The sequence below is a fragment of the Eptesicus fuscus genome, chromosome 2, assembly GCF_027574615.1.
Source record: "Eptesicus fuscus isolate TK198812 chromosome 2, DD_ASM_mEF_20220401, whole genome shotgun sequence".
Taxonomy (NCBI): domain Eukaryota; kingdom Metazoa; phylum Chordata; class Mammalia; order Chiroptera; family Vespertilionidae; genus Eptesicus; species Eptesicus fuscus.
Window position 1 is genome coordinate 25,822,975 of NC_072474.1, and position 144,179 is coordinate 25,967,153.

The following is a 144,179-nucleotide window of genomic DNA, read 5'->3' on the forward strand; positions in this document are numbered from 1 at the left end:
TTGGTTCTTGATATGCACAAATTCATCCTTTTCTGTTTCTTAAAATATTAGATTTCAAAGCTGTTATCTTGCTGTGAATTTGTTTTTAAAATAGTTTAAATATCAAAACTAAGTAATTATGTTGAAATAATAATTTTGGAAAAGAAAATATATAGGGTATATTTCTTGCATTTTCCCTTTAATTGTTAGGAATGTTGACTTGAGGTTAAATCTGTTTTCAGTCACCAAACTTAAAATAAAAATTCATACATTTATTCTGCATTTATTGGATATTTTTCTGCTCTGGCAATATGGGAGGAGGTTTTAATATGGGTAAATATACAAAGAAAAATTCTAAGTAATGTATTAAAATTCTTAGGCAAGCCACTTCTCATAGTTTCAGTTCCTTATCCTACCTAATAAAACAGTAATATGCAAATTGACCGCACCTTCGCTATGCAGAAGCCACGCCCACCAGCCAAGCCACGCCCACCAGCCAAGCCACGCCCACCATCCAATCAGAGCGAGTACGCAAATAAACTCGACCAAGATGGCGGTTAATTTGCATACATAGGCGCCCTGAGCTGACCCCCTGCGAGGAATTGCAGGGAGCTGGGATCCGCTCTGGCACCAGACCGAAAGCCTCCGCCTGGAGCCGGAGCGGACACCCAGCTCCCAGCTTTCTAATTAATATATTAAAATTAATCCCGGCTTTCTAATTAATGTATTAAAGCCGGGAGCTGGGTGTCCGCTCCGGCTCCAGGCCAAAAGCCCCCACAGGAGGCTTTTGGCCTGGTGCACAAACGGACCCCCTGCCATCGATTGCAGGAAGCTGGGGGTTTCTTCGGCCTGGTACACCAGTGGACCCCCTGCGATTGATCACCTGGGCAGGGAGCTTGGGGTCTGCTTTCGGCCTGGGCAGGAGTGGACCCCCTGTGATTGATTGTAGGGAGCTAGGGGTCCGTTCCTGCCCAAGAGGCTTTCGGTCTGGGCAGGCCTGGGCAGGGGCTGAGCCGGTGATCAGAGGGAGCTGGAGAGGCCTGCCCAGGCCTAAAGCTTCGGCCAGAGGCTTTAGGCCTGGGCAGGGCCCAGCCCTCCATTGGTGTGAACTATAGAGGAAACACCTTTTCTGACTGCACATTGGCTAAGCTTCCTGTATGCCACTGGTAATATTCTTAGTAACTTGGGTAATAAGAATCCAAAAAGGTGATCTAGGGTTTTTCCACCACACTTCTGGAGAAAAAAATGAAGGTCCGCTGCTGGAAGGCTAAGAAATGTCATATCCTGCCCTAGCCGGTTTGACTCAGTGGATAATGCCTCAGCCTTCAGACAGCAGGGTCTGGGTTCGATTCTGATCAAAAGCATGTACCTAGGTTGCAGGCTCCTCCCTGGCCGAGGCCCAGATCAGGGCTCATGCAGGAGGCAACCAATCAAAGTGTTTCTCTCTGTCTTTCCCTTTCACTTCCACATTCTCTAAAAGTCAATGGAAACATACCCTCAGGTGAGGATAAAAAAATAAATAAAGAAATCCATATCCTATGAAAGACACATCTTGAAAATGCCTGAAGAAAGTTGTCATTTTTTCTTGGTGAAGGGACTGGAGTCCATGTTGATGAAAACACCTTGGTGGCTGCGGTGACTGACAGTGGCTGCAGCAGTGGGGTGATAGGGCTGGTGCCTTCCCCTGACCAGCCCAGTTGCCTCCCACAAAGGGAGGCCAGACTGCGGCTTAGGTACCCTCCCTGTGGGGCGCGGGCCTAAGCCGTCAGTAGGACATCCCCTGAGGGCTCCCAGTATGTGAGAGGGGGCAGGTTGGGCTGAGGGACCACTGACCCCCAGTGCACGAATTTTGTGCACCGGGCCCCTAGTTCATAAAATATGGAGGTAATACCTACGTCAAAGGGATGTTGTAAAGTTTAGGATAAAATTTATAAACTGGCTGCTGCGGCTCAGTGGTTGAAAATGGACCATGAACCAAGAGGTCACCAGTTCGACTCCTGGTCAGGGCATATGCCCAGGTTTCAGGCTCCATCCCCAGGAGGGGGCATGCAGGAGGCAGCCGATTGATGTTTCTCTCTCATCAATGTTTCTACCTTTATCCCTCTCTTTTGTTTTCTCCCTTCCCCTCTCTCTAAAATCAATCAATAAATAACTATTTATATATAAAAGATTAAATTTCTAAAATGCCTCAACTTCCCCCAAAAGCCTACACACCTAGTTCGGGGATACAAGAACATGTACACACATAGCTATAGAGCAAGGTAAATGCAGCATGCTGAAATAAAGTATTACAGAAGTTCAGAGGAAGGGGAAAACTCTCCCTACTGCGCTTATGTTGGGGTAAAGGGAGAGACTTTAAGTAGGAGTTAACATTTTCATGGCGCCAAACGGCATTTTGAGGAAAATACAGCTTATGTTTAGGGACAGGGAGGCACATCAGTGTGATTGGAACAGTGGCTCTTTAAGTTGTTGTTAATCCTCACCTGAGGATATTTTTACCATTGATTTGTAAAGTGGAATGAAGAGAGGGAGGGAGGGAAGAGAGGGAAGGAGGGAAAAAGAGAAAGAACGAGTCTCAAGGTGCTGGCATGTATGCATGATAATTTTAAACTGACCCCTACCTACTGGTACTGTGTCAGGTTTGAGAAGCAATGGAGAAGAGCACTGGATCTGGAAGGAGACCAGTAAGATGAAACATCATACATGCAGCTTTGGGTAAGAACGCAGAGCATTTTAAATACTCAGAAGTTTTAAATTTTGTTGGCAGGCACTAGGAACGAAGTCATTGAAGACATCAGAAAAGAGCAGGAACATAAGACATAAATAAAGAACCTTAATCAGTCACTTTGTAGCATGTATTGAATGGGATGACATGTCGCAAGCACATGGTCGAGACAGGTAAGAGGTAAGGAGATGCAAAGGTGCGTGGCAACGAAAGAAAGCAGATCCCCTAGTTTTTGTGTACTTTGTGCTGAGCAGTATGTTTTTGATATGTATGTTCCTAAGCCCAATATATAGCCATAAAAACTGAAGCTCAGATAGCTGGGTAACTAGCGCAACGTGGAACAGCACAGGCATAACTGCTTTTGACCACAGCCACGGTCTGTGTTCACTCCGCCATCGCACCCTCTCCTGCTGCACCAGTGCCTCTGGGAGAGAGTGCAGGGAAGCAGGCTCTACAGAACTCAACAACCAGTTACATACGTGAGGGAGAGGTGCACGTCACTCCTAGGCTTCCAAATAAGGCTCACTGACTTAATGAACACGCAAGTATTTTATTTTTAAAAATAGCAATTACAACTATTGATCAAGAATGCTCGTATGCAGCAGTGGCAAACATTTATTTAACAACTAGAGGCCCGGTGCATGAAATTTGTGCACGGGGGTCCCCTCAGCCCAGCCTGCATCCTCTCCAATCCGGGACTCCTAGAGAAATGTCCGACTGCTGGTTTAGGTCTGATCCTTCTCACAATCCTGGACCGCTGGCTCCTAATCGCTCACTTGCCTGCCTGCCTGGTCGCCCCTAACTACCCCCCCTGCCAGCCTGATTGCCCTTAACTGCTCCCCCTGCCAGCCTAATTGCTCCCAACTGACCCCCCTAATGGCCTGGTCACCCCTAACTGCACCCCTCCACTGGCCTGGTTGCCCCTAACTGCCCCCCCACCACACTAATTGCCCCCAACTGACCCCCCTGCCAGCCTGGTTTCCTCTTACTGCCCTCCCCCCCCAGCTGGCCTGATTGCCCCCAACTGTTCCCCTCTGCTGGCCTGGTCGCCCCTAACTGCCTGCCCCCCCCACTGGCCTGGTCGCCCCACGCAGCCTGCTGTTCAGTCGTTTGGTTGTCTCCCACTAACCCCCCTGCCAGCCTGGTCGCCCCATGCAGCCTGCTGTTCAGTCATTTGGTTGTCCCTCACTTACCCCCCTGATGGCCTGGTTGCCCCACGCAGCCTGCTTATTCAGTCGTTTGATCATCCCTCACTATTCCCCCTGCCAGCCTGGTTGCCCCATGCAGCCTGCTTGTAGGCAGCCATCTTGTGAGGGCATGATGGTCAATTTGCATATGACCTCTTTATTATATAGGATGCCAAGCACTATTGTGAATAACTTAGTGATTATATTTTTTTCCATTCACTCACTTCATTCTTATAACTATGCTGTGAATAGAGGAAACTGAGGCACAGAGTAGCCAAGTATCTCTTTTCATTTTATGCAGCTTAATAAATAGCAAAGCTGAATTTGAACCACAATAGCCTGGTTCCATATAACCAGCATATTTAATCATTATAATATCCTTCCTCATATTCCTTAATTCACAGACTTGAGTGAGGTAATAAATGTGAGATGATTTGGAAGATATATATTTATTAACTTTTACAGTAGCCTTGAGAAGTCAGGACTTAAAGTCTGCTATAAGAGAGTATATTTTTATTGGTTTCAGAAAGTGGAAGGGAGAAGGAGAGAGAGATGGAAACATCAATTATGAGAGAGAATGATTGATTGGCTGCCTCCTGCTTGCCCCTCACCGGGATCCAGCCCGCAACCTGGGCATGTACCCTCACTGGGAATCAAACATTGACCTCCTGGTTCATGGATCAATGCTTAACCACTGAGCAACACTAACCGGGCAGTGATAAATATTCATAATGGTGTACTTTAGTCATTAAAAGCAGATAAAAAAATTAAGTAAATATTCTGTTTAAGGAAAGCAGATTAATACATTTTTAAATAATACTTATTTAAACTACATGCTTAAACATATGACTATTGACCTAATATGAATAATTTATTACTCAAGAATTATGAATACCTACTTTATTATACTGAGTAACATGCTATTATAAATAGGCTATTCTAAACATTTGTTTAAAATTGCAAGAAAAAAATGATGTAGTATCTAATCATAACACTAGGTGGTAGTAACTGACTTTTAGAAATTATAGTGTGAGAATATTTCTAATGTGCTCTATTTTTTTTTATTGTAAAACATTTAGTGCTGCTTCCATTTCATAAGAAAAGGAGGGAAATTATAAGACTGTACAGTACCATTTCTACCTGTTTCACCCCACTCCAGCCTTTTCCTTTGAATGCTAATAATCCAATGACTCTCAAATTTGTAGGTCTCATACCCTTTACAATCTTAAAAATTATTGAGCATCCTAAAGAGCTCATCAGCAAATAGAGATCAATAATTTTTGTTAGAAATTAAGACTGATAAATTTAAAAAGATGTCTTACTTCATTTAAAAATAACAATAATACACCTAATACTTGTTCATATGAATATTTTTAATATAACTATTTTTCAAAACAAAAACAAATATTAAGAAGAGTTACTGTTTTAAATTTTTAAAATCCCTTTAATGTCTAGGTTTTTAGTTGACAGCTGGATTCTCTCATATATATATGAGAATCCGTCTGTTAGAATATAACATATCATTTAGTCTCTGGAAAATTTTACTCTATACACTTGACAGTGAAAGAAAGGCAATATATGTCAGCCACCACCTGTGTTCTGCCTGGGCCCACAAAGAATAAACTACAAAGCCATCTGCATTGGGTGCTTCTCGTGCCAGGCTTGGAGGTACCCCGACAAGGGCAAGCTATGAACCAAGGCTGGCTGCTGCTAGTGCCAGGCCTGGGCCACTTAGCTAGAGATATGGGGCTCGCTGAGGACAGATGCTGCTTATTTGAGAGTTTTAGAAAAATCTAAAGCATGAGCCAAGACAGACCAGTCCTATGTTAAAGCCATTGGGAACAGCTTGGATGGGTCCAGAAAAGTAGCTGGGGTGGGCTTTCAGGGAACCACTAGGGTGGGGCAAGCAGTGTGAGCCAAGTTTATGGCTCTAGTGTGGGACTGGGACCCCTCACTCTTCAGGGGGGGTACATCCACAGCCAATGTATCTTCCTGATTTTTATCTGTCACACGTAGTTGTGGGACCAGCCTATTCCAACCCTCTGTCCCTCCTACCGGTCTCCATGTGGCTCCTTCTTTAAGGTTGTAGTTGTAGGACTTCCCTTCAGCTCGATTTCAGGTGGTTCTGAATCATGGTTGTTCTGTAGTGTAGTTGTAGTTTTGATATCAAACCTGGGTCATTTTAATACTCTCTTGTAGTTTAGCCTTCCAGTGGGGAAGATAGATCTTAAAAAGAAGCAGAAAGTGAATTGCTGAGAAGAGCATATACAGGGCACAATAGGAGACTAGGACCTTTTCTAAGCTAGGATGGTTGTCAGCAGGCTTCTGTGGCAATGACAGCTGGGTCGAAACTGGAAGGATGAGATGAAGCTGGCCTTGGGACAGAAGAGGGGTGTGGAGGGCGTGTGCAGGTGGAGGGGACAGCAAATGCAAATTCTTTAATGTGGGAAAGAACATGCATATTCAACACACTGAGCAGTGTGGCCAGAGCTTACTGAGTTAGAAGGAGTGTGATGGGAGACAAGGTTGTAGACAGGCAGGAACCAGATCCTGTCACCCTTTTGAATGCCATGGTGATGAATTACATTTTCTAGTAGCTGGAGTGGGGAGCTGTTGAAAGATTAGGCAGAGAAGAAAGATGATAAAACTTGGATTTTAAGATCATGTAATATTATTTTACATATAATCATTAAATGTGATTAAAAGTAAAAAAAAATAAAGTCCACGTTATTTTATGCATAACAGTTTCTGAAATGTGACTGGTAAAAACGGAGGTGCTAGATGTTAGCGATTTGGGGGAAATATTCTAGGCTTTTAAACTGAATAGTTACTGTTCATTGAGGACCTGTTATCTATCAAGGAATGAGGTATGTTCTTTACTCACGTCATCACAGAAATATTCTTGAAGAATGAACTACCATCACAGAGTTAGGATTAAAAACCATGTCTGCTTGACTTCATTTTACCAAGGTGTTTTGTTTTTTCTTTATGGCTCTTTGTAGGGAGTTGTGAAAAGAGTTGGGAAGGTTGAAAACTGAGGAGAAGGAGAGCAATTTTATATGTTTATTCAATAAATTATTGCATATATTTCTCATTATGGGGAGTGGTTGGGAAGGTAGATGCTGTGAATTAGAACAATAACATTGAATTTCCCAATTAGAACATTATCCTGGGAAAGAATTTCAAATCCAGCTTTGATTAAAAGTTAACATTCACTGATTTTACGGTACACAAGCAGCATAAAAAAATGTTAAAGCATGTACATAGATTATCATTATAAAGTCATCATTATAATATTAACAACTAAGCACTTGATCTTACTTGAGACCAAGGAAAGGAGTTGGGCATGCTTGGTAGATCAGCCTTTGGAGGAAGTAGCTGTGCAGGGCAGAGAGGGCCTGAGCTCTGGAGCTGAGAGCAGTAATTGTGACGGAGCAAAGCAGGGTAGAAACAGTCCTTAACTCTTTAAGTGTTGCCTGTTCTTATTTGATAACATGAATATATGTTGTTGAGCCCTTTGAATGTTACATTACTTCAACTTTTAATTTTTAAACTTCTGGTTTATAAGTTGAGAACTTAAAGCAAGAGAGGTGACAGTGGACACCAAAGGATCAGGAAGGATAACAGGCAGCATTTAGACTAACTGGTTGCGATACAATGCTTGTAAAACAAATAATCTACAAGAAAACAATAAAATACCTGGACTTTCTGATGGGGCACAGTTCAAATTTGGTTGTTATGGGAGGACACCCAATTTTTTAAGGACCAGGGGTGATTGATAAGGTCCAGGTGAGAGTGAAGTGAATGCAAATTTTATGTATAGATTGTGGACTCAAATAAGTTGGAAAAATACTAGAAAGATTTGGAGTTAGGAATTATTTAACATACTGGGTACTCTTTAACTCCACTCCTGCCCCCAGTAGAGAGAGGAAGGGAGACCAAGAGGTACAGAAATTGGGAACTTGGATGCCAAGGGAAGGAAGAGCAATTTCCACCAGAGACAACAGGGTTTCTGGGAGTTCAAGAGGTAATCCAAACTGATAACTAAAGGGCGAATTAGATCCAAATTCCTTCCTGTAATTGGAAATGGAGAAAAAGAATCTTTTAGCACAGGCCTCCAGTAGTGGCTTTTTTTTTTTTTATTTATAGGGCTGAGAGCATTAAATTTGAGGAAATTCATGCAAAGTCAAAAATAAAGGTTTGATTAATTTATATCTAATGCCAATATAGAGATGCATTGTCCCTAAAAGAAAATGTGTAAGCTCTTCAGATATTACCTGCTCATGTTCAGTGATTACCATTCCATGGTCCAGCCCATATCTTAGAAAATGAAGGGATGTCATAGTTTTTTCTCCTCCTCTTTCCTCCTGCATTAAGGTGAGTGATTGGGCTGCACAGCCTGACTTTTATATTCTGTGGGTCCATTTTGTGGTAGTTCCATAAGCATAGTGACATACCAGAGACTGGGATTATAGATGGAAGATTTGTTGAAGGCTCTGTAAGTCACAGGGGAGCCAAGATATTTTTTTTTCTTGAAATTCAAACCTCTTTTTTTTTTCTTCTAGATTTGGAATCAATTTTCAGATATTCCAGCCTTCTTTGGAAACTCATATCCCTAAACCCACTGAGTTATGAATAATTACTGTGCAAAAATGTTTTAAAGGAATCTGCTGCACATTTTACCACTGTCTTGGCCATAAGACCAGATACTGTCTGTATGACCAGGTATGGTGAGAGCTGGCTTACAAGTCCTTGAATAGCACTGAGAGAAAAACTGTAAAATTCCTGAGTTCAAGAAGTGAAAATTGAGCAAGGAGGTGGTCTGGGCATTTCAAAGCAGCTGATGCCACTAGGAGAGCAAGATGCAATTCACCTTCACTTGCATTTGCACTTTATTTAGATACTAGTGGCCTGGTGCACAAAATTCGTGCATATTAAAAGGGGATTAATTAGAGGAAATATTTTAATATTGCTATTTGCCCTTTCTCTATAATAGAAGTGTCAGAGATGAAAGAAAATTAGTAAAATATATATGAAAATCTTCCTCCTGTCAGAGTCTGGGGCAGCCTGCGGGATGCAGAGACAAGTCCCCACCCACCCGCCGCACCTCAAAGTAACACGAGATCAAGACACGGCCAGCCCCACCCTTGTCAAGCCCCACCAGGCAGGGGGCACAGCCTTAGGTCCCCTGGCCTGGCACCGGGCAGGTGGCATAGCCTCAGGTCCCCCATCAAGCCCCACCGGGTGGGGGGCACAGCCTCATGGCCCCTGTCAAGCCCTGCCGGGCAGGGGGTGCATCCTCAGGTCCCTGAGCTCACCCTCAGGTTGGCACAGCCTGAGGTCTCCTTGCCCGGTGCCAGGGCGGGGGGTGCGCCTTGAGGTCCCCCGTCAAGCCCTGCCAGATGGGGGACACAGCCTGAGATTCCCCCGTCAAGCCCCGCTGGGTGGGGGGCATAGCCTCAGCCCCCCAGCCCAGTGTTGGGAAGGGGGGAACAGCCTCAGGTCCCCTGTCAAGACCCGCCGGGTGGGGGGTGCGGCCTGAGGTGTTCACAGAGAAGTTGCGATAGAGGAATAATGGAGCAGAATCAGAGGAAAGAGTGACAAGCAGGTAGAGTTAACTTTCACCTCTAATCTGGGCTGTTAGAAGAGAAGCTTTTGCTAGTTTGGATTTTCAAAAGTACACTATACAAGAGGACAGTGTATCAGCTCCCATGAATGATATGCGTTACACAAAACTGAAAGGTATGGCAATTTTTACTATTTGGGCCATATTATATTCTGACTGTAATATAAAAAGTGCTGCCCTATTATTTAATATAACTACTTTTCACTTTATCTGTCACCATAAATTATACTTGTAATTCCCATAAAAAATTATATAACCAATTTTTCCTTAGAATCAGAATTTCTTAGAAAAAGTTCTCATTTTACCCACCAGTTAATTTTTCACTAAGTAGTTTTAATGTAAGATAATATATAATATTTTATTATTTAGAGTCTCAATCTGTTTAAAGAGAAAGAGAAATAATTTGTAATCTCAGCACCACCCTATGAACTTACTGGTATACACACACACACACACACACACACACACTTATATAATGTATCTATGAATGTGTATGCCAAGTCATTATTATACCTCATAGGCTGTTTTGTAAGGTTGCATTTTTAAATAACATTGACAACTTGCCATATCAATAAAGGTTGGACTAAAATTATAAAAAATCATCTTAGTTTGATTATTTTTGACAAACCTAGACTAAGTGTAATATTTACATAATTTGATATATACTACCATATCACAATGTTTTTAATATTGGAAATTGAAATATGTATGGTAATCTTTTAAATATACTTTGTCACTTGTACCTTTTAGTGTTATCAGGAACTCTGCACACATGTATCTTTTAGTGTTATAAGGAACTCTGCACAGGCAATCTCAGCTCAATCCAAATTTTTTAATTATTATTTTCTAATATTCAAATTTTCACCACCTTTTTTTGAGTGGGAGTTCTCTCCAAGTTGGCTTTTATTTATTTACTAGAGGCCCAGTGCACGAATTCGTGCATGGTTGGGGTCTGGTTGGTCTGCCCCAGTTGGGACTGATCAGAGCCAAGCCAGCCGGGGGGAGGGGCAGCGGGAGGTTGGCTGGCTGACCCCACCCCCAATTGGGCCCGTTAGCTGGCCACAGTGCACTTCATAGTGACCGGTCGTTCTGGTCATTCCGGTCACTTGGCTTTTATATATAGAGATTTTTCTTCTAGATATCTCTGAAAAATATCATTGTTTTTGGAGAGCAACAGAATGCCACAGGTTGCACCTTAATTTTTGCCTGATGTCAATTTCTCGTCAATGAGTCCTAGCCAACATTAACAGCAACCAGTACAGTGGATAAACTCTGGCACAGAGAATGCCCATTAGACATGTCCACTGATGGGAGGCATAGTGATACCACAGGCTGCTTAAGGTGTGTTAATGGCAGAGCTATTTGAAGTACTGACATTTCCAATGGAGTTATTCTAAATCATCTTTTTTACATCATGTTTTACTACCAAGAACCTCTGAATTCATTTGTGTGTGTTTATCAATATTTTTATATTTTCTTTCAGATTTGACATTCCATGTATTTTTACTCCAAATAATGGGCTTAAATTAGACTTACAAAAATCTCTAAAAGGTTTTTGCTTTTGCATCTTTGTCAAAAGTAAGTCCATTTTTGAACTCTTTATGCTCTGAGACTTGTCTAATTTACTGTCTTGATTGTTGTATTTGTTAATAATTATTTAAATAAGTACTATTAGCCTTGCAAGTTTGATCTTCCTTGTTAAAGTTGTTTCGGCTAATCGAAGCCCTTTAACATATTCATATACATTTTAGAGTTAACTCATCAATTTCTACAAAGAAATCTTGCTGAGATTTTTATTGAAATTGTCTTGACTCAACAGATCATTTTAGGATCAATAGATCTCTTGATAATACTGAGTTTTCCAACTCAAAAACCAAATATATCTCTCCATTTATTTGGGTATCTTTAGCTCTCTTATCAATGTTATGAGTTTGCAGTGTACAAATCTTACACATCTTTTTTATGTATTCATCCCTAGGTATTTCATAATTTTCAATATTAACTCTACCAGACCGCTGTACCAATTTTTCGGTAATTTCCAAATCTCTGGTGACTCCTAATTTTCGTTACTTTGCCTAGATCTATTCTCTACAATGTCTCCAAGTTCCATCTTATTCTAACCGCTTGTTTGCATATAACTAACATTTTTCTATATCATGTTGATTTTTTCTCTTTAATGCTCAGGAGCCCAGGTATAGGGGACAGTTAGGTTCAGGACCTCAGGTCTGGTAGGTTTAATATTTGTATTCTTTTTCAAAGTAGATATTAGTATTGAAAAGCAATGTTATATTCATCTTGTGTTCTGCATTATTAAAAATCATTTATTTTGTTCTAATGTTTTTCTTCCAGAAGCCAATTCTTATTCTACACAAATGATCATATAGTCTGTAAATAAAGGGAGTTTAATTTTTTCACTTCTCTTTGTATTTCTCTTCTTGCCTGATTGCATGGACTACAACCTCCACTATAATGTAGAATAGAAGCAAATGTAATAAACATTATTATCAAATGCTTTTTTTCCCCTGTCTCCTCTCTACAGACATATTAGGCTGCTTAGTGTTGTCCCACATCTCACTGATACTCTGTCATTTCGTTTCTCTTAGTCTTTTCCTTTGGATGATTTCTGTTCCTCAACAAGAAATAATTAATCTCTTCTTTTGAATTGTCTGGTAGGTCGTTAATGCATCCACCACACATATTTACAATTTTATCTTGATCATTTTTATATCTTTCATGTCTCTAATTTGCCTTATGAATATGTGGAATGCAATGATGTTATCTATATTAATGTTCTTTTTAAAAAAAATTCTTATATTTATGTCATTTCTGGGTCAATTTTGATTGATTTAGCCATTTTATGGGCCATATTTCCCTGTTTAGATATATTCTTAGTAATCTTTGATTGGATGCCAGATAACATGAATTTAACTTTTTGGGTGCTGAGTATTTTTTTGTTCTTATAAATGTTTTTAGATTTTACTTAGATGTAGATCATTTATTTAGGAACAGTTAGTTATAAGACTTGCTTTTTAAAATTGCTTAGATGGAGCCAGAGCCATGTTTAATCTTGGACTAGTTGTTCCCCACTACTGAGGCAAGACCCATCTCAATACTCTACCCGGCGCTCTGTGAATAACATGTTTCCAGATTGGCTGTTGAGGATCCACATGACAGGTGGGTGAGGAGCGCTGTTCTCCCTAATCCTTTAGGATGGGCCTTTCTGTGGCCTTGGATAGTTTTTCACATGCATGTACTGATCCATTCTCTTGCTGAATATGCTAGGGAACCCTCTGAGGAGATCTGGAGCTCTTGCTCTGCGCAATCATATGCTTTCTGATACATCTATGATCTATATTAGCCCCGAGATTCACAAAGTGAAGTCACATTTCATGTATTATGTCATATTTACCTATGGTGGACCTGCGTGACTATGGTTAAGTCACTCAGACATCCTCCAATTGAAGGTGATTTAGAAATTCCCTCAGCTTCCCAGGACAGCTGTGGATTAAGAGACCTTTTTTGATCTGAACCTGGACTAGTTCCCTGAATATGTGTAGTAAAGTAAATTGCATCTACATGTTAAATATGTATATTCATCATGTTTGACCATAAATGGAAATTTTCCCCTTACTAATATATTCTACCCTCCCAGATTTGTACTCAGTAACTTTATAAGCCACAAGACAGGAATGAGTGTGCATTTCCAACATACTAGTACTATCATACTATAAATATTTGTTTTGCATATCTAAGTAGCAAGTTGATGCTAACCAATATATTTCCTTTAATGTTTTAGAAAGAATCCCTTTTAGAGGAAAAAATGACTTATAACTTACCAAAAAAGCAAGAAAATGGTTTCACAAGAAAAGACATGGGAAAAAATCCACCTGATTACAGAGGACAAGATGGAACACAGTGTGAATGCAAGAGCTTTAAAAGTTGAAGTGGTTCCGTAGATAGTACTCTGCTATGTATTTACACTAAAATTCTTTTGTAAAACTTTGCTTACACTTGCTCTGCTTGCTTTGTGCCAGGCACAGTTCTAGGCATTTCCCTATTATAGTTCAAGGTAAAAAATAGACCTAATGTAAAAAAACAAACCAAAATAATCTTATCAAGTTGTTTTGTGGACAAGCTTGTCTATACTTCCAGTTCTATCCAATTCCCCTATACTTAAAATAATGTAATTTTTGCTACTGAAACTTGAAAAAAGTTGTATGTAAGGTAACAGCTATTTATACATCAATACTAGAGGTGCAGTGCGCACAAAATCATGCAAGAGTAGCTTGCTTCCGCTTGCCTCAGCTGGCTGCCCCACCCATCACCACTTATAGCTCTCCACCACTAGTAGCTTTCTGCCACTAGTAGCTCGCTGCCCTGCCCTCCACTGCTCATAGCTCTCTGCTGCTAGTAGCTCACACCCCGCCCCACCTGCCATAAGAGCCACTGCTCATTTGGTCGTGCAGCGTTATGGCATGACAGCCATCAACCTTTTATATAGGAGACTAGGGGCTCAGTGCATGAATTCGTGCACCTTGAAAGGAACTGTGGGCTGCGAGCCTGGGGTAGGCACAGGGGCGGGTCTCAGCCCATCTTCCATGCCCCTGCCCGGCCCCTCCCACTGCGGACCCCAGTCTCCTGTCTGCCCACAGCCCCACTCCACTGACGCTGCTTGCACCCTCTGATGGCGCAGAGTGATTATGGCTGATGCCAGCAGTGGGTGTGAGTGGAGCCAGTGCCATCAGCAGGTGTGAGTGGCAGCTGCTGACCCGATCACCCCTCAGGAGCAAGGGGAGGTAGAGAAGCCCTCAGGGGTGATCAGGGCCACCAGCCGCCGCTCACACCTGCTGACGACGCCAAGTGATTGGGACTTGCACCAGGTGTCGGCAGCAGGGGAGAGTGGCAGTTCCAGTGCCATCAGAGAGGGTGAGTGGCAGTTCCAGCGCTGGCTGCAGGTGCAAGCAGGGCCAGCGCCAGCAGCAGGTGTGAGCACTGGGCGGGACTGTGGTGCGCAGGAGCAAAGAATTTTCAGTAACCACCAGAGGCTCACCCCAATGACAGCAACCAGCACCCTGCCTTGATCTGATGCCCCCACTCACCTGCTCCACCATCTAGACACGGCTGACACCCCCTGGTGGTCAGTACATGTGAAAGCAACCAGTTGTTTGGTTGTTCCACCGTTTGGTCTATTTGTGTATTAGGGTTTTATATATATAGATAGTTTTCTGCTATGTAGCCACCTATAAAGAATAATAGACAACAACAGAGAAAAACAAATGAAAGAATAAAGGAGAGGAGTTAGAAAAGGAAGGAATGTAAGAAAGAAATGAAAGGAAAAAAGAAAGCAATAAAGAAAGTTTAAAGGAGAAACATTTGGTCACGACTTTGCTATGTCTGCTGTCTACCAACTCCCTTTTATTTATAATATATAACTATAGGGGACTATACCATATAACTTTATTTAACAATAGTATTTAACATTTCATGGCCAGATGCAAAAAAATGTAGACCAATTGTAATTATCGGTGACTGTGTAGTATCAGGAAAGCATGATCATCTTCCATGCACTTATCCTCAAAGCATCCATCCATCCTATCTGTCCCACTAGTCCTGTTTCTAAGTGAGAGCCTACCTATGTCACTCCAGTAAATTACTAACTACTCTCCTCTGGCTTTTGATTTAACCCACTTCAAACTCATTTTTTAAACTGCTACCTAAAGATACTTATTTTAATGATACTTACTTTTTATTGTTTCTTTTCCTGGACCCAAAACTTAAAAATCCCCATTACCTCTCAAATGAAGCTCAGACTTCTTAGGCAACCAACCATTCATCATATTCATCCCCGTCTAGAGTCCAAATTTAACTGTTATCCTTTATTTCACATATCTCTTTGAAGAAGGCAGCTAAGATCTAAGCTTTACATATATAGACTCTTTAGCCAATCCGTTGAAGTCCAAGTCCTGCTTCACCATTTTCCCACCATGTCAATAGCTTGGACAAGTAACCTCTCTAACCATCTAGGGTAACAAAAGATTTCTTTAGAAGTAGGCACAATATTTTAACAAACACTTCGCAAAAAAAAATAATGGATGAACACAAGATAAGATGCTCAGCAAGTAAGTAGATTACCACTTACAATTAAATACAACTGTACAATTAAAAGAAAGTGAACTGCTGATACATGCCACAACTTGGGTGAAGCTAAAAATAATAGTCCTCTGTGAAATGAAGTAGACATAAAACTGTATGTTACATGATTCCACTTATATGGAATTCCAGAATATTGAAACATACAGTGATAAGGGGCAGATCACCGATTGTCTGCAGCCAGGGGCAGATGAAGGGTTAGGCTACAAAGGGGCATAAGGAATCCCTCTAGGCATGTTGGATTTGGTCTTTTTATTAATTGTGGTAATGATTCCACAGGTATATTATGGCTCAGGATTCATAGAATCATATACATTCAGTGGATTATTTGTACAAATTATAACACGAGATTTAATGTAATTAATAAATACAAAAAGGGATTTGAACATGGATGTGCATTGTGCTACAATTTTAAATAGAAAAAAATAAAACATTCTTAATTTTCAATACTATTTTAAATTAATCCAGTTGCCTACAATAATTTCACTAAAACCAGAACCTGTCCCTAATTTTCAAAGAATCATCATCATAACTAAAGTTTATTAGACTGCCAAAATGTCTTGGCCCAAGATATCAGAATGTGTCTCTATGTTTTTAGAATTTCATTTTAAAAATATTTATTATAATTGCATCCATCTTCCTTTTTTATTATAAACATTAACCACCTACTGCTCTCCATTCCTTCTATTATGAAGTGCAAATACATGGTTTTTGGTGAATTCATATCTAAGCATTATAATCTGGTGAATAGTAACACAGGGTTGGGAAACACGTATACCTGGGTGCATAGTCACTCTCTGTCACCTACTAGCTATTCTCACTGTAGTCTTAACTATTCTCGCTGTAAAATCCAATACTAAGAATTCTTATTTCAGAGAGAGGATGCGGAAAGTTATTGAGACATGTAAATGATGTGCAATAATGGTATTTACTACTTTCAGTTATTACCAACTACTGCTTTTGTTTAGCAATTTCATTTTACAGAGGAGGAAGCTGGGATCTAGAAAAGTTAATAGACAGATTCAAGGCAATAGATTGTTCAGTTTAAAGCCCCTATCACACCTATTTATTCTAAATACAGTTAGTTTACTGTACAACATGTTGACAGACTTTAGTTGAATTTACAATTCCATCAATTTCTTTTCTGAAACTATATAATTAAGATGCATAATTCATGGTTATTTCTCATTCAGATCAAATACACTCAGATCCATAATTTAGAAAAATGCCTTAATGTTTCTCTGCAGGCCAGGAATGCGCCACTATTGAGTCTTTTGCAGACAGATGTTCTAGACTCTATCCTATGTAATAAAAGGGTAATATGCAAATTAACTGTCACTCTGTCACAAAGATGGCGGTGCCCATAGCCACAAGATGGCAGCGCCCAGTCCTCTCAGCCCCGCTGGAGTCCCCCATGCTGGGGGACTGAGAGCGGGCCGCATGAGCGGCCTGGCAGAATGCTTGCTTCATTGTTGCAGTGACGAGGCAAGCGTTCTGCGCCCGGCCACGGATGGGCCTCTGGGCAGCAGAGAGCCTCTGGGCAGTGGGCACAAAGCAACCAGGCCCCACAGAGAGCTACTGGTGCATGGATTTGTGCGCAGGACTACTAGTAAAAACATAAGAGGGTGACAATCTCACCTACCCCACTGTACACTCACAAACCCTTCTTGCCCTGCAGTGAGCAAGATGTTTCCAGGTAATAATTTGAGAAAATTTGCAGGATTCACCCTGTTTATTTTCTTAAAGTTCAATAGATTTACACTCCTTTTTTTCCAATGTCTGAAAGTAATTATTTTATATATCTTTGTTTGCCTTTAGATTTTGTCTTTGCATAAGGAGAGAGGGTTAATAGAGTTCATTGCTTTGTTGTGGCTAGAAAGGGGAAACTACTGTTTTATTTTTACTCTGATTATTTTTTAATTATTTTATTAGGAAACCATTCAGTAATTTTAGTTGGAAACTTTCTCCCAGGTATATTAAAATATTTTATGGGGTTTTCCTGTACAAGCATTTTATACACTAGGGTTTTATCATTCAGTCAGGATCAAGAGGACACATGAATTCCCTCTGAGCTTGAACCATCAAGTCTAAATATACTTGACTCTAGAAAATATCTAAGAGTATAAGAGTTTAGTTTTTTGTCCACTTCAGAATTGTTGTTTAGGTAAATAAAAAAAAAAAAGGTAAATAATATTTTTATGTTCTAAGCCGGTTCATCATATTCAGGAACAATTATATTTTGTGTTTTCAAGTTTCCCATTGCTCATATGTGGCAGGCTCTGATATAATTAACTATGTTTATAAAAATTTGCATCTGATCATCGTTTGTAGATCTTTGTGCAGATAATTCCCAATTTCACAAGCTTCACTTTAAAGTTTAAAATATGGGTATTTTGGTTCTCTTAACTAGAAATAAAAGTTTTTAAATAATACTACAACACAATTAGAATAAGTGATCAATATCCATAGGTTTTGTTTTAAATTACATATTCCTTTTATGAAAATTATTTCTAATTTGCTGACAGCCTATTTCAAGCATTAAATAAACTATTTACTCTTCAATGTATTTCTCTTATGTGTTTTTTTTATTATTATTATTATTTTTAAATACGTGGAAAGAAAACAGCTGCATTTTCCAGCTGTGACAAAGTCAACAAATGAGACAAGGAACATCAGTAATAAGACAATTTATGTCCTACAAAAATGACTATCTCTACTCAATATCAAAGCTGTAGCCAGTGGTAGAGCCCAGCAGCTGGCATGGCTAAAGTGAGTACGTACTGGGAAATCAGGTTGTCACTCTGTCAGCTACATTACTGACAAGGAGACACTAAGATTCCTGTGAAATATTTAAAAGCTTTCCTTTTGAGTTCACTGCTAGGAAATGATCTCATTTCACTTGGTCACAGATATCAGTTGAGTGACAGAATGCATTTCATTGCTGCTACTGCAAAGCAGTTAGCTTTTACTTCCCATTGTAGGCAGAGTCCAGCGTGTTCTTTAGTGAGAAATAGGAAGAATTGTATGAAATACATAAGATTGATGCAAAAACTAAAATTTGTATTAAATTTCCAAAGACTACTATGTTTCTAGAATGGCTAGGGGTTGTGGGAATAGAGCATGTTCCAATATGATGTCAGGTAATTCATCATTTTACATACACACACTTGCCCTGCTTATCAGCTATCACAAGTTAGACTGCTATAACGAAATTAAAATGTCCCAAAGTGTTTTCAGAACTAATTGTGTCTTCTAGTAACCACTAAATCTATGAGGATCTATGGTTAGTTAAACCGAGTTTTCTATGTCATAGGTAACTAGAGAAACAACACAACTACCCAAAAGCGATGATCAAATCACAACCAGGAATCATATTCTTACACTAATATTTGGATATTAGTGATCTAGGCATCATCTGTTCATGGAGCCACATATGTGACTTGAATTTACATACAACAAAGGAAGAGTATTGTGTTCACTTTTATTGAAATACTTAAGCTTATATCTGTACAGCACATTACAGGTTACATTATATATTTGTACATATTAACATATTTAAAAACTATGTAAGATATGGGGAGAATGATTGCCTCATTGGAGATAGGACCACTAATTTCAGAAGGGTAATAGGGCAATCATGTGCAATCTTTGTGTTTGCTACATTTTAAAAAGGTAAGGTCCACAGAAACTGTCAATGTCCTTATTATATTATAAATATACCAAGTTTGGGGAATAAATGATAGAACTAAAACAAGGGCTTATAATAGAGACTTAGTGGAGAAAGGAATTTCCTGAGGAAATTGTATGATGTATAATATTACAAGAGATTGAATAATCTCTCTTCTGTTAAACCAAACACAAAGGAGATTTTGAAAATGATAAAGCAATGCCACTATACTATTTTTTTTATTTTTTATTTTTTGCCTCGGATAATAAAATTTATTTTTATAGTTCTGGAAAATCACTGAAGTCTCAAGGCCTTCAAGGCCCTCCAGGGTTTCTTACTACATTAATAGTGTGTTGAAAGTAAATTCTAATAAGAAAATTGGCTTTTAACAATACATACTACAACAAACCTGCACAGTGCTGATACCTGCTAGTTCAGTTCATTTTATCCCTCCTAATAACTGATTTATTTAAAAACTCATACCCAAGTCCAGCTGTGTAGAGGATTTAATTTTTGTTAGCATTTTGTAAAATGATGGAAGTTACTTCTGGCAAAAATCTATTTCCTCATAATGGTTACACTGGGTCTTTTGTGATTGGAAACAATAGTAGCCTTCATTACATGATCTTTATAGATATTTCTGTTTTGTTTGCCATGTAATCTATAGAATTAACTTTTATGCACTTGTGTACTTAGTAGTTCATTATTTAAGTAACCTCATTCATACAACGCATCGCCCAGGGCTCAACCAGAGGGCGGAGGCCTCGCCCCGCCCCCTCCGCCTAGTCCTAGCCCCGCCCCATCCACCGTGGCCCCGCCCTCCGCCCTGGCCCGCCCTTCTGAGGCGGGTTGAGTCCGTTACTCTCTGGGCTGGAGGTTGGGGCTGGGACCCGCTTTCAGCACCCAGGGCACCAGTCCATCCTGTGCAGCGGCCTGCTGCTGTCCGTCTCCTGGCCTCCCCGCCCGGGGCTGCAGGGGCCACAGCGAGCCCGCCTCCCGCGGCCCCCGCACCCCAGAGCAGGTAACGGGGCGCCTGGGCTGCAGTGCGATGGGAGCACCCCGCGCGGTGCGGGCGGTGGGATCTGCTCCCCCAGATGCTCGGGCGCCTGAGGGGAGTCACCGGGGCCACCCGCCGGCCTCCTCGAGGCGCCTTCCAGGTGAAGCCCGCGGAGCGGCAGCGGGGTTACCTGGCGGGCAGGTGGGGCGGGGCCGGGCGGGGGGCCTCAGCGGCTGCAGCGGGCACCCCTTGGGGACCTCGCAGGACCCCGGGCGAGGCGGCTGGGCCCAAGGGAGGCTGGGGGACGTGCAGATGGAGGGAAAACCTTGGAGTTGAGTCCGAGTCACTGATAGTGGCTTTAAGCTACTCACGTTTTAAAAACGCCTTTTTTAAATTGAGAAAGGTGTCTCTTCTGGGGAAGTGGTAATCACACATTTTTGGGATACAGGCGCTTTGCAGTGAGATTTACACATTAACATTGCTTCCTTATCTTTAAAATTAAAAGCAGCCTGTAACTGAGGTTGATTGAGGGCTTTTCCTCAAATGACAAGTTGATGAAAGCAGGTGACTCACCTTTGTCTGCCCTGAAGTGGGGGGCCATGGTGGGGGCGTGTTGTGGGAGGTGGGGTGGGTGCTGAAGGAAGGAATGCCTATGCAGGTGTGTGAGGGTTATGGGGTGGGACCTTGTTTCTGTCATTCTCTTGGGCGAGAGTAAAATGACTCTTGTTTCTTTTTCTAATTTTATACACAGCTTTCAAACTTGTTTTAAAGGGGCCTCTTTGGAAACCATCTCTGGGTCTTAGGGATGCACCTGCTGCTCATGCAGTAACCCCTTGCAGACAAGTCCTAGGCAATTAGCTATGATTTGATTCACTTATAAAGAAGCACTTTGAGTAGCTGTTACCTTTTCTCTGACGTGTTTAACGTAACCTTTTTCATTCTCCCTTTGTTCACCAGAGAAATGGGGCAGGTCACCAAGTGTCAGCAGTAAAGGCCCCGTGAGGACTGTGGGGGCGGTGTCCCCTTCCAGGTGCACTCTCTTCTCCAAACCAGTATTTCTATTTAGGCCTTTTATTGTTTTGGGTTTTTTTTCTGTTGTCTTTTCATCTTTGTTGAAAGTATTACATAGGTCCGCCTTTTCCCCCATTAACCTCTTCCAGCCACTCCCATCCCCAGGCCCTCACCAACCCGTTGTCTGTGTCCATGGGTGATGCATATATGCATACAAGTTCATTGGTTGATCTCTTCCCACCTTCTTCCCCTGCCTTCCCTCTGAGGTTCAACAGTCTGTTCATGCTTCTAGGCTCAAAGCATGGGGTCACCTTTAGTTTCCTCCTACCCTCCGGTAGGCAGGTAGTATTTATCTTGCTCATTTTACAGGTACATACACTCAAGGCCCTAGAGACAAAAGGAGTTCAGCCCCAGGTTACCTGACTCCTACTCGATTTTGTACCCATCCTGGACTTAATCCAGGACCCAGAGAGGTCCCCACCATCAAGCAAGCTTCTGCATACCCATTTGATCACATGTACATGAGTCAGAGATGGAGATGGTTATTTCAGAGTGAGGAAATATTGTCTGTTAGAAGATGGGTTTTCTTTTCCTCAGAGGTTGCTAAGAGTCTGACTGGTAGCAGAAAGTTATTTTTTTACACAGGCAAAAAAAAAAAAAAAAAAAAGTGCTAAGTGAAAATCTCTATTTCAAAATTTTCCTCGAAATTAAAGTTTCTAGCACCCAAGGAAAATTCCCATAAAGAAACGTTATCCCTTTAATTTGTTTGGAAAATGAGGCCTCTTGTCTGATGGTCACAGCTCTCTCTCTGGAGGGGTGGGCAATTGGAAGGAGATTTAGGCTGTTGACAAAGTACTTGCCTGTGTTCTTAACTTGGGATCTCTGCCCCTTCTGGACTTCCACTAGACGGTGCTCTGGGTGCGGCTTTTTGGAGATCTTAGACTTTTTCTCCTTATCGCATTTCACTGACAAAGGTGCAAATGTACTACAGCTGTTTCTGTTGTAATTGCGATTCAGAGAGACTTGCAATCAGTGATTTAAGTCTGTTTTATTCAGCGAGATTATTTGGGTAGAAGGAAACAACAGCTTAATGTAAAGTGAAGGAAATTACTGGTAATTTTAAAAATAACTTCTACTGAAAAGCTCTCTGGTTCTCCTTTTGGTCAGGAACGCAGACCAGAATGTGGATGTATTGGTCCTTATCAGGCAGGTAAATGTTTTGTGTGTGTTTTCCTTGAATGCTCACTTATATCTTCCTACTCTCTTAGGAGAGCATGATTATCACCCTGCCTCACCTATGAGCCCTGCTGATGGGAGGAGCTATTCCTCAGGCTTGCTTGTTCCAAGGATTACTTAATAAATTAGCTTGGTGAGGTTGTTAGAGAAGGGGGATGAGAAAATATAGCTGTTGCTTGGATAAAAAGCATGACCTGTTTTAGGTGTCAGAGTTGCAGTGTTCATGGAGAATAAGGACTAGTTAGGATGATTGCAGTCTGTGAGATGTTTTGCAGAAAGCACTGGACTTTTAGAAGGCCGGGGAAGAATGTAAATGGGAAGGTCTTAGGTGGCTGGTGTGTGTTTATTTCCATTCCACTGACCTCTATGTGGGGAGAAGAGCTTTGCTAAACCCTTTCTTGGAAACAGCTGTGATCCTCTGGGAATTGGCTGGTGATTGGGTAGAGGAACCTAAACAGGTGACATTCCTTCTAGAAAAGTAGCTCCCACCAGTGCTGCCAGCCCTTGGGTGAGTGTGAGCATAGGAAGGTGGGTGGTTGTAAGGAGCCAAGCAGATTAAGACTTGCCTGAGTGTGGGCTTCCCAGTGCTCTCTGCACCCTTGACAACTTTAATCGAGTGAGTAAGCATTCTCACGAAGGCTTATAGCTGTCCTGGGTTCCAGACTCGGGCTAGTTACCTATTTAATCTTTGCCGGAAGCCAATTCTAGCATGTCAGCAGAGCTGAATCATCTGCAGATCCCAGAGAGGTGATTCAAAGAATTTGTTCTCTCTTCTTAAAGGAAAAATTTTTGAACTAAACCAATTTAATATACTTGAAATCACATAGAAAGCCTTGTCAAATAAAAATTAATAACTAGATTTTACTTATACACATATATTTTAAATGTTATGAAGGTTTTGGCCTCTAAGAAGGGCAAAATAAAGTAACAAAATATTTCTTAAATACAGCCAAATTTTTCAGCAATGGAATTTTAAAAGACAAAAGTCCCTAACAAACTGCAGTTTAAATAGGATGGAGGTGGGGCAGCATTTGTGCCTTGTGAATCAGATGTATAAGTTTACTAAATTTGCTTGCTTTGCTTTTTTAATAAAGATGCCTACTTAAATTACTTAATAAATTAGCTTTTTAAAATATAATCAAGGTCTCATATAAATTAAGTTATATGAGAAGCCAATATTTTTATAAGCAATTGAATCCTAGTAAAGTCTTCTAAGAAAATTACTGAAACCTCCCATGATCCCTCTGTATATGCAAATAAGCCAAAGTGGATACTCTTTAAAAATATAATTCTAAGCTTAATAAAAAGGAGAAATTTGAAAATTTTGAAATCTCTTCCACTAATATTTACAGGGTAAATTAAGGATTGTTGTCAAAGCTAATCTGACAATAAATAGTAGTCACCATAAATGTAAGGGGAGTCATTTAATGTGACTACATGGCCTGGCAGTATTAGTAAACATCCAGAAAGCGACCATGTTTATTACATTTGTTATTTGCTGTAAAAAAGAAAGATGAAAACTTTTAAGAGAAACTCTAAAAGCTATCTTGGAAGTTATTCTGGAAGGAAATAAAAAGATATTTCCTTCAAATATCTGGAAAATTATAATTGGAAGTTAATGTATTAGGCCTCAAAAAGAAAAGTAAGTAATTTGTATTTTTGCCTCCCTAAACAAAGTTTATATAAAGTTACGCAAAGACTAATAGCAAAAATTTAATTAATGTCATTTCCTGCCCATAACCTAGGACGGTGGTCAGCAAATTGTGGCTTGTGAGCCACATGCGGCTCTTTGGCCCCTTGAGTGTGGCTCTTCCATAAAATACCATGGCCTGGATGAGTCTATTTTGAAGAAGTGGCGTTAGAAGAAGTTTAAGTTTAAAAAATTTGGCTCTCAAAAGAAATTTCAATCATGTACTGTTGATATTTGGCTCTGTTGACTAATGAGTTTGCCGACCACTGACCTAGGACAAGTAAAGTTAAAAAATAAACCTTTTTTCAGATTGATTTAAATTGACTAATTGAAATAAGTGAATATTTAAGAAAACTTAATTGTACTGGGCAGGAAACTGTTCCTGAAGTATTAACTAAATTTTTTACTGATGGTTCATCTGATGGTGAAAATTGCTTAACATTGAATGAATCCAAAGCAGTCATATTTCTGTGCAGAAATTAAATTTAAAAAATTATCAAGACTGCATTGTAAGATTTCCAAAAGCCTCCTAATAATATTTAAATCAAAAAGGGGTGGGGGTAGTGGAAAATATCCTGTAAGTAAATTACATCAAGCCTTAATTGCTTTAAATTTTTACTTTGAAAATTAATTTTCACTTGTAATGCTGATAGCAAGACACCCATGAAAACACACATGTTGTCAAAATAAGCCAAAAGAAAATCGTTTGGGCAAAAATAAAAAGGATCCCGAGTCTAATTTATAGAAAAGATTCCTTTATTAACCTTTGGTCAAGAATATGTTTATATATTTCCAGAAAACTCCTCCAAGCCCGTGTAGATTCCTACAACAACGGATCTCAGAGAGGAACTGACCAGATTGCTCCAGCCACAAAATAGCAGTGGCCCCCAAGAACAGAGGAGAAACAGTCCAGAGATGAAGATGATAAAGATGCCTTGCCATATTAGCAGTCAGCAGCTGTGCATCACTGCAGGTTGCCCAGGACCAAACTGAGAAGGTCGGACCTGCATTGCCACCATTTGTCCACCATCCAGAGCTAGAATATCATTGCTGGTGTGTACACATAAAAAACTGTTGGGCATTGAAATTGGGACTCAAAGAACTGTTGGCCCAGAAAAAAATTTACTTCAGGCTGATTCCTTTTATGCCTGACAGCAATTTAAAGGGACATGATAGAACTCTATCCTTTCCATTGAATTTAAAAATCTTAAAACATACATTCTTGATAAATTTATAAAATCAAAAAGGGTAAGAAGCCAGAAGCCAATTCCATTGTGTTACCAGGGCTGAATCATCTGGAAATGGCTGAGGGCATTTCCCCAAACCTGAAAAGGATGCATAAATTGATTGCTTGCTGCCAGATAGCTGAGGGCATCTTAATCTACATGTATTGCCTCCTCCTGGCCAAACACCTGAACAGCTGGAGGTAATTCTTCCAATCTGACAATGGATTCTGTGTACCAAACCCTGGCCTTTGATGTGTATATCTACCGTGCCTTAGGAAAATTTGTGTTAATAAAAAGCAAGGGGTCCTGAGATAAGGGAGAACTTAGTTCCTTTAGCTAAGTCTTCTCTGGTTCCCCATAATGCCTTCCAAAATTATGTTTTTTCTCTGGACTCTAATTTGCACACAGCACTTCTCCAGATTCCTGAACCCTCCTAGATGCTGGATCAAGACCACCGGCATTAAATCTTCAAGTTTGTTTTTAATTTAAGTAATTAAGTGGAATACTGAACTTTGTAAAATGAGTTCAATATGCAAGTGACTAGCTTAAAAGAGTATTAGGCACATGGTAGGCTCTAGTCTGGTGGGTGTGTGAACATACTTACTACTGATTCTCTGGTCTTCCACCCCCTAGAAAAGGCCCCACTAGAAATAGGCAAACTTGAATATGCATAGCCCTTTACTGCTCCAGCCTGAGAACTTGTGTTGGGGAAGAAAGAAGACTATTGGTCTAAATATTGCTTTGAAAAGAGCAGGTGACATTTAGGATGGTATAAAGGACTAGTGTAGATAAGAGACAGGGACAACTTTAGCACTTTTTGCTGTAGTATTTGTGGTAAAAGCATCTGGTTACCTTTATTTATCTCAAAAACATGGTATTTGAAAGACAGTGCCTATATATGTCTACTGTTAGAGATTGGTCAGTGAAGAGGGCTATGAAAGAATTCACAACTAGAAGAAGAGATGTAGAGAAGTTTATTTGCTTACCATTGTACTGCCAGTTAATACAAGGCAGGGAACAAAAAGCTGCTTCCACTTTTAAAGAGTAATGGCTTCTGTTGCTAGGTGACAAGGATGAGAGGAGGATTTGGGGCTGAAGTTGAGCAGATAGATACCAAGGGCTGTCTTGAAAAGTTACAGTTTGCTTCCTTTTCAGGAGACTGTCCAGCAGATATCCTAGGGCCGTGGTTGGCAAACTGTGGCTCGTGAGCCACATGTGGCTCTTTGGCCCCTTGAGTGTGGCTCTTCCACAAAATACCACAGCCTGGGTGAGTTTATTTTGAAGAAGTAGCGTTAGAAGAAGTTTAAGTTTAAAAAAATTGGCTCTCAAAAGAAATTTCAGTTGTTGTACTGTTGATATTTGGCTCTGTTGACTAATGACTTTGCCGACCACTGTCCTAGGGAAATGTCTTTTCAGTATTTTCCCAAGCCTGTAAAATAGACTTAGAGCAAAAGTTGTGAAGAGTTCAAAACAGGCTTGTTTGAAGTTGGGGCCGGGGGGTGGGGGGAATAAGGGGAAGGGAGGGAAGTTTCTGTTAACTAGGGACTCTTCGGTGAGAATTATCCCTGAGTTGTGAAAACAGTGAAGAGGAGGTGGATGCAAGAATGTAGCCTTGATGCTGACTGGTCTGACTTAGTGGCTGAGTGTCTAACTATGAACCAGGTCATAAGTCAATTCCCAGTCAGGGTACATGCCTGGGTTTCCAGCTCAATCCCCAGTATGGGGCCTGCAGGAAGTAACAGATCAATGATTCTCTGTTATCATTGACTAAGGGCCCAGTGCACGAATTCATGCACCTTGAAAGGAACTGTGGGCCGCAAGGCTGCAGTGGGGATGGGGGCAGGTCTTGACCCATCCTTTGCATCCCTGCCTGGCCCCTCCTGCTGCTGCCCCTGGTCTCCTGTCTGCTGGCAGCCCCACTCCTGCAGCTGCTGCTTCCATGCACTGACAGCACCGGCCCTGCTCGCACCCGATAATGGCACTGAGCGATCCGGACCAGCTGTTGGTGCAAGCGGGGCTGGCACTGTTAGTGGGTGCAAGCGGCGGCTCCAGCACTGGCAGCGGGTGCAAGTGGGGCTGTCACCAACAGCAGGTGCGAGAGGCGGCTGCTGGCCCAGATCACCCCTCAGGAGCAGGAGGAGGTGGAGAAGCCCTGAGGGGCGATCGGGGCCAGCAGCCACTGCTTGCACCCGCTGATGGCTCTGGCCCCGTTTGCACCCAATGCTGGTGCTGGCCCCATTTGCTCCGCCCGTCAGTGGGTGCCCCCAATTGCTCGGCGCTGTCAGCTGGTGCGAGAGGCAGGTGCAAGCAGCAGCTCCGGTGCTGGCAGCAGGTGTGAGCAGGGCTGGCACCAGCAGCAGGTGCAAACATCAGATGGGACTGTGGCATGCGGGAGCAAAGAATTTTCAGTAACCACCATAGGCTCGCCCCAATGACAGAGACCGGAGCCCCGCCGTGGTCTGGCGCCCCCACTCACCTGCTCCACCATCCTGCCATGGCCGATACACGCCATGTTCCATGCTCTGCTGCCTGCTGCCAACGCCTGCCATGCTCTGCACATGCCCCCTGGTGGTCAGGGAACATCATAGCAACCAGTTATTCAGTTGTTCTGCCATTCTATTTGCATATTAGGGTTTTATATATATAGGTGATTCTAGCTCTTCCTCTCCCTTCCTCTGAAATCAATAAAAATATATGTGTGTTTTTTTTAAAAGAATGCAGTACTCAGTATAGTCCACACTTTATATAATAGGAGTTTTATTTTATTTTATTTTTTAAATATATTTTATTGATTTTTTACAGAGAGGAAGGGAGAAGGATAGAGAGTTAGAAACATTGATGAGAGAGAAACATCGATCAGCTGCCTCCTGTACACTCCCCAATGGGTATGTTCCCGCAACCAAGGTACATGTCCTTGACTGGAATTGAACCTGGGACCCTTGAGTCTGCAGGCTGACACTCTAGCCACTGAGCCAAACCATTAGGGCAGGAGTTTTATTTTTTAATTAATTGTTTAACTTTTCTTAAATCCTCACCTGAATATATTTTTCCATTGACTTTTTAGAGTGAGTGGAAGGGAGATAGGAGGAGAGAGAGAGAGGTGACAGAGACTCATCCATTGGTTGCCTCCCACACCTGAGGCAGGGGATCCTGCAACTGAGATACATGCCCTTGACTGAGAATTGAACCTGCAACCACTCCATCCTCTGGGCAATGCTCTAACCACTGACCTAAACAGGCCAGGGCTATCACAGGAGTTTTAAATGTTTTTCCTGGGAGTTTAAAGGAAATAGCTAAAGTGATCTGCAGAACCTAGTATCACCTGTGCTATGGTGACCATGTACTAGTATTTGATGACCCTGAATGCAGTTCTTGTGGATATCTTTGCTCAGCATGCTGAATGCCTGGTTGATATCCTTTCTTTCTTTTCTTTTTTTAAAAAATAATTATTGAATTTGAGACAGAGAGAGTAACATTGATTTGGTGTTCCACTTATTTATGCATTTATTGGTTGTTTCTTGCATGCGTCCTGACTGGAGGTTGAACCCCATAACCTTGGCCTATTAGGACGATGCTCCAACCAACCGAGCTTCCTGGCCAGGGCAATGCCTGGTTGATATACTTTCTGCCTGAGAGCCCACCTCTTGTTGGCAATCCACTGAAAAGTTGCACTCTCTTCCCATTACTCCCTGTCACATTCACTCATTTAATATCTGTAGTAGAATCTATCACTCTTTTATCTTAGCTTTATTTGTTTACCTTTTACTGTTACCTTGGCTAGAATGTAAACTCTACAGGCAAGTATCTGATCTTGGCTACTGTGCTCCCAACACAGAACCTGGTGTAGAGGGACTTAATACATACTGGTTCAATGAAGGAATGTATGAGGTGGGGAACAGCCTCCAGTGCTCCCCCCAAATCACCCTGGGGCACAATTGAGTGTCCATTGCTAAGCACCTGGGGCTTTTCATCCTGGTGACCTTGTGTACCTGGCCCATCGTCCTTGCTCTGCTCACGTCTAACTGCCTACAACATACACCCCTCAAGGATCTTGGCTCTGAAATCTTTCAGAGAAAATGGGTGTGTGGTCTCTTCTGTAGCTGCTTCATACTGAAAGGAGGCAGCATTTTTCTTCAGAGCCAAGAGATCCTTGCTTTCTGACCTAGGGACCATGAGGCCTGGGCATGGAAGGAGGTTGTGCACTTGTCTAGAGGTGGTATCCCTGAGTACACATAGGGCTGGTAACGTGATGGAGACAAACTGTGTTAAAAATCTTAATATTATTGGGGCAAAAGCGAGGATAACAATAATTATGACTAATGGTCCAGTGGAAAGAAAAGCATTTTAGTACTCACTGATCCAAGTCAAAGGATGGGAGAAAATGAAACATTAGTTGGAGCATTGTAGCTAAATATTTAAGAAAACTACATAAATTCAGTATTTAGTTCAATTCCTAGGTAAAAAAATCAAAAACATTGAAACAATTGGAGTCTAATACAACTGTGTATTATAGCGTCCATTGAAATATAAATTTCCCCCCTAAAATCACCCTCATTTTTATTAAAGAGCAAAATTAGGACCAATTTATTTACCGTATTAATTTAGTTTCAATTTGGCCTTGTTATTTGCCTTATTCTGTGTAGAATCAAAAGGTGGTTGCCCTAATTGGTTTGGCTCAGTGGATAGAGCATTCACCTGCAGACTAAAGGGTCCCAGGTTCAATTCCGGCCAAGAGCACATGGTCAGCTTGCAGGCTCCATCCACAGTAGGGTGCGTGTGGACAGCAGCTGATCAATGATTCTCTTTCATCATTGATGTTTCTATCTCTCTCTCCCTCTCCCTTCCTCTCTAAAATTAATAAAAAAGATACAGTTTTTTTTAAAGGTGGTTAATTTCTCTCTTATAGCTGGGTTTTTCTGAACATAAAATTAATTAACTTAGTTGGTCATTTACTGAGCACCATGTGCCAGTTTGTGTTGTAGGCTCAGGAAATGAAGCTAGAGCAAGACAGACACTCAACTTTGAAGCCCCTGTTGATCAGAGGCAGGTTATTTATTTCTAAAGGGATATAGTAAAGCCGGCTAGCCAGCTAGGTGCCATTAAATATGTGATGGCCACACCCATCACTGAACTCACCAGAGAGAGAAAGGGCATTTTTCCTACTGACATTTACTTAAGAAACTTACTGAACACCTAAAAAAAAGGGGGAAAAGAAAGAAAAGAAACCCCTACTCCCTTCTTAGGACTTGTCTCAAAAATGCCCTGTGGTTTGGGACTGTAATCACAGTGGACCTTTTGGTCTGACACTGACCTGTCCAGTAAGCAGTACTCCCCTGATGGTATGGCAAACTAACACCCTTACTATTTTTTCAGAGCATCATATCAAACCAATTAATGGTCTCATCTCAATTGACTCCATTGGCAGAAAGAAACCTAATGCTCTGAGAAGTGAGATGACTGGAGAATTCAGAAGGTGTGGAAAGAGACAGATGGCTGAGGCACTGGACAGTTGACTAAAATGTGAATATCAACACCATCGAATGCTCACTTCCTAAAAAATCCAGATTATAATGTCCTGAAGTTAGAAATGGGAGCTGTTCCACATCAAATCAGGTATAGTAATTCTTAGCATTTTGTTTACATATGCCTTTGAGAATGTGATGATAATGATAAACTCAGCCCAGGACAAGTGTACATATTACTCACACACAAAAATGCTGTTCTTTAAGAACCACTAGTTATAATACTCAAGCTGGAACCCTATGAGTCACAATGCACATACACTGTGTAATCCTGATCTCTTGACTGCCAGAGAGTGCTTCTTCTATTTGATCTAGTTTCGTTCTATAGCTTAAGCCTCTGTCCAGCGTTCTGCCCTGTTTGCTTTAGAAAAGATTACTACAGACCTGCTTGTATAAATTTTTCATATACATTTGCAAAGGGCTATGAAATTTAGATTATTCCTGAAGTTGAAACGTTTCTATTCTATCCTTACAGATTGTGGCACAGAGTGCTAGTTACTGTCCAATACCCAGTTCTCCCTTCTGTGTTAGTTACTCAGCAATAAGATTACATTTTTTGAGCCTCTCTTATAGCTACATATGGCCATGTGACTAGTCTTTAAGCCAGTAATATGTAAGCACTGGGCTATGAGGGTATTCTGAAACAAAATCTACCTTATCTTACTTTGCCCTGCTGTCTAGAATGAAGGCAAAAGAGCTGGAGATCAATAGCCATCATGAGCCATGAGTTTGAAATGTGATGGGAAATACTGTGTGTTGACCCTTCTAATAGAAATAATTTTCATGAAAATAGATACCTTGTTTATCTTAGTCTAAGCAACATCCCAAGCACTTAAAACCTCTGTGGCATGTGGGAAGGGCTCAGGTATTGCATGGGTATTGAATGAATGAATGAGTTTTCACCAGACCATGTAAAACACTGATCATAAAGTCCTCCCAGGAGACATTCTGTCCTCAGTAGCAAATGCAAGTTTTCTGTTTCTCTCACAAAATCAAACTCTTCCATAATTCAAATCATATTACTCCTATTTAGTTTCCCTTTGCTCTCCTAGACTTAATACTGTTATAGGAGATATTCTTTTCTTACTGCTCTCCAATGTTCTCTTCAAACAAAGTATGTTAAAATTCATTTTCCTAATAATTCTTTCCATCATTTTTTTGGCTTAGCAAGTTTAAAATTCTTTAATATTTAAGGTCATGCATTTCTATTTGTGTGTGTATCTGTTAAGTGCAGGCACTATTTTGCAACACAATCTTCAGTGTTGTCTCAAGCCTACAAGAGTCATCCAAAAGGGTATCTACTGACATTCCTAGGACTTTAGACAATAATATTATTAGGATGGAATGCAGCCACCAGGTTCTGAGGATTTAACTAGATGTTATTTACAGAAACTGAAGTTCAACAAATGTTTTCCCATCACACTGTGGTCTCCACATTTTAATATATTGCTCATTCTTGTCACCAAACCTTACTTATATCTTTTAAGCTGTTGAATATTCATAATCTCTGCTTCCCTGATTTTTTAGGTGACCTTTCCCTCCTGCTATCCTTTTGATAAAGGGAACACTGCATCTCGTCATTTTTGGTGGGGCACCTATTTGATTAAAGGGTTTGTAAATGTCCGCACTTTTTGCAATTACTGTACATGTCATTTTCTTAACTTTTTTTTCTCTCCTCCAACAGTTGTTGCTACTTCTTTTAATTATTTGGTAGAAATAATTAGCCTTCTCTTCTACATTTCTGACCTACATATTTGTAGTAGAGTTCCTTGGTTTTTGTTAAAATGTCTTTTCAATCTACCCACTTTTGAAGAAAGATATTATTCAGTTTTCTTAGGTATTTTGAGCTTTTCTGAAGTGGGTGTTTCTTTACACAGTATCATCTCCTTCCCAGAGTAGCTTTCCATATGGAAGCCTATTAAAATCCTATATAATAAAAGCCTAATAAGCAAATTGACCAAACAGCGGAACGACTGGTGGAATCATTGGTTGCTGTGACGCACACTGACCACCAGGGGGAAGACGCTTAAGCAGGACCTGCCCCCAGCCTGCAGGCCAGCCAAGGCAGGTGCCAGCAGGGGTCCCAATCGCCCCTCCCCCCAGGTTGCCCTGCAGAGGGAGGTGACTGGTGGCAGTGGGGCGGGGGCAGCAGGCGAGTGGGCTGCGGTGGGGGGTGGGGCTGGCAAGCAGGCAGCACCAGGCCAGCCAAGGCAGGTGCTAGCAGGCCCCTCCCCCCCATAACCCCTCCAGTCACCCCACAGATGGTCCTGATCGCCGACCAGACCTAGGGACCCTACCCATGCCCGAATTTTGTGCATCAGGCCTCTAGTAAAGAATAATTGAGGTTTCCAGATGAGCTCTTCCTAAGTCTCTCCTCCACCAGGAATGTCTATGAGCACACAGGTTCCTCTCCCTCCTTGCTTTTCTATCTTTCCAAAGCAAATCTATCCCTGCTCTGGAGTGCATCCACTGCTGCTTCTTTGGGGGGTCTGCTCCATTCAGTCTCCCTTCTCTAACTTCACACTTTTTCTTTCTCCTTTGGCTCTTCCCCTTTAACATAAATATATTCTTTTTTTTTTTTTTCATCTTAAAATAAAAAACCCTAAAGCTGTATTTCCTTCTAACTACGACCACATCTCTCTTCTCAGCCAAATGTTTGGGGAGGGAAGCCCTAGGATGCTTTCCTCACTTTCTCTCTTCCTATCCACTCCTCACCCAGTTGCCATCGCCAAGGGCATTTGTAGGTTTCCTGCCCTCCTGACAACATCTGTGTTGAGGAAATTCTGTGTGGAACCCGAGACTGGGCCACACGTGTGTGCGCTGGGAAAGGGGGTGGAGGGGCCGCAGGGCAGGGAGGGCCAGCAGCATTCTGACCCACGGCCTTCTCTGCCAGGTGGGCACGTGGCGGGAACTCTGCCGTGATTGGTCCCTCGTAACCAGGTGACCACAGAATGTGTTGTGATTGGCTGGGGCCAGCCGGGAGCCCAGCCTTCAGTTGAGAACCGGCTGTGGCAGGCGGTGGCGCTTGGCTGTGCTCTCTTCTTGCAGTGGTTGTGATCCTCAGCAGTTGCCTGATCTGCACGCCTTTGAACTGAGTGAGACTGCTGGCTGTCCTCACCGACCGGTCAACTCAGTGGACGCGGCAGCGGCTGACAGCTGTGCGGGGGGTGCGGGGGTGGGGGGGGGGGCAGCAGGGGCGTGGTTGGCCATTTTGCGGGGAGCGGGTGGGTTGGGGGGACTGTTGAGCGAAGGCAGTGACAGCAGCGAGGAGCAGAGGTACCTCATGGGGAACAGACTCACCTGCTGCTGCTGCCTGAAGCCCAAAGCCAGCCGCAGGCGGGGCCGGCAGTCTGCTAAGTCTCTTGGCCGTGACCGTGCGGCGGACCGAACTGATGAGGATCTTGAGTTCTTGGATTTCCTCTTCACCAAAGACATCCCTGTGCTGCGCCTCAGTGACCTGCGATTGCCCAAAGGTAAGGAGGTGGCAGGTGTTGGCTGATGTCGGTCCCACCTCTGGGCTCTGCTGACCCCGGGATCCCTGGACGGGCACCACCACCCAGGCTCCTCCTTGCCTGGGGCAGCTTTCTAAGAGCTGGCTCTTCCCGGCGTCCCCACCCCTTATTTTCCCTGCATGTCTGGCCAGTTTCTTTTCCTGTTCACTACCCAAACACCCGGTGTTCTTTCTTCCATCCCCAACTCAGCCTGAAACACTGCAGTCCGTGGCCCTTCCTGATCATGGCGCTGTTTAACGTCTCGCGGGACGCCATGAAGGGTTTTGGGTATATTTTCTCCTTTTTCTCAATGAAATCTTTGATACCCCGACTGCAGAGTTTCCATCCCATCTCCCTATCCTTACCCAGCCATATGGTTCTTAGTGAAGGAACCAGTAGGGCCTGTGAAACCCTTGTTTCTTCCTGTTAAGTGAGTTGATACTGGGGACAGTTCAGCTACAAAGAGTTTAGGGTTTGTTTTGTAAATTTGAAATAGATAGCCGACATAGAACCTATATGGCGTTCTTAAGTAGACTGTTGTCAGTTGCCTGGATAGAAGCTGTTTATTCCTTCCAACTGTAATTTGAACACAGAAGGAAATGGTGGGAGAGGGAACTCAGAATTTCTGAATGATGTGAAATGTTACTGCCAGTCCCACAGAGAATAGTTGCTTGTTTGATTTTTTGCACAAAGATGAACCCAGAGAGTCTGATTACTTTAATGTCTCCACTTAGACACAAACATGTCTTCCGTCTTACTTCAGTGACTTAACAGACTTCCCTGTCACATTGCTCCTTCTAAGGAGGAGTGGGTGGTTCACAAGAGTGTTGGTCAAAAGTTTCAAAAGAGAACACATGCATGTAGACTTTAATTGGTGACATAAAGTCTTGGGAGTAAGATTCCAGATGGTGCACAAGAATGTTTGTCGGTTTGTCTCCATGGCTCCCTCTCCATCCTCTCCTCGCCTGCAGTAGATTCCTGTTTAACTGTAAGAATGTTGAGGTGAACATTCTAAAGACCAGATGCCTGAACCATAGGGGGTGGGGGTGGGGGAAACATTAGTGGAGAAGGGGGAGAAGAGAGGAAATACTTGATTTAAAATAATTCTGGATAACAATGTAACTAATGAAGACTGTGGGGTTTTATTAAGTAGAAAATGTATATTTTCAAATATATTAAAGCCCTTTGCCCTCCCTTTTTTTCTTTTCATTTAAATGGTAGAGATTATGTCATTATTTCATGGAAAAACACATTATAGCTCTTACTCTATTCAAACTCTAGTTGAGCTTTTAATTTCTTTAAAAGTTAGAATAATTAAGCCTAGGGATTCACCTGGATGGTGGATATGTCTTTATAACTGAAAACTACTCCCTGTTCAGAATATTAAAACAGTGTGAAAAAGTGAATAAATTATGTGAATTAATGGATTGTACATTGAAACACAAAACAAGTGAGAACCTGTGAAAATTTCTGTTCACTCTGTTTGGTGCTGTACAGTGTGCCTCTGTCTGAGTGATTTTATAAACCAGTTAGTAGATGGGGAGTGTTGGGGAGTGTTGGAGAGAGACCAAAATAGGACCTTCATGTAGTTCTTTAAATCTATACAACTGATTTCCATGTATCACTCATTTGGTCCTTCTAACTGCAAACAAGTGTATTCTCCCTTTATTGCTGACGAAGAAACAGAGACTTAGAGATGTGAACCAACTGTGTAACTGGCTGCTGAACAGGAAAGACTAGCATGCAGGTGATTGATGTGCCAAGTTCAATTTGGTGATGCATACAAAGCTCTTTAGAATGCAGCCTATATATTATAAACTCTCCACAAAGTGAGTCTATTTAACTTGCTCCAGTCTTGATTACTTCCATTTTAAATTATTGTATAGAACACAGAAGCAACAATTACCACTGCATCCCATGTGTATAATTCATTACAAGGGATAAGAATAGAAGTAGCGGTCAACAACAGCATCAATTTACCAGGTTATCGAGTTGATACATTTTAAAGAGTTTGTTCTGAGGGGCTCCCATTGAAGGGACAGTGCTCTGGACATGGAGGGACTTTGCCAGAAGCTGGTAAGAAGGCAGGTCAAGTAACAAGGATTAAGCATAAGCCTATAAGAAGTCATGTTAAATCAGAAAAGTTGAAAAAAAATGGAGTTCATAAGTATACTTACCTTTTTATGTTTAATATGATAGTTTGAGTTTCATTTCAATTTGTTTTTAACTTTGGGGGGAGGGGCATTTAACTTAGGGGAACTGTTGAGAAATCTCAATTTCATCATTGGCCGATTAGTAAATTTCCATAGAAACATAGTGAGAATACCAACTATAAAGTACAAGCACATTGAAAGTTTGCTTGTAATGTCTTTATTTCAGACAATTTTATATCGGTTCCCCTGGAAATTAAGAAATACCTACTTGGATGTAAAACATTCTGGCTTTTCTAAAATGGGGAATTGAATTATTTGGTTACTTACACACAATCATATTTGAATGATGCTCTGCCTTGTGCTTCTGAAACAGATGAACATGATTTCTTTATGTCATTCCAAAGCGATATTCTTAGAACCTAGCAGAGATTTCAGATAGACTTAACAAAATTTCTCTAGTACCTTGCCTTTATCTAACAGTATATCTAACATAACCGATGGTAATATCAGTAACACAAAAAAAGGCACTAGAGAACTGTCATCAATTTAATCATTACTCCTCAACTGTTCATGCAGCCTTTTATGTTCTGACCTATGAGCTTTGCTAATTTGCTGCTACTAGTAAAGGTGCTCTCTCACAATGACCCCTTTCTCCCTCTCCCCTGGAGAGTGAGTAGGCAATGAATTGGCAACATGATGAGGAAAAACCTCTGCACAACAGAACTTTACTCCTCCCAGCAATTATTTTAACCCTCTTTTTTGTGGGGGTGAATATTAATAAGCATTTGATGTAAAAGGTTCAAAAATAATATTTTGGTGTTTATTCTTCCTGAGTCTTTTGTATGCACATAAATATAACATTGTATTTTAGAAAAACGAGGGCACTCTTTGTGTACTGCTGTGTCACTCGGAGTTATAAAGAGAATAAGGACATCAAGCTCCTGGAACTGTGACTGACCGCTGGGGAACATCCAGGATGTTTCCATGCAGCTGCGTGAGCTCCACTGCAGGCCTTCCAATAACTGATCCTGTACCTTCCAATGGTTGGAGCACCATTCAGTTACCCACTGTTATGAGGGGCTATCTTTCAGCGTGAAACCAGACACAGTCCCATTGTAATGCTTTATTCTGGGGACACAGATTAAAATAGACGCATTGTATTTAACTCTAGAAACCAGATGGTATATTTCCTTATAACTTCATTAGGATATCATTTGTAGTGAAGGTATTTTAAAATTAAATGTTCTTATCACAAATTAAAGTTACCATTGGTTTTTCACTGGACATAGCACTTCCCTTTTAGTGTGGTTTTTTTTTGTGGGTTTTGTGTCTTTAATTCTGAATACGTGCTACTCCAAGATCAGAAAGCAGTGCAGATCTTAAATGACAAATCAAAAGTTTGCATTAGATAATACCTGAGAAGGTATAAGAAAATTGGGAGAAACTTAATTGGTTTGGGTACACTGAAATAGTAGATGTTTATTGGGCACCATTCCAGATGCAGGACAAACAGTGAAATTCAAGACAAAGCCCTCCAACTTCCAACTCAGGTTTTTACATTCTAGGAGACCCTAGGGGCAGACAACACATGGACAATCAAGAAAGTCAGGGTGGTTAAAGACAGCTGCTCTCTTTAAGTGACACTGAGCACTTCTAAAAGTGAGAGGGAGCTCAGTAAACACGTGGGGGCAGAGGCTGCCATGCACAGTCCCTCAGGTGGGAATACAGAGTGCAGGCAGTGACAGCAAACACGGGGTGGCTGCAGCAGACTGAGAGGGATGCCAGGAGGAGGGTGATGGTGCATTAAGACCTTGTATGCCGAGTGGGCCTTGACAAAAGTATGCATTTTACTGAGTTGTGATCATTTCCCTACATATAACCCACTGGAGGATTACATGTAGGGAAATTATGTTAATTGTATAAGGAGAGCTAGAGCAACAGAAAGAGACAGAGAAAGGGAGAGAGAGGAGAGAGAGAGAGAGAGAGAGAGAGAGAGAGAGAGAGAGAGAGAGAGAGGAGCTACTGTGAGAATGGTAGAGGAAGCAGGGAGTTCAGGTAGGAGGCCGGCATAGTAATTCACCTGAGAGTCAACAGTAACTTGAACAGAAACAAAAACAAAAACAAAAACAATAAGGGTCTGAAAGTAGGCTAACTTAAAGAAATTAGGTAAATCTAAACGTAGGAACAAATATGAAGGAGAAGTCACAGAAAAAGAAATGCACATTATCTTTGTAAGTGTCTTTACACACAAGAGATGCAAATAAATCTATCCTGTACTCTCTCTCCTATTGGGAGAAGATCCATAAACTTGACACTTAACTTTTTGGTAAGGCTGCAAAGAAACTGTTACCTTCATATTTTGCTGATGGAAATACAAAATGGCTCCACCCCATGGAGGGATGTTGGCATAATCGCACAGCAATGCAGATGGCATTAATCCCGAAATCCTGCTTTGAGGAATTTATGCTGGAGATGTACCTCACAAAATGAAACCACATATTCACAAAGTTTATGTTGCACTGTTTCCAAAAGGACAATAACTTATGTCCGGTAAGGGACTACTGGAGTAAAGTGGGGGACACAGGAGCCCGCTGTGTGCCCTTTGGGGAGGCAGCCAGCTCAGGGCCTTGGGTAGGAGTCACCCGACAGGGTAGAAAGCGTGGACTCAGAGAGATAAAATCGTTAGTGTATGGTAATAGGTGGACTCCTAATTTTGTGTTATGGGCCACAAAATGATACAACGTATAGTAAATACAATGAATAGTGTTGGGGTAGAGCAGTTCAGTAAGAGCAGGAGACCTTAAGTAAGCAGGGGCCCCGCAGTGGGCCCAGAAACTGCTGCCATTCCTATTCAATTAGAATAAACGGAAATCATTGTCTTTCTGTAAAATGTTGCTTCAAAACCATCTATTAAAAAACCATTCTGCAGTATTTAGCAAAGAGTACAAGTTATATAAAAAATTATTTTAGGCCATAAACAGAATATATTTTATGAAAACATCAGACAAATTGACAACCTTCGGGCCCTAGTGGGCACAATACATACAATACATGCAAACGACAGGCAACTCACTGAAGTGGAAATAACACTGTTAACTGTGGTCAAACTGTGCACTCAAAGAAATGCCAATTAGACGCTGTGAGGTTCCTGACTCACATAGCCATGATTTTTAGTAAGTATTCGAAGCTGGGTAGAAGCTAAAACTGGTATGATTGGTGGCATTATCCACTAATATGCCCTCAGCTGTTTTAGAAAGCCACTTAGTGTTATAAATTAAGCCATAAAAACAATCTAACCTTTTGGTCTAGTCATTTTATTTTAAAGAGCTTTTCTAAGGAGATTTAAAAGGTTGTTATAAAACTCTATATATGTGATGATTTTTTAAAACTATATAAGTACTTAAACCCCAGCAGAGGTTGGCTATGTAAAGTATAGGAATAACACTTCATAGGCGATTATGTATCCACTAAACAGCAAATATTAGTATGCTGCAAGTTGAAAAAAATCTATATTAAAATAGATTGAAATGTTTTGAAGCGAAGTACTGCCTTTATAACCAGAGTTCACCGAGTGAAAATCAAGGTACTCCTTGATCCAGGAACTAAAGGGTCTTCTCCGAACTTGTCTCAGTTCTGCTCTCCTGCTGATTTCTCCTGAAAAGGCTTCCTCCTCGTGCTGGCAGAGGGAGGTCCGCAGCTCCAGACTCTCTAAGGAGCCTAGAGCTCAGCTCTGCCTTTCTCCTCAGGTTCTTGGGCGGTCCCAGGCAGCTGTGATTGGTTGGCCAGCCCTGGGGCACCTGCCTGCCCTGGAACCCAGGTGTAGGGGAGGGGATGTTTCAGCTGTTTGTTTCTTTGTTACTTGAGCTAATTTTGATTTTTTTTTCCTGCATGTTGTTATTTCTTTTATTCCAGCATTCTTGATTTTTTGTATTTAGAGCTATAGCAACACTTCTTCCTTTGGGGCATGCCTGTGTGTGTGTGTGTGTGTGGGTGTGTGTGTGTGTGTGTGTGTAAGCCTTCTTCTTCTTTGATTCAAGTACCTATTTCCTGGGCTTCCCATTGAAAATTTTAATTAAATTTTATCACACCATAGGCATTGATACAATAGTAAGGCTACTTCTGAAAATATTTGCTCTTATCTTTTTTATTCAAATATAATATATTTACTTTCTTTTTAGTAGGAAGTAATCTTGAATTCTGTCAGAAGCCTGAGGTTCGAGGCTGCTGTGATAGTCTCAGCCTCTCACTTTGTGCACAACTGAATTAATTTATGGAGGAAAACATTTATCATAATTTTATTGTTTTTTTACATTAAGATGTTGAATAGAATAGTTTCTACAAAAGCAATTTAATAAACTGAAATGCAATGAAGGAACAATTTTTAAGAACAAGGCAATTGGTTCAGTTATTTAAATTTCTAGTGTTGGCAGTAGTATCAAAATGGATGGCTCAGGTGCCTGTGAAACCAGGATGTCCCAAATTATGTTTTTACAAGATGCTAGCTGTAGTATTACTTGGAGGGGGAAAAGTGTTCTAGGTATAAATTTGTGAAATGATGTGTTAGACATTATTCATTACTAGACTGATTAGTTTTTAACATACCAATGAGCATTTTGATCTCTAAGAATCAGGGATATCATCTATTTATATATGACTTCCACATGCCCTTTTAACAAATAGAACCATTATTATGCGATTTGGGAAATACTGCCATAACCATTACTCTCTCAGGATCTTGGTCCACTTTCTTCCAAGATTGGTTAAGTGTTTCAGATCCTCATTGCTAAAGAATATCATAGGGTTTGTTTTTTTTAAGTAATCACTTTATTATATCACATAGTGATAAACTTTGTGTTATTAAAATTCAGATATCTGTTTTGTATACTTGCCTAAAGAGATTATCCCACCTTAGTGCAAGGTGGACTGCAGACAGACCTACCCTTACATAGTTACAGCAAATTTCATTTTTACAAGTAGCCCTATGATCAAGTCCAGAAAGTATTCTTATTGGAGCCCCCAAATTAAATGTGTGACCTGGAAGGAAGAAGTGAGACTTTAACTTTGCAAATTGAGGGCAGAATTTAAAAATCACTTTGATGAAAGTATAAAAAGTCACTATCATGACAGTGTTCCTGTAGACTAGAGCCTTGAGCTATTATACTGTCCTTTTAAATGTGCCATGATATAGAGCCCTAAGCAAGCCACAGCTAAGAAAATAAGTTCATGTTTTGAATGGAGTTAGAATTAGCCTAATGAGTAAAGAATATTTGCCAAAAACAGCTCACGTGATTTGGGCATATTTGACATATTAGCTGGTATCTGACACTAATTGGCCACAGTGTAACTTGCTTCTTGACACGGTTTCTGGAATGTGCTGGTAATCCTATCTAATAATCCTATATAATTAAGAAGGAATATGCTAATTGACTGCCATGCCCTCAAATATGGCAGCGCCCACAGCCACAAGATGGCGGTGCAGGCAAGCCTTGGATGATGGCTGCCCAACCGCCCAGGGCCTCCTGAGGCTCAGGTAACCAGAGCTGGCCAAGGCTTTCGACAGAAGTGTGATGGGGACATTGCCTTCCCCTGATCACCGGGTCGCCTCCCACCCCTGAGGCTCCCGGACAATGAGAGGGGGCAGGCCAGGCTGAGGAACCCCCCTCTCCAGTGCATGAATTTTCATGCATTGGGCCTCTAGTCTATATATAGAAGGCTAATATGCTAAGTGTCCTTTCCTCCATCTGGGTAATGACATCATGTAGCAACACCCAGCTTCCTCTCCCTAGGGACAACTAGCCTCCTTGCAATTTCTTCAGCCCAGGAACACAATTTGCTTTATAGCCAGGTGGAAACACTTTACACTGTAACCAAATGTCTGTGAAGCATTTTCCCGTGCCTCATCTCATTTGATCATCACAGAAGTCCTGGAGTAGGTAGATAGGAGACTCAGTGGAATCCTATTTTCTTTTCATTAGCTGGAAAACGGAGATTTAGAAAGCTTAGAAACTTGGCCTGACTGAAAGAAGTAAGAAATGGTGGTCCTTGAAAATGACTGCACAGAATATAGTCAAACACTACTACAGCTAAATATTTTACCCTTTGTTCTCCCTGTGTGATCTACAATAATAATCTGCTTCATATTGATATTTACTGCTGTGTTGCTGACAATTACCTAAAAGAGAATTTGGGGTGCTTCACTGGGCTAGAAAAAGTTTAGCTAAATCAGAAAACAGGTCTAATTAAGCAAGTTTATTCTATATCTATAAAAGACTAAGTTGACTCGCGCATGCGTCATACATACAAAGCTCTCGCTAGCACCAATCGCACGTGTATGTTTTGATCTGTCATTGTTGATCATGAATTTGGTTGACACTTCTATTATAGAGAAAGGGTGAATAGCAATATTAAAATATTTCTTCTAATTACTTTCCTTTCAATGTGCACCAATTCGTGCCCTGGGCCACTAGTATCAGCATAAATGAGAGCGACTGTGTTTCTAATTGACAAGTAGAAGAGGGGAAGCATGTACACAATTCATAGACCACTTAGGTGCAAGTTAAAAAAATGTCTAGGGCATAGCTTGTATTTATTCCATGCATAGAAAGAGTTTACAATTTTGAATTTTCCCAGTAGAATTTTTATATTGTTGCTGTGAGAAATGATTCATCTGTCCGAATTCAAATGATGGACTCGGAGACAGGAGTATGGCAAAAATGAGACACTTAATAATTTGGTCTCCAGAGCCGGTATCCTTTGTCCCAGGCACACCTGATTCGGGGAGCAAAGCCTATTTATTTAGTCCCTCCTCCTCATTGGCTGAGTACTGTGGGGTCACCTGTTTCCTCATAGGTCGCCTAGATCTTGCTGTCTCCCGTTGGAATAGCTGTCTCCTTTTTACAATATTGGGCTGAGGTCTTTCTAGCTGTCTGCACCTCCCCTGTCTAGCTGAGGCAGATGCCTCAAGGGTTTCCACCATGATGCTTGTCCAGGTGCACAGTTCTTTGTTCCTCTTCCCTCCTCCCTACTTTCTGTTTGTCCTGGAAATTCAGTAAATCCCATCAAAAGCTGACCATGTGGAGTTAGATCACAGAGGTCCATTTCCTACATCGCCTTGACTAAAATTGGCTTGTTACCATTACTTAAACACTCTTCTCAATACCATTATAAGTGGTATAAATTGGTGTGTAGCTATTTTTAAATGATGTATTTTTCTATTTGGGTTTTAGGTTTAATCCCTTCTGACCATCCAAGCGCAAACACAATTTTCCTGAAGAAATCTCAAATGGACGGTAAGTCAAGATTGTATTTAAGTCACAGTTAGGTTTTTATTTGAACAATTAAAAGGATCAGTTATTTATATATGAGGATTGAATTTGTGATCTTACATAGTAGTGCTCAAGCAAAGGATGCTTTCTCACACTGGAATTTGAAGCTGTTCAAACTCTCTCACCCTATGTAATGCTGCCAGGGTACATCAGAGGAACAGAGCGCTATGGAGTTCCCCAGAAGCTTAGCACGAGCATGTGCAACTATGTCAATTTCCTGTGTCCTGTTTGTTTTAGGATAAGAACCCAGAACTGTAGGATTTTAACGCTTCTGTTTGCCTATTTTCCTTAACGTTATGTTCAATCGAGTTTACTTGCTTTAAAAGGCACATGGATTGAGTCTTTCAGTTGATTGTGACAGCAGAAGTCCAGGCAGGGAAGGGTCCATTTTATTTGAATCCACGCAGCTCAATAAAAAGTGGGGTTTTAACATGCATTTTCATGGCATGTGTGCATGACTGTCTGGAGCTGATCCTTTTGGTTCGGATTGCTGTATTTCTCAGTTTCTTCCAGAGCCATGGCTGCTCACCTGTGGAGAGAGGGTGAGAGAGGAGAGGAAGTGCTATCCTGTGCCCCTCTCTGCAGTGCTAAGGAGTGTGTGCCTATGACGCCCTCCCACATTAAAGGGGGCAGAGTGGGGAACAGCACAGCCCAAGACCCTCTTTGGAGCTTTTCTTTTTCTTCCGATCTTTATTAGAGCAAAACGATTCTGTGTGTTGTACACTTGTTTAGTTAGGTTAGCTGAACTCATTTTAAAATTTAAATTGGTTAGGTCACTCTGCAACTGAATAGAGGCTCATTTAATGTCTTAGTAAGATCTTCAAGGTGGTTACGTGAGTGGTTCAGGCTGCTTGCAGGTGCCTGGCCAGAAACTGGTCCTTAGAGCTCTCAACTGTTAGATCCTGGTGGTTCAAGTAAAGAGGGTATACATGTAGAATTGGAAACTACGACTGAGTAGTGGCTCAGAAGCACAGCAGATAAACTTTTTTATTCGCTAAGTTTCTCCCCTGGCCTAATTTATTTTGCCCTTTTCTTCTGTACCTGGAGAGACTTTTATTTGTACCTAAAATAGAACGTCTGTTAGGTCAAAAAGGCAAATCTTAGTTTTAAGATTTTGCTTATGGGACTCCTCTTACCAGGTGCTTTAAATTATAAGTCTTGTTGGAAGTTACAAAAGAAATGGAATAAAATTTATTCTTATTTTGTATGTTGGTAATCTTGCAGGTAATCAGTAACTTCTGTTTTTCTGTGGCATTTCTATCTGATCAGCTAATTTTCTTTTATTCTTAGTGCGTGGAAGTAGGAAGAACAGCTATTCCTACCATGTAAGTAAATAGTGGAAAAGTTACATAAGAAATTAGCAATTTGAATTTAAAATTGTCTGCCATGATTTTTAACAATATATAACGAAACCAATATCATTAGCATGGTAGATTTTCTATATCACTTCTGTTATCTTCATGATCAAGCTTCCATATTTAGGAAAGTTTTTGGCTTTAGTAATGCTCATTTTTAGGGGTTCTGACCTTTAATTAATGCCAATAACATGGTTGTGGTATAAATATCTGCCTTAATTTTTGCCTTAACTTTTAATCTTGATTTTTAACAAAATGAACAACAATATAAAGCTAAGTCAATTTTTAGGGTTATATCTAAGCTTATTATCTTTCTCCCTCCAGTGTGGCCTTTTTTTCCCTCCCTCTGTCCTCAAAACATGCATTATGGTTTTTATTAAATCAGAATCAATGTTTACATTATTATGACTTTGTAAATATTTTTAATGCTGAGCCATATATTTCTTTGGCTGTGCCTCTTTCTTGTATACCCTTTATTCTTTTGCTCAATAAATGTATATGCACTTTGAATGATTGTGCCAGTGTTTATTAACATACAGTTAAGTTTCAAAATTTGAAAGCATCTGCAGAAATAATTTTTTTTTTTGTCAGTGCCTGTTTTCAAACCGATGACCAGTCCGGTCCAGGCACTGCCGATAAAACAAAGCAATGAAATTACACGTGTCAAGAATTAATTATTTCATTCCATATTTGTGTGCCCTCAATTTGTGGACTGTTGCCGGTTTTGTGCTATAAACTTGATCTTTTATGTCTTGCCATAAAAAAAAAAAAATCTAGTAGGACTTTAGGATAAGTTTTCTTTGTTCAGAGCTTAGTCTGGCTTCGCCCATTATTTCAAATCAGTTAAACCTGAAAAGGAGTGAAACTTGAGTTATCAGCTGTTCAAATGTGTGTACTTTTTTGGGGGGACCCACTATATTACTGAAATTTGAGCACTGCTACACTTCTCCAGGACAATCCAAACCACTGTTCCTCGTCACCATGATCTCACGGAGCCAAAGCAGCAAGTAGGCTGGTCTCTCTGATTTCACAAATAACTGTTTTGTACCTAATAATCTAGTAACTTGGCAGAGAAAGATGACTATTGGGACAAAAATTCTATATTTATGCTACATTAACATAATACCTAGTAAGTTTTCATGTTTTGTGTGTACGGAATTAATTTTTTTAGTGTACTCACTTCTTTTCTAGCAGCTACTTTTTTCCAAAAATGCTGTGACATTTGTCACAGGCCTGTCAAAAATATTTTCCATGTACTGAACACGTTTGTTCCAGTTCTTATTGGAAGCCATCTCCCCAGCCGTTGGTTACACTCCTCCAGTATAGACTTGTCCTCCGAAGGCCTGCCCTGTGCCTACATTAGGCGTATTTCTTTAAAGTCATCTGGGATCTCACATACTGTTCTCTTGTGTTAGATCCCTGATTTCTTAGATCAGCAATTTTCAACCTTTTGCGTCTCATGGCACACATACACTAATTACAGTTCCTAGGCACATCAAAAATATTTTTGTTCATCTAACAAAAAAGTAGGTATCATATTTATCCCTTCAGTCTGAATGTCTGTTGTGGCTGTTGTCATTTTGTTATTTGACAATGTAAGGGAAATGATCAGTGTGACTGACCAAATAGTCAGGTATTGCATGTTATAATTGGAGCATTTAAACCATCTACGTTTAATGTTATTATTGATAAGTACTTATTAGTCATCATTTTTATTCTTTATTAAATTTTTATTTTATTGTTTAAAGTATTACAAATAGTAGCACATATGTCTCCTTTTATTCCCCCATTGACCTTCCCCCAGCCTCCCCTACCCTGTGTCACATGCCCTCATCCCGCCCGCCCCCAGTGTCTTGCGTCCATTGGTTATGCTTATATGCATGCATACAAGTCCGTCGGTTGATCTTTTACCTCCCCACCGCCGCAACCCTCCCCAACCTTCCCGCTGTAATTTGACAGTCTGTTCCATGCTGCTCTGCCTTTATATCTATCTTTTTGTTCATCAGGTTATAAGGTTCTTTATTATCCATAAATGAGTGAGATCATGTGATATTTATCTTTCTCTGACTGGCTTATTTCACTTAGCATAATGCTCTCCAGTTCCATCCATGCTGTTGCAAATGGTAAGAATACCTTCTTTTTTACCGCAGCATAGTATTCCATTGTGTAGATGTACCACAGTTTTTTAATCCACTCATCTGCTGATGGGCACTTAGGCTGTTTCCAAATCTTATCTATGGTGAATTGTGCTGCTATGAACATAGGGGTACATATATCCTTTCTTTTTTATATATATATATATCCTTTCTGATTGGTGTTTCTAGTTTCTTGGGATATATTCCTAGAAGTGAGATCACAGGGTCAAAATGGGAGTTCCATTTTTAGTTTTTTGAGGAAATTCCATACTGTCTTCCACAGTGGCTGCACCAGTCTGCATTCCCACCAGCAGTGCACGAGGATTCCTTTTTCTCCGCATCCTCGCCAACACTTGTCGTTTGTTGATTTGTTGATGATAGCCATTCTGACAGGTGGGAGATGGTACCTCATTGTTGTTTTGATTTGCATCTCTCTGATGATTAGTGACTTTGAGCACATTTTCATATGTCTCTTGGCTTTCTGAATGTCCTCTTTTGAAAAGTGTCTATTTAGGTGCTTTGCCCATTTTTTGATTAGATTGTTTACTTTCCTTTTGTTAAGTTGAATGAGTTCCCTGTAAATGTTGGAGATGAAACACTTATCAGAGATAACATTGGCAAATATGTTCTCCCATGCAGCGGACTTTCTTGTTGTTTTGTTGATGGTTTCTTTTACTGTGCAGAAGCTTTTTATTTTGATATAGTCCCATTTGTTTATTTTCTCCTTAGTCTCTCTTGCCCTAGGATCTGTGTCTGTAAAGATATTGCTATGACATAAGTCTGCAATTTTGCATCTTACGGAGTCATGTAGGATTTTTATAGTTTCCCATCTTACATTCAAGTCCTTTAGCTATTTTGAGTTTGTTTTAGTGTATGGTGTAAGTTGGTGATCTAGTTACATTTTTTTGCATGTATCTGACCAAATTTCCCAGCACTATTTATTAAAGAGACTGTTTTGACTGTTCTGCTCTTGCCTCCTTTGTCAAATATTAATTGAGTATAATGGTTTGGGTCAGTTTTTGTGTTCTCTATTCTGTTCCAGTGGTCTATATGTCTGTTCTTGTGCCAGTACCAGTCAGTTTTGAGAACCGTGGCTTGGTAATATAGCTTGATATCTGGTATTGTGATCCCTCCAACTTTGTTCTTCTTTCTCAGGATAGCTGTGGCTATTTGGGGTCTGTTTTTTATTCCAGATGAATTTTTGGAGAGTATGTTCTGTATCTTTGAAATATGTCATTGGAATTTTAATAGGGATTGCACTAAATCTATAGATTGCTTTATATAGTATGAACATTTTAATGATGTTTATTCTACTAATCCATGAACATGGTATGTTCTTCCATTTGTTTATGTCTTCCCTTATCTCTGTTTTCAATGTCCTGTTGTTTTCCTAGTATATGTGTTTTACATCATTAGTTAAGTTTATTCCTAGGTATCTTAATTTTTTTGGTGTAATGATAAATGGGATTGTTTTATTTATTTCTCTTTCTGTGAGTTCATTATTGGCTTATAAAAAGGCCATAGATTTCTGGGTTTTAATTTTGTATCCTGCTACATTGCCAAATTCATTTATTAGGTCTAGTAGTTTTTTGATGGAGTCTTTGGGATTTTTTATGTATAGTATCATGTCATCTGCAGATAAGGACAGTTTTACTTCTTCTTTTCCAACCTAGATGCCTTTTATTTCTTCTTCTTGTCTAATCGCTATTGCTAGTACTTCTAATACTATGTCGAACAGGAGTGGTGAGAGTGGGAATCATGTCTTGTTCCTGTTCTTAGGGGAAATGAAATTAGTTTTTGCCAATTGAGTATGATGTTACCTGTGGGTTTATCATATATAGCAAGCATCCTCAAACTATGACCTGTGGGCCACATGCAGGTGTTTTTGCCATTTCGTTTTTTACTTCAAAATAAGATATGTGCAGTGTGAATAGGAATTTGTTCATAGTTTTTTTAAACTATAGTCCGGCCCTCCAACGGTCTGAGGGACAGTGAACTGGCCCCCTGTTTAAAAAGTTTGAGGACCCCTGATATATAGCTTTTATTATGTTAAGGTATGATCCCTCTATTCCCACCTTGCTGAGAGTTTTTATCAAGAAAGGGTATTGGATTTTGTCAAATGCTTTTTTGTATCATTTGATATGATAATGTGATTTTTGTCTCTCACTTTGTTCATGTGATATATCACATTTATTGATTTGTGGCTATTGTACCATCCTTGCATCCCTGGAATAAATCCCACTTGGTCATGGTGTATGATCTTTCTAATGTATTGCTGACTCTGATTTGCTAGAATTTTATTGAGGATGTTAGCATCTATGTTCATCAAGGATATTGGCCTGTAGTTTTCTTTTTTTGTAGTGTCTTTATCTGGTTTTGGGATTGGGGTAATGCTGGCTTCATAGAAAGAGGCTGGAAATGTGCCTTCCTCTTGAATTTTTTGGAATAGTCTGAGGAGTATAGGTTTTAGTTCTTCTTCAAATGTTTGGTAGAACTCCTCTGTAAAGCCATCGGACCAGGGCTTTTGTTTGCTGGAAGATTTTTGATCGCTGTTTCAATTTCTTCAGTAGTTATTGGCCTATTCAGGTGTTTTTATTCTTCTTGGTTGAGTTTGGGAGCTTGTATTTTTCTAAGAATATGTCCATTTCATCTAGGTTGTCCATTTTGTTAGAATAAAGTTGTTCATAGTATTTTTTCATAATTGTATTTCTGTGGGATGGGTTGTTACTTTACCTCTTTCATTTCTGATTTTGTTTATTTGGGTCCTCTTTCTTTTCTTTTTGGTGAGCCTGGCTAGAGGTTCATCAATCTTGTTTATCTTTTCAAAGAACCAGCTCTTGGTTTTGTTGATCTTTTGTATTGTTTTTTTGGACTCTGTGTCATTTATCTCCTCTCTAATCTTTATTATTTCTTTCCCTCTGTTTATGCTGCACTTTTCTTGTTGCTCTCTTTCTAACCTTTTGAGTTGTAGGGTAAGATAATTTATTACCATTGTTTCTTGTTTTCTGAGGTAGGCCTGTAGAGCTATGAACTTCCCTCTCAAGACTGCTTTCACTGTGTCACATAGATGTTTGATTGTTGTGTTTTCATTATCACTTGTTGACATGATGCTTTTTATTTCTTCTTTGATCTCTCTGGTAACCCAGTCATTTTTAATGGCATGCTGTTTAGTCTCCATGTGTTTGTTTTTTTAATTGTTTTTATTGTAGATGATTTCTAATTTTATGCCATTGTGAACTGAGAAGATGCTTTATATGATTTCTATCTTCTTTAATTTGAAGAGATTTTGCCTGTGTCACATTATATGGTCTATCTTTGAAAATGACCCATGTGCACTTGAGAAGAAAGTATATTCTGTGGATTTGGGGTTAAATGTTCTGAAGATGTCAATTAATTCCATCTGATCTAGTGTATCATTTAGGATTGATATTTCTTTGCTGATTTTTTGTTTAGAGGATTTGTCCAGCGGTGTTAGTGGGGTATTAAAGTCCCCTACTATGACTGTATTGTTGTCAATCTCTCCATTGATATCCTCCAGAAGAATTTTTATGTATTTGGGTGCTCCTCTATTGGGTGCATATATGTTTACCAGAGTTATATCCTCTTGTTGAATTGCTCCCTTAGTATTATGAAGTGGCCTTCGTTATCTCTTGTTATGTCCTTCACATTGAGATCTAATTTGTCAGATATAAATATTGCTATCCCAGCCTTTTTTTTTTTTTCATTTCCATTTGCCTGAAATACCATTTTCCATCCCTTCACCATCAGTCTTTGTGAGTCCTTTTTTCTGAGGTGGGTCTCCTGTAGACAGCAGATAAATGGGTCATGTTTTCTTATCCACTCAGTTACCCTATGTCTTTTGACTGGGGCATTTAATCCATTTACATTTAAAGTTATTATTGATAGGTACTTGTTTGTCGCCATTTTAATTCTTTACCCATGTGTTCCTTCTTCCCTTCCTATTTCTTCTTTTTATAGCAGACCCTTTAGCATTTCTTACATTGCTTGTTTGGTGGTAATAAACTCCCTTAGTCCTTTTTTGTCTGTGAAGCTCCTGATTTCACCCTCAATTTTGATTGATAGCCTTGCTGGGTACAGTATTCTTGGATTCAGACCCTTTCTTTGCATGACTTTGTATATTTCATTCTGTTCCCTTCTGGCCTGATATGATTCTGTTGAGAAATCAGTGGCTAGTCTGATGGGGGATCCTTTGTATATAACTTCCTATCTCTCTCTGGCCGCTTTTAAGATTCTTACTTTGTTGTTGGTGTTTTCCAATTTAATTATAATGTGCCCTGGAGTCGGTCTTTTGGTGTTCATTATGTTTGGGACTCTGTGAGCTTCTTGGACTTGTGTGAGTTTTTTCTTCCCTATATCAGGGGAGTTTTCTGTCATTATTTCTTCAAACAGGTTTTCTATTCCAGAGTCAGTTTCCTCTCCTTCTGGCACCCCTATTATGCAGATGTTGTTTTGTTTCATGTTGTCTCAAAGTTCCCTTAGGCTCTCCTCCTGCTTTTTAATTTTTTTTTTCTAGAAGCTGCTCTACTTGGGTATTTTTCCCCACCTTATCTTCTAGCTCACTGATGTGGTCCTCTGCTTCTTCTAGTCTACTATTGATGCTTTCTATTGAGTTCTTTATTGCAGTGATGTCATTGTTAATTTCTTCTTGGTTCTTCTTCATTTCCTCTTGGTTCTTACACATATTGTTGAATTTGTCTTCCAAGGTTTTCAGCAACCTTATGACCATTTCTCTGAATTCTTTCTCTGACAGGTTGCTTGCCTCCATTTCGTTTACTTCCTTTTCTGGTGATGCCTCCTTTTCTTTCGTATGCGGGCTGTATTTTTTCTCCCCCTAATAGCTCCTTTCCTGGTGTCTGGTTATGTAGCTCTTTCTCTCCTGCTTTGACCTAAAGGCACAAAATACAACACAACAAGGCACAACACATAGGGCCCTGAACACAAATGTATTCATGATACTAATAACCCCAAATAAAGGTGAACACCAGAGCAAAGAGAATTAGGAGATTAAAAAAAATGCAAAAATTATATTGAGAAAAGGGAAAAAAGTAAGAGAGAAAAGAAATAGTATGAAAAAAGAAGGGGGAAGAATCTATTTATATGGGGAGAAAAGTGTATTTGATAGAACAACAAATAATCCAAAATAATGCAAACAAGAAATATCCAGAGATGAATACAAACTACAAATAATAATTAATAACAAGTGAGGAGAGGAAAAACAGAAGCAAAAAAGGAGAAACAATCACACAAACAAACAAACAAACTAATTAACAATTAAACAAACAATAATAGGACAGAGAAAAAGAAGGGTAAAACAAAACAAAAGAAAAAACATAAAACAAAAAGAAAAAAGGGAAGAGAGGAAAAATTGGATAGTGAAGAAAGAGAAGAGAGAAGTGTGTATGGACTTGGAGCAGGGGAACAGAAATTAGATATGCAGTATAAGTAGAATGCATTTTTTAAGAGGGGGTAAAACAAAAGAATAGAGAAAATCTAAATCAGGAATAGGGTAAGAGAAACAGGACCACAAAAGGGGAAAAGTGAGGAAGAGAGTATTGGCATAAAGGTAAAGTTGAGGTAGAGTAAAATGATGCTGAAGGAAAAATGAAAATAGAATGTAGGACACTAATCCCAAAATAAAATAAAATAAAGAAAAAATAAAATGAAACTTTAAAAAAGGGTAAAATAATAGTAGTAATAATACTAATTAAAAATAAAAATATAATAATTAAAAAGGGAAAATCAAGTGAGAAAAAAATAGTTTCTTAAGTAAAAGATAAAAAATAAAAATGTATAGTAGTGAAGGTCATTCACTTCCTCTACTGTTCTGTTTGGAACACCTGTTTCCTGTCAGGTAGTAAGGACAGTATTGAAGTTCCCTGCGTTCTACTGCTCCTCTGTGTCATAAGCCACAATCCTGTTTTCAAGCAGGCGGTATTTCTTTGTTTCTCAGCCTGACTTTAGTTGTATTTACACAAGAGTCAATTTGTGATTCAATACCTGGTTGACAGTGTTTCTGTATTGACATCTGAGGCTATAAGTCCTCTCTACCCAATATTTAGATTTTGTTTTCCCTTCCACACTTAATAGTAGGTTGGGGAAATGGACTGCCCCAGAGCTGGTTTTCTGATTGTTTCTCCCCACTCTGAACCCCAGGTTCCACAAAATCAACTTTCCCCTGCAGTCTCTGAGAGTGTTTTTAATTGGGAGATCCTATGTACTGGGCTTAGTAATCAAAATCAAGGATTTAAAGAGAAAAAAATCTTGCAGCCTGTCTTCCCATCAGCAGCCATCTTCCATCTCTCCTCTGTCATTTTTATTCTTAATGTTTGTGTTTCTTCTTTTTACAGCAGTTCCTTTAGCATTTCTTGCATTGCTGGCTTTGTGGTAATAAACTCCCTTAGCCCTTTTTTGTCTGTGAATCTCCTGATTACACCTTTAATTTTGAATGATAGCCTTGCTGGGAATATTATTGACTTTTTCGCCCTACACTGTGTGCGTCTCTGTGCACGTCTTTTTCCCCTGGCACTGTGCAGCCAGTATACTGGTAGAACTTCAGGCTGCCTTTCTGTGCCCATCCCAGCTATAGGTTGATTTCTAGAGTTCCCTTTTGCCAGCAGCTCTATGGACGCCCTTCCACATTCATGGGTTATGCTGACCCCAATGGCCACGGATTTTGTGGAGCACAGACTACCTTTGAAACTCTAGATTCTGCTGTGTGCTTTTCTCCCTCCAGCCTGGATCGCAGACCTCACCTTTGTCTAGGTAATATCTGACCTTTCCGTGAGAAGGTGCAGGGATCACCCGTGTCGCGTATTTGCGCTGCTTGAGACCAGGTGTTTGTGGGTTCACAGCTGGTTCCTGGGTGTTGTGGTTGTAGGGTCCTGCGAGGTATCCAAGTTCTTCCTGGTTGAAGGCAAGGCTAGGCTTCCGATCCCAGCCACTCTCCCCTTCAAGATGGCATGGTCTCTGCAGCAGAGCTCGCCACTCTGGGAGAGATTTCAGCAGCAGTAGAGTCTGCCTGGTCACGGGAGCCCAGTCCAGCAGTCCCCAACAGTACCTTGGTATATAGCTGTCCCTCACTTGCAAATAGACACTCCTTGCATCTCCAAACTCTCTCCTTTCATTTTCTCACTCACACACTATCTTGCAGCCTGCTTTCCTATCAGCAGCCATCTTCCATCTCTACTCCGTCATTTTTATTCTTAATGTTTGTGTTGCTTCTTCCTTTCTGTTTTTTCTTTTTACAGCAGTTCCTTTAGCATTTCTGGCTTTGTGGTAACTCCCTTAGCCCTTTTTTTTTGTCTGTGAAGCTCCTGATTACACCTTTAATTTTGAATGATAGCCTTGCCTTGCTGGGAATATTATTCTTGGATTCAGTCCCTTGCTTTGCATCACTTTGTATATTTCATTCCATTCCCTTCTGGCCTGGTGTGTTTCTGTTGAGAAATCAGTTGATATTCTAATGGGAGATCCCTTGTAGGTAACTTACTGTCTCTCTCTGGCAGCCTTTAAGATTCATACTTTGTCGTTGATGTTTGTCAATTTAATTATGATGTGTCTTGGTGTTGGACTTTTTGGATTCATCTTGTTTGGGACTCTATGTGCTTCTTGGACTTGCATGGTTTTTTTCTTGCCAATATCAGGGAACTTTTCTGTCATTATTTTTTCAAACAGGTTTTTTTATCCTTGATTCTCTTCCTTTCCTTCTGTGACCCCTATTATGTGTATACTGTTTTGTTTTGTGTCATCCACAAAACAAAACTTAGACTCTCCTCTTGCTTTTTAAATTTTCTTTCCAGTTGCTACTGTGTTAATGTGTTTTTTCCTACATTGTCTTCTAATTCGCTGATGCAGTCCTCTGCCTCTCCTAGTCTACTGTTTAAGCCTTTTAGTAGTTGTTCTTTATTGAAGCTATGTCATTTTTCATTTTCTCTTGGTTCCTTTTCATGTTGGTGAAATTCTCATTGAGATGTGTGTATTTGTCATCCAGCCATTTGAGTATCCTTATAACCATTACTCTGAATTCTTTCTCTGACATGTCGCTTGCCTCCATTTCATTTAATTCCCTTTCTCTTTTCTCTTTTTCTTTCCTTTGGGGATTGCTTTTGTCTCCCCATGTTTTGCTGTAACATTTTAATTGTTTCTGTGTCCTAGATCCAACTTCTTTGCTACCCAGGTTCTTTTGGGGGTGGTGCTACTAGTGTGATGTCTCTCCTGGGCTTGGTGATCTAGCAGAGCTCCCTACTTGAGCTATTTGGGTTCTCTTGATGTAGTTGGATCTTGAATGTTAGTTTTTTATTCGTGGATGAAGTCTCGTCATGGGTTGGCAATGTGACACACCCCCAGCTTCATTGTTTAAGCTGTTTTGGATGTGATCAAGGATTGGGCTCTTGTGTAAAAGGCTGTCTGAGGTCTCACTGGTATGTGCTCACTGTAGGTTTCCAGAGTCCATGGCCTGGGAGGAAGGAGTATTGATGCCTGAGGATCAGATACTGTGACTTTGGCCAGTGTGGTGTGACTCTTGCTGGATTAGTGTCACTCTGTAACTCACTACAAAAGGCCTGGAGCCTGTGACAGTTTGTGTGGGGGGGGCGGGGGGGCAGGTGTCTCATAGTCTGTGGTTGAGGCAGTGGGATTCTGGCCAAAGTGATTTCCCTCTCTGAGTCATGAGGGAGTTCAGGATCCAGCAGCTGGGGATGTGGGAATCTCAAGGACTGTGGCTGAAACAATGTGACCTTGTCCAAGGAGGCAAGTTCTCAGTAATTCACCAAGCTGTCCAGAGATAGGTAGCCAGGAGGGGGATGCCATGGATCCTATTGATGGAACCATGCACCCTTGGTTGGAGAGGCACTCGCCCAGTAGCAGCACACAGAGGGGCCCAGGAGCCATCTGTAAGGGGTGTGTGCTCATGGAGCCCACATGCTGGAATTGGAGCGATTGTGGTGTGCCACTGGTCACATGGAGGGAGAAGTCCCAGTTTCTGCTTTGGGGGATGTACGCCCTTGGTTGGATACACACGCCCAATGGTTGCTTATAGAGGTGCCCAGCAGCCATCTGCTGGGGCAGTGGCCTCAGGGGGCCTTTGTGCTGGAGCAGCATTACCGCGGGGACTGGATACCAGCAGCTGGGGTTGTGCCTTGCAGCAGCTCAGAAGAGCATCCAGGGGCTGCCTGCTGGGGTAGTGTGCCCAGGGGGCTTGCACACTGGATTGGTGCGACTGCAGTGACTGGAGGTCAGCAGCTGAGGAGAGGGAAGTCTGAGTTTCTGCTGCCAGGGCCTTGAGCCCTTGGTTGGATACAAGTGCTCCTAGTGGCAGCTCACAGAGGCACTCGAGAGTCACCTGCTGGGGTGGTGGCCTCAGGGGACCTGCGTGCTGAATCCACGTGACCACAGTGTCTGTGGGGTAGGCAGCCGGGAAGGGAGAAGTCCAAATTTCTACTGCTGGGGCCATGCTCCCTTATTTGGATACAAACATGCCAGCCAGGGCTCAAGGGGGTACCCACAAGTCACCTGTAGGGGCAGCAAGCTCAGTAGGACTGCATGCTGGAAAGGCACAACTGCGGTGTCCAGAGGTCAGTAGCCAGGGAGGGAGATGTCCCAATTTTTGCTGTCTTGCACCCTTGGTTGAAATTGCGTGTGCTCAGCGGGGCTCACAGAGGCACCCAGGAGCCATCTGTTGGGATGGTGGGGCTCAGGAGGACTGTGCTCTGGAAAGGTGCGACTGTGGTGTCCAGAGCTTGGCAGCTGTGGAGTGGGAAGACTCAGTTTTTGCTTCCAGGGTCTTGTGCCCTTGTTTGGATTCATGTGCACCCTGCAGCGGCTCACAGAGGCACCCAGGAACCGTTTGCTGGGGCAGTGTACTCACGTACTCAGGGGGACCCTGGCCTGAAGCCACACCACTGAGGTGTCTGTGGGAAGGCAGCCAGGAGTGGGAGAAGTCTGAATTTCTACTGCTGGGACTGTGTTCCCTTGTTTGGATATGAGTGCGCCCAGCAGGGGCTCACAGAGGCACCCAAGAGCCACCTTTGTGGCCTTGGGCTCAGGAGGCCTGCGCTCTGGACAAGCGTGACTGGAAGACTCAGTTCTTGCTGCCGGGGTCTTGAGCCCTTTGTTGGATTCACATGCGTCCAGTGGTGGCTCACATAGGTACCCTGGGGCCCTTTGCCAGGGCAGTGCACTCATAGAGGTCCTTGTGCTGAAGCAGCGTGACCAAGGTGAGTGGGGGAAGTCCATATTTCTACTGCCGGGGCCTCGCATCCTTGGTTGGATTTGCGCATGCAGATTTGCCCAGTGGTGGTTCACAGAGGCACCCGTGGTCTGTTTGCCAGGGTGGCACACTCATGCACTCCGAGGGGTCCTGGTGCTGAAGCTGCGTGACTGAGGTGTCAGTGGGCAGATATCCAGGAAGGGGGGATTCCGAATTTCTACTGCCGGGGCAGTGCGCCCTTGTTTGTATAAGTGCGTGCTCAGCTGGGGCTCACAGAGGCACCCAAGAGCGGCCTGTGGAACAGTGGGCTCAAGAGGCCTGCACACTGGAAATGTGTGACCAGGTCTGTGAGTGGGGCAGCAGGATTTTGCCTGGAGTGGCTGTACACTAGTGTGCGGCGTGGTACACTGCTGAAAATCTTTTTCCTGTGTTGTATGTCTTCCCCTATCTTTTTATACACCCTTGTTTCACTGGCACACTTTTTCCTGGGAAAGGATACCTGGGCAAAAATTGTTCAGAGGTCTAGCCTCTCTGAAATACCTCCTATTTAATAAAGCAGAGAATTCTAGGTTGAAATTAATTTTTGCAGTTCTAAAGACATTTCTACTGTCTTCTCATTAGTGTTGCTCTTAAACCTGTTGACATTGAATGATACATTGTGTATTACCAATTTTAGTAATTTTCCCCATCCTTTCTTCTCTGGATACATTTAGAAGCTTCTCTATTCCCGAGATTCTGAATTTTTTGGTATGTTTTGGTATGCACCTTTTCTCTTATATCCTGTCATTTTTTATAGCATTTCATTCTTTTACCAATGTAATGTTTTGCCTGTGTGGGTAGAGTTATTTATCTACTTGTATATTTTTAATCCTAACCTTAGATATTTTTTCAATGCTTTTCAGAGAGAGAAGCAGGGTGGGAAGGATAGAAGGGGAGAGAAAGAGAAACATAAATGTGAGAAAGACACATTTACTGGCTGCTTCCCAAACACGCCCTGACCAGGGGCAGGGAGTGAACCCACAACCCAGGTACTTGCCCTTGACTAGGAATCAAACCACTTCCTTTTGGTACACAGGCCAGCACTCTGACCACTGAACCAAACATGCCAGGGCAAGATTTATTATTTTACGCTTTTATTTGCTTCTGAATTTTACCACTCATATTAATTTTTTTCTTTTTATGCCATAGTTTTATTTTACACTAGAGGTCCGGTGCACGAAACCATGCACTGGGGAGCAGGCCCCTCAGCCCAGCTTGAGCGCTCTCGCAGTCCAGGAGCCCTAGAGGGATGTCCTACTGATGGTTTAGGCCAGTTTCCCGGCCTAAGCTGTAAGCCCGGCTTCTGGGTGAGCAGCGCTCCCCCTGTGGGATCATGCCGAAACTGGCTCTCTGAAATCTCCCAAGGGGTCCCGGATTTTGAGAGGGCTCTGGCCAGGCCAAGGGACCCCACTGATGCACACTTGGGGCCAGGGAGAGATGCGGGAGGTTGGCCAGCCAGGGAGGGACTGCGGGAAGGCTCCAGGGCATGTCCAGCCTGTCTTGCTTAGTCCCCAGTGGCCGGACCGTAGCAGCAAGCTCACCTACCAGTTGGAGCATCTGCCCGCTGGTGGTCAGTGCATGTCATAGCCAGAGGTTGAGTGGCCTTAGCATATCATTAGTATATTATGCTTTGATTGCTTGAATGGCCAACCAGTCAATGGACACTCTGCATATAAGGCTTTTATTACATAGGATGGCACAACTCATTTACTGATACCACAGATTCTAAATTTCTCTATGAAAGTAATCACTAAAAAATGTGATGTTCTTAGCATGTAGATTTTAGGAAATGTTTTCAACTTACTTTGGGTGTATGAGTTCAGATTTTTAAAAAATTAAATTCATTGGGGTGACATTGGTTAAAATTTTTATTTAGGTTTCAAATGTACATTTCCAAGATACATGATTGGTATATTACATTGTGTGTCCATTTCTCAGAGTCAGATCATCTTCCCTCACCATATTTTTGGGCCCTTTTACCCTTTACCCCTTCCCAGTGATAACCACCATACTGTTTGGTGTGTGTATGAGATTTAGTTTTATATCCCACATGTGAGTGAGAGCATATAGTTCTTAGCCTTTTCTGGCTGACTTATTTAACTTAGCACATAATATCCATTGTGTGACAAATGGCAGTACATCCTCTTTTCTTATGGTTGAATAGTATTCCATTGCATGTATGTACCACATTTTCTTTATCCAATAATTTATTGATGGTCACTGTTTATTTTCATGTGATTAGAATAATGCTGCAATGAAACAAGGGTGCATATATCTTTGCAAATAAATGTTTATAAAATTTTCAGGTAGATACCCAGAAGAGCTGTTGCTGAGTCATATGATGATTCTATTCTTAATTTTTTGAGGAAACTCCATACTGTTTTCCATAGTGGCTGTACCAGTTTATATTCCCACAGCAGTGAATGAGGGTTTCTTTTTCTCCACAACCTCTCCACCACTTGTTATTACCTGCCTTGTTCATAGTAGCCATTCTGCTTTGATCTCCCTAACTTGTGGGCTTCCCTCAGATGTGTGGTGGTCCCTGGCTGTCATTTTATATCTAATTGGAAACACAAGGAGTGAGCAGAACTTTTATCTGGCTGGGCTGCACTGCAAGAATTTGAGCCTGCCTTTGATTCTGTTGTTTTTTTTTTCTTTTCCTTTTTTTAAAAAATAAATCTTTATTGTTCAGATTATTACAATTGTTCCTCTTTTTTCCCCCCATAGCTCCCCTCCATCCAGTTCCCACCCCACCCTCTGCCTTTACCCCCCTGTCCTCATCCATAGGTGTACGATTTTTGTCCAGTCTCTTCCTGCACCCCCCACACCCATTTCCCCCTGAGTATTGTCAGTCCACTCCCTTTCTATGCCCCTGATTCTATTATATTTACCAGTTTATTCTGTTCATCAGATTTTTTATTCACTAGATTTTTAGATTCACTTGTTGATACATAAGTATTTGTTGTTCATAATTTTTATCTTTACCTTTTTCTTCTTCTTCCTCTTCTTAACCCTTTGCACTCGCTTGCTTTTTTCTCGATTCCTTTATTCTACTCGGGATTTAATTTTTTAAATACCCCAGATTTTACAAAGCGCAGCAGTAGAATAAAAAACTAGAGTTTCTTTTCATACAAACTTATTTATTTGGATTTTTTTATATTTCAAATTATTGATACATTCAAAGAGTATAAAAAGAGCTGCTACCAATGCTAACCGTGTCGAGTCACACTCGACATCTGAGTGCAAAAGGTTAAAGGATACCTTTCAGCATCTCATATAATAGTGGTTTGGTGTTGATGAACTCTTTTAGCTTTTTCTTATCTGTGAAGCTCTTTATCTGACCTTCAATTCTGAATGATAGCTTTGCTGAGTAGAGCAATCTTGGTTGTAGGTTCTTGCTATTCATCACTTTGAATATTTCTTGCCACTCCCTTCTGGCCTGCATAGTTTCTGTTGAGAAATCAACTGACAATTGTATGAGTGCTCCCTTGTAGTTAACTAACTGTTTTTCTCTTGCTGCTTTTAATATTCTCTCTTTGTCTTTTGCTCTTGGCATTTTAATTATGATGTGTCTTGGTGTGGTCCTCTTTGGATTCCTTTTGTTTGGGGTACTCTGCGCTTCCTGGACTTGTAAGTCTATTTCTTTCACCAGGTGGGGGAAGTTTTCTGTCATTTCTTCAAATAGGTTTTCAGTATCTTGGTCTCTCTCTTCTTCTGGCACCCCCATAATTTGGATGTTGGTATGCTTGAAGTTGTCCCAGAGGCTCCTTACACTATCTTCATATTTTTGGATTCTTTTTTCTTTTTTCTTTTCCAGTTGGGTGTTTTTTTGCTTCTTTGTATTTCAAATCTTTGACTTAATTCTTGTGATCCTCTAATCTGCTGTTGGATCTCTGTATATTATTCTTTATTTCAGTCAGTGTATGCTAAATTTCTAGTTGGTCCTTTTTCATATCCTCGAGGGTCTCGCTAAATTTATCGGCCTTTTCCATGAAATTCTTGAAAAACGTTATAACCATGGTTTTGAACTCTATATCCAGTTGTTTTCTTTCCTCCATTTCTTTCATTTGTGACCTGTTTCTTTGTCTCTGCATTTTGGCTGCTTCCCTGAGTTGATAGAATGGCTTTGTGTGCCAGGTGTCCTATAGGGCCCAGTGGCTCAGCCTCCCCAGTTACCTGAGGTGGACACTCTTGGTGAACCCCTTTGTGGGCTGTGTGCACAGTCTTGTTGTATTTAAGCCTTGATTGTTGTTGGTATCACTGGGGGGAATTGACCTCCAGGCTAATTGGCTGTGAGTATCATCTGTGTCTATGCTGGGAGAACTTCTGTGCTGGAAACACCCTTATGAGGCAAGACTTGCTTCAGTGGGGCTTTGGTGCTCACTAAGTCTGTGCCCCCTGAGTGTGCTCCTTATGGATATGAGGAGTTGTAATCTGGATGGTCCCACTCTGATCCCTGGGCACACTGGCTCTTGGATCTCCAAGGAGGTGCTAATTTAGCCTCTGCCTGAAGCCACCCAGCAGGAGCTATGGAGAGATCTACAGACTCCTCTTTGTTTGGGTTTTGGAGGTGCCCAGATGAGGCTCAGCTATGAAGCAATGCAAGCTGCTTGTGGGGCCTTGGGCCTTCTTTTGGATGTTCTGGGTCTCACTGACTCAGCTGCAGTTTGTTAGGTAAGTTTAGAATTCAAAGGACCAGGCCATTCATATGCAAAAGCCTCTGCGCTCAGCTTGTATGGGGTGGAGTCTCATGGTGGAGCAAACAGCTATGGCTTTGTGGGGCAGGATCACAGGGTGGGGCAAACAGCGATGGCTTCCTGTCAGCCCTGCCCTAAGAGGCCCCTGGTTCTCAGAGTCCTGCGGTAATCGCTGCAAGCACCTCTGAGAGAAAGCAACCCTTGAGTTTCGCCCGCTGCCAGACAGTACAGTTTCTCCCCAAATGAGCCTGCGTCCCCAGAGTCTTGCCCGGAACTGGAGTTCAGAGCAGTCGGGAGCTTTTGTCTCCCTCCTGATTGAGAAGCCTGCCATGTACTCAGTTGCCAGCCCTCTCCGCATGCACGCCTCCGTACCTCTGCCTTCCACAGCTCCTGTATGTCTCAGTGTGCTTTTCTCTTTTCTTCTAGTTGTAGAATTTCCACTCAGCCAGCCTTCCTGTGGTTCTAGATGATGTCCGTTTTGTCTTTTAGTTGTAGTTTTGAAGTGGTTGTGTGAGGCAGCAGTTTAGGTGTTTACCTGTGCCGCCATCTTGGTTTCTCCTGCCTTGGATTCTGTAAGACAAACTGGCTTTTCTTTTTCCTGTTCTAGCCACTCTCTTTAGGCACCAAAGTTGTGCTTCCTCTCCTTTGTTCATATACTGTGAATAGCTTTATTTATTCCTTTATTTCTAATGATATAGTTCTGAAAAGAAGGGGAGAAGAAATAGATTTGTGGTCAGTCCAAAAGTCTCAAATGTGTAAGTTATAACTCAAAATTAGAATCTATATTTAAAGTTTAAAGTTTTAATTCAATGAAGTTAATAATATTAATTCAGAGAATATTTTGATTGTACCTATAGTTAGCATACTACACTTTTCTACTAACGTCTAGTTAAGAATTGTATTCAAAACATGCATTTTGTCAGATTGTCCCATTTCTGTGCAACATAGATGAAGCAGTTTTCATTAATGCATACGGTGTTAGAAAATTTAAGTTAATTAAATTTATTAATTCTTAATATTGAAAACTTGTGAAAAAGTAGAGAGAAAACAGCAAACTTCCGCTTTATTTTTTAATGGGTTAACATGAAGGATTTGGCAGAATTTCAACAGGTACTTGACTTGACATTAAGATTTGGGTTGAAACTTATTAGATTTTTAGGGTGGTTACTTTTCCAGTTGTTGCTATTAAACTTTTCTAAGGAACCCCTTCCTTTTCTTGAAAAGCTTGTAAAAGTCCATCTATTCTGCCATTTGTGCTGAATGAATGAAGATACAGTAGGATTTTTTGTCTCTGTGTATTCTAGTGACCAACTGAAATACTATGAACACTCTATTGTTGATAGCATTTTGGCTTTTTGAATTTTTCTTTTTTTTAGTATTTGCATTTTGTATCTCTTTGTTTTTCTCTGTAGGTTATTGAGGTTTTTCTGTGTAGTAATAATAAGGTTTTAACCTTAAAGAACAATTGTTTTACATTTTCAAGCAAGATGAGAAGAAAGTAACCTTCTGGCAGCCAATATATCCAGGCATTGCTAGGAGGGTTAATCTGCCGCCCTAGTGGGTCCTAGATACTTGGACTGGAAAGTTGGAATATTTGGAAGTAGACCTGGACTGATGGGGAAGTGCTCAGTGTTCCTTTGGTTGGATCAACCAGTAGACTGTAAATTATTGATTTACTAAATGAACTCCCATAGACCTGTGAGCCCATGTCTGATTAAAAGTTTTCAATGTTTTAACACTATTTTCAAATAGAAAACAATGTATGTTTATAATAGAAAAAATGTTAAATAGAGGAAAATGGGAGAAAATATCACCCAAAGTTTTACCAACTAGTCTATATTTTGGTACATTGTTTCCTATTCTTTTACTCCCCTATATATAAGTTTCTGGTCATAATTGACTTTATTATGGTGCATTATATGCCATACTACACCTGTATAGTAGTAAACCTTCCATCCTATCTAATAAAAGAGAAACATGCAAATTGACCGTACCTCCACTACACTGCCAGCCAATAGGAGTGAGTATGCAAATTAACCCAACCAAGATGGCGAGACCCATAGCGGCCAGGTGGCACTGGGGCTGCCAGGGCGGGTGGGAGACACAAACCCACAGTGATGCCAGCACCCAGCAGCCCCAAGCCCTACCATGGCCATGCTGGGGCTGCAGGGGGCAGGATTAGAGACACAAACCAGCAGGGAGGCCAGCATCCAGCAGCCCCAAGCCCCGCCACCATGGTGCTGGGGCTAGGGAGTGCCGGATTGGAGACACAAACCCGCAGGCCTGGCACCCAGCAGCCCCAAGGCCCGAGGCGGAGGCACTGGGGCTGCTGGGGGGATTGGGGGGGACAGCGGAGACACAAACCCGCAAGAAACTTGTGGAAAGGGAGATAAACTATCATAACTTTATCTCCCTTTCCACAAGATGAGAAAACTGCCCCTGGATTATTTAGTGATGTGGCCCACACCTTTCTACAAACACAAGGTATGTTATGACCACTCCCAGGAAGGTCTGGTCAGAATACCGTCTCCAGGGAATAATGCTACTGAGGCAAATCATCTAAGAGAGGAAACAAGCTTTTGTTGGGTTTATTCTGAAGGTCAGAGAACATGTCACTCCAACATATGCTGTGTTGTTATATTGATGACCTTGAGCTGCAGATGCTTGAAAAACAGCAAATGCATGCAGAGGCTTTCACTGAAGTCTCCTGATCTGCCTAAAATCGGACCCCCCCAAAAGAAGCTTAAATGTCATAGGTCCCCTTGACGGGAGAAGTGTCATCAGGCAGAGAAGACTGACTCCTGTCACAGGACAGGAGAGTAGAAGTTGACATCACACCCAAACTTTGTTACAAACTATTTCCCCCACCTCCATTCATCTTTCCTAAAAATCATTTACTCTCCTCTAAGAAGCCTATATTTCCTGTCCCCTTTCCCTAGAAAGAAGGTATTTAAATCTGCATTTTAAGCCACCTTGGGGAGTTACTCATTTTTCCCTGGGATCTCCCACATATACACGGGGTACACATGTTAATGAACTTTTGTTTTTCTCTTGGTGATCTGTCTTTCATTACAAGGGCCTCCACTAAGAACTCAGAAAGGTAGAGGAAAACTATTTTTCCTCCTCCATAATTCTATCTCGGGAAATCAAGTCCTCAACTGAACAATGAGGTTGGCTCAAGTACCAAGCAGTCTTGGCTGATGGGAGGGAAGCTTCTAGGGAGAAATCAATGATATTGGCATCAAAGTAGGATGGAGGGCACATGCATGGTTGCTGGTGGGCATTCAAAGTGGTTCAACATTTTTGGAAGATGATTTGGCAAATTTGATAGAATTGTTCAAGGTACATCCAAGAGTCTTCTTCTAGGAATCACATCTGCTGAGATAAAGCACAAATGCATAAGCCCTGCTCAGAACCCAGGGTGCTACTGCAGGCTTCCCTTCCACGATAGGAAAACCTGGGAACAACCTGCATTTTTAGGACAAGGTGGCATCTATACTAATAAAAGGGTAATACGCTAATTAGACTGGATCCACCAGATATCTTCTGGATGTCCAATGTCCTTCCAGATAAAGCTGGGGCCCAGCCAGGGGGAAGCTGCCCTGGTGCCAGGGAAGCCACCCACGTCCTGGTCCCGAGGCAGGGAAGCCGCCCGTGGTCCCGGGTGCCTGCCCGGGCAAAGCTGGCCTGGGTCCCGGGTGCCTGCGGCGGACCAGAGGGAGGGAAGCCCAGGTCCTGGGTGCCTGTGGCCAGCCAGAGGAGGGAAGCCTGGGTCCCTGGTGCGGGGGCTGAGGCAGAAATATTTAGGGGTGATCAGGCAGGTAGGTGAGCAGTTATGAGCATCAGGCAGGCAGGCAGAGGCAGTTAGGGGTAATCAGGCAAGCAGGCAGAGGCGGTTAGGGGCAACCAGGAAGGCAGGCAGGCAAGCGGTTAGGAGCCAGCGGTCCTGGATTGCAAGAGGGATGTCTGATGACTGCCAGTTTAGGCCCGACTGGCAGTTGGACATCCCCCGAGGGGTCCCAGAGTGCAAGAGGGTGCAGGCTGGGCTGAGGGACCCTCCCACCCCCCATGCACGAATTTCATGCACCGGGCCTCTAGTCTATACTAATAACAGGGTAATATCCTAATTAGACTGAACATCTTCTGGACGACCTTCCAGATGACGTTCTGGACATCCTTCCCAACAAAGCAATGTTGGTGGGGCCAAGGCAGAGGAGGTTAGAGGTGATCAGGCAGGCAGGGAAGAGCAGTTAGGGGGACCAGACCAGCAGGGGAGAGCAGTTAGGGCAAACAGGCTGTCAGGGGAGAGCAGTTAGGGCGATCAGGCTGGCAGGCAGTTGAGCAGCTAGGAGCCAGAGGTCCTGAGGGGTCCCAGATTGGAGAGAGTGCAGGCAGAGCTGAGGGGACCCCCTTCCTATGCACGAATTTTATGCACCGGGCTTCCAGTTTAGAATAAAATTATTTAAATGTGTTTTCATATTGTGTGCTGTATTTGTGTTTTTTTTGAAAGCCTAAAAGTAAATTATATGTTAAATGCATGGCTAAAGGTACCTATCTGAATTTTAGCTATAATTAAAATATTTCTAACTTGACAGAGAATTTATTTCTCCATATAGTGATTCATTTTGCTGGTCCTGTGGTTCATATGATCCCCTGACCTTTCCTCCCCCAGCATATGGACACCCTTAAAGGAGGAACAAGGAGCCCAGAGAATAGCCTCATACAACTCCCATGCAAGCTCTTGCACCCTGACTCCTTTAACACGTTAAGTGCCCAGCCTGTTTTGTCTCCCAAACAGAAAGTATAGTGTCAGTCACCTGTGACTGACAGGACACAATGTGTTAAGCATTAAGCCCTGAGGACAAAGAGGTTCTGGCATGAATCAAACAATCTTAGGAACAAAGCTTCGGTTTTGTTGACCACAGAGACAGAGTTGTGGTCAAAGTAGAGGTAATATCTAGGCCTCAGTTGGTTTCAGATTCAGGCCCAGCTTAGGTCCCCTAAGACCTTCCCTAAAATTTCCACCTTTTGATAAAAGCCCTTAAGATGAAGGACCCAGTACCTGTGCTCTCTCCCTTGAGCATGCCTGTAGCTTTCCCCGCCCTCTTCTCAGGTGCTCTCACTCTGGACATGCCCATGCCTTCCCCCTCTGTTCCCCCAGGAGTGAATATTCTTCCTTTCTTTCTTCTAAGTTCCAAGGCCCCTTCTTCTGCCTCTGTAACTTGTTTGTTGAGCCCACGCAGCCAAGCTGGCTCAGTTCCACCTCTGTGACTTTCTAAATATACTTTCTCTTATAAATTGAGTTCTTGGCTCTAAATTCTTTCTCAGCCAAACTCGAGGACAAAGGTCAAACATCTGGTGTCATTTTTGCCACTAACAAACGAATATTAAAGACACTACTATTACTTCAACTCCTTATGGAGACTGGGATTAGTTACTGGTTTTACCTAAGAGCATTTTCCTAACATATGTTAGGCTATTTTCATATTTCATTATTGCTGTATTCTAGGGCTCTTTACAATTCAATGGAAACTTTATATTTCTAAAGTGTTTTAAAGCGAATTAATTCTTTAGAGAAGTGGTTCTCAACCTTTCTAATGCCGCAACCCTTTAATACAGTTCCTCATGTTGTGGTGACCCCCAACCATAAAATTATTTTCGTTGCTACTTCATTACTGTAATTTTGCTACTGTTATGAATCATAATGTAAATATCTGTGTTTTCTGATGGTCTTAGGCGACCCTGCTAGTGGTTCTCAACCTGTGGGTCACGACCCACAGGTTGAGAACTGCTGCTGTAGAGCCCAGGACCATCGGAAAACACAGATATTTACATTATGATTCATAACAGTAGCAAAATTACAGTTATGAAGTAGCAACGAAAATAATTTTATGGTTGGGGGTCACCACAACATGAGGAACTGTATTAAAGGGTCGCGGCATTAGAAAGGTTGAGAACCACTGCTTTAGAGGGCCTCAAAAAGTTACTGTCATCTCTCTGACACCACTGCAGGCTAATTCTAATTTGTATCTGTAGTAGGATTTACCTTCCAGTTGCAATTGATTTAGATAATTGGTCAAACACTTGTTGAACTCCTAATTTGCCCCAGATTCTGTGCTCATCAGTTGGAGGTAGAAGAGGAGGGAAGTCCTGCCTTCCCTAGAGAAGCCCACTTTTTATGAGGGGGATGCCTGGTAGCAGTTGATAACATGTAACAAGTAGTAACTCAGGTGTGTAAAAGTAGAGAAAGGGAGAAGTTATGCAGTATGGCTGCTGGCAGAGGTGTCCTGGTGGTAGATGGGAAGTGGGGTTAACCTTGCTGGGAAAAGGAGGAAGAAAAGGGCCTGGTGGTCAGAGAAAGCAGCATGAGTGAGGCAGGGTCCTGTAAGTATCATGTAGCTTAGGGAGTAGAATTCTTAATATCATGGAAAGTATTCTCTGAGGTTCTCTTTGGAGTAATGTAATGATAGTCTTATTTCAACATGAAGGGAGAGTTAAATTATTAGAGTTGTTTGATCTGTTTTTGAATGTGAGAGAATCTTAAACAATACTGTTTAATCCTCTAGGTAAGGAAACTGAGGCCCAGAGAGACCTCTGGTCCCTAACTTGTGAGCCACCGGCCAGCCCCAGCGCACACACACCTCTGCCTCAGACACATGTGTTTTGTCACACTGTCTCCTGAACTAATATTTCTTACTGACTTCCATGTACTTCAATAAAATGCTCTTGCTTCAATATTATAGAAGGCAGTATGTCTTAATGTAGAAAATAAATAGTAGAAATAGAAATCTCGACAGTTTTCTTTCTTAGGGAAAAAAACAACACTGAAATCTTATTTTAAATTAGAGGCCCGGTGCATGAAATTCGTGCATGGGGTGTGTGTCCCTCAGCCCAGCCTGCACCCTCTCTCATCTGGGACCCCTCGAGGGATGTCCAACTGCCCATTTAGGCCGGATGGATCACGCCTAAATGGGCAGTTGGACATTTGTCTCACAATCCAGGACTCCTGGCTCCCAACTGCTTACCTGCCTGCCTTCCTGATTGCTCCTAACCACTTCTGCCTGCCAGCCTGATCACCCCCCAATCACTCCCCTGCCAGCCTGATTGATGCCTAACTGCTCCCCTGCCAGCCTGTTTGCCCCTAACTGCCCTCCTTTGCAGGCCTGGTCACCCCTAGCTGCCCTCTCCTGCAGGCCTGGTCACCCCTAGCTGCCCTACCCTGCAGGCCTAGTCACCTCTAACTGCCCTTCCCTGCAGGCCTTGTCACTTCTAACTGCCCTACCCCTGCAGGCCTGGTCCCCCCCCCACAATTGCCCTTCCCTGCAGTCCCAGTCACCCCCAACTTCCCTCCTCTGCCAGCCTGGTCACCCCTAACTGCCCTCCCCTGCAGGCTTGATCACCCACAACTGCCTTCCTTTGCAAGCCTGTTCCCTCCCAACTGCCTTCCCCTGCTTGCCATCTTGTGGCGGCCATCTTGTGTCCACATGGGGGCAGCCATCTTGTGTGTTGGAGTGATGGTCATATTGCATACTCTTTTATTAGATAGGATAGAGGCCTGGTGCATGGGTGGGGGCCAGCTGGTTTGCCCTAAAGGGTGTCCTGGATCAGGGTGGTGGTTCCCTTGGGGCATGGGGTGGCCTGGGTGGGGGTTCCCTTGGGGCGTGGGGTGGCCTGGGTGAGGGGCCTGGTTTGCAGGCCGGCCATGCCCCCAAGTGACCCAAGCAGAGGCCCTGGTTCCTGGGATTTATTTATCTTCTATAATTGAAACTTTGTAGCCTTGAGCAGAGCCAAGCCTCCTGCTTGCTCCATGGCTGCAGCCATTTTTGTTGGGATTTATTTATCTTCTATAATTGAAACTTTGTAGCCTTGAGTGGAGGCCTGGGTCCACCAGGGTGTGCAGAAACCTTGGCTTCCTCCATTGCTGGGGAAACCCAAGCCTCCTGCTGGCTCCGTGGCCGCAGCCATCTTGGTTGGGTTAATTTGTATACTCACTCCTGATTGGCTGGTGGGCATGGCTTGTGGGTGTAGTGGAGTGATGGTTAATTTGCATATTACTCTTTTATTTGATAGGATGTTTTACATTCTTATAAAGGGAATTTATCATAGGTGTTTGCCAAGTTAGATTATAGGTAGTATGTCAAGGGCAGAGTTTTATGATCCTTTCCTCAATTATCATTGTTGGAAGTTAGAGCATGTAATGGGTTTACCGTAGAGCTGCACATGGTATTGCACTAAACCAGTTCAGAGTATGAGAACAATTGTAATGCTTAATTGTTTGACATTTTAACCAAGGAAAAACACACTTTTATAGGTTTAACTTACTGTGATATTTTCTTCTATTACTCTCCCCCTTCAGGTGTCTCCTCGTTGCCGTAGGGAAAAGTACAGCTCATGTGCTACTTTATATGTTGATAGCACTTTTTGTCAGCCTGATCTGAGAATCACCGTGCAGTGGTGAGTACAAATAGGGGAGAGACCCCTTATCCTGCCCATATGTACTTTCATTTGATCATCCTTTTCAGTGCTCAGGTTAAAAACTGGTGTCAATTACATATTGATTTCCACTTCCATTTTAATCTTAGAGTGGATGGAAGAAGGGAAACACACTTAAAAATTAAAAAATCACCCCAAAAGTATTTATCTTTACTTGAGGCATTACTGCTTCTGAGACATTGTTGAACACGATGAAAGAAGAGGTGTGTTTTGCTGAATGTTTTGGAATAAAGTATTTCTTCATGAGAAATGGGCCTAGAACCATGTGTACTGCCCTGGAAGCTGCTCTAGGAAGAAGGGACAGCATGTCCCCTACTGGCAGCAGAGTGTATCTGCATTTACAGTTCATTGGATTGTGTCAGATTTCCCCCATCGTACTTTCTTTATTCCTGCACTATTTCTATATTGCAATGCACTCTCCTTCAAGGAAAAATGCATCAAACCAGCCTTAAGGAACAACTTTTCAAGATAATTTCTTTGAAATTTGTTCAACTGAGGTTTTAATTTTATAGATGTATTAAATTTAATTATGTATATATGTATAGATATATAAACACATCTTCAAGACACTATATTGATCCATATCTAACAAAATTAAAGCAGAAAATCATGAGAGAGGTGAAGTTTTGGAAACATAGTCACAGTCAGGTTTACATTTAAGCAAACATAATAGTGTCATGATGATGAAAACTAGTCCTTAAGTTCTGTGAGTTCATAGTCCACAATTGGAGAGTTTTAAAAAAACACCCTAATCTGAAACCTTCAAGCTTATTTAAGAGAAAAATAAAATCAAACTTTGATGTAGAGCTTCCTGAATCCTATTGGGGTTGTCCAAGGATCATTATCAGTGTCTCCCTGGGATGTGAGGTTGACTTGCTAGAACTCAGTTTGGGAAATGCTACCTGAAAACACTAATATCCTCATTCCTAATTTTATTTTTCAGTCCTAAAATATAATTTATTTATAAATTTAATTTTGTTGGTATTGTACCAACTTTTTGGCTAATTAAATTTTCAGTAATTTCTACTTTAATTAAAAACAGCCAGTTCACAATCATAATAATGTGAATTTCTTCTCTCATAACAACAGTTGAGATCAAATTGTGTCTCAGCAAAAATTGAGCCCATCTCTCTCTAAAGTCCTGAGCTTTGGCACCTATCTAACAATCACTGTCTTTTTCTTCAGTCTGGCCATTAATTCTGGGAGTTAAAAAAAAACACCAGTCCTTTCTGGCTGCATTCCATAGCTTCTTTTGAGTTCAGAAGAGTCTTACATTACAGTATATAATTCAAAACTAGTTTTGAAGATTAACCTTGCTCAGACAAGTGGGTGTCATGCTTTTTCCCTCCAAATTTGTCTAATTTTTGAAGACCAGTAAGTTTTTATTTGTTCTCATCAGGTTTTGAAAATGATCATTCAGTACATTTACTATTGGTAAAATAAAGGTTTTCTGAGAATATTAATAGAGCTAATTGGCCCTTAGGAATGGTTTTGAAAAAATGTTTATTGTGGGGTAATAGTGCATTGTTCTCAATGGGACGAGTGAGCCTTATTAGAATCACATATGCAACTTTTATCTAAATGTGTCTCTAAACACATGCATTCCATTTCTCTTCCCCCAAAACACTCTCTCACTCTCATAAGCCTTCTGATAAACTGAGGAAAGATGGAAGGCATCTTTATGTGGAGAAAAGCATCTATGATGATATTGATTTTAACCCTAATTCATGTGTTCTCAAACTTTGGTGCACTTTGCAATCACCTGAGAAGCTTTCAAAACAACCCCAGGTCATTATGCTAAATGAAATAAGCCAGGCAGAGAAAGATAATTATCACATGATCTCACTCATTTATGGAATATAATGAACAACATAAACTGATGAACAAAAATAGATTTAGGGACAGAGAAACATCGATCAGACCATTAAATCTCAGAGGGAAGGTAGGGGAGGGTGGGGGCAAGGGGGAGAGATCAACCAAAGGACTTATATGCATGCATATAAGCCTATCCAATGGACACAGACAACAGGGGGGTGAGTGCATGAGGGGGAAGGGTAGGGGGTTAATGGGGGAATAAGGACACATATGTAACACCGTAATCAATAAAGAAATTAAAAAAAAAAAAAAACACCAGGTCATACCCAATGCCAGAGAATCAGATCAACTCACGGTGGTAGAAGGCAGTTTGTCAAACTCCTCTGATGATCCCAGTGCACATCCAAGCCTGGGAACCAAGCTGCCTGGTTAGAGGGTAGGAGGAAGAGAACTGCTTCTCACTCTTGGTGGGACCTTGAGGAAGTCCATTTTAAGCTTTGGTTACCTTCTCTGTAAAATGGGTTGTTGAATTAAATATTACCACAAGTTCATTGGCTCTTTTCAGTTTCTATACTTCAAATTCTGTGATTTTAAAATCAATTTTAAGATGAAACTGTTTGAAGCACTATACAAGTACCCATCTTTGATGCTAACAATGCTATAGGCCTTTTTAGAAGTGCTAATATTATATACCTGCTGAGGTGTTTCCGCATCTAGAAGGTTTCAGGAATCTGGAGAAGAGGCTGCAAGTAAATTAAATAAACTAGACTTGAAATATAAATTTGGGAGGCATTTTTTCGGAGGAGCCAGGGAAGGCTTAGCTTATTAGCTGAGTCTCTGGACACTTAGCTTTTTATTAACACATTTTTCCCTATAGCAAAGTAGATGTACATATCAAAGGTAAGATTTGGTAAACAGTAGATTATCAGGTTGAGAGAACTGCCTTCAGCTGTTCCAGCAGCAGGTAATAACATTCAGATTTTCAGCCCTGCTGAAAGAGTCCATTCAACTTTTTGAGGACTTCTCACATTTATTATGACCCTGCTGGAATTAGCCTCCAGCATAACCCCCTTCTTTGATTTGATAAATTTAACAAGAATGTATGCCATTTGCAGAGCTTGGGTCCTTTTAAGGTTTTTAAATTCAATGGAAAGGATAGAGTTCTCTCATGTCCCTTTAAATTGCTGCCAGGCATCAAAGGAATCAGTCTGCAGTAAGCTCCTTTCTGGGCCAACAGTTCTTTGAGTCCCCTTCCCAATCACTGTCTCCTGTGACATGATAGCAATGATATTCCAGTTCTGGATGGTGGACAAATGGCAATGCAGGTCTTACCTTCTATGGCTTGGTCCTGGGCAACCTGCAGCAATGCACAGCTGCTGACTGCTAGCATGGCAAGGCATCTTCACCATCTCCATCTCTGAACTGTTTCTCCTTTGTCTCCTCAGCGTGTTACTTGGGGCCACTGCTATTCTGTGGATGGAGTAGTCTGGTTAGTTCCTTTCTTGGACCCATTGTTGCAGGAATCCCTATGGACTTGGAGGAGTTTTCTGGAAATATATAAGCATGTTCTTGACCAAAGATTAACTCTACCAGACCACTGTACTGATTTTTCGGTAATTTCCAAATCTGCCGCTATACCGCTGTACCTAATTTTTGGTACTTTGCCTATTATGTGAAAAAAATGCATCACAAACTAAAAATAACCAACCAATCGTGGTCAAACCTCATGGTTAGCCATTGCAAATGTCTGCCGCCATGTGTTTGAATTGCTCAGGAGCCCAGGTATAGGGGACAGTTAGGTTTAGAGCCTCAGGTCTGGTAGGATTAATAAAGGAATCCTTTTTATAGACTAGACTTGGGATCTCTTTATTTTGCCCAAACCATTTTCCTTTGGCTTATTCTGACACCATATGTCTTGCCATCAGCATTACAAGTGAAACATAATTTTAAAGTAAAAATTTTAAGTACTTAAGCCTTGATATACTTTACTTACAGAATATTTCTCTACTATTCCCCCTTTTTGTTTTAAATAATATCAAGAGGCTTTTGGAAATCTTGCAATGCAGTCTTGATAACTTTTAATTCAATTTTTTGCACAGAAATTTGTCTGCTCTGGATTTATTGCATGTTAAGCAGCTTTATTGTGAGATGAATCATCAGTAAAAAATTAGTGTTCTAGGAATAGTTTCCTGCCTAGTACAACTAAGTTCCCTTGAATATTCACTTATTTCAACTTGCCAATTTAAATCAATTATTTTCTAACTTCATCTGTTCTTGGGTGTGGACAGTAAATAACACTAATTGAATTTCTGCTACTAGTCTTTGAGTATAGCCACATAAGCTTTGTTTAGAGAGACAAAAACACAAATTACTTACTGTTCTTTTTGAGGCCTAATACATTGATTTTTAATTACAGTTTTCCAGACATTTGAAGGAAACCTCCCTTTATTTCCTCCCAGAGTAATTTCTAGGCCACATTTAGAGAGTTTCTTTTAAAAACCTTTTTCTTTTTTTTACACCAAGCAACCTACCTGGTTGCTTTTCAGGTGCTGGCTAATGTGGCCGTACCTATATATTAAGTGACTCTCTTTTTGTTCATGGTGACTTTATTTATGATCAGATTTAGTGCTTGAATAATAACCTTCAGTTTACCCTGTAAATATTAGCAGAAGGGATTTAATTTTTTTTAATTTCTTCTTTTTATTAAGCTTAAAATTTGCTTTTAAACAGTATTCTTTTTGGCTACTGCTCATTGGCACACATAGGGGGATTATGGGAAGTCTCAGTAACTTTTTCAGAGAATGATGATATGCAAATTTTTACTTTGGCCTTTGTTAAATCTAATTGCTTATAAAGATATTAGCTTCTCATTTAATTAAAATTATATGAGACCATTGTTATAATTTAAAAAGCTAATTTATTAAGTAATTAAAGTAGATATCTTTATTGAAAAAGCAAACTTAGATATTTGACCTATGAAGTATAAATGACGTCCCATCCCCCTAGCCTATCTGAAGTGCAGGCCGCCAGATGGCTTTCTGTCTTTTAAAATTTCATTGCTTTTGTTTTTTAAAATTCCACTGCTGAAGAAAACTTGCCCTCCCTTAGAGGTTAAAATCTTCATACAATTTACAATATACGTATATAAATAAAATATATTTATTAATTTTTATTTGAAAAAGCTTTCCATTTGATTTCAAGTCTATCAGATCAGTCTATTTCAAAATTATTTATTTTAAGAAGAGAGAATGAATCTTTGAATCACTCCAGGCACCTGGAATGCTTCAATAGCCATCCATCGGTTAAGGTCCTGAAATTTAACTTAGAAAGACCATCCTATATAATAAAAGCCTAATATGTTAAGTGTCCGGTCATCCGGTCGGCCATTCAACCAATCAAAGCATAATATGCTAATGATATGCTAAGGCTACTCAACTGCTCGCTATGACATGCACTGACCACCAGGGGGAAGATACTCTGAACAGTAGGTTAGCTAACTGCTGGGGTCCAGCCTATCGGGACTGAACCAGATGGGCTGAACATGCCCTGGAACCCTCCCGTGGTCCCTCCCCATCTGGCCAACCTCCCGTGTCCCTACCTGGCCCCAATTGTGCACTGTGGGGTCCCTCGACCTGCCCTGCACCTTCTTACAATCTGGGCAGAGTGATTCCCCCCCACAAGTGCTGGAATTTTGTGCACTGGGCCTCTAGTCAAATACGTGTGTGTGTGTGTGTGTGTGTGTGTGTGTGTGTGTGTGTGTATGTGTGTGTGTGTACACACTAAAGATTATAGTATATACTTTTTATAATTATTCTAAAAGATATTAATCAAATTTAAACTGGTTTTTATATTGAAAATTTGGTTGAGACCATAGAATCAATCATCTTTCTTTAATTAGACCATATAAAATATTATATCTTAGGTTGAAATTTTACCACACTTGGTACATCAATATATTTTAAACTACTATTTTCTCCAGAGAAAATACAAGAATTATTTTCTCAAAAATTTTTATACTTTATGCATTTTGTAACCACAACTATATGATTTCTCCTAACTTAATTTGAACTTTAAACTCTTAGAAGCCTTAAATTTTAGCTGGAAAGTTAAATACTTAGCATTTCTTAGATTAGTAATAACTTTACTTTTTTAATACAAGACATATTTAATTAATAGATTCAATTCTGTCTTCTAGATTTTTCATGCAAGGCAAACTCAGATTAACATTTTAGTATTTTGTCATTTCAAAATACCTATTATTCAACAAGTTTTTTATTATTTAACTAGAGGCCCCAATTTTGAGATTTTAAAGCCAATTATTATTATTGAAGGCATTTACTTTGGTAAATTCTGTTACAGAGATAATTTACTGATTTTCTGGTGGCCTTAATGTTAACTTTGGAATGCAGTCCATTATTATTTAAAAACTATCCTTTATTATGGAAATAGCAATCTTGTTGCTTAAAACCTGCCTATATTATTTCCTTTTCTCCTTTGGTCATCTCTGCCATCTTTTTGAGGAAAAAAACAGCTTTGGGTTTTATTCTGTAGCATCCATAAAGAGATTAATCTTAGCTCAAAACCTTGTCCAACATTGGACGGAGCACTCTTTTGTTTTAAGCTAGCTTTCTCTCTTTACGAGTACAAAAATCCCAGACGCATTTCTGAATTCTGTTAACTTTTTAAATGACAGACTGGGAAACAAAAATCATGGCAAAGATGAGACTCCTCCTAGCACACTGGGGAGTGGGCGTCCATTTTACAGTAACACTACATGTCTCTCCACCCCCACATCGTGCTTGCTTTGGGAAATTTAGCAACTGACCTGGCTGCCCAGGTTTCCTTTTTTATTGAATTAAAGGCATGCCTAATAGAAAAGGAAAGATCAACAAGACTAAATAAATCAATGTTTTTTTCCTGAATCTTTTCCTATTCCGCTCTCCATGGCATTGACTAGCTTTTAAAGTTATTTTTGCTAAAATCTGCCAGTCCTAAGGTATCCTATGGTAATTTTTCAACAAAGCTTTAGAGAGTTTCCCTGTGAGAGTGTTAGCTCCACCCTCTCTAGATGCTCTCGATACCAGAAGCAGTGGATCCAGCGGATTTTTAGAAATTACATACTTTTGACCCCCAATATGAATTAGGCATTTTGCAATTTGAACAAGAACCCACATAGTTAAAGATGACAACAGCACTCTTTTTCCTTGATCCTGATATAAGGAAGTACCTTTTTACATTTTAATTTCTTTATCCTTGAGCATGGGAGCTAAAAATTTACAATGATATTTTTGCCTTCAAACCGAATTCTTCCCCATAATAGTCTGACTTGAAGCAAAATACTTTTCCCACCCACTCTGTTTTACAAAATCCAAAGCTTGGTAAGAGCTTTACTTGCAGTGAATCTCCCCACCTTTTCCAGTGATTAACTTTTTTTTTTTTCACTCAGACAAAATCTCCAGACGTCCTTGTCTCAGGTGCCATTAATGCCAGGGTGTTTCCGCATCTAGAAGGGTTCAGGAATCTGGAGAAGGGACTGCAAGTAAATTAAATTAAACTAGACATGAAATATAAATTTGGGAGGCATTTTTTGGGGGAGCCAGGAAGGCTTAGCTTTAGTAGCTGAGTTCCCCGAGTCTCTGGACTCCTAGCTTTTTATTAACACACTAGTAGCCCATTTGCAGGAAGAATCCTGCAAGCGGCCGCTGTGGCCACGTGCGCTGCCACTGCCGCTGTTGCAGCTGCCGTGCCTGCACCCATGTGCCGCTGCCGCCCGCCCCGCTCCGCCCCACTCAGGCTTTCCCTCTGGCAGCCACCTTGCTTTCCGCTTTTCCTCCCTCTTCCTTCTAAGTTTTCTTCAGTCTTCACTCCTCCCTCCCTCAGTGTATGCAAATTAACTGCCATATTTGTTGGGTAATTTGCATACTTGCCCTGATTGGCTGGTGGGCGTGGCTTTGGTGTAGCGAAGGTGCGGCCAATTTGCATGTCACTATTTTATTAGGTAGGATTTTTCCCTAGAGCAAAGCAGATGTACATATTAAAGGTAAGGTTTGGTAAACAGTAGATTATCAGGTTGAGAGAACTGCCTTCAGCTGTTCCAGCAGCAGGAAATAACATGCAGATTTTCAGCCCTGCTGAAAGAGTCCATTCCACCTTTTGCAGACTTCTAGCATTTATTATGACCCTGCTGGAATTAGCTTCCAGCATATAACCTATTTATAAAATTCAGATTCCCTTCCCTCAATTATTTTGAGCTTCATATTAGACACTGAGGGCAAAGAGGAAAAGCATGGAACTTAATCTAAGCACCCCTTTGTTTCACATTACACAGCATCTGGGAATAACTTAGGGATATAGTAACTTACACAGTATCTGAGGACTTACATCTGCTCATTAAAATTATATTTAAAGTAATTTGGAAATAAATGTTACTGATATTACACTGTGTATTACTTGCTGCATTGTTAGCACTGCTAATTTTAGAATTGTTAGAACTATTGATTTTGTGGGTTCTAATATTTGCCATTAAATTTTCTAACAATTATGTAAAAGTGACTTTAAACAATTCTGTTTGGTAGAGAGCATTCTATTTACCTTTATGGAAATGACAGCCAATGGGTGGGCAGGTGGAAAAACTGCTGTATGGCTTAAATTGAAGCATGTGCACAAATAGATCTAACTTGTACAGGAGGAAAGGTTCTATGGGTAGAAGGGGAAATGACAGGAGAAGTGTTTAATAACTTATATATTATAATAATCAGTGGAAACATGTCTTCTTACTGAATATGCCCTAGCATTTTGGTTTTCCTAATTTTGCTGAAAGACAAAGAAATAGCACAAGGTGAAGAGTGCCCATGCAATACTGTTCTGAATGAGGATTTCATGGCCATTGGGCAGGTGGGAAGGGCTTCCCCCACCACAACCCTTTTAAAACATGTCTTCAGCCCTGACATAAAGTCAACTGTTTTTCTTTTTTCCACAGCCTGGCATTAGCAATCTATTACCACATAAAGAACAGGTGAGTTTAAAACCTGTCTTGTTAATCTAGCTAATAAACTTACAAGATATAAAGTTAGTGTTAGGTTTTAATTATACACATTATTGGAGTAATCTATGGTGCTTTTATTACATTACTAAAGTCCTGATGCACGAAATTCGTGCAAGGGGCTTGGCCCTCACAGCCCCGGCTTGTCTGGGCCCTCACAGCCCTGGCTTAGTCCAGAAAGTCATTCGGAATGTTGTCTGGAAGGTCGTTCAGCCGTCTGGTCTAATTAGCATATTATGCTTTTATTATTATAGATTGAAGCGAATCACTTGTTTTTGTCTTATGACTCTTAATGCTTAAGTTATTGAGGATCCCAAAGAAGGTTTGTTTATGTGGGCTATACTGATATTTACTGTATTAGAAATTAAAATTGAGAATTTAAAAATAAATCCCTATATGTTGAAAAATGGTTTTTATAGCACTGTTGAAATTTTGAGCAGGATACTTCTTTGTTGTGGTGGATTGTCTTGTGCTTTACTGGATATTTAGCAGCTTCCCCAGCCTCTCCTCACTACATGCCAATAGCACCCTCTTCCCAGGCCTCATTGTGACAGAAAACAAAGTCTCCTCCATGGCTGAATGTTTCCTGGGGGACTAAATTGCCCCTGATAGGGAGCCATAGCATTAACACAATTCTTTATAAACGAGAATCATTTTCCACAACAAATAGGCCAAGTGGAAATTGTGTCATTTATTTATATTTTGCAAATCTCTTTATGTCTGGTTTAACAGAAGACAGCTGATTCTCATGTACACCCTGGCCTCACTCCTTTGTGATTACTTCAGTCATCTCAATAATTGGTTTTGAATTAGCAATTGAAGACCCAGCCTCATGTAGCTTTATGAGCATATTTTTAAAGTTTTCAGAAAAGTGTGTATATTCTTTGATACTGTACCAAAAGTCCACAAGAGCTGGTTTCTTAAATTAGTTACATGAACTTGTACTAAGGTCTCTTTTAAATTAGTACCCATTCATATATCTTGTATGCTGAATGAATCTTTTTACTTGTGAGTAATTTTGTAATATTATGCATTGGTCATTTAGAAAGTATTGGTCCACATTTCTGTATACTGTAGTTAGCATCATTATCACCACCACTCTTCCCAGAAAACCATGAAGTATTAAAAAACTGTCAAGCTCACAAAAAGGTACAAATTTTCCCCATTCTTGATTTTCAGCCTAATAGCTGGAATTGTGCAATGGGCAAGAAATGTATAAATTATTTTCTTTGAAGTGACAGGCTCACTTTTCAGCTTTGAGATTATGACACTTGTACTATCAAATAAAGATGTTATTCTATGAAAACAGTAGCACATTCAGCTCACAACTAAGTTAAAGTTTAAGTGTTTTCCTTAACACACCCACATTTCAGTATGCAGAAGTGCTTACTGCATACTTCCCCTTACTCAGAATATAAAAAGAAGGATCAATATTTTTTTTAAATATATTTTATTGATTTTTTACAGAGAGGAAGGGAGAGGGACAGAGAGCTAGAAACATCGATGAGAGAGAAACATCGACCAGCTGCCTCCTGCACACCCCCTACCGGGGATGTGCCCGCAACCAATGTACATGCCCTTGACCGGAATCGAACCTGGGACCTTTCAGTCCGCAGACCGATGCTCTATCCACTGAGCCAAACCGGTTTCGGCAAGGATCAATATTTAATAGCATTATTCATTGTTAATTTTTTATCAAAGATGTGCTTAGGTAAAACAGATTTGTTTTCAACAACAAGTGGCAGTGAAGAATAGAATGACTACTAGCACAGGTCGGGACCCCTGCCTTAATTCTTGCTCAGAAACCAGTTTTACTGACTTTTCCTTTTATGCAGTCATTGCAAATGTCAGTGTAAATGCAGACAATGCCTTAATATTTCTATACAAACAGTTTTGGCCTCATGGGTCTCCTTAAAATGGTCTAGTGGAACCACTGAAGCCTGCAAAACACTCTGGGAGAAACACTGTGTAAATGAGCAGAGTGTAGTAAGTAGTATGGAAAATTAAACTTAAAAAAAAAAAGAAGAAGCCTGGTTTCCTTGGCACAGTTGGTTGGAGCATTATCCTGTTACACGACCAAGTGGCAGGTTCAATTCCAAGTCAGGGCAGCATGTACCAGGTTGTGGGTTCAATTCTGTCAGGCCACGTACCTAGGTTTCTGGTTCGATCACCAGGCCAGCACATGCAGGAGGCAGCCAATCGTGTGTGTGTGTGTGTGTGTGTGTGTGTGTGTGTGTGTGTGTGTGTGTGTGTGTGTGTTTTCTCATTTCCTCTTCCTCTCTCTGAAATCAATAGACTGTTCACTTTTAAAATAAAAAGGCAAGATTTTAACTCAGACTATTTTAAAGAGACCAGAAGAAATACATAATAAGAATATATAGGAAAGTGATAATAGAAAACAAACAGTGAAAAAACAGGGATCTCATTTTCACATGAAGGATTGCCCACCACTACTGCTTTGTAAAATGTTCCTGTGTCTGCCAATGAGAGGTTAGAGGACTGGCCATCGGTTTGGCTGACTAGCATTGCCTATTAGGGAGGGTCAATGCTTATAAAGGCAACTCTGGCTGGTCAGTGTAGAAAAGATTTCACAGAATTTGATGTGCTGAGTAAAAAGAGGTCAGAAAATCCCTACAGGATCTAAGAGAAGAATTTGTAGAAGGACTTTCCCTGTTGAAGGTTAAGCTCCCTCCACCCCTCTCTACTCCCAGCAGATGTGTTGCTAATACAACAATTCCTGGATTAGTTTTCTTAATCACGTTCTTATTTTCTAGAGATTCAAATAGATCCAAGGACATTTTTGATGAGAGGATCCACCCTTTCACAGTAAGTGCCAGTTGTATCGAGGTTGTCTTTTTCTCTCAGACAATTGTGTTTATTCCCTGCTGATTTGCTTTGAAATTAATCACTAGTAGAAAATTACTCCCTCCAGCTTGGAGTCAACATTATCTTCCTTTAAGTTTTCTTCCCCACCCTATGTTGTATCTAATAATTTAACAAAAGGAATGTTGTATGAGAAATATGTCAGTAAGACCTGAGTTTCAGCTTTGTATACTAGTAATTAGTGAGCTAAAGTGAGTCAACATACCCCCCAAAAAAACAAAAAATGTGTCTTTAAAAAGATAATTGTATAATTTTTAGCATCAAGAAGTATGAATGTTAGGGGCATAGAAAGGGAGTGGACTGATAATTCTCAGGGGGAAAGGGGTATGGGGGATGCAGGAAGAGACTAGACAAAAATTGTACACCTATGGATGAGGACAGTGCAGGGGAGGTAAGGGCAGAGGGTGGGGTGGGAACCGGGTGGAGGGGAGCTATGGGGGGAAAAAGGAGAAACTTGTAATAATCTGAACAATAAAGATTTATTAAATTTAAAAAAAGAAATATGAATGTTTATAAATAAACAGATATGTGAAAGATCTCTATGAATAAAATGTAAAAACTTTAAATTAATTAGAATTACAGAAACATTTTTAATTCACTTCTTCAGACATGCTCTATGGCACTATGTGGCTGTGACCCCTGCCCAGCACAGCACAGCCTTAGAGCCCAAAGGTTACAGGAAATGAAAGCACATTTTTAGAGTTCATTGCAGAGAAGTATGACGGCAACCAGCAAGTCTTTTGAGCCTACAAATAGTTTGCATTTAGACTGAATCCTGTAGGGGGAAGGTGGAAAAAATATACAATTTCTGAGCTTGTGCCTGTGTTTATCTTTAATGAGTGTCGGTATTCAATCACTATTGTTTTTTAAGGTCCCATTGTTTATATTTAAAAGACTAAGAGACATGTCACCCCGTCAAAATTTTTTTAAGGGGTACGTGGGCACAAGTGGAAGACTGCTGCCATAAAAGTACTTAAGCATTTTTCTTCAGTGGATACTTACATTTCATTTTTTCTCTTTTCAGAGGAACAAGGTTCAGGAGGAACACTTTACACACAATCCTGAACCTGAATCTATTTACCGATTTATTCACCCGTTTTTCATCGCTATAAAAGTAACAGCGGGTTACGCAATATCAACTTTGGTAAGATAGTTCTTCTTTCAGAACTTTATTAAGGGAAACCTATCAAAAGAAGTAAAGTTCACACAGTTGAGCTTAATAATCACTATGATTGCCCTAATTGGTTTGGCTCAGTGGATAGAGCGTCGGCCTGCGGACTGAAAGGTCCCAGGTTCGATTCCGGTCGGGGGCATGTGCCTTGGTTGCAGGCACATCCCCAATGGGAGGTGTGCAGGAGGCAGCTGATCGATGTTTCTAACTCTCTATCCCTCTCTCTTCCTCTCTGTAAAAAATCAATAAAATATATATTTTAAAAAATAAATAAATAAATAAAATAATCACTATGATTAAAAATGTCCTTGCTTTTCTCACCACAAAACGGTTGCTATTCAAGGCAGCAGGAGGGCGAGATTTCCAATTTCTCCCTCCGGACTTCAGGAGACATAGGCGCATGCAGTGCACACAGGCACACTTACAAGGTGTGCTGATGGGGCAGGATGGGGGCAATAACAGAACCTTCGGGGCCCCAGGCAGCGACAGGTTCAGTGCAGGTCTAAGCTGAGTCCCAGGCTGCATTCCCCGGGCAGTTGTAATGTGTGTCCTGACTGAGAACTAGAGCCCTGAATTGGCTGTTCCTTGGATGATGGGTGTTCATCCGTACTTGCTGTCCTCTTGTGCCTGCCTGTGACGTTGCCAGGATTCTAGAGCCAGTAGGACCTACACACTACAGCTGTGTAAGGACCTTTGTGTCATTCATCCAGGATTCCTGTGGAAAGAGTGTATCATTTGGAATGAGTGGTCCATTCTAGTGAGAAGGAATGGGGATTGTATCACTCCCCCCTCGGGCAGTCCTAAAGGGGAAAGTCTCCTGCTTGGTCTGAGGGAAGAGTACCTCGGTCAGCGCCTCCTCCTTCAGTGCTCAGTCAGTTTTGGAGAGGCAGCCTGTGCTTCCGAATAGAGACCCCTCAGTGGCACTGGGTCAGACACAGGCCTTTCCGTGGAGCTGCCAGCCATCTGGAGTGCTGAGCGCATGCTGGGCAAAGGCAGGAGTGGTGCTCCCACCTGGAGAGCTAGGGAATTCAGCAAGGAGAACATCCGGGTTGGAAGAGGGTGAGTCCTTTGCAGACACCTTAAGCTAGTGAGACAGAGGGGCAATCTCTAGGGATCGTTTGAATATATGGAATTAGAGCATGAACCTGAGCTAGAGGCAGGGAATTAGTATTAGCTGTGCCAATGCTGAGAAAGCGTGTGAGGAAAAAGTGCATGGAAGATAGAAGAGGGACAAGAGCAGGTATTCAGTGGCTCTTTATGGAATGAGCAACTTCTTGGCAGCATTGAGCACTTTGACCTCACTCTCTTTCTGGAACCTCACTTATCTGCCTTCGTTTTTATTGTTTTGCCACCCTGCTAAGCCACTCCGGGTGACTTCTCCCTTCAGTGCTGAGTCCTTACAGATCTAAGTGCTGAGGATAGAGGAGAGACACGGTTGAATAAAGTGTTTGCTTTTTTAAAAAATATATATTTTATCGATTTTTTACAGAGAGGAAGGGAGAGGGATAGAGAGTTAGAAACATCGATGAGAGAGAAACATCGATCAGCTGCCTCCTGCACACCCCCTACTGGGGATGTGCCCGCAACCAAGGTACATGCTCTTGACCGGAATCGAACCTGGGACCCTTCAGTCCCCAGGCCGACGCTCTATCCACCGAGCCAAACCGGTTTCGGCTAAAGTGTTTGCTTTTATGGAGCTTCTGTCCTAGTGAGGAATACATAAATATTTCTTTAAATGAGTGCTGTTAAAAGGTGGATTTTTCAGGTAGTAAATACCACGAAGGTACAGCAGGGGGACGTGATAAAGTGCTGACAGGGGCTTGCTCCTTTAGAGAGGCGATCCGGAAGAGCCTCTGTAAAGAGATGACATCTGAACCCTGACCTGACTGAACTGAGGAAGATGAGGAGCTCTGGTGTATGTGCAGAGGGAACAAGTGCCAGATTCTGAGACGGGAACTTATACTTGGTATTTGAGTAAGAGTGAGGTATGGCCAGTGTGGTCAGAGTGTGGAATGAGGGAAAGAATGTAGGGCATGAGGACCAGGAGGGCACATGCCATCTGATTGGGCCTTGCAGCTTGCAGGCCATGGGAGGAAGTGACATTTTTATTTGTTTGGTGGAAACCCTTTGGCAGAGCTGAGCAGGGTGGGGAAGCGCTCTTGATTAAAAAGGCTATCCTGGCTGCTTTGGGGAGAATGACTGTAGCTAGAAGTCTGAATAGAGGCCGAGAAGTCAGGGGCAAGAACAGTGACATGGGTGAGAAGTGACAAATAGACTAGAAAGCGATCTGACTACCAGTGACAGGCAGAGATAACAAGAATTGCTAACAGATTGCAGCAGGTTAACTCAATTGGAAGTCTCTGGCCAAGCACCTAGGCAAATGGCAGTGACCACATGACATTAGGGAATGCGTGGGGAGTGGGAAGCTGGGGTGAAGAGCAAATGCATTAGCAGTAGTAGTTTCAGTCGAATGACAGTGCCAGGGGCAGACTACAGTGGGTGAATGGGAGAGTGGGAGATGAGAAGCAGCATCGGGGCATTCACTGTGAGCAAACAGGAAGCATCCTAGGGGTTGTGGGGGGTGGGATGTGTACCATATAAAGACATTCATATTAGGGAGAGTGTCTGGGCCCCAGGGAAGTGTTCAAAAAGAGGAAATTGTTCTTCAGAAGTGGGATGGGATCGATTTCACTGCTAGAAGAGTTTCAGTGAGAAGAGAAATCCCAATTCCAATGACACCAGAGGGCAAGTGGTATAAATGAATGGTTAATGGCACATACCATGTCTACAGTAAAGATTGCAGGAAGTTGAGTGATTTCCAATGTTGTATATGTCTCTAATTATTCCCATCAAGTAGACAGTTGAACCTTGTAAGGATACGATATCTGAGCACATTGAGCTTTTGGGGATTGGTGCAAATTTTCACTAAGAACATATGTTTAATAACTGGTTTTTTAAAATACAGTTGGGTTTGATGAGCTTTGGCAAATGTGAGCTGTCAATCTTATGACCTCAGACAGTAAGCATACTCTTTAAAATGGGACTTTTTTCTCTTTGTTATATGCCATACATACTCTTCTTCAAAGAACCCTTGAGGTAAAAACAAATCACAGCTATCCTTTATAATCTTTGCTTAGCTGTTACCTTCACCCAGTTCTTTGTCGAATAGACATGTAATACATGTGAAGAAATCATGAGACCTCACCAGCTATCTGGCAGGTTTAGAGAAGAACCAGGGAGACAGAGCCTGGCAGCTCTGCTACCACCTGAAACCAACAGAACTGACTAAGCTTCAGGTTGTGTAAGACAGAGATGGATTTCACAGAATCGTGATGGAGATGTGAGACTTAGGGGATATAAAAGGACTACCCTTGGTGTGCATGTGTGTTTCTTACAAAGGCACTAAGTCCAAGAACACTTGACAGTTGTAAACACCTGATTCAAACACACCTGTTTATACTACCTGTCCTGCTGCACCACACAGCAGCCCCTGGGGGGCTGTCTTGATGACCAAGTTTTATCTTCATCTCAGGCCACAAAAGGGACTAGTTATTGTGTAGAGAAGGTACAAATGTGCTCAGTATTCCCAGGGATTTACATTTTCAAGGTTATGTAAAATCACCATTAACTACCAGCCAGGTATGAAACAGTGCACGCGGTGGGCACTCAAGTATCTGCACTGGGCCTGGATATGCTGCCCTTTGCAAGTGGGAAAGTAACAACATTTCTTCAGGAATCCTTTGGTAACTTGTCCACTCCTTCCTGTGACCAAAAATTGGGCTGGAAATTCACATGGGAAAGTAGGCAACAGAAGTATCTGATTTGCAACTGTGACTTGGCCCTCTGGCTTTGGCTGGCCAACTAGTCTCTTGACCAGAAAGAACCTAAGAATAAAGGGCATGTTGAAACTGCTGAAACCTGTCCTTCCTAACAGTTATTATCACAGCACTTAAACTGAGCTAGAACCAAAGACCAGTGTTTTACTTTTGCAGATTTACATAGAAAGGCTTTTAATATATGCTGAAATCGACATTTGCCCATCTAACTGGAAACGAATTGTTTTGGGAGCCATTGTTCTTGCTTTCAAGTATTGGCACGATCTGAATATATCGAATTCAATATTCTGTCAAATCCGCAGGGACGTGGCAGTCAAGGACTTGTGAGTTTGCTAGGTTTTGGTGATAATAATAATTTTATTACTTCCTAATAATTTTTTATTACTTTATATGCCCCCATAAAGTTTATAGATTAAGAAATGTTTTTAAAGTTTAAATTGTGCAGAGAACTGAACTATTCATAAAATTACATACATTTTGCCCTAGCTTGTTTGGCTCAGTGGGTACAGCGTCAGGACAGACTGAATGATCCCAAGTTCAATTCCAGTAAAGAGCACATACCTGGGTTGTAGGCTCAATTCTGGTCAGGGCATGATAGGGAGGGAATAGGAAGCAAACAATTAATGTTTCTCTCTCTCTCTCACTTTCTCTCTCTCTCCCTCTCTCCCTCCCTCCCACTCTCCTTTCCACTCTCTAAAAATCAATATTAAAATATCCTCAGGTGAGGATTAACAACAATAACAAATTACATATATTTTTCTATTCACATTTGCTATAACACATCATATTCTTTCCCATTAATTAGTAGGTTTCCATGTGTAATTATTCTAATAATCTGTGTGATAATTTGAAATGTATTTCTCTGGTGGTTACTGGCAAACATTGTACAAGTTCAGATGCATAAGCAACGGTACTTTGAATATCTTCATGGATTTTTTAGGGCCGCCAACCTGTTTCGGTCCTTTTTGTTGTTGGTGTTCTCCTTTATAAAATTTATTTATTTTTATTATTCTTGTCAATAAGACTTTACATTTAATATTATTTTGTATTAGTCTCAGGTGTACAGCATAATGGTTAGAAAATTATATGCTTTGCAAAGTGTTTGCCACATTATTTTTTTAATACTGACCTGAGACCATACCTAGTTATTACAGTGTTAATGACTATATTTCCCAGGGCTTACTTTATATTTCTCTGAGTGTTTTGTAACTGCCAATCTGTACTTCTCAATTTCCTCACCTTTTTCACCCAGCCTCCCAGACTCCTCCCTCTCTGGTAACCATCAGAATGTTCCCTGTATCTATGAGTCTGCTTCTGTTTTGTTTGTTCATTTATATTGGTCTTTGGATTCCACATACAAGTGAAATCATATGGTATTCGTATTTCTCTGACTGACTTATTTCACTAACATACTACCCTCTAGGTCCATCCATGTTCTCACAAATGGCAAGATTTCATGCTTTTTTTATGTCTGAATAATATTCCACCACTTTTTTATCCACTCATTAGTTGATGGTCACTTGAGTTGCTTCCATAGCATGGGGATTGAAAATAATACTGCCGTGAACATAGGGTGCATATATTCTTTGGAATTAGTGTCTTGGGTTTCTTTGCATATATACCCAGAAGTGGAACCTCTGAATCATAAGGAAGTTTCATATTTTAATTACTTGAAAAAAACTCCATACTGTTTTCCACAGTGGCTGCACCAATCTACATTCCCACCAAAAGTGCACAAGCATTCCCTTTTCTCCATATTTTGGTCAATACTTGCTTTTTAAAAATTTTATTGATGATCACCATTCTGACAGGTGTGAGGATATCTCATTGGGATTTTAATTTGCATCTCTCTGAGGACTAGAGACACTAAGCATCTTTTCATATGTCTATCAGCCATCTGTATGCAGTCTTTGGAGAAGTGTCTGATCAGGTCCTCTGTCCACTTTTTGATTGGGTTGTTTGTATTTTAGTGTTGAGTTGTATACTTTTTTATAAATTTTGGCTATTATGAGATATATCATTGTCAAATAAGTTTTCTCATTAGTAGGTTGCCTTTTTATTTTGTTGATATATTTCTTTGCTGTGCTAAAACATTATTTTGATATAGTCCCACTTGTTTATTTTTTTTTTCTGTTTCACATGCTGCAGGTGATGTATCAACAACAAAAAAATATTACTAAGAGAAGTGTCCTAGATTTTACTGCCTATGTTTACTTCTAGAAATTTTATGATTACAGGCCTGGTGAAAATGTCTGTAAGTTCTTCAGGGCTAAGGAACAGTATACAATCATTCCTTCCATCTGAACACTATAGTGGGGCCCTGTGAATGAGCAAGGAGCATGAACCTACAGTTGCACTAATGGGACTCTGATGAATCAGCCCCTATAGTCAGCATCAGTTGAGCACAAGAGACGTAACCTCCTCCCCTTGTCCAAAATTCAAAGAGCTGGATGCAAGAGGGACAACAGATAGCTATACCTTGTCTATGTTTGTTTGAACATTAGTGTATTAGTCCAGCTAGGTAGCCTTTACTTGTTTCAAAACAAAACCTAGAGTCAACCTAGTAGTTTAGAATGATAATTTTGAAGATAGCCAGGTTGACTAAAAGTGCTCTGTATTGATTTTGTGTTTTCCTTCTTGCCCAGAAATGAGTTGGAAAGGCAATACTTTTTTCTACTGCAGTTTGGTCTTAATATTCCTCTCAGTGTCTATGCCAAATACTATTATGACCTCCGGTCCTTAGCAAGTGACCATGGATTGCCTACTGCATTTGCTCCTCTTCGAAAAGAAAGAGCACTGACTCTAGAGGTAAGGCTGTGGATTCACAAAGTGGGGTTTGCTGCCAGACACCCAAACCAATATCTGTGGATAAATCATATTATGTAGTATTAGGAAAATGAAAAGCTGTTTTAAACTAACACATTGAAGGAGACTTATGAACTCTTTCACATCGTATTAGTGGTATCTCTTTCTGGTTTATTTAAGAAACCCACATTATACAAAAATGATCTCTGTGACTATGATTCAAAATAATTTATATCCAATTTAATCTTGGATGGTGGTGGGGGGGGTCTTTTGTTTGTTTGTTTTTTTGGAAACTCTGTTCTTATTTCTAGCCATATGTGAATAATTTCTTACAGTTGTATCACTAATCACATCTACAACCATGTTCTACTTACCATTGTTAACTCGGTTTGCAAATTCATGTCTTTTCTGTATATATGTTTAGTACCTTTAGTCTGTTAACAAATCTAACCTGAGAGACGTATACTTAGATTATAGAATATGTGCTTCAAACACTTGCTGTAGAAAGTATATAGGTTTTTAATGGAGATGGTAAAGTACATTGGACAAAGAAATTATGGCTTATGGCTTTTGGCGGATATACAACAAAATTATTCTCAACGGAAATGGACACTTTTAAATTGGACACTTTCTGTGGTACTTCGATGGTCCTTTAGAATAAGACGTGTTTCTGCCTTAATTAATGTGCAACTGAAATAGTAGCTTTATAGTGCTTCAATCATTAGCACTTTCCTACCTTTCAATCAAGTACAACCCATGCCTGCCTCATTAAAATTTGCCTAGAGTAAATGCTAACTAATGAAGTTTGGCTAGGATTTAAATAGCTGAGTCAACAATGACTTTGTCCAATTGTAAGTTTATTATATTTATGGAACCAAATGTATAGGCAACAGATGATAGTGTTGTTAGGACCTTGTCACACCTTTGACATTGTTGAGAAAATCCAAACTGTAAATTTTAAGTTCCCCTTTGCTCTGGCAATCTAATCCAGTCCCTAAATGACTTACCTTAGTGAATGAGCATGAAGTAGGATCCCAAGGACCAAGCAGTGCATAGACCAGCTCTCCGAAGAAGCAGTACCGTAACTACAATCCATGTAAAGAAGTGGGAATGTGTGGCTTTCTCTGTGAAGGCTGCAACTCTTTTATTTGAATGTCCCTGTGCTCTATCCATCTCATTTCTCCTCCTAGGCCATAACCAGATATTGTGAGAACAAAAACCTGTGCAGGGTGGCCATAAAAAAATCTGGCAGCTGTGATAAACTTACTGATATGCAACATGCCGATGCCATCTTATCTTAAGGAGGAATGAGGGCTGTGACATGATGAGCCCCTCATCTGCAAGGACTGGAGAAGAATTACCGCTCCCGCTCCAATCCCAGCTAAGTTATTTCCTTTTAAGGGAGATTTAAGGGTATTGACATAATGAGTTTCTCACTTACCAAAACAAGGACTTTTGAAATATAATATTCCCTGTTCTGGCAAGTTTATTATTTCCTCGTGAAAATAAATGAAAGGTTTTAAACCTCATGAGGCTCTTTTTTAGCCTATGCTTAATTTGTGATCCTTAGTATTTTTCATTTCCCTTTTGGTTACCATATTTTCCGGCGTATAAGATGACTTTTTAACCCAGGAAAATCTTCTCAAAAGTCGGGGGTCTCACACGCCAGAAAATACGGTACTCACTCTCAGCTCCAGCACTGGGACAGCGGCTTGCAGGGGATACAGGTACCATATTTTCCGGCGTGTAAGACACCCGACTTTTGAGAAGATTTTATAATGGCGAATTATAAAAAGTCATCTTATACGCTGGAAAATATGGTATTTTTATTACTAGAGGCTATTACATTTGTTTATTTTCATTTTATGATAAAAAGAAAATGTAACCCTCAAACTTTTAAAAAAGTTCTAGTTATCCTCACACTTGACAATCTCTTTTTAGAACTCTCATATAGAAAATTTAAAGTACCTATTTCTATATACTATAGTTTCAAATGCTTTAATGTTTACTTTGATATTGGGGAAAAATGGACTTCTTAGACATAAGGACATTTTTTAAATTTTCATTGCTTCTTAGATCAAAAATGGGCACTTCCCCGTGGCCTTCCTCCCTCCCCCCCATTATGTGCTCTTTGCATTCCTCCTCAACTTTTTGGACATTGTTGCTGAATATGAATTATTTAAAAATAATTCTAGTTCTGAGTTTTCATTATAGTTTTTCAAACATTGAAGATTTCTCTACCTTTTAAGTTGATTTTAGAGAAGAAGGGAGACAGGGAGAAACATAGATGTGAGAGAGAAATATCCCTTGGTTGCCTCCCAGACAGTCCCCAAGACATGGGATCAAACCTAAAACCTGCGCATGCGCTCTTAATTGGGAACCAAACCCACAACCCTTTAGGAAGACACTCCAACCATCTGAGTCACCCAGCCAGGTCAAAGATTTCTCTTTAAAATAAATTAAATAGCCTTGGTCGGTTTGGTTCAGTGGATAAAATGTTGGCCTGAGAACTCAAGGGTTCTGGGTTCGATTCCAGTCAAGGGCACATGACCAGGTTGCGGGCTTGGTCCCCAGTAGGGGGCATGCAGGAGGCAACCATTCAATGATTCCCTCTCATCATTGATGTTTCTCTCTCTCTCTTCCTTTCCCTTTCTCTCTGAAATCAATAAAAATATATTTTTAAAAAATAAATAAATAATAAAAGAAATTCAATAACAACTATTCTTATTATAAAAATCATATATTGTGTGGTCTTTAGCCTTTGAAAATTGTTATGTAATTAGCCTAAAAACTGCCAGAATGAAGTAGTGAAATTGAGATTTCTGGTGGTACAGAAGCTAGATACAAAGGATGCTATTCTGTATTACTTTCCAGGACCATCTTGCTAGCAGGTGCCTTTTGGTAATTGGTAGTTCCAGTGGCTTATCTATATATATAAAAGGCTAAGTAACCAACCATCCATCCATCCAACCATCTGACCGACTGGCCAGTACATATGAGACACACTGGTAATTTAAAAATAAACCTTGACTCTCGCATGCACAATACATATAAAGTTCTGGCTGACATACAGTCAGTCACTTAGCCTTTTATATATATAGATTATGACATGTAATTTTTGCAGTAACATAATTACTGCACAAATCTTTCTTCTAATTAATTTCCTTTCGTTGTACACAAATCCATGCACTGGGCCATTAGTATTGAATAAGTGACTTATTCTACCTATAATGCATGCCATTAGCTATCATGTCTGGAAATTGTTTTTAAAGAAATTAACCAATTTCTAGAAAGTAAAATTTCATTGTTTGTGATCTACATCTTGCTTTCCCTGTAGGACTGAATGTGATGCACTATTGCCTTTTTGAGTTAAAATGAGTCTGTGATGTCAGCATTTTCTCTCCTTCCTCTGCAGTTACAATGGCGAATTCTAATAGCACATTAGCAAGGAAGAATTTTTAAAATTTGAACAGTTCCGTGATGTTTCTTCTTGAGGCTTTTCAAGCATAATCTTTCAAAAAATTTAACATGTTTAGAGTTGATAATACAGTTGAAAAAAGTGAGTAGAAAATATTCACAAGGATGACAGTCAAAAGTGTCATTAAGATTGGTTTTAAATATTTTCCAGGTTTTACTGGGTTGCTCTAAGCATATTTAATATTTCACTAAAGTTATCAAAATGTTGGCAGGAATAGTTGAACTAATTAAAATTTTTTTTAAAAGATTAGATGTTTAAAGCCAGTCTCTACATTAAAAAGTAAGGAAATAGTAAGATTTTTTTATAACAATAAAAATTTTTTTTATTGTTCAAAGTATTACATATATATTCCCCTTTCCCCCACTGACATCTCCCAGTCCGCTTCTGCCCCTACCCTAGGCCTTCACCACCCCATTGTCTGTCCACAGGTTATGCATATATGCATACAAGTTCATTGGTTGATCTCTTCCCAGGCCCCCAGGCTCTCCTGCCTTCCCCCTGAGGTTTGACAGTCTATTTGATGCTTTTATGTTTCTGGATCTATTTTGTTCATCAGTTTATTTTGTTCACTAGATTCCACATACGAGAGAGATCATGTGATACTTGTCTCTCTCTGACTGGCATATTTCGCTTAGCATGATGCTCTCCAGGCCCCTCCATGCTGTCTCAAAGGGTAAGAGATTCTTCTTTTTTATTGCTTCATGGTATTCCATGATGTACATGTACCACAGTTTTTTAATCCACTCATCTGCTGATGGGCACTTAAGCTGTTTCCAAATATTAGCTATTATAAATTACACTGCTATGAACATAGGGGTGGATATATTCTTTCTGATTGGTGTTTCTGATTTCTTAGGCTATATTCCTAGAGGTGGGGTCACTGGGTCGATGGGAGTTCCATTTTTAGTTTTTTGAGGAAACTCCATACTGTTCTCCACAGAGGCTGCACCAAGTCTGCATTCCCACCAGCAGTGAACTAGGGTTCCCTTTTCTCTACATACTTACCAACACTTGTCATTTGTTTATTTGTTGATGATAGCCATTCTGACAGGTGTGAGATGGTACCTCATTGTCATTTTGGTTTGCATCTCTTGGCTGAGTAGTGACTTTGAGCATTTTGCATATGCCTTTTGGCCTTCTGCATGTCCACCTTGGATAATTGTCTTTTTTAGGTTCTTTTCCCAGTTTTTAATTGGATTATCTTCCTTTTGTTAAATTGTCTGAGTTCCCTATAAATTTTGGAGATTAAACCCTTACCCTATAGAATAAAAGGGCAATATGCAAATTGACCCTAAAGGAGGAACGACCGGGAATGACCAGTCCCTATGACACGCATGACGCTCAACTCAGGAGCTGCCCCCTGGTGGTCAGTGCGCTTTCACAGGGGGAGGGCCACTCAGTCAGAAGCCGGCTCATGGCTGGCCAACTCAGTAGCAGTGGTGGCAACACTAAGGATGTCTGACTAACGGCCATTAGTTGGACATCCCCCAAGGGCTGCTGGGCTGCCAGAGGGATGTCTGACTGCCAGCTTACACCTGATCCCTCAGGGAGCGGGCCTAAGCCAGCAGGTGGACATCCCCTGAGGGCTCCTGGGCTGCCAGAGGGATGTCTGCCTGCCAGCTTAGGCCTGATCCCCCGGGAATCAAGCCTAAGCCATCAGTGGGACATCCATAAGGGATCCTGGGCTGTGAGAGGGCACAGGCTGGACTAAGGGACCCCCCTCCACCCCCCAAGTGCACAAATTTTCATGCACCAGGCCTCTAGTTGGATATATAATTGGCAAATATGTTCTCCCATGTATATTGTTATTTTGTAGATGGTTTCTTTTGCTGTGCAGAAGCTTTTTATTTTGAATTAGTCCCATTTGTTTATTTTCTCCTTCATTTCCATTTTCCTAGGAGATGTATCAGTAAACATATTGCTATGAGAAATGTCTGAGATTTTGCTGCCTATGGTTTCTTCTAAGATTTTTTAAGGTTTCACCTGTTACATTTAAGTCTTTTATCCATCTTGATTTTATTTTTATGTACAGTGTATGTTAGTTTCTTTCCTTTTTTTTTCCTTTTTTCTTTTGCATGTAGTTGTCCAGTGATCTCAACACCATTTATTGAAGGGATTCTTTTTACTCCATTGTTCTCATCTCCTTTCTCAAAGATTAATTGAACATAATGGCTTGGGTTGATGCTTGGGTTCTCTCATCTGTTCCATTGAACTATATATGTCTGTTCTTGTGCCAGTACCAAGCTGTTTTGATTACAGTGGCTTTGTGGTATAGCTTGCTGTCTAGTCTTGTGATGCATCCAACTCTGTTCTTTCGCAGGATTGCTGCAGCTTTCCAGGCTCTTTTTTTTTATTGTTGTTCCATATCAATGTTTGGAAAGTCTGTTCTACACCTGTGTAGTATGCCATTGGTATTTGAATAGGGATTGCATTAAATCTATATATTGCTTTCGGTAGTATGGACATTTTCATGATGTTAATAATTCCAATCCATGAACACAGTATGTTCTTACACTTATGTCTACTTCTATCTTTTTTTTCAATGTTCTATAGTTTTCTGAGTACAGGTCTTTTACCTTCTTGTTTAAATGTATTCCTAAGTATCTTAATTTTTTTGTTGCAGTTGCAAATGGCATTAATTTTTTTAGTTTCTATCTCTGAGAGTTTATTATTGGTGTATAAGAATGCCAGTGATTTCTGGGTGTTAATTTTGTATCTGGCAACATTTGCAAAATCCATGATTAAATCTAGTAGTTTTTTGGTGGAGTCCTAGAGGTTTTCTATGTACTATATCATATCACCTGCACATAATGACAGTTTCACTACCTTCTTCCAATTTGCATGCCTTTTATGTTTTCTTCTTGTCTAATAGCTGTGACTAAGAACTCCAGTGTTGGTCCAGGTGAGGCCACGCGCCCCTGGGTCCGGGAGAGGCCATGCGCCCCTGGGTCCGGGTGAAACTGGATCCCGGGTCCGGGTGAGGCCATGTGCCCCTGGATCCGGGTGAGGCTGGGTCCCAGGCCCAGGTGAGGCCATGCACCCTTGGGTCTGGGAGAGGCCGCACGCCCCTGGGTCCGGGTGAGGCCACGCGCCCCCTGGGTCCGGGTGAGGCCACGCGCCCCCGGGTCTGGGAGAGGCCACGCGCCCCTGGGTCCGGGTGAGGCCACGCGCCCCTGGGTCCGGGTGAGGCCATGTGCCCCTGGTCCGGGTGAGGCCGTGTGCCCCTGGATCCAGGTGAGGCTGGGTCCCGGGCCCAGGTGAGGCCATGCACCCTTGGGTCTGGGAGAGGCCGCGCACCCCTGGGTCCGGGTGAGGCCACGCGCCCCTGGGTCCAGGTGAAGCTGGATCCCGGGTCCGGGTGAGGCCATGTGCCCCTGGATCCGGGTGGAGCTGGGTCCCGGGTCCGGGTGAGGCCGCGCGCACCTGGGTCTGGGTGAGGCCACGCACCTCTGGGTCCGGGTGGGGCCTCACGCCCCTGGGTCCGGGTGAGGCCGTGTGCCCCTGGGTCCGGGTGAGGCCAAGTGCACCTGGGTCTGGGTGAGGCCACGCGCCCCTGGGTCTGGGAGAGGCCATGCGCCTCTGGGTCCTGGTGAGGCCACGCGCCCCTGGGTCCGGGTGAGGCCACACGCCCCTGGGTCCGGGTGAAGCTGGATCCCGGGTCCGGGTGAGGCCGTGTGCCCCTGGATCCGGGTGAGGCTGGGTCCCGGGTCCAGGTGAGGCCGCGCGCACCTGGGTCCAGGTGAGGCCATGCACCCCCTGGGTCTGGGTGAGGCCACATGCCCCTGAGTCCGGGTGAAGCCGTGCCCATGGGTCCGGCCGAGACCAAACCAGAGGGAGTTGTACCTGCATTAGCACCATTTGTCCACCATCCAGAGCTGGGGGTTCAGTGCCGACATGTACACATAAGGAACTGATGGACATTGATATTGGGTCTCAAAAGAACTGTTGGTCCAGAAAGAAACTCACTACAGACTGATTCATTTGCCTGTCAGCATAACTATTATTGCTCGTCTCACATTCAGTTCTTATATCTCTAGTGACACATGATCTCGCTCATCTAGGGGAAATGATGAACAACATAGACTGATGAACAAGAACAGAACCAGAAACAAGGAGGCATCGATCGGACTATCGGGCCTCAGAGGGATAGGGGAGGGTGGGGGAGGGGAGAGAGATCAACCAAAGGACTTGTGTGCATGCATATGAACCTAATCAATGGTTAAGTTCAACAGGGGGTTGGGGCATCCGTGGTGAGGAGTGTGGGATGGGAATGGGGGATGAGGACAAATATGTGACACCTTAATCAATAAAGAAATTTAAAAAAACACACACAAAAAAAACCTCCAGTGCTACAACCTGATTGGCTAGGGTTCAGGATCTGAGGAAGGGGCTGATGCACAAATGAAAACACTAGACAAGAAATATGAATTATTAAGGGGTGGGGGGGGCCAGGTGGAGACCTCTCTCTTGGAGAGGCACACTGAAACCTGGCCTTATCTGCTTTTTATTTGGTTTTAGATACACATCTTGCCCTCAATAAAGCACGGTAGCAGACAGACTGTCTAATGTCAATAAAGATCAGTAAAGATCAGTACGGTCCAGTAACCATTTACTTTGAGGCTATTAGGTCAGGAAATTGCTTCGAGCCACTGCTATCTCAAAATGAACAATGGTGCTTGGTGTTAGCCCTGCTAACACCCAAGGTCCATCGGCCTTCTGCGTTCCTTGGTGCACTCTCATGATAGTATTGGCAGTGGGTGGCTTCCCGCACTCCAGTACTATGTTGAATAAAGGTGCTGAAAGTGGACAACCCTATGTTGTTCTAGGTTTTAGGGCTTTAGTTTGCTGGGAGTTTTTTCATTACTGCTTCTACTTTATCAGTACTTATTGGCCTATTCATGTTTTCTGTGATTTGAAAATTCTTTTATTTCATTTCAATTTTGGAAGGTTGTATTTTTCTAGGCATTTGTCCATTTCATGCAGGTTGTCCAGCTTGTTGGCATATAGTTGTTCGTTGCATTTTCTTACAATCCTTTGTATTTCTGTGATATCAATTGTTATTTCTCCCCATTTGTTTCAGAATTTATTTATTTATTTATTTATTTGCATTCTCTCTCTTTGTTCCTTGATGAGATGGTCTAAAGGTGCATGGATCTTATTTATCTTTTCAAAGAACCAGCTCTTGGTTTCATTATCTTTTGTATTGTATTTTTTGTCTCCATTTCATTTATTTCTGCTCTGATCTTTTTATTTCTTTCCTTCTTACTATGGGCTTTTTCTTGTTGTTGTCTTTCTAGATATTTAGGATGTAGTGTTAGACAGTTTTTTAGCAATTTTTCTTGTTTTTTAAGATAGGCCTGTAGTACTATGTACTTCCCTCTCAGGATTGCTTCCACTGTATCCCAGAGGCTTTGGGTTGTTGTGTGTTCATTTTTTTTTTTATTTTTTTTAGGAACTATTTGAGTTCTTCCTTGATGTCATCAGTAACCCATTCATTATGTAGTAACATGATATTTAGCCTTCATGTGTTTGAATGTTTTGGGGTGTTTTTATTGTATTTGACTTCTAGTTTCATGTCACTGTAATCCCAGAAGATGCTTGATATGATTTCAGTCCTCTAGAATTTGTAGAGATTTGTTTTGTACCCTACCATGTGGTCTGTCTTTGAGAATGTCCCATGTGCACTTCAGAAGAATGAACATGTATCTTTGGTGTGAAATGTTCTGTAAATGTCTTCTAAATTCATTTGATCCATTGTGTCATTTACGGTTGCTGTTTCTTTGTTGATTTTTTTGTCTAGAAGATCTATCCTATAATGCCAGTGGCGTGTTAAAGCACCTTACTATGATTGAATTGCTGTCAATCTCTCTTTAAATCCTCCAGAAGTTAATTTATGTATTTGGGTGCTCCTATAGTGGGTGCATATATAGGAGCACCCAGGATTATATCCTCTTGTTGTATTGATCCTTTCAGTTTATTGGCATGGCCTTCATTGTCTCTTGTTATGGCCTTAATTTTGAAATCTATTTTGTCAGATATGAGTATTGCCACCTCTGTTTTATTTTTCATTTCCATTTGCATGGAAAATTTTTTCCCATCCCTTCACTTTCATTCTGTGTGAGTCTTTGTTCTGAGGTGGGTCTCTTGTAAACAGCATATATATGGGTCATGTTTACCTATGCCTTCACCTACCCTATATATTTTGATTGGAGCATTTAATTAATTTACTTTTAAGGTTATTATTGCAAGGTACTTGTTTATTACCATTTTTATTCTTTATACCTGTGTTTCTCCCTCTTTTCTCTTTCTTCTTCATACAACAATCTCTCAGCATTTCTTGCATTGTTGTTTTGGTAGTAATAAACTCCTTTAGCCTCTTTTATTTTTTATTTTTTTGTGTGTGTCTTAGAAGCTCTTAATTTCAACTTCAATTTTGAATGACAGCCATCTGGAGAGTATTCTTTCCTTTGCTTCTCATTACTTTGTATACTACATGTCACTCCCTTCTGGCCTGAAGTGCTTCTATTGAGAAATCAGCTGATAGTCTAATGGGAGTTCTCTTGTAGGTAATTTTCTTTCTCTCTCTCGTAGCCTTTAAGATTCTTTCTTTGTCTTTAATGTTTGCCATTTTAATTATGATGTGTCTTGGGTCTTTTTGGTTCATCTGATTGGGACTCTTTGTGCTTCCTGTGAGCTTTTTCTTCTCCAAGTCAGGGAAGTTTTCTATCATTATTTCTTCAAACAGGTTTTCTATTGCTTGCTCTGCTTCTTCTCCTTCTTGAACCCCTATTATGTGTATGTTGTTTCTTTCAGGTTGACCCAACGCTCCCTCAAACTCTCCTCCTTTTTTTCTTTTTTTTTTTTTTCCAGTTACTGCTCTGTTTAGGAGTTTTTTTACATTGTCTTCTAACACACTAATTTGGTCCTCAGCTTCTTCTAGGCTACAGTTTAATCTGTCCAGGCTGTTCTTTAATACACCTATGTCATTCTTCATTTCCCTTTGATTCTTATTCATGTTGGTGCATTTGTCATTCAACTCCATCAAGTTGCTTGTAATTCTCAGTCAAATGTTTGAGCATCCTTATAATCATTACTTTCCATATTGTATCTGAGAAATTACTTGCCTCCATTTCATTCAGTACCTTTTATGGCGGTTCCTCTTTTTCGTTCCTTTGGGGATTCTTTGTCTTCCCATTTTAGCAGTCTGGTAAATTGGGGAGCTGGGTGAGGTAGGTGGTTTCCCAGTGGGAGTCCGTGTGTTCAGAGGTGACTAGTTCCACAGGGTCTCAGTGATGCGTCTGACCTTCTGATGGCACCAAGTTAGGCATATCTGGTCTCTGTGCCTGGTCCCTGCATCAGGGGGCTTCAGGTAGCGTCTACCTGGCAGTGTCAGGCAGTAGAGCCATTTCTACGTAAGTCACAGTGGGTCATGATGGCAGATCTGTGCATCTGGGGATGTTGGGTCATGGGGAGCTGGGTTGGGTGCACCACATCCAGGCAGTGGGGCCAGTTGTCCAGGGACACTGGGTCAGGCGTGCTGGTTTGGGTGGCCGGTTCCTGTGTCCAGACTGAGCATGTGTCAGGGTGGTGGTTGGGGATAGGGGCTCCACTGTTGAGGGAAGAGGGTCAGGCTGGGCATTGCTCCACTAGTGCAGGAGGCAGGCGGTTGACCCGCTGGCCTCTATGGAGGGGCGGGCTAGTTGCTCTGCCCACAGAGGGGTTGGGGCAGACCAAGCATTCCCTGCTCATGAGGCAAGGCACCTGGCCCTCCCCTGTGGAGGGGGCAGGGCCTGCTGCTCACTAAGGGGTTGGGGCAAGCTAGGCACTCCATTGCCCAGAAGTAGTCGGCAGGGTCCCCCATTAGTGCCAATAGTGGGGCCAGCCTGTCGCTCTGCCCAGGCAGGTGGACATCCCCCAAGGGGTCCCAGATTGGAGAGGATGCAGGTTGGGCTGAGGGACACCCCCCCCCCAGTGCATAAATTTCGTGCACCAGGCCTCTAGTCAAAGCATAATATGCTAATGATATGCTAAGGCCTCTCAACCACTTGCTATGATGTGCACTGACCACCAGGGGGCAGTCGACCAGTAAACAAGTCACTATGACATGCACTGATCACCAGGGGGCAGACAGTAAACCAGTCATCCAGTTGCTGTGATGTGCACTGATCACCAGGGGGCAGACGCTCTGATGGGTAGGTTAGCTGGCTGCTGGGGTCCAGCCAATTGGGACTGAGCAAGATGGGCCAGACACACCCTGGAGCCCTCCCATGGTCCTTCCCTGGCTGGCCAACCTCCCACATCTCTCCCTGGCCCCGATCGTGCACTGGTGGGGTATTTTGGCCTAGCCTGCACCCTCTCGCAATCCGGGACCTCTTGGGGGACGTCAGAGAGCTGGTTTTGGCCCCTATCCTGCAGGCCAAGCCGAGGGACCCCACTGGTGCATGAATTCGTGCGCCGGGCTTCTGGTCAGTATATACTTGCCTATTTATAAATGTTTCCCTTCTTGACTAAAAAAAATTTTTTACTGTTATTCTCTATGAAACTACCCTCCCTCTCAAGCTGTTTTATAGCTATTTCTATTAAAATGGATAAATCAATTATTATTAACTCACTCTAAATAAATAAGTACTTCTCAGAGGTTAAAACTCACATAGGTTTCATCAGGCACAAAATAATAATATTGATATATGTATTTATAAAGATGATTATAAATATTAAGTAAATTATCAGTCTAAGTATCATTTTATTCATTCAAATACAGCATCTTAGATAAAGTTGTTAAATTTATGTGAATAAATAGAATGATGCCTTTCTGGTGATTCAGTTAACGAGGCTGTTGTTCAGTTGAGTGAATAAAGTGAAAAATGTAAGTTTTGTGTGTTTTTCAACTTTGTTTCTTAAACAACATAATTTAATGCAAAAAGTCATTACTTTATTCCTTACCACAGGTGTCATTTTATTTGAATATTTGTTTACTCATATTTTAATAACTTTATTTTTTATGAATATCCAAAGTTTCACCTCCCATTGATGGGACATGCTGTTTCTACTGTATGGAATGGTGATAGAAAATGCTCAGGAATGAGTAAGTATATTCTTTGTTTATTTCCCTCTTTTATGGTATTTCACTAGAATATAGTTGGTTATTCATTTGTTTATGGCTCTGCATTACTTAGAGTTTAAGGTAAGTGCTTTATAGTAGAAGAATCCTTTACAGTTTTCAAGGCACCATAATGTGAGGAACTTAGACTTTGGAGCCTGACTTGAGCTAAAATCTCAAATTACTTAAATGCTCAAGTGTTTAGTTTTCTCAATTATAAAATTCGGGTTACAGGAATATCTTCTTTAGAAAAGTAAAATATGGATCTCTTTATATAAACCTAGTACCTCTTTATGCAGCAGTATTTATAAGTCTGGAATACTATTGCATTTGCTTAAAATTGAGAATTACTAGACCTATTGTGAATTGAAACATTTGCTTTGAGTGGTTTTCCTGTAACACTTTTAATGTGAATTACTTCCTTTAAGATGCTGGGCAAATTCAATGTCACCTGAGAATTTTTAATCACCAGCGCCTCCACAACTACCTGCATTTCTGGTCTCAATTATTTCTTTCCTATCGCTTTGTATGTTGCCAGGGATACTGAAAGGACACCTTTGGCCAATCCATCCAGCTAAGGAGACCTGATATATCACTCAGAATAAGATGTTCTTCAGCTAAGTCAATCTATATTCACATATTTACTAATTCAACTTAGATTGAATAACTACTGTAGACCTTATATTGAACTATGTATTATAGGACAGGAAGTTCCATCGTCTCTATAGTTCACAGGGAAATATATATATACTAGTGGCCCAGTGCATGAAATTCGTGCACGGGGAGGGGATCGTCCCTCAGCCTGGCCTGCATCCTCTCCAATCTGGGACCCCTGTGGGATCGGGCCTAAACCTGCAGTTGGACAAACCCCTCGCAATGTGGGACTACTGGCTCCTAACCGCTCACCTGCCTGCCTGCTTGATCTCCCCTAACCACTCTGCCTGCTGGCCTGCTTGCCCCCAACTACACCCCCCCCCCCCCGCCAGCCTGATCACCCCAACTGCCCTCCCCTCCTGGCCTGATCACCCATAACCACTTCTGCCTCAGCCCCACCACCATGGCTTTGTCCAGAAGGACATCTGGAAGGTCTCATGGTCTAATTAGCATATTACCCTTTTATTAATATAGATAGGATATGACATACTGCCATAACTATAACATATCTACCAGTATTACTCTATGAGAATACATACTTCATCCAATAGGAAGGCATCTAATACATTACATTGTATATGTTGTAAGTAGTAGGAAATACTGTTTTCGTAGCAATAATATATATATATATATATATACTAGAGGCCCGGTGCATGAAATTCGTGCACGGCGGGGAGGGGGGCTAGCTGGGGGTGTTGTCCCTCAGCCCAGCCTGCAGTCTCTCCAATCTGGGACCCCTCGAGGGACCTTCATTTTTTCCTTCAAGAGTGTGGTGGAAAAACCCTAGACTACCTTCTTGGATTCTTATAACCCAAATTACCAAGAACACTGCAATTGGTGGCCTACAGGGAGCTTAGCTAATGAGTTGTCAGAAAAGGTATTTACTCTCAATATGGTTTGGCTCAGTGGATAGACCGTGGGCCTGCAGACTGAAGGGTCCCAGGTTTGATTCCTGTTAAGGGCATGTACCTTGGTTGGAGGCATATCCCCAGTGGGGAGTGTGCAGGAGGCAGCTAATGGATGTTCCTTTCTCATTGATATTTCTGACTATCTATCCCTCTCCCCTCTTCTCTGTAAAAAAAATAAAATAAAATAAATTTTTAAAAAGGTGTATCCTCTGCAGCTCATGCAGCCCCTGGGTTGTGTCCACTGGGCTAGGGGCGTGTCCCTGCCACCTGGTGGTGGCTGCCGGGGTCTCCGCACACCCCAGAGGCCAACAGCCATCCCCCTGTGGCGGGCGCTAGGCTTGGGGCATGGACACAATCTGCCACTTGGTGCTGGAGCTTGGAAAGCCTCTGGGGCGGCGGGGGGGGGGGGGGGGGGGGGGAACATCCCCGTCTCCAAATACCCCAAGGCCAGCAGCCAGCCCCACCATGGGCCCCAGGCTCGAGGCTTGCAGGGACCCTGGGCAGCACGCAGCTGTGGCCGCCAGGGTCTCGGCAAACCCAGGAGGCCAGCAGCAGCCCCTGGTCCTGGGCGCCTGGCTGGGGGTGTGGCCCCAAACCGCCGCTTTGTGCAGGAGCCTTTGCAAGTGGCTTGGGGAGGCCAGCATGGGCCTCAGGCTCGGGGCTTGCAGGGACCCGGGGCAGCACACAGCAGTGGCCACCCCGGAGGCCAGCAGCATCCCCCGGTCCTGGGCGCCTGGCTGGGGGCATGGCCCCAAACGGCTTGCAAAGGCTCCTACACAAAGCGGCGGTTTGGGGCCAGGCCCCCAGCCAGGCGCTCAGGCTGGGGGCTTGCAGGGACCCCGGGCAGCACACAGCAGCGGCCGCCAGGGTCTCGGCACACCCCAGAGGCCAGCGGCAACCCCGGGTCCTGGGCACCTGGCTAGGGGCGTGGCCCCAAACCGCCGCTTTGTGCAGGAGCCTTTGCAAGCCGCTGGGGGCGGGGCAGGAACATCCCCGAGTTACTATAGCCATGTGGGGATGTTCCGCCCGCCAGGTTGCTTGTGATGTGGGGATGTTCCGCCCGCCAGGTTGCTTGTGATGTGGGGATGTTCCGCCCGCCAGGTTGCTTGGCGCCTACACCCATAGGCTCTGAGTGGCCAGGGGGCGTGATGGGACCCCTGCCGCTCAGGACCTAAGCACGGGCCTACAGGCTAGGAGAGGCCTGGGTCCGGAGGATGTTTCCTGGACCCAGGCTGCTCAGTGCCCACGTATGCAAATTAACTGCCATCTTCTTCGCTCTGATTGGCTGTGGGCGTAGCAGAGGTGTGGTCAATTTGCATTTTCTCTGTTATAAGGTAGGATACCCTGTGACTTCCCTACCTGATCTGGGAATGGTTCCCCAGTCCTTTTGACATTTCCTGGCCCCTAATGTACTTTTTGTGTCATTCAGTGTAACTTTATTTACTGTTTATTGCACATGATTTGAGGTCTGTAATTTCTAACCACCAAAGATTCAAAAGACTATTTTTTCGATGAAGTTTAACATTAACATTAGTGAATTCATAAGCATGGACCATGCACAGGCTGGCAGCAAGCCAGGAAGCCACTCTGCAAGCAAACAGATACTCTGCATAAGGAAAAAAGTCATAGCATAACATTTAATGTCCAACCTGAGTCACCTCAGAATGTTATATATATTGACTTCTAAGTCATATAGTATTGGGAACTCAACTGCTTGGTTGGTGGCAGGGTTGACCTGGTTTTGGGAGGATTATTCCTGAAATAATTAAGGAAAGGAGGGCTCAATCTTTCTTCTTGGTTGCTTGCTCCTCCCCAGCACCTTCATCTTTCTTCTCGTCTTCAGCTTCTTGGGCATCTTCTCCTTCACCTTCACCTCCTTCTTCCTCCTTTGCATCCTCAAATTCTTCCTTGGCACCTTCTTCCTCTTCCTCTCCTTCCTCTTCCTCAGCCACTTCCTTCTTCTCTTTCTCCTCTTCAGCTTCTCCTTCAGAGGGGGGTTCATACTTAGCTTCCTCAGCTTTTGCAGCCTCAATGGTCTCCTCCACCTCGATCTACTCCTCCTGGACGTGGCTGGTGTATTAAGAAGGGAAGGAGTGAGCAGACATCAAGTAGGAGCTATTCTGTAAACCACCGTAGGCAGATCACCAAAACCTTGGAATTCTGGTAGTAGCCGCTGGCTATGCTTCCCACACTGGTGAAACTGAGCCGGGTCTCCGCACCTTCCAAGAGTGTCCTGTAAGCTGCAATGTCAATATCCAAAACTATCTTCACATTGAAGAGGTCCTGGTATTCTTTTAAATATCTTGCCATTTCACTCTTTGTGGTTCTCAACTCATTTTCTAATTTGTTGGTTGTGTCCTGCATAGCACTAACGTTGCAGTTCTGCTTATCCTCCAGCTCTCGCAGCTGCTTTCCTGGCGCTTTGTTCATGCCCCAGATTGCTTCAATCTCCAGGGTCTTGGCCTTGAGCAGTCGCTGGCCCGCACCACGTAGGTGCTCTTGGCAGTGCTCTCTGTCAGCATGGTGAAGCGGCACTTATACCATTCTTCGGCATTCTGCAATTTCTTGGCAGCCAGCTTCTCATACTGGGTGCGGATGTCCTTGAGCATAGTGGAGAGGTCCATTTCCACGGAGATCTGAGCATACTGGACATGCACTTCTTCAGAAAGGCGATTTTGTCCATCAGGCTTTCGATGCACTTTTCCAGCTCAGTGCTGGCAAGAGCCACCTCATCTGCATCTTTGCTCACCTCCATCAGCCAGCCCTCTGCATCCTCATGGTTCAGCACCTCTTCCTGGTAGCTCGCCTGCAGGTTGTTCCCAGCCACTTCAGAGCCCCGGTGCCTCCCTGGCCTGATCCACTGTTGTCCTCAGGTGGCCCTGGCCACCCCCGCCTACGGAGCCCGCAGGCAAAGTCAGGCACTGACCACACTACCTGCCCAGTCCCGATTGCAACCTGGACCCCACGGGTGACATCAGGCGCTATCCATGCCGCCTGCCTGGTCCCGATCGCTGCCTGGACCCCGCGGGCAGTGTCAGGCACTGTCCATGCCGCTTGCCTGGTCCCCATAGCTCCCTGGATCCCACAGACAGCATCAGGCGCTGCCTGCTAGAACTGCCCAGTCCCAATCGCCACCTGCACCCTGCAGGTGACGTCAGGCGCTATCCATGCCGCCTGCCAGGTCCCGATCTTCCCCTGGAGTCCACAGACAGCGTCAGGCAGTGTCCATGCCGCCAGCCAGGTCCCGATCGCCACAGGGACCCAGTGGGCAGCGTCAGGTGCTGTCCATGTTGCCTGCCTGCTCCCGATAGCACCCTGGACCCCACGGGCAGTGTCAGGTGCTGTCCATGCCACTTGCCAGGTCCCGATCGACCCTGGACCCCACGGGCAGTGTCAGGTGCTGCCTGATGAAACTGCCCAGTCCCGATCGAAGACTGGACCCCGCAGGTAAAGTCAAGCACTGTCCATGCCACCTGCCTGGTCCTGATCGCCACCTGGACCTCGCAGGTGACATCAGGCGCTGTCCATGCCACCTACCCGGTCCCAATCGCTGCCTGGACTCCACAGGCAGCGTCAGGCGCTGTCCATGCCACTTGCCAGGTTCCGATCGCCCCTGGATGCCGCGAGCAGTATCAGGTGCTGCCTGATGAAACTGCCCAGTCCCGATCGAAGACTGGACCCCGCAGGTAAAGTCAAGCACTGTCCATGCCACCTGCCTGGTCCTGATCGCCACCTGGACCTCGCGGTGACATCAGGCGCTGTCCATGCCACCTACCCGGTCCCAATCGCTGCCTGGACTCCACGTGCAGCGTCAGGCGCTGTCCATGCCACTTGCCAGGTCCCAATCACCCCCTGGACCCCCTGAGCCATGTCAGGCGATGCCTGCTGGAACTGCCCAGTCCAGATCACCACCTGGACTCCGCCGGATGATGTCAGGCGCTATTTGCCAAGCCAGCCCAGTCCCGATCGCCACCTGGACACCACGGATGACGTCAGGCGCTGTCCATGCTGCCTGCCTGTCCCGATCGCCCCCTAGACCCCGTGGACAGTGTCAGGTGCTGCCTGCCGAGCCTGCCTGGTCACTATCATGGCCTGGACCTTGTGGGTGACATCAGGCGCTGCCCACCAGGCCTGCCGGGTCCATGGTGGCCTGGACCGTGTGAGCTAAGTCAGGCAGCCCCGTCTTGCCTTCCTTCTCCCCGCCCCGCCTGCTTGCTTCTCTGCAGCTTCGCTCCCTTCTGCAACACTTGGCTTCTTTCTATGCTGTCTTGATATGCAAATTAACTGCCATCTTGGTTGGGTTAATTTGAATACTCGCCCTGATTGGCTGGTGGGCGTGGCTCGGGCATAGTGAAGGTGCGGTCAATTTTCATATTACTCTTATTAGGTAGGATATATCTTTCTTCTATAATTAGATAAAATTGACACCAAATGTCAGAAGCAATATTACCTCTTGATGTTGTGTTGGCATTTTTGAGCCAGGGGTTATTTTTTATTCACACTCTCTAGGAACTCTATATAAATTCTCTTAGTTCTTTGTTGGTTAAATCTGTATTGTAAATATTTTCCCTCACTCTGTTCTGTCTCAGTTAACTTTGCTAATTGTGTCTTTTAATGTTTGGCTCTGCATTATTTTTTCCCCAAAGAATTACCTAATATCCTAACTCCAGTCAGTTCTCCACAAATAGGAAACATCTATTCCATTAAATCAATTTTCCCACATGGATGAGTCATTTTTTGGTCTCACTTAATCCACTAATCTATCTGTGAGTTCTTATGTCAAAACAACACTTATATAATTTTATAACATACTTTGATAATTATTAACACATATTTCCTAGTACTTTTTCAAAATTGTCATAGTCATTTCTATATTATTCCAATTGAACTTTTTTCAGCTTTTTAAGTTTCAGTTTTAAGAAATGTTTTAGGATTTTGATTGAGGTTACATTAAATGTATAGATTATTTTAAAGTAGTTACACATCTTTATAACATGAAGTCTTTCCATCTAGATTGTTTGTATGAATTCTATTGAAATTATACATTATGAATCATATAAGTCATATAGTTTCTGAAACCACGTAGTTTATTCTACCTTAAATGTTAGAACTGTCTTTTGCTTCAGGAGACTAGAAATAAAACTGCATGGAAATAACCACCTAATTTCCTTCTTGCTCACCCCCTGGTTCTTTACAGTGGCTACCATCATATATTTAAAACTAAATCATATTCTGATACCCTTTTTTAAGAACAGTTTATTGATTTATTTATATACATATATGCATATATATGTATATTTTTTTTGCTGGAGAGAGAAGGATGAAGGGAGAGGGAGAGAGAGAAACATCGATGTGGGAGCTCAACATCAATCTGCTGCCTCCTGCCTGGCCCCTACTGGGGATTAAGCCTGCAATGGGGGCATGTGCCCTTGACCAGGAATCCAAAGGGCAACTTCCTGGTACATAGGATGATGCCCAACCAATAGAGTCACACCGGCCAGGGCAGATCAGGATACTATAAAGCCACTGAATGGCTGGCTTGTCCATGCACTTAAAATCCAAACTCCTTACCCAAGCGCTCAAATCCTTTCAGCCAGCCCATCAGTCTCTGCCCATCAGCCAGCCATCTGCATTTTGTGCTACTGCATGAGCTTCGAACTGAGGTTTCCTTGGATTTTGCTTTTCTGTAGATTAATTTCCCATGGTCTCTTTTCTGCCATAAAGGAATCTCTCTGTGTTTATGTCTTATACATGCATTCTTATGTATATGTATTTCAGAATTATTTTTGCTTTCATTTTATGTGATTGAAATAGTCATCTCTTGCAAACCCAACACCTAGAAAAGTATTTTATTTATCAAAATTTACATGAATAAAGATCAAGAGTGCTTCTTTTCTCCAACTATTACGACTTGTAGAAATATATTTAATTAGCTAGAACTAAGTTGCCAGACAAAATATTTCATACTGCCGGTTAAATTTGAATTTCAGATTAAGTATGGGTATTTTTTAGTGGAAGTATATATCATACATTATTTGAAATATACTTAAATACTAAAAACCTATTTGTCATCTGATATTTTCATTTAAATGGGCCTCTTGTATTTTACTTGCTACATCTGGCAGCCCTAATCAGATTCCAACTCTCTAGCAATCTGACTACTTGGGAATCCAACAAGCAACCAGTAAGAGGGTTTAAAAAGCTCTTCCCTTTCAGAAATTAATTTCACAAATTAAAGAAGAGGTTGGGGGCACTGCTTCCTCCCAAGTGCCCCTAACCACCATTATGTGCCCCAACCACCATTATCTGCTCTGTGCATTTGACTATTTTCTCGTGTTTTTATTATTATTTTATTATTATTATTATTATTATTGTATTCTATTTTAGCTGTTTTAAACTTATTTAAAAAGTTAGCTTTTTTCATTTTTTCATCTACAGTTTCTTTACCTCACTTACTTAAAGACCTGGCATAATTTTATCCCAGCTAATGTTTTCATCCATCATGAACCTACATTTCAACAGAATTATGCTATTTGCTTCCATGTCTTTGTTCATGCTACTTCTTGTACCCAAAGACTTACATAGGGACCAATAATGACCAGTCTTGAATGTGCAGCTAAGAAAACAAAATTAGATAGGAAATTCTAAAATGTAATGATATAATTATTAGAATTTTTTGCTATGTAAATAAACTTTTAGACTTACTGAGAAAAGTCTTGTAAGTCAATTTTATAAGTTGTAATACCTGAGAATATTGTATCCTCACTCTGATTACAACTTTGTACAATAATAAATATTCTTCATTTTACTAGTAAAAGTATGTATTTATTGGTTTTAGAGAGAGGAAGGGAGAGTGAGAGTGAGATAGAAACATCAATGACGAGAGAGAATCATTGATTGGCTGCCTCCTGCATGCTCCCAACTAGGGATCCAGCCCAAAAGAGAAGCATATGCCTTGACCTGGAATCAAACCATGGCCTCTGATTTATGGGTTGACATTTAAGGACTGACCCACACTGGCCAGGCAATAATAAATATCTTAAACTAGAGGCCCAATGCATGATTAAATCATGCACGTGTAGGGTCCCCTAGGCCTAACCTGCCATCCAGGCCATATCCACTGCCCTGCAAAGCCTAGTGGACACTGTTAGCAGCCTGCTCCCCGCTTTTGATGGCAGGGGGTCCGCTGGTGCTGGAGCGGACACACAGCTCCCTGCTTTCGATCGCGGGGGAGCTGGGTGCCTGTCCTCTGGTGCACCAGAGGACAGGCACCCAGCTCCCCCGCTTTTGATGGTCCGCGGCGGGACGTGGGCTCGCTGCCCCAGAGGCCCCTTCTATGCCTCAGCACAGCCATGGCGCAGACGCTGAGCTCGCACCGCCATTGGCGACGCGAGCTCAGCGTCCCGCCAGCCCAATTGGCCACCCCAGCCACCCCGAGTACCGCCCCTCGCGCCTCCTGGCCAATTGTGGGCATAGCGAATGTATGGTCAATTTGCATATTTGTCTATTACTAGGTAGGATTTGTACTGTAGCCATCCAAAGCAGATCAAATTTTTACGTATATATCCTGTTTAAGAAAACCAGATTAATGCATTTTTTAATAATACCTCCATACTACATGTTTAACCATGTGATTGTTGCCTAATATGAGTAATGTATTACTTAAGAATTATGAATAGCTACTTTATTATACTGATTAACATCCTACCTAATAAAAGAGTAATATGCAAATTGACCGCACCTTCGCTATGCCTAAGCCTCGCCCACCAGCCAATCAGGGTGAGTATGCAAATTAACCCAACCAAGATGGTGGCTAATTTTCATATCAAGACAGCGTAGAAAGAAGCCAAGCACTGCAGAAGGGAGTGAAGCTGCGGAGAAGCAGGCAGGCCTGGCAGGGAGAAAGGAAGCAAGCAGGCAGGGAGGGCAGAGAAGGGAGGCAAGCAGGTGGCGCTGCCTGACTTAGCCCGCACGGTCCAGGCCGCCATGGACCCAGCAGGCCTGGTGGGCAGTGCCTGATGTCACCCACAAGGTCCAGGCCATGATAGTGACCGGGCAGGCTTAGCAGGCAGCACCTGACGCTGTCCGCAGGGTCCAGGCGGTAATCGGGACAGGGCAGGCCCAGCGGACAGCGCCTGATGTCACCCGCGGGACCGGGAAGCCATCCGGACCAAGAATGGTGGCATGGACAGCACCTGACGCTGCCCGCGGGGTCCAGGGCGCAATTGGGACAGGCAGGCGGCATGGACAGCACCTGCCATCACCCGTGGTATCCAGGTGGCGATCGGGACTGGGCTGGCTTGGCTAATAGCGCCTGATGTCATCTAGTAGAGTCCAGGTGGCGATCGGGACCGGGCAGTTCCAGCCGGCATCGCCTGACGCTGCTCAGGGGGTCCAGGGGCAATCGGGACTGGGCAGGTGGCATGGACAGTGCCTGATGCTGCCCATGGAGTCCAGGTGGCGATCAGAACTGGGTAGGCAGCATGGACAGCGCCTGATGTCACCCGTTGGGTCCAGTCTTCGATTGGGACCGGGCAGTTTCAGCAGGCAGCGCCTGACACTGCTCGCGGTGTCCAGGGGGCGATCGGGACCTGGCAAGTGGCATGGACAGCACCTGATGCTGCCCGTGGGGTCCGGGCGGCGATTGGGACCATGCAGGCAGTATGGACAGCTCTTGACGCTGCCCGCGGGGTCCCGGCGGTGATCGGGACCTGGCAAGAGGCATGGACAGCAACTGATGTCACCCGCGAGGTCCAGGTGGCGATCAGGACCAGGCAGGTGGCATGGACAGTGCTTGACTTTACCTGCGGGGTCCAGTCTTCGATTGGGACTGGGCAGTTTCATCAGGCAGCACCTGACACTGTTTGCGGCATCCAGGGGCGATCGGGACCTGGCAAGTGGCATGGACAGCACCTGACGCTGCCTGCGGGGTCCAGGGTGCAATCAGGACCAGGCAGGCCTGGCAGGAAACGTCTTATGTCACCTGCAGGATCCAGGAGGTGATCCGGACCGAGCAGGCGGCATGGACAGCACCTGACGTCACCTGCGGGGTCCAGGCGGTGATCAGGACTGGGAAGTTCCACCAGGCAGCGCCTGACGCTGCTCAGGGGGTCCAGGGGACGATGGGGATCTGGCAAGTGACATGGACAGTGCCTCACACTGCCCGTGGAGTCCAGGCAGTGATTGGGACCGGGTAGGTGGCATGGACAGCGCCTGATGTCACCCGCGAGGTCCAGGTGGCGATCAGGACCAGTCAGGTGGCATGGACAGTGCTTGACTTTACCTGTGGGGTCCAGTCTTCGATCGGGACTGGGCAGTTTCATCAGGCAGCACCTGACACTGCTCACGGCGTCCAGGGGCGATCGAGACCTGGCAAGTGGCATGGACAGTGCCTGACACTGCCCGTGGAGTCCAGGCAGCGATTGGGACCGGGTAGGTGGCATGGACAGCGCGTGATGTCACCCGCGAGGTCCAGGCAGCGATCAGGACCAGGCAGGTGGCATGGACAGTGCTTGACTTTACCTGCGGGGTCCAGTCTTCGATCAGGACTGGGCAGTTTCATCAGGCAGCACCTGACATTGCTCGCGTCCAGGGTCGATCGGGTCCTGGCAAGTGGCATGGACAGCACCTGACGCTGCCCGCGGGGTCCCCGTGGCGATCGGGACCTGGCTGGCGGCATGGACACCGCCTGACGCTGTCTGTTGACTCCAGGGAAAGATCGGGACCTGGCAGGTGGCATGGATAGAGCCTGATGTCACCTGCAGGGTGCAGGTGGCGATCGGGACTGGGCAGTTCTAGCAGGCAGTGCCTGATGCTGTCTGTGGGATCCAGGGAGCTATCGGGACCAGGCAGGCGGCATAGACAGCACCTGACACTGCCCGCGGGGTCCAGGCAGCAATTGGGACCACGCAGGTGGCATGGATAGTGCCTGATGTCACCCGTGGGGTCCAGGGTGAAATCAGGACTGGGCATCGTCAGGCGCTGTCCATGTCACTTGCCAGGTCCCCATCGTCCCCTGGACCCCCTGAGCAGCGTCAGGCGCTGCCTGTTGGAACTGCCCAGTCCTGATCACCGCCTGGACCCCACAGGTGACGTCAGGTGCTGTCCATGCTGCCTGCTCGGTCCGGATCACCTCCTGGATCCTGCAGGTGACATAAGACGTTTCCTGCCAGGCCTGCCTGGTCCTGATTGCACCCTGGACCCCGCAGGCAGCGTCAGGTGCTGTCCATGCCACTTGCCAGGTCCCGATCGCCCCTGGATGCCGCAAACAGTGTCAGGTGCTGCCTGATGAAACTGCCCAGTCCTGATCGAAGACTGGACCCCGCAGGTAAAGTCAAGCACTGTCCATGCCACCTGCCTGGTCCTGATCGCCACCTGGACCTCGCGGGTGACATCAGTTGCTGTCCATGCCTCTTGCCAGGTCCCGGTCACCGCCGGGACCCCGCGGGCAGCGTCAAGAGCTGTCCATACTGCCTGCATGGTCCCAATCGCCGCCCGGACCCCACGGGCAGCATCAGGTGCTGTCCATGCCACCTGCCCAGTCCCGATTGCCCCTGGACCCCCTGAGCAGCGTCAGGCGATGCCGGCTGGAACTGCCCGGTCCCGATCGCCACCTGGACTCTACTAGATGACATCAGGCGCTATTAGCCAAGCCAGCCCAGTCCCGATCGCCACCTGGATACCACGGGTGATGGCAGGTGCTGTCCATGCCGCCTGCCTGTCCCAATTGCGCCCTGGACCCCGCGGGCAGCGTCAGGTGCTGTCCATGCCACCATTCTTGGTCCGGATGGCTTCCCGGTCCCGCGGGTGACATCAGGCGCTGTCCGCTGGGCCTGCCCTGTCCCGATTACCGCCTGGACCCTGCGGACAGCGTCAGGTGCTGCCTGCTAAGCCTGCCCGGTCACTATCATGGCCTGGACCTTGTGGGTGACATCAGGCACTGCCCACCAGGCCTGCTGGGTCCATGGCGGCCTGGACCGTGCGGGCTAAGTCAGGCAGCGCCACCTGCTTGCCTCCCTTCTCTGCCCTCCCCGCCTGCTTGCTTCCTTTCTCCCTGCCAGGCCTGCCTGCTTCTCCGCAGCTTCACTCCCTTCTGCAGTGCTTGGCTTCTTTCTACGCTGTCTTGATATGAAAATTAGCCACCATCTTGGTTGGGTTAATTTGCATACTCACCCTGATTGGCTGGTGGGCGAGGCTTAGGCATAGCGAAGGTGCGGTCAATTTGCATATTACTCTTTTATTAGGTAGGATGTTAATCAGTATAATAAAGTAGCTATTCATAATTCTTAAGTAATACATTACTCATATTAGGCAACAATCACATGGTTAAACATGTAGTATGGAGGTATTATTAAAAAATGCATTAATCTGGTTTTCTTAAACAGGATATATACGTAAAAATTTGATCTGCTTTGGATGGCCACAGTACAAATCCTACCTAGTAATAGACAAATATGCAAATTGACCATACATTCGCTATGCCCACAATTGGCCAGGAGGCGTGAGGGGTGGTACTCGGGGTGGCCGGGGTGGCCAATTGGGCCGGCGGGACGCTGAGCTCGCGTCGCCAGTGGCGGTGCGAGCTCAGCGTCTGCGCCATGGCTGTGCTGAGGCATAGAAGGGGCCTCTGGGGCAGCGAGCCCACGTCCCGCCGCGGACCATCAAAAGCGGGGGAGCTGGGTGCCTGTCCTCTGGTGCACCAGAGGACAGGCACCCAGCTCCCCCGCGATCGAAAGCAGGGAGCTGTGTGTCCGCTCCAGCACCAGCGGACCCCCTGCCATCAAAAGCGGGGAGCAGGCTGCTAACAGTGTCCACTAGGCTTTGCAGGGCAGTGGATATGGCCTGGATGGCAGGTTAGGCCTAGGGGACCCTACACGTGCATGATTTAATCATGCATTGGGCCTCTAGTTTAAGATATTTATTATTGCCTGGCCAGTGTGGGTCAGTCCTTAAATGTCAACCCATAAACCAGAGGCCATGGTTTTATTCCAGGTCAAGGCATATGCTTCTCTTTTGGGCTGGATCCCTAGTTGGGAGCATGCAGGAGGCAGCCAATCAATGATTCTCTCTCGTCATTGATGTTTCTATCTCACTCTCACTCTCCCTTCCTCTCTCTAAAACCAATAAATACATACTTTTACTAGTAAAATGAAGAATATTTATTATTGTACAAAGTTGTAATCAGAGTGAGGATACAATATTCTCAGGTATTACAACTTATAAAATTGACTTACAAGACTTTTCTCAGTAAGTCTAAAAGTTTATTTACATAGCAAAAAATTCTAATAATTATATCATTACATTTTAGAATTTCCTATCTAATTTTGTTTTCTTAGCTGCACATTCAAGACTGGTCATTATTGGTCCCTATGTAAGTCTTTGGGTACAAGAAGTAGCATGAACAAAGACATGGAAGCAAATAGCATAATTCTGTTGAAATGTAGGTTCATGATGGATGAAAACATTAGCTGGGATAAAATTATGCCAGGTCTTTAAGTAAGTGAGGTAAAGAAACTGTAGATGAAAAAATGAAAAAAGCTAACTTTTTAAATAAGTTTAAAACAGCTAAAATAGAATACAATAAAAAAAAAAACACAAGAAAATAGTCAAATGCACAGAGCAGATAATGGTGGTTGGGGCACATAATGGTGGTTAGGGGAACTTGGGAGGAAGCAGTGCCCCCAACCTCTTCTTTAATTTGTGAAATTAATTTCTGAAACGGAAGAGCTTTTTAAACCCTCTTACTGGTTGCTTGTTGGATTCCCAAGTAGTCAGATTGCTAGAGAGTTGGAATCTGATTAGGGCTGCCAGATGTAGCAAGTAAAATACAAGAGGCCCATTTAAATGAAAATATCAGATGACAAATAGGTTTTTAGTATTTAAGTATATTTCAAATAATGTATGATATATACTTCCACTAAAAAATACCCATACTTAATCTGAAATTCAAATTTAACCGGCAGTATGAAATATTTTGTCTGGCAACTTAGTTCTAGCTAATTAAATATATTTCTACAAGTCGTAATAGTTGGAGAAAAGAAGCACTCTTGATCTTCATTCATGTAAATTTTGATAAATAAAATACTTTTCTAGGTGTTGGGTTTGCAAGAGATGACTATTTCAATCACATAAAATGAAAGCAAAAATAATTCTGAAATACATATACATAAGAATGCATGTATAAGACATAAACACAGAGAGATTCCTTTATGGCAGAAAAGAGACCATGGGAAATTAATCTACAGAAAAGCAAAATCCAAGGAAACCTCAGTTCGAAGCTCATGCAGTAGCACAAAATGCAGATGGCTGCCTGATGGGCAGAGACTGATGGGCTGGCTGAAAGGATTTGAGCGCTTGGGTAAGGAGTTTGGATTTTAAGTGCATGGACAAGCCAGCCATTCAGTGGCTTTATAGTATCCTGATCTGCCCTGGCCGGTGTGACTCTATTGGTTGGGCATCATCCTATGTACCAGGAGGTTGCCCTTTGGATTCCTGGTCAAGGGCACATGCCCCCATTGCAGGCTTAATCCCCAGTAGGGGCCAGGCAGGAGGCAGCAGATTGATGTTGAGCTCCCACATCGATGTTTCTCTCTCTCCCTCTCCCTTCATCCTTCTCTCTCCAGCAAAAAAAAATATACATATATATATGCATATATGTATATAAATAAATCAATAAACTGTTCTTAAAAAAGGGTATCAGAATATGATTTAGTTTTAAATATATGATGGTAGCCACTGTAAAGAACCAGGGGGTGAGCAAGAAGGAAATTAGGTGGTTATTTCCATGCAGTTTTATTTCTAGTCTCCTGAAGCAAAAGACAGTTCTAACATTTAAGGTAGAATAAACTACGTGGTTTCAGAAACTATATGACTTATATGATTCATAATGTATAATTTCAATAGAATTCATACAAACAATCTAGATGGAAAGACTTCATGTTATTAAGATGTGTAACTACTTTAAAATAATCTATACATTTAATGTAACCTCAATCAAAATCCTAAAACATTTCTTAAAACTGAAACTTAAAAAGCTGAAAAAAGTTCAATTGGAATAATATAGAAATGACTATGACAATTTTGAAAAAGTACTAGGAAATATGTGCTAATAATTATCAAAGTATGTTATAAAATTATATAAGTGTTGTTTTGACATAAGAACTCACAGATAGATTAGTGGATTAAGTGAGACCAAAAAATGACTCATCCATGTGGGAAAATTGATTTAATGGAATAGATGTTTCCTATTTGTGGAGAACTGACTGGAGTTAGGATATTAGGTAATTCTTTGGGGAAAAAATAATGCAGAGCCAAACATTAAAAGACACAATTAGCAAAGTTAACTGAGACAGAACAGAGTGAGGGAAAATATTTACAATACAGATTTAACCAACAAAGAACTAAGAGAATTTATATAGAGTTCCTAGAGAGTGTGAATAAAAAATAACCCCTGGCTCAAAAATGCCAACACAACATCAAGAGGTAATATTGCTTCTGACATTTGGTGTCAATTTTATCTAATTATAGAAGAAAGATATATCCTACCTAATAAGAGTAATATGAAAATTGACTGCACCTTCACTATGCCCGAGCCACGCCCACCAGCCAATCAGGGCGAGTATTCAAATGAACCCAACCAAGATGGCAGTTAATTTGCATATCAAGACAGCATAGAAAGAAGCCAAGTGTTGCAGAAGGGAGCGAAGCTGCAGAGAAGCAAGCAGGCGGGGCGGGGAGAAGGAAGGCAAGACGGGGCTGCCTGACTTAGCCCACACGGTGCAGGCCACCATGGACCCGGCAGGCCTGGTGGGCAGCGCCTGATGTCACCCACAAGGTCCAGGCCATGATAGTGACCAGGCAGGCTCGGCAGGCAGCACCTGACACTGTCCACGGGGTCTAGGGGGCGATCGGGACAGGCAGGCAGCATGGACAGCGCCTGACGTCATCCGTGGTGTCCAGGTGGCGATCGGGACTGGGCTGGCTTGGCAAATAGCGCCTGACATCATCCGGCGGAGTCCAGGTGGTGATCTGGACTGGGCAGTTCCAGCAGGCATCGCCTGACACTGCTCAGGGGGTCCAGGGGGCGATTGGGACCTGGCAAGTGGAATGGACAGCACCTGACGCTGCCCGTGGAGTCCAGGCAGCGATTGGGACCGGGTAGGTGGCATGGACAGCATCTGATGTCACCGCGAGGTCCAGGTGGCGATCAGGACCAGGCAGGTGGCATGGACAGTGCTTGACTTTACCTGCGGGGTCCAGTCTTCGATCGGGACTGGGCAGTTTCATCAGGCAGCACCTGACACTGCTCGCGGCGTCCAGGGGCGATCGGGACCTGGCAAGTGGCATGGACAGCGCCTGACGCTGCCCGTGGAGTCCAGGCAGCGATTGGGACCGGGTAGGTGGCATGGACAGCGCCTGATGTCACCTGCGAGGTCCAGGTGGCGATCAGGACCAGGCAGGTGGCATGGACAGTGCTTGACTTTACCTGCGGGGTCCAGTCTTCGATCGGGACTGGGCAGTTTCATCAGGCAGCACCTGACACTGCTCACGGCGTCCAGGGTCGATCGTGACCTGGCAAGTGGCATGGACAGCACCTGACGCTGCCCGTGGGGTCCAGAGTGCTATCGGGAGCAGTCAGGCAGCATGGGCAGTGCCTGATGTAACCCGCGGTGTCCAGGCGACGATCGGGACTGGGCTGGCCCGGCAGATAGTGCCTGACATCGCCCAAGGAGTCCAGTCTTCGATCGGGACTGGGCAGTTCCAGCAGGTAGCACCTGACGCTGCTCGTGGGTTGCAGGGGGAGATCAGAACCTGGCAAGTGGCATGGACAGCACCTGACACTGCCCGTGGGGTCCAGGGTGCTATCGGGAGCAGGCAGGCAACATGGACAGCACCTGACGCTGCCCACTGGGTCCCTGTGGCGATCGGGACCTGGCTGGCGGCATGGACACTGCCTGACGCTGTCTGTGGACTCCAGGGGAAGATCGGGACCTGGCAGGCGGCATGGATAGCGCCTGACGTCACCTGCAGGGTGGAGGTAGCGATCGGGACTGGGCAGTTCTAGCAGGCAGCGCCTGATGCTGTCCGTGGGATCCAGGGAGCTATGGGGACCAGGCAAGCGGCATGGACAGTGCCTGACACTGCCCGCGGGGTCCAGGCAGCGATCGGGACCAGGCAGGCGGCATGGATAGCGCCTGATGTCACCCGTGGGCTCCAGGGTGCAATCGGGACTGGGCAGATAGTATGGTCAGTGCCTGATTTTGCCTGCGGGCTCCGTAGGCGGGGGTGGCCAGGGCCACCTGAGGACACCAGTGGATCAGGCCAGGGAGGCACCGGGGCTCTGAAGTGGCTGGGAACAACCTGCAGGCGAGCTACCAGGAAGAGGTGCTGAACCATGAGGATGCAGAGGGCTGGCTGATGGAGGTGAGCAAAGATGCAGATGAGGCGGCTCTTGCCAGCACTGAGCTGGAAAAGTGCATCGAAAGCCTGATGGACAAAATCACCTTTCTGAAGAAGGTGCATGTCCAGTATGCTCAGATCTCCGTGGAAATGGACCTCTCCACTATGCTCAAGGACATCCGCACCCAGTATGAGAAGCTGGCTGCCAAGAAATTGCAGAATGCCGAAGAATGGTATAAGAGCCGCTTCACCATGCTGACAGAGAGCACTGCCAAGAGCACCTACGTGGTGCAGGCCAGCAACTGCTCAAGGCCAAGACCCTGGAGATTGAAGCAATCTGGGGCATGAACAAAGCGCCGGGAAAGCAGCTGCGAGAGCTGGAGGATAAGCAGAATTCCGACGTTAGTGCTATGCAGGACACAACCAACGAATTAGAAAATGAGTTGAGAACCACAAAGAGTGAAATGGCAAGATATTTAAAAGAATACCAGGACCTCTTCAATGTGAAGATAGTTTTGGATATTGACATTACAGCTTACAGGAAACTCTTGGAAGGTGAGGAGACCCGGCTCAGTTTCACCAGTGTGGGAAGCATAGCCAGCGGCTACTACCAGAATTCCAAGGTTTTGGTGATCTGCCTACAGTGGTTTACAGAATAGCTCCTACTTGATGTCTGCTCACTCCTTCCCTTCTTAATACACCAGCCACGTCCAGGAGGAGTAGATCGAGGTGGAGGAGACCACTGAGGCTGCAAAAGCTGAGGAAGCTAAGGATGAACCCCCTTCTGAAGAAGAAGCTGAAGAGGAGGAAAAGGAGAAGGAAGAGGCTGAGGAAGAAGAAGAGGAAGAAGGTGCCAAGGAAGAATTTGAGGATGCAAAGGAGGAAGAAGGAGGTGAAGGTGAAGGAGAAGATGCCCAAGAAGCTGAAGATGAGAAGAAAGATGAAGTTGCTGGGGAGGAGCAAGCAACCAAGAAGAAAGATTGAGCCCTCCTTTCCTTAATTATTTCAGGAATAATCCTCCCAAAACCAGGTCAACCCCGCCACCAACCAAGCAGTTGAGTTCCCAATACTATATGACTTAGAAGTCAATATATATAACATGCTGAGGTGACTCAGGTTGGTCGTTAAATGTTATGCTATGACTTTACTCCTTATGCAGAGTATCTGTTTGCTTGCAGAGTGGCTTCCTGGCTTGCTGTCAGCCTGTGCATGGTCCACGCTTATGAGTTCAGGATCTATGACAATGTGAATAATTCAGACGTTTACAATAAAAACACATGAATACACGAATTCACTAATGTTAATGTTAAACTTCATGGAAAAAATAGTCCTTTGAATCTTTGGTGGTTAGAAATTACAGACCTCAAATCATGTGCAATAAACAGTAAATAAAGTTACACTGAATGACAAAAAAAGTACATTAGGGGCCAGGAAACGTCAAAAGAACTGGGGAACCATTCCCAGATCAGGAAGGGAAGTCACAGGGTATATATATATATATATACTATTGCTTCGAAAACAGTATTTCCTACTACTTACAACATATACAATGTAATGTATTAGATGCCTTCCTATTGGATGAAGTATGTATTCTCATAGAGTAATACTGGTAGATATGTTATAGTTATGGCAGTATGTCATATCCTATCTATATTAATAAAAGGGTAATATGCTAATTAGACCATGAGTCCTTCCAAATGTCCTTCTGGACAAAGCATGGTGGCGGGGCTGAGGCAGAAGCGGTTATGGGTGATCAGGCCAGGAGGGGAGGGCAGTTGGGGGTGATCAGGCTGGTGGGGGGGTGTAGTTGGGGGCAAGCAGGCCAGCAGGCAGAGTGGTTAGGGGAGATCAAGCAGGCAGGCAGGTGAGCGGTTAGGAGCCAGTAGTCCCACATTGCGAGGAGTTTGTCCAACTGCAGGTTTAGGCCCGATCCCACAGGGGTCCCAGATTGGAGAGGATGCAGGCCAGGCTGAGGGACCACCCCCTCCCCGTGCACGAATTTTGTGCACCGGGCCACTAGTGGTATTATAATTAGACTATTCTAAGTATTTGTTTAAAATTCCAAGAAAAACATTATGTTGTATCTAATCATAACACCAAGTCGTGGTATCTGATTTTAGAAATTAAAGTGTGAGAATATTTCTAAGGTGTTGTTTTATTTTTTTTAACTGAAAACATTTATTGCTGCTAACATTTCATAAGAAAAGGAGGGGAAATTGCAGGCTGTATAGTACCATTTCTACCTGTTTGGGCTGTTCACCCCACTGCAGCTTTGTCCTTTGAATGCTATAATCCAATGATTCTCAAATTTGTTGGTCTCATACCATTTACACTATTTAAAATTATTGAGCATCTTAAAAAGCTCAGCAAATAATGATCAATGATTTTCTTGTTAGAAAGTAAGACTGAGAATTTTTAAACAACTGTATTAATTCAGTTTAAAATAACAATAATACATCCAATACTTGTTCATATGAGTATTTTTTTTAAAATATATTTTATTGATTTTTTACAGAGAGGAAGGGAGAGGGATAGAGAGCTAGAAACATCGATGAGAGAGAATCATCGACCAGCTGCCTCCTGCACACCCCCTACCAGGGATGTGCCCGCAGCCAATGTACATGCCCTTGACCGGAATCGAACCTGGGACCCTTCAGTCCGCAGACCGACGCTCTATCCATTGAGCCAAACCGGTTTCGGCCATATGAGTATTTTTAACATAAAATAACTATTTTCCAAAACAAAAACAAATATTAAGTGTTTTAAATTTTTAAACTTCCTTTAATGCCTAGATTATTAGTTGACAGCTGGATTCTCATATATATATATATATATATATATATATATATATATATATATATATATAAATGTATACATATATTATATATATATATATATATATATATATATATATATAGATTCAGTCTGTTAGAATATAACATATCATTTAGTCTCTGGAAAATTTTACTCTATACACTTGACAGTGAAAGAAAGGCAATATATGTCAGCCACCACCTGTGTTCTGCCTGGGCCCACAAAGAATAAACTACAAAGCCATCTGCATTGGGTGCTTCTTGTGCCAGGCTTGCAGGTACCCAGGTGAGGCCAAGCTGTGAACCAAGGCTGGCTGCTGCTAGTGCCAGGCCTGGGCCACTTAGCTAGAGATATGGGGCTCGCTGAGAACAGATGCTGCTTATTTGAGAGATTTTAGGAAAATCTGAAGCATGAGCCAAGACAGGCCAGTCCTATGCTAAAGCCATTGGAAACAGCTTGAGTGGGCCCTGAAACTTGGATGGGGCCTGTTTTCAGGGAATCACCAGGGTGGGACCAACAGTGGGAGCTCTGGTGTGGGACTGGGACCCCTCACTCCTCAGAGGGTTACCTCTATAGCCAAAGTATCTTCCTGATCTTTATCTGCCACAGATGGGTGTGGGACCAGCCTATTCCAACCCTCCATCCCTCCTACCGGTCTCCATGTGGCTTCTCCATGTGTACTATAGTTGTAATTTTGGGTCATTTTAATACTCTCTTTTAGTTTAGCCTTCCAGTGGGGAAGATAGGTCTTAAAAATAAACCAAAAGTGAATTGCTGAGAAGAGCACATACAGGAAAGAATAGGAGACTAGGATGGTTGTCAGCAGGCTTCTGTGGCAATGACAGCTGGGTTGAAACAGGATGAGAAGAAGCTGGCCTTGGGATGGAAGAGTGGGTGTGCAGCGCGTGTGCAGGTGGAGGGGACAGCAAATGCAAAGTCTTTAATGTGGGAAAGAACAAGGGTGTTCAACACACTGAGCAGTGTGGCCAGAGCTGAGTTAGAGGGAGTGTGATGGGAGACAAGGTTGTAGACAGGCAGGAACCAGATCCTGTCACCCTTTTGAATGCCATGGTGATGAGTTACATTTTCTTTTTTTCTTTTTTTAAATATATTTTATTGATTTTTACAGGGAGGAAGGGAGAGGGATAGAGAGCTAGAAATGTCGATGAGAGAGAAACATCGACCAGCTGCCTCCTGCACACCCCCCACTGGGGATGTGCCCGCAACCAAGGTACATGCCCTTGACCGGAATCGAACCTGGGACCTTCCAGTCCGCAGGCCGACGCTCTATCCACCTGAGCCAAACCGGTTTCGGCTATGAGTTACATTTTCTATTAGCTGGAGTGGGAAGCTGTTGAAAGATTAGGCAGAGAAGAAAGATGATCAAACTTTGGTTTTAAGATCACTTAACACTATTTTACATATAATTGTCAAAATGTGATTAAAAGTTAAAAAAATTAAGTCCACATTATTTTATGCATAATAATTTCTAAAATATGACTGGTGAAAATGGTGGTGCTAGATGTTAGCGATTTGGGGGCAATATTGTAGGCTTTTAAACTGAATAGTTACTGTTCATTGAAGATCTGTTACCTATCAAGAATAAGGTCTGTTCTATACACATATCTTCACAGAAATATTCTTGAAAAATGAACTGGAATAGCAGAGTTAGGATTCAAAACATTGTCTGCTTCACTTCATTTTACCAAGGTTTGATGCTTTATGGTTCTTTGTAGGGGAAGGGGGGAGAAGAGCCGAAAATTGAGGGGGAGAAAGCAGTAGTATAATATGTTTATTGAATAAATGAATGCAGATATTTCTAATGTGGGATACTGGATGGGAAGATAGATGCTGTGAAGTAGAATAATCAAGTTGAATTTCCCTATAAGGATATTATCCTAGAAAAGAATTTCAGATCCAGCTTTGATTAGAAGTTAACATTCACTGATATTATGGTACACAAGCAGCATAAAAACATTAGAAAGCATGTATGTGGATCAGACAATTAAAACCATCATTATAATATTAACAACCTACCACTTAAGCTTAACTTGAGACCCAGGAAAGGAGTTGGGCATGCTTGGTAGATCAGCCTTTGGAGGAAGTAGCTGTGCAGGGCAGAGAGGGCCTGAGCTCTGGAGCTGAGAGCAGTAATTGTGATGGAGCAAAGGAGGGTAGAAACAGTCCTTAACTCTTAAGTGTTGCCTGTTCTTATTTGATAACATGAATGAATATATGTTGTTGAGCCCTTTGAATGTTACTTTAATTTTTAATTTTAAAACTTTTGGATTGTAACTTGAGAGCTTAAAGCAAGAGAGGTGACAGTGGACACCAAAGGATCAGGAAGGATAAAAGGTAGCAGTCAGATTAACTGGATGAGAGACAAGGGTCAAAAGAAAGGTCATTGGGACCTGGAGTGGGAAGTGGTTGCAGGAGCCTGGGACAGAGTGTGGTCATAGTGTCTACGAGGGGACAGGTGGAAAGCCAGGCCTCTGGCTCTAGAATGGTTGGTACAATCACTCCTGGAGTTTTCTTTCTTTTTTAAAAAATTATTTTTATTGATTTCAGAGAGGTATATAGAGAGATGGAAAGATCAATGATGAAAGAGAATCATTGATCAGCTGCCTCCTGCACGCCCCCTACTGGGGATCGAGCCCGCAACCCAGGCATGTGCCCTTGGCCAGAATCAAACCTGGGACCCTTCAGTCCACAGGCTAACGCTCTATCCACTGAGCCAAACTGACTAGGGCTGGGGTTTTCTTTATCTACAACCATAGCTCCTTGGAGGCCAGAAAAGCATTATATGTTGTGATTGGGGTTTGGTTAGTGTTGGTTTCATAGAGAAATTATTTTTTGACCAGGCCCCATGGACTGATTTGCCCAATTCTGGAAGCTCAATCCTCAAGCGAGAGGAGCCAGCCTCTGAGGACTCTGCCCTGTGGGGCCCCCACATTCCAACCTGAAACTCTGAAGCAGTGGGGCCTCGTGGACAAGGGGGTCTTGGCCATTCCAGGTGCAGTCTGGGCAAAAGAGTAGGAGACCAGGGGCCCAGGCCTTCAATGGAGAGCTACCTCAGCACCCACTTCCAAGGCTGCTGACATTGCTCTCACCAAGAAGGCCACCAGCAGCCTTGCCAAGGACAGGAAGACAGCCAGCTATATGGTGATGCGAGTGGCAACCATGGGGCCAGGCAGGAGAGCCACAGACAGGTCCCATGGGTGTAACTGTGGTGCTTGGGGTGCCCTGGACAGCACAGTGGGGAGCAGCAACTGGCTGGTGACAGATCAGGAGGTCTTCAGGCCAGGCCCCTTCAACCCTGACTGTAAGACCCTTTGCTTCTTTGGTTACATTAGGGGTAGATCGGCCTGAACTAAGGAAATAAAGACTAAAAAGAAGACAGAACTCTCCTTTATTCCCAACAGGGTGAGCACAAACCCACTTTCTAGTCATCAGAGTGGCTGAACTACTTGATCTGCCCCTTGGGGTCAAGCTGCCTGTGATCCCGGGAGCAATAATTTATACCATACGACGAAGTTAAGTAAAAAGATAATTTTTGCCTTCATGTTGGTTTTCTTTGCCTATGTCTACTTGTTTTTAAAGTGAGGTGCTACATTATACAAAGTCCATTAAGGCAATTCGCATTAACATTAACAGCAAAAAAAAAAAAAAAAAAAATCAAACCCAGGTGTAAACCAAGGTATTGTTTAGGACTCATGCCAAGCAACTTCATCTAGTCGAGCTTACACAGAATCATGGGATGGGAAGGTTTTATTCTTAATTCTCTCTTAAGTTTTAGAAGCATATGAATTTTTCTTTGGAGCAACACAAGATATACTTATTTAGTGAGATTTTATTTACTTAGAAATAAATATGCTTGGTTCAAGTGTGCAAAATTATCGGTTCTGACAGACATTTAATTATGTCATGATCTTAACAAATTATAAGTTGTTACACAACCTTCTCTATAGTAATTTTTTGAGAGAAATTCCATCTCATACACAACAGTGAGGATAAAATGGAATTGAAATGAGTTGACCTGCTTCAGTACTTTAACTTCATTTTAATGGAAGAAGGCTCTGCCTCCCGGAAGACACTCCATGATTTTCCCCTACCTCCCTGTCCAGTCTTTACTCCCACCCAAAACCTCCACTTCCTCCAGTTGGGGTCTTTCATACCTCCTCTCACATGCCATGGTAATGCTTCTGTGCCTTTCTTCAACTTCCCCCAAACCTGGCGTACCCTTTCCTCTTCTCCTCAGTGTATGAACTTCAGCCACATTTCAGGATTGTTTTTTTATGAACTATCATAGACCCCAGTGAGCTTATATTTCCTTAGAATTTGCATTGACCTTGGTTTGTATAATTTTATTTAACACTACGATTCTATAATTATGGTTTTATAACTTAACCCATACTGGGTTATAGTATGTACTTTCCTCAAACCCTTCCTTGTTTTCAGTCTTCCAGCTACTCCCACCCTCAAACCTCCCTAGCCCTTGACCTCAATCACTACCACTGACACAGGTTCAGTACATTGTTTTTGAATAGCTTATTTAGATAATATCACCAAAAAAAATCTACAAGGAAAAATTCTGTTTTCTACCTTTCTCTCTATGATGTCAGAAATGAGTCAGGCCTCTTGATATTGTATATTTGCCCAGTAAACATATTTCTTAAAGCAAGTTTTGCTTCTGGGAAATACTTGTTTTTCAAAATAATCTGTTCTACTAGGATAGAGCAAGCTAACTAAAACTATGTCTACCTACCACAATTTAACTGGGTCACATTCACAGAAACTAGCTTTCCTACAGCATGCTTTCCACCTATACTAATCTTTTGTGTCTAAACTTAGCCCTGCCTTTCTTTTGCCTGCATCCTCAAGTATAATCTTTGCTGTACTATCATTTTCTGTCAAATATTAATTTGTTTGTCAAGTACATTTAAAAAGATGTCTCCCCCAAATTGTCCTCATTTAATTATAATTAGACACCAAGGTATTTCCTTGAAGACTGAGTTTGTGAGAGCTTTCTTTTTGTTCCTGTAAAAGCTCCTCAATGAAGTAATGCTTTATTTATATTTACATTTTCAATTTTTTTTGAAGGGAAACAAAACAATTGGGATACCCTGGCTCCAGTGAATGGAATTGTTTAAAAGTTGTTTTTTGTTTATAGGTCAAGTAGCCCATGTTTGATCTTGAGAAACATCTCATTGCCACGACCTGCACGACTAGGTTCAGGATCTGAAGGAGGGACTGATGCACAAATGAAAACACTAGACAAAAATATGAATTATTAAAGGGTGTAGACAAGGTGGAGCCTCTTTCTTGAAGAGATGCACCAAAACTGAGTCCCATCTGCTTTTATTCAGTTTTAGATACACATCTTGCCCTCAGTAAAGCACAGCAAACAGGTAGCAGACAGACCATCTCTAAGGTCAATAAAGATCAGTAAAGATCAGTAAGGTCCAGTAAACATTTATTTGGAAGCTATCAGGTCAGGTGATTGCTTTGAGCCACCACTATCTCAACACAAACAATCAGTGCTTAGTGTTAGCCCTGCTAATGTTCAATGTCCATCGGCCTTCTGCGTTCTTGGTGCACTCTCATGACAGTATTGGCAAGTGGTGGCTTCCTGAATCTCATCACAGCCAAAAGCCAATATCTAAAAGAAGTCAACAGCTAAATGTCAACCTCTAAAAGAAACAATCAGACAATCCTTGACTCATAATTATTGGTTGCTTCATATCTGGCATTACTGAATTCAAGACATGCCCCATAGAATTCCTTTCTCTTCCTTCTCAGGGAAGCACTGGCAATTAAGTAATGATTACACTTTATGATTTAGGTCCCTTGGAAGGGATTAAAGCCTGATCTTAAGACTGAAAACAGAAACTTTCCAAGGAAGCTTTAAATGGAAAGGAAAGCTAGCATCCTATCAGTTCCCACCAAACTGCTCCTTTGCCCACATATGAAGCATCTTACCATGCTGCAACCTTCTGCAGTGAGGATCTGGAGAAGGGGCTGCATATAAATGGATACACTAGACAAGAAATATAAATTTAGAAGGCATGGGGAGCCAGGCGAAGACCTACTCTCTAGTGGAGTGGCTCCCTGAATCTCTGGACCCATAGCTTTTTATTTACTAGAACTAGAGGCCCAGTGCATGAAATTCATGCACTGCAGGAGTGTCCCTCAGCCCAGCCTGAACCCTCTCCAATCTGGGACCCCTCAGGAGATGTCCAACTGCCGGTTTAGGCCCAACCCCACAGGACAGTCGGACATCCCTCTCACAATCTGGAACTGCTGGCTCCCAACCGCTCGTCTGCCTACCAGTCTGATCATCCCCTAACCACTCCCCTGCCAGCCTGATCAATGCCTAACTGTGCCCCTTCTGGCCTGGTTTCCCCCATCTGCCTCCCCTGCAGGCCTAGTCGCCCCTAACTGCCCTCTCCTGCAGGCCTGGTCCCCCCCAACTGCCTCCCCTGCTGGCCTGGTTGCCCCTAACTTCCCCTCCCCTGCTGGCTTGATTGCCCACATCTACCCTCCCCTGCTAGCCATCTTGTGGTGGCCATCTTTGACCACATGAGGGTGGCCATCATTGACCACATGATGGCGGCCATCTTGTGCAAGGACGTGAGGGTCAATTTGCATATTACCTCTTTATTATATAGTATGTACATGTGCCCTTTAGCAAAGCAAACAGACATCAATGGTAAGGTTTGGTAAACAATAAAGGATTATGAGGTTAGGGCAGTGGTCAGCAAACTCATTAGTCAACAGAGCCAAATATCAACAGTACAACGATTGAAATTTCTTTTGAAAGCCAAATTTTTTAAACTTAAAACTTCTTCTAATGCCACTTCTTCAAAATAGACTCGCCCAGGCTGTGGTATTTTGTGGAAGAGCCACACTCAAGGGGCCAAAGAGCCACATGTGGCTCGCGAGCCACAGTTTGCCGACCACGGGGTTAGAAGGCATGGGGAGCCAGGCGAAGACCTACTCTCTTCAGCCATTCATCCAGCAGCAGGTAATATTATGCTGACTCTCAGCCCTTGATGAATATCAAAGTCCATCAGTCTTCTGACAGACTTCTCGCATTTATATGTTAACAACTTTTTGGTCTACCTCCAGCATATCCCCCCTTTTGTTTTCTTAATAAGTTTACAAGGGTGTATGCCATTTGCAGAGCTCAGGTCCTTTTAAGACTTTTAGATTCAGTGAAAAGGATTGAGTTCTATCAGGTCCAACCTTCTTTGGCTTTGTCCAGGGCAACCTGCACTGATGCACAGCTGATGACTTCTAGCATGGCAAAGCATCTTTACCATCCCCCATCTCTGGACTGTTACTCCTTAGTCCGGTCAGTGTGTTGCTTGGGGCCACTGGTATCTGTGGTTGGAGTAGCCTGATCAGTTCCTGTCTCAGATCCTTTGTTGCAATTTCCACACGGGGTTGGTGGAGTTTTCTGGAAATACACAAGCATATCCTTAAACAAAAGTTAATAAAGGGACCCTTCCATAAACTAGACTTGGGATCTTTCCATTTAACCAAACCATTTTTCTTGGCTTATTCTGACACCAGTGTAATTTCATGGGTATTTTGCATTCAGCATTACAAGTGAAAAAAGTTTAAAGTGAAAAAATTTGAAGTAATTAAGGCTTGATGTAGTTTACTTACAGGAGATTACTTCACTATCCCCCCTTTTTTTGTTTTAACCTGCAAGGGTTTTTGTTTTGTTTTTTTTTTTTTTGCTTGCTGTACAATAATTTGGCTTTTGAAAATCCTGCAATACAGCCTTGATAGCTTTTAATTCAATTCTTAGTACAGAAGTATGACTGCTCTAGATGACTTTGTCTGAATTCATTGCATGATAAGCAGCTTTACTATGAGATGAACATTCAGTAAGAAATTGTTACTCCCTAGTACAACTAAGTTCATCTAAATATTCAATTATTTCAATTTGCCAATTTAAATCAGTCTGAAATAAGGCTTATTTTCTAACTTCATTTGTCCTTGGGTGTGGACAGTAAATGACACTAATCGAATTTCTGCTATCAGTCTTTGAGTATATTGACATAAGCTTTGTTAGGGAGGAAAAAACAGATTATTTACTTTTCTTTTTGAGGCCTAATACATTGACTTTTGATTACAGTTTTCTAGATATTTGAAGGTAACCTACTTCTGTTTTTTCTCCCAGGGTAATTTCTAGGCCACCTTTTGGGAGTTTCTTTTAAAAATCTTTTTTCCTTCTTTTAAACAGAGCAACAAACTTGGTTATTTTTCAGATGCTGGCCAATACTGTAATGCATACATATCAAGTAAAAGTAACTCTCTTTTTACTTATGGTGTCTTATTAATGGTGAGATTTAATGCTTGAATAATAACTTTTAGTTTACTTTGTAAATAGTAGTAGAGGAGATTTTAAAATTTCTCCTTTTTATTGAGCTTAAAATTTACTTTTAAACAGCATTCTTTTTGACTAGTGCTCATTTGCATACGTATGCGAATTTTTACTTTGGCCTTTGTTAAAAGCAATTGCTTATAAAAAATTGGCTTCTCATATAACAAATTATATGAGATTGTGATTATATTGTAAAAAACTAATTTATTAAGTAATTAAAGTGGGCATCTTTATTGAAAACGTAAAGTAAGCAAACTTATACATTTGACCTATGAGTTACAAATGCTGTCCCATCCCCCGGCCTATTTAAAGAGCAGGCTGCCTAAGGCTTTTGTTTTTAAAATTCTGGTGCTGAATAATCCAGTTTTGCTTAAGAAGTATTCATCAATTTTGTTTTGCCCTCCCTTTAGAGCAGTGATGGCGAACCTATGACACGCGTGTCAGCACTGACACGCGTAGCCATTTCTGATGACACGCGGCTGCTGAGGCGGCCACATGCCAAGGATGAAACATTTGCTGCTCCTGAGGATGAAACATTGGCGACTAGAGTCTTACTCCAAGACTAGACTCCAAGACTCTAGTCGCCAATGTTTCATCCTCCCCTATTAGACACTCTGTGCCGGAGGTCTGTAGGCCAAAACAACAGAAGTCCAGCACAGAGCGTCTAGTTCTGGGACTTCCGGTTAAACCGGGATCTTTGCCCTCACTTCCGCCGGCAGAGCAGGGAGCAGCAAAACGCAGCGGGGGACGCATCTCTGGGGGCCCTGCCATTACCAGTAACCAAATAACAGTTAACCACAGCAACCATTATCTACTGTTCTGGGGTGTCATGGATTTCTAATCCATCATTACTGAGATAAGTGAGGGGGAGGCTGGGAGAGGCGAGGGTTTGTGGCGTGCTATGGGTGCCGTTTCCCACCATTAGAAATAGCGGCAGCCATTTTAATTCACATAAGGAACACCATCTTGCTCCATAGTGCAGACTCCATTTCACCACTATTACTGTTGTGCATCCTTATTAACCCCTATTTCTGCTTATTAACCCTGCCCTTTCCTAAAAGACAGTTACATGCACCATTTTGTGGTTAGTTAGGCTAATTAACCCCTAATTGCCTGCAGGCCTAACAAGCTATCTATAATTCTATCTTCTGTCACTGCCCCCCGATGGAGAACCAAAAAAAATTAAAAACTAAGGTTAAGTAAAGGAAGTGGTAGTAGCAGTGGCCAACCCTTTCAAGAGACATGGACCGAGATGTATGGCTTTAGAGAAAAAAAATGGCAGATCGTTTTGCGTTCTATGTACTGAAACGGTAGTAAGCAGAACGTGGAATATAAATAGACATTTTGAAACTAATCATTCCCAGCTCTTGGAAAAAAGTGAGGATGAAAGGAAGGAATACATTTCCAGGCAGCTACACCTTTATTAGAGCCAATCTAATTCCATCCTTAAATTTATGAAAGGCTCTACAAATTTAACATCTGCAAGTTTGAGCATTGCTCACTCTATAGCTCAGCATGGAAAAGCGCTTAGTGAGGGAGAATTTATTAAAGAAACTCTCCTAAGATGTGCACCAGTTCTATTTCACGATATGCAGAATAAAGATGCAATTATTAAGAGAATATCTGAGTTACCACTCAGTACAACTATCATAAAAGACCGAATAATGAGACTGAACACAAACGTACAACATCAATTAAAGAGAGACATAAGGAAGTGTAAATATTTTTCGATCTCTCTTGATGAAACTACTGATGTCACATCAAAGCTCAGTTGGCCATTATTGGTCGATATTCTGATGGTCTCACAATGAGAGAAGAGTTGATAAAGTTAGTATCAGTGTCAACAAGTAAATCAGGAAGCGAAATATGTAAGGTTGTTATACAAACATTTCGTGACCTAAGCATTGATATCTCTAAAGTTGTGTCAGTGACAACAGATGGGGCACCAAATATGGTGGGGGGAAAAGTCGGATTTGTCAAATTGTTTACAGAAGCTATTGGACATCCGATTGTGCCTTTTCATTGTATTATCCATCAGGAGGCTTTATGTGCCAAGGCAGGATTCACCGACTTAAATGACTTAATGTCAGTTGTTACAAAAATAGTTAATTTAATAGCTGCTCGCCCCTTCACAAGCGAGAATTTTCGGCACTTTTACTGAGGTTGATTCCACCTACAGTGGACTGCTGATGTACAACAATGTAAGATGGCTGAGCCGAGGCAAAGTTCTTGAGCGCTTTGTGGGGTGCTTTGAAGAAATTAAGGTATTTCTTGACGATAAGGATCTGGGAAACTTTCCTCAGCTTAATGATGATAAGTGGGTCAACACCCTGATGTTTTTCACAGATCTCTCTGTTCATATTAATGAACTGAACTTAAAGTTACAAGGTTTTGGCAAAAATATTGACGTTATGTTTGGATACATAAAAGCCTTTGAAAGTAAAGTTAAAATTTTCAAGCGAGATGTAGAAACTAAAACTTATAAGTATTTTCCTCGAGTAACAAAGTATTTTGAGAAGGCCAGTGCAGCTGTACAAAATGGAATGGAACTCTTGCATATGAAGTACCAGCATGTTTTAGACTCATTACTTGACCAGTTTAGTGATAGATTTAGTCAATTTAGAAGTCTAGAACAGACCATGAAAATAATTAAGTATCCTGATGTAGTAGTCTACAGTAGTTTGGAATTAAATGGTTTCCAATGGATGCAAATTGATGATTTGGAGATGCAACTTGCAGAATTTCAAGACAGTATCTGGGCTCAGGTGTTTGTCGACTTGAGGTCAAAGCTTGAGAATCTGGAAAGGTGCCGCTTGGAGAATCAAGAGGAGTGCCACTACGAACAGGAAATTTGGAGTGCCTGGAACCGACTACCAGACACTTTTAGCACCCTGAAAAATATAGCAATGGCTTTACTCACAATATTTCCCTCTACATACTTTTGTGAGGCCTTATTCTCAGCGTTAAATAATATCAAACCCAACAAAAAAAACAGATTGACAGATGAAGTTAGTAGCGCTTGCTTGGGCCTGAAGTGTACAAAATACCAACCTTCAATTGAAGATTTAGCCAATGAAATTCAGCAACAAAAAAGTCACTAATAGGCAGGTTAGTTAAAGAATTCCCCCTCCCCCTCACTTACCTTAGTTCACAGCACCCCACACAAGCTAAATAATATCAAGACCAACAAAAGAGCCGAAACCGGTTTGGCTCAGTGGATAGAGCGTCGGTCTGTGAACTGAAAGGTCCCAGGTTCGATTCCGGTCAAGGGCATGTACTTTGGTTGCGGGCACATCCCCAGTAGGGGTTGTGTAAGAGGCAGCTGATTGATGTTTCTCTATCATCAATGTTTCTAACTCTCTATCCCTCTCTCTTCCTCTCTGTAAAAAATCAATAAAATAAAAAAAAGACCAACAAAAGAAACTGACTGACGGATGAATAAAGAAGTCACTAAGCAGGTAAGTTAAATATTTAGTTTTTGGTTTATTAAATACAATTATATATACCAATTATACATTTATGTTATTTAAACTATAAATATCGCAAAATAATGTTTTTTTCCTCAAAGTGACACACTACCCGAGTTATGCTCAGTTTTTTGGCGAAGTTTGACACACCAAGCTCAAAAGGTTGCCCATCACTGGCGTAGAACATGTGAGCATCGGCTGCGGCAGGATGGTGGAGCAGGTGAGCAGGGGCGCCAGACCAAGGCGGGGCTCTGGTCCCTGTCATCTAGGCGAGCCTCTGGTGGTTACTGAAAATTCTTTGCTCCCATGTGCCGCTGTCCTGCCCAGCGCTCGCACCTGCTGCTGGGGCCCAGCGCTGATCCTGATCACTCAGTGCCATCAGTACATGAGAGCAGCTGCTGCTGGCCCCAATTGTCCCTGAGGGCTTCTCCACCTCCCCCTGCTCCTGAGGGGCGATCAGGGCCAGCAGCCAACTCTCGCACCCACTGCTGGCAATGGGCCCACTCATACCTGCTGCTGGCACTGGAGCCGCCGCTCACCTGCTGCTGGTGCCCGGTGCCAGTCCCAATCGCTCGGCATCATCAGTGGGTGTGAACAGCGGCTGCTGGCCCCGATCACCCCTGAGGACTTCACCTCCCCCTGCTCCTGAGAGGCAATCAGGGTAGCAGTTGCCCCTTGCACCCGCTGATGCTGCTGACCCCAATCACTCCGTGCATCAGCACATGGGAGCAGTGGCAGCAGGAGTGGTAGCAGGGCTGCCAGCAGACAGGGGACCAGGGTCCATGGCAGGAGGGGCTGGGCAGGGTTATGAAGGATGGGCCAAGACCTGCCCCTGTGCCCACTGCAGCCTTGTGGCCCACAGTTCCTTTCAAGGTGCATGAATTTGTGCACTGGGCTCCTAGTTTTAATAATAAGACAAAGAAAAAATTGAACAAGATGCCTATTAGCCAGCTCTAGTAACAGGCCTGGGGGGGGCAGGAAAAATGCTGCAGTCAGCCAGTTTGTCACACATTTGTTCACTCATCAGATAGAGTTTATCCTATTTGTTAGTGTAAGTGATGTTTTTAAAAATTGAAAGGCTGTTTTCTGGGAGGCAAAACTCAATTTTCAGAGTAACATGACTTCTCTGGACTTTGTTGTTTTATGTTCTGAAAAAAATAGTAAAGGAGTTGTGAGAGGATTCATCTACTTATCTAGATTTTAAGACCTGGAGAGAAAATATTAGCAGAATACATTCAGAATCTCAGATGACAGGTATTAAAGATAAATACCCAAGTAATGGATGTTTAGACAATATCTCTGTTTACTCAAGACACAAAATTTTTAAAGGATTTGAAAAAAAGGAGACTTAGAATCTCAGTTGGTACCTAATTAGAACTAGGTTAAGAGATCTGGGTTTTCCTCTCAACCCCTGTGCTAAGATTACAAGTTTCTGATGAGGGTCCTAGAAAGCATCAACTAGGAAAACTGACCAAAAAGACAATGTAGCAGCGCCATCTACTGAGCCCTCGATAACTTTACACAGAAACTTGGGAACTGTCCCAAGGTATAGAAAAAATAGGTTGAAGTGAAGCATCTATAATAATAAAAGCATAATATGGTAATTAGACCGGACGTCCTTCCAGATGACCTTCCAGACAAAGCCAGGGCTGCGCGGGAAGCCTGGGTCTCAGGTGCCTGCCAGCAGCCAGAGGAAAGCCTGGGTCCCTGGTGCCAGAGCCGACAGCTGGGGGAAGGAAGGCCTACTCTTGCACGAATTTCATGCATCAGGCCTCTAGTAAAATATAAAAGTACAATGCCTCAGGAAAACTTTGTAATTGACATATTTATTTTATCCTTTAATACTAATGAAAGTAGTAAAGTAGAGCATGTAACACAGCAATGCTGTAGAAGTGTTTCAAACGATGAGGTTTGGTTTTGCTGTTTACGAATTACTATACTATACTGTTATTTACAAAAAGACAGTCTTAAGATGTCTTTTACTTCAGAATGGTGGAGCATAAAGTGGGATTTAGGGAGCTAGAGAGGGGTGACTTGAAAAGGCTTAACAATCAGCCTTCTGAGGCATACATGACATTGCTATACTGTTGTTATCATTTAACTATTTTAAAAGTTCTTGTTCTGCCATGGCTGGGGTTTCTCAGTGGTTAGGCAGTGGTTTTCAACCTTTCTAATGCCGTGACCCTTTAATACAGTTCCTCATGTTGTGGTGACCCCCAACCATAAAATTATTTTCGTTGCTACTTCATAACTGTAATTTTGCCACTGTTATGAATCGTAATGTAAATATCTGTGTTTTCCGATGGTCTTAGGCTCTACAGCAGCCACAGAGAGCAAGGTTTCATAGGTAACAGAGGAAGCCAAGCTTTCCGCCTGCCCTTGCCAGGCCTAAGCCTCCACTCAAGCTACTAAGTTTCAATTATAGAAGGTAAACAAATTCAAACAGAAATGGCGGCAGAATGGAGCTTGAGAGAGCAGGCCAGGGTTGCTCCTGGCAACAGGGGAAGCAAAGCTTTCCGCACACCCTGGCCGGGCCCACCCGATTAAGGCTACAAAGTTTCAATTATAACCCCAACACAAATGGCTGCCACCGAGGAGGGAGTCCCAGGCTTGGCTCCGCTCCAGGCTACAAAGTTTCAATTGTAGAAGGAAAATAAATTCCAGATACCAGGGCCTCCGCTTGGGTTGCCAGGGGGCATGGCCAGCCTGCAAACCACCACAGGCCCCTCGCTCAGGCCGCCCCATGCTCCAGGGGAACCCCACCCTGATCAGGGACACCCTTCAGGGCAAACCAGCTGGCCCCCACCCCTGTACCAGGCCTCTATCCTATCTAATAAAAGAGTAATATGCAGATTGATCATCACTGCAACACACAATATAGCTGCCCCCATGTGGTCAAAGATCCTGCCCCCATGTGGACACAAGATGGCCACCACAAGATGGCCAGCAGGAGAGGGCAGTTGGGAGGCACCCGGCCTGCAAGGGAGGGCAGTTGAGAAGGACCAGGCCTGCAAGGGAGGGCAGTTGAGAGGGACCAGGCCTGCAAGGGAGGGCAGTTGGAGGTGATCAACCCTGCAGGAGAGGGCAGTTAGGGGTGACCAGGCCGGCAGAGGAGGGAAGTTGGGGGCAAACAGGCTGGCAGCGGAGTGGTTAGGGGGTGATCAGGCTGGCAAGCAGAAGCGGTTAGGGGCAATCAGGAAGGCAGGCAGGCAAGCAATTGGGAGCCAGCAGTCCTGGATTGTGAGAGGGATGTCCGACTGCCCATTTAGGCCCGATCCACTTGAGGGGTCACAGATTGGAGCGGGTACAGGCTGGGCTGAGGGACAACCCCCCTCCGTGCACGAATTTCGTGCACCAGGCCTCTAGTGTCTTCATAATATTCCATGGTATTAAATAACATCATTTATTTAACCAACATAATATTTAAGTTATTGTCAATTTTTCTTCTTTGCTATTATAAGCAATTCTGTAAAATACCATCCTGGACTTGATTATTTTCACAAGAAAAATTCCTGAGAGGACTTAGTGGATCAAGAGTAAATTAAGAAACAGAAACGCACAACTTTTTAACATCCTTGAAATGCTGTTCCAGTTTACCCTCCGTCTGAAGGTAATGAACCCTTCACAAGTCACAGCATTTCTGGCCTCCTCACTCGTTATGTCTCTGACAGGATCGGCCTTCAGATCCCCCTGAAGACCACCTGCTTCGTGTTCTGCTTCCTCGTGGATCATTCGGGAAGGCAAAGGTTTCTTCCACGCCCAATGCCTGAGGCTTCTGCCGTATCCAGTGTTAGCAACAGGTGTCAAGGGGGAAGCCTGTGGAAGCCTGTAGCTACTCTCCATAAAGACGTGTCAGAAAATAAAGTATGGGCAGTTTTCAAACTGGCTTCCTGGTCTGATATTACTTTGGTTTATTTGTTTTAATTTTTAGCTTTGGACCTACCAGGATGTGAATCATGTGTTATACATCACCTATTGACACAGGATTTGGGACATTATCTCTGGCCAAAGTCTTTAATCCTGCTCCCAGAGCATTCACTTGTTTGCTTTTGCTTTCGTTCAACAGTGAAACCATTAGGGGCAGGGCATCCAAAATAAGAGCCTCCAGAGTCTGTAAAAACCTGGTAAGTCTTCCTATTGTCCAAAATGCAGGGAAAAATCACTGCAAGTCACATCATTCTGTTATGGAAACGAATGCTGGATTGTTTGATTTTTATTTTAAACTAGGGGTCCAGTGCATGAATTCGTGCACCTTGAAAGGAACTGCAGGCCGCCAGGCTGGGGTGGGCACAGGGGAGGGTCTCAGCCCATCCTCTGCGTCCCCGCCTGGCCCCTCCTGCCGCAGCTCCCAGTCCCCTCTCTGCCAGTAGCTCCCACGCGCAGCTGGCACCGGCCCTGCTTGCACCCACTGATGGTGTGGAGTGATTAGGGCAGGCGCCAGCAGTGGGTACGAGCAGTGGCTACTGCCCTGATTGCCCCTCAGGAGCAGGGGGAGGTGGAGAAGCCCTCAGGGAGATTGGGGCTGCAGCTGCCGCTCGCACCTGCTGACAGCGCCGAGTGATCAGGACTGGTGCCGGGCGCCAGCAGCGGGTGCGAGCAGTGCTCTAGTGCCTGCAGCAGATGCAAGCAGGGCCAGCGCTGGCAGCGGGTGTGAGCACTGGGCGGGACCACGGTACACGGGAACAAGAACTTTCAGTAACCACCAGAGGCACGCCCCAATGACAGCGACCAGCGCCCCGCCTTGGTCTGGTGCCCCCACTCACCTGTTCCACCATCCCCCCGTGGCCGACACCCGCCATGTTCTGCACTCTCCCGCCTGCTGCTGACACCTGCCATGTTCCACGTGTGCCCCCTGGTGGTCAGTGCACATGATAGCAACTGTTCGGTTGGTTGGTTGGTTGTTCTGCTGTTTGGCCTATTTGCATATTAAGGTTTTATATATATATAGATTTCTACATGTCTTTCTCCCTCTATTTCCCACTCCTCTCACCCAGAGCCAACCTGAGGAATGAGAAGTGAGGCTATTCGCCCTGGGCCAGAGGGTTTGAATGCCTGAGGGTGGTATAGAGAAGCTGGTGGCGAAGCTGTGATGGAGGCATCACCTGGGCAAGAAAAACATCAGATTCAGAAACACCTCTGCTTCCAGCCACCAGACAAGGAGTCAAAATAGTTATATCAGCATTCACTGACTTCAGAATCTCTCCTCCCATCATCTCAAAATATCACCCCAGGGAATTGTCTGACTCCAGAAAAGGGTTGGAGGGAGGAACCAAGATGGCGGCATAGTTAAACAACTAATCTGCTGCCTCACACAACAATTTCAAAAATACAACTAAAAGACAAAAACGTCTACCACCCAGAACCACGGGAAAGCTGGCTGAGTGGAAGATTTACAACTAAGAAGAGAAAGAAGCACAATCGCTGAAAAGCTGAGGTACGGAGGCACGTGAATCGGGCCGGCGGCGGGCGGCTGGGTGCGCGGCTTTTCTTCAACCCGCAGGGAGACAAGCTCCCGATCGCTCTGAAATCCAGTTTCTGGGGACACTCGGGGGACCCAGGCACCTACGGGGAGAAGCTGGACTCTCGGCCATCGGGTCGGAAAGTGAGAGTGACTTTTTTGCAGTGGTGCGCCCAGCAATCATTGTTTACTGCGCTGGAGCGCGGGGCGCAGGGACTTGGAAACGTGGAAAGGCAGAGACGGCTGACAGCAGCCATCGCCGTTGGCCACGCCCCAGCCTAGTGACGCCCTGAGACCCCGCCCCGTCCTGAGGCCCCGCCCCGCACATTCTACAAACCCGCCCCGGCTCCACACAGCGGCTTTTGCATATAAATGGCCTGTTCTGGAGCAGCTTAACCAACTGCAGCTCCAGTCAGACTGCTCCAAAACCGCCCAAGCAAAGGAGGAGAAAACTAGCCCTTGCTGTAGCTCCTGCTGGGGGACACACAGTACACAAGGGTACACCAAGAGTGTCCACCTCAAGTAACTGGGAGGCTGACCCGTTGAACCAATAGGTCACCTAGTACACAAAACTACCCTACCAACTTAGGGAAGCAGAGAATATGAGAAGGCAAGGAAACAGATCACAAACCAAAGAAATGGAGGAGAACAAGCGACTGGACATAGAGTTCAAAACCACGGTTATAAGGTTTTTCAAGAATTTCTTGGAAAAGGCCGATAAATTCCATGAGGACCAACTAGAAATTAAACATACACTGACTGAGATAAAAAATATTATACAGAGACCCAAAAGCAGACTAGAGGATTGCAAGAAACAACTCAAAGATTTGGAATGCAAAGAGGCCAAGGACACTCCTCCAGAGAAGCATGAAGAGAAGAGAATTCAGAAAGTTGAAGATAGTGTAAGAAGCCTCTGGGACAACTTCAAGCGAACCAACATCAGAATTATGGGGGTACCAGAAGAAGAGAGAGAGCAAGATGCTGAAAACCTATTTGAAGAAATAATGAATGAAAACTTCCCCCACCTGATGAAAGAAATAGACTTACAAGTCCAGGAAGCGCACAGAACCCCAAACAAAAGGAATCCAAAGAGGACCACACCAAGACACATCATAATTAAAATGCCAAGAGCAAAAGACAAAGAGAGAATCTTACAAGCAGCAAGAGAAAAACAGTTAGTTACCTACAAGGGAGCTCCCATACGATTATCAGCTAATTTCTCAACAGAAACCATGCAGGCCAGACGGGAGTGGCAAGAAATATTCAAAGTGATGAATAGCAGGAACCTACAACCAAGACTACTCTACCCAGCAAAGTTATCATTCAGAATTGAAGGGCAGATAAAGAGCTTCACAGATAAGAAAAAGCTAAAGGAGTTCATCACCACCAAACCAGCATTATATGAAATGCTGAAAGGTATTCTTTAAAAAGAGGAAAAAGAAGAAGAAAGATAAAAATTATGAACAACAAATACATATCTATCAACAAGTGAATCTAAAAGTCAAGTGAATTAAAAATCTGAGGAACAGAATAAACTGGTGAACTTAATAGAATCAGGCATAGAATGGGAGTGGATTGATAATTCTCAGGGGGAAAGGGGTGTCTGTGTGGGGAGTATGGGAAGAGACTGGACAAAAATCATACACCTATGGATAAGGACAGCGGGGGGGGGGAGGTAAGGGAAGAGGGGGGGGGTAGGAACTGGGTGGTGGGGAGATATGTGGGGAAAAAGGAGAAACAATTGTAATCTGAACAATAAAGATTCATTAAAAAAAAAAAATATATCACCCCAGGTTATCTCATTTTATTAATGAATGAATATAAGAATCAAAGGTGACTCATGGGTTGTTGTTTCTTTCATAATTTTTAAAAATGGTGCCAAAATACAAATTACACAAAATTTACCATCTTAGCCATTTTTAAGTGTACAGATCATCGGCATTAAGCACATTCACCTTCTTGTGCTACCATCACCACCATCCATCCACAGAACTTGATTCATCTTAAAAGACTGATAATCTGTACCTATTGATCAATAACTCCCATTTCCCCTCCCTGTAACTCATGAGTTTTGACCTGAGCAACTGGAGGGATGGTGCCCTTCTCCTACACTTATCACAGCCACTCAGCATTTGATGACATCCTCTTTGCTTGACCACACTCTCTTTCAATGCTTATTTTCACCTTATACTACAAATAGTGTAGGTTGGCACCCGGTGGTGTGTGACAGCCACCTAAAGACGGCCCAGGGTGATTTTTAGTTTTAGAATTTTCCTGATGCCAACTCCAGGGTGCTGGTGTTTTTAATTCTATCAGTAACCAATGTTTAGGGTCATCTACTCTAAGTTGAGCACCTACTCCTTAACTTTACTCTAAAAATCATAACCCCATGGATGTGACTCCATGAGGACAAGGTCAAATTCAAAATATTAAGGAGTTGACTGTCATTATCATCATTTCTTTAGAGCTACAGGTTGTAAAGTGCTTTGTTTTCATATGTAGTCACATTCATCACCTCCACAACCCTGTAAGGTACTTGTGATTTTCATCTGGTTTTACAGAACTGAGGAACATGAGTCTTAAAGAGAAAGTAACTTGGCAAAAGTTATGCAAATAGGGCAAAGTTCTTTTTTTCTTTTCTTTATTGATTAAGTTATTACATATGTGTCTTTATCCCCACTTTGACACCCCGCCCCCCACTCATGCCATTACCACCCTGGTGTCTGTGTACATTGGTAATGCTTATATGCATGCATACAAGTCCTTTGGTTGATCTCTAACCCTTACCCCCACCCTCCCATACCTTCCCTCTGAGGTTTGAGCATCTGATTGATGCTTCTCCATCTCTGGATCTGTTTTTGTTCATCAGTTTATGTTGTTTATTATTATTCCACAAATGAGTGAGATCATGTGATATTTATCTTTCTCCAACTGACTTATTTTACTTAGCAGAATGCTCTCCAACTCCATCCATGCTGTTGCAAATTGTAGGAGTTCCTTCCTTTTCATAGCAGCGTAGTATT

General features: G+C 42.7%; 1 protein-coding gene and 1 long non-coding RNA gene across 2 annotated transcripts; both read left to right on the forward strand.

Moving 5' to 3' along the window:
- Positions 1–34,299: 34,299 nt before the first annotated feature.
- LOC129151090 (cyclin-Y-like protein 1) lies at positions 34,300–91,785 on the forward strand. The gene is made up of 10 exons (XM_054724831.1): positions 34,300–34,489; positions 43,887–43,949; positions 45,276–45,310; positions 70,796–70,893; positions 79,727–79,762; positions 82,564–82,615; positions 83,697–83,816; positions 87,836–88,002; positions 90,325–90,487; positions 91,675–91,785. Exons 1-10 carry the CDS (start codon positions 34,300–34,302, stop codon positions 91,783–91,785), a joined length of 1,035 nt encoding a protein of 344 aa, XP_054580806.1.
- Positions 91,786–135,605: 43,820 nt separating this feature from the next.
- Positions 135,606–139,557, forward strand: LOC129150669 (uncharacterized). Its single transcript, XR_008557384.1, has 3 exons — positions 135,606–135,689; positions 135,800–135,918; positions 139,370–139,557. It is a non-coding gene; the product is annotated as an uncharacterized LOC129150669 (long non-coding RNA).
- The last annotated feature ends 4,622 nt before the right edge of the window (positions 139,558–144,179 follow it).

Bases quoted from the DNA above. Each gene is read 5' to 3' on its own strand.
- LOC129151090 (XM_054724831.1), top strand. From the start codon at position 34,300: ATGGGGAACAGACTCACCTGCTGCTGCTGCCTGAAGCCCAAAGCCAGC. The intron at 43,950-45,275 runs GTAAGTCAAGAT...TTTTATTCTTAG, and splicing joins GAAGAAATCTCAAATGGACG to TGCGTGGAAGTAGGAAGAAC. The intron at 79,763-82,563 runs GTGAGTTTAAAA...CTTATTTTCTAG, and splicing joins TATTACCACATAAAGAACAG to AGATTCAAATAGATCCAAGG.